Raw genomic sequence first — 123,315 nt, forward strand, 5'->3', positions numbered from 1 at the left:
ATTCTGTCTTAGTTTTGATTCCTACATGGGCATCAAGCCTTAGGGCCTAGCCAGGCCCTAAAAGGGACAGGGGAATCTTTTCTTTTTGTTATATATTTTTTTTAAGTAGGATCCACACTTGGTGTGAAATCTAACACAGGGCTTGAACTCACAACCCTGAGACCAAGACCTGAGTTGAGATCAAGAGTCAGATGCTTCATGGACTGAGCCACCCAGGCGACCCCCACAAGGAGTCTTTTAAACACTGCAGGGGTGCTTGCTTGGGTGGCTCAGTCAGTTAAGTGCCTGACTTCAGCTCAGATCATGATCTCATGGTTCATGGGTTCGAGCCCCATATCGGGCTCTGTGCTGACAGCTCGGAGCCTGGAGACCACTTCAGATTCTATTGTCTCCCTCTCTCTCTGCCCCTCCCCTTCTCGTGCTCTGTGTCTTTCTCAAAAATAAATAAGCATTAAAAAAAAAATTTAAATACATAAATAATGAACACTGCAGCAGAATCCTATGACCTGAGTCCTAAGGGATCTGTTCTCCACCTGTTAAAGGAAGTCAGAAAGGTGTCTTCCTTTGAAGACAAAACTTGGCTTCCAAGCTCATTGTCTTGCTGCTAAATTCTATGTTGAGTTTCATAAGCTCAATATTAACACTTGCTTTTCATTTCCACCTTGAACTTTAAGAATGCAAACGTCTCTGCTCCCAACGAAGTTGTAGGCCTTGGCTGACTGCAGAGAAAGCCACGAGCATGGAAATAAAAATGGAGAAGCTCATCACTATTTTTCAGTGGACCCTGCTACATGGGCATTCAATGTACCTCAGCCCATCTCTACCCTCGTCTCTCCTTGCGCTTCTCTGCACAGGAACGTTGCCAAACTAGACAACGTGGCACTTCTCAAACAGGTGTTGAGCAATCCTCCTTTGCTCGTGTTACTCATTCTGCCTGGGAAGCCCCTCCCTTCCAGTCGCCAGCCAAAAACAAAACAAAACAAAAGTAAACATCTATCCTTTTCCATCAATATCCATCCTTTCCCGGGTCTCTCACCCTATTTGCTCCATGCTACACTCACGCGTCCTTGGCCTCAGCCCTCCGCATTTTCCACATCCTCCTGCGTGTATCCAACTTCACCTTGTGCTGGCTGATTGTGCAAGTTCTTTCCATCATCCTGGCTGGTGGGCTCCTTGACAGTGGCGAGGAGGTCCTGTTTCCCTTTGTGTCTACTCTGTACTTATAGGCTCAAGTTTGAAATGATTAGGGCAGTAGTATCAGTTAGAAGTAGGTTTAGCTCTACTTAAAGAAAAATATTAGGGGCGCCTGGGTGGCTCAGTCAGCTAAGCCTCCGACTCTTGATTTCAGCTCAGATCATGATCTCATGGTTGGTGAGATGCAACCCTGCACCAGGCTCTGTGCTGACAGAGTGGAACCTGCTTGGGGTTCTCTCGCTCTCGCTCTCGCTCTCTCTGCCCTTCCTCCATTTACATCTCTCTCTCTCTCTCTCTCTCAAAATAATAAAATTTGAAAAAAAAAATACTAGGAGCTTAAATACATAGGGAGGATTCTCTCACAGCAGACGATCCAAGCATAGGGCTGTCTCAGGGTAGGCAGCCCAGGGCATGAAGTTACCAGGGACACAGGCTCCTCTTCATTTCCTGCCCTGCCATCCTCAGAATCTGACGTACATGCTCAAGGACGTGTCACACAGCTGTTCCAGTTGTCATATATGAATTATAGTCAGCCAGAAAGGGAGAATGGGAAAAAGAGCAAAAAATAGTACACTTATAGCTCCAAAAATAAAACCTCAAAAAATAGGGACAACAAGCTACACACACCCACACACACAATATACCTGACAGAGAAAGAAGTCACAATTCGTGCCCGTTGTTTCAGGGAGTGAAGGGATATGAGGGAGCCTGTCACAGGCAACCCGGAGAACAAAGGATTCAAATTACTGGCTTTGGTGCTTCCAAGTCCAGATATAAAGCACAAATATGGCTACTTGCAGGGACCATTTTCCACCCATGACGAGGGCTCTCTCAGCTGCACCAGCAGTCGGAAGGAACGCAAGAGTGCCAGAGACTAGCGAGTGGCCCTGAAAACTACCTCTGCCCTCTTCAGCTGAAAGGATCCACTGTTACATTTGGGGATGTGTGATCCTTCAAGAGCTGAACTTTGCTTCCTAATGAAATGCTAGAATTCATCCAGACTCTGCAGTGGTGGAGCAGACATGGCGACCAGGTAGAGGGAGCTAGAGACAGCCCCCGCTGAGTTCTCATGACCCAATGTGGCTTCAAAGAGCATCACAAGTCTCCTTGACCTGACCCTATGGAGGCTCCGTGCAGCAGAGAAAGCCCAAGAACCTAAAGAAGTCTTGAGGTCAGTCAGATTAAAGAAGCAGGGAATATCTTCTAGAACTTGCACTTGAAGCCATTTGAGAAAGCCAGTATTTCATGGATGCTAGCAATGATGGAAGCTGATGACTAAAACAGGCAGGAATAAGCCATTGTGACAGAGACAGACAGATGCCAGTATGGGCCAATGACCCAAGAATAAGGTGCCTCTTTCCCTCCCTACAAGAAGTAGGACGACTCAGAATTAACTAAATGGGGCTCAAGTTCAATGTTAAATTCCATTAAAAAAAAAAATAAAGCTAGAGGCACCTGGGTGGCTCAATCCATTGAGTAACCAACTCTTGATTTCTGCTCAGGTCATTATCTCACAGTTTGTGGGTCAGAGCCCCACATCGGGCTCCATGCTGACAGTGCAGAGCTTCCTTGGGATTCTCTCTCCCCCCTTCTCTCTGCCTCTCTCTCTCTCTCTCTCTCAAAATAAATAAATAAACTTAAAAAATAAAGTTATATGTTAGATATACAGTATCTTTAAAAACTACACCCAGGCCATCAGTGATGAAAGTAACTGCCTGATCTTTCTGAGGAAAGTCTTGAGGAGATGGTGGGGTAGCTGAGCTGAGAAGGCTTCACAAAGCAGTATCAGACCCAAGTATAAGGACCAACTAAAAACTTACCTTGCTGACAAGGTGGTCATAGGAAAATGTTCTTGGCAGAGGTTCCTTGTATATAGAAGTGGTGGCGTCTCCAAGATGAAGGGAAGAGCCCCTGTGGGAGACAGATCGTTCCCACCCTTCTCCTTCCATGGGTTTTGGCTATACACACTTTGGATCCGACTGTGTTGCATTATTCTTCTTCTTTTAAGTCAAAAGTACTTGATGGAATTAAAAATTTAGGGGCACATGGCTGGTTCAGTCAGTTGAGCATCCGACTTCAGATCAGGACATGATCTTATGGTTCTCAGGTTAGAGCCCTGCATCAGGTTCTGTGCTGTCAGCACAGAGCCCACTTTGGATCCCCTGTCCCCCTCTCTCTCGACCCCTCCTCTCCTCGTGTTCTCTCTCTCTCAAAAATAAATAAATATTTTTTAAAAATTTAAAGAGAGTGCCTTGGATACCAGCTAGAGAAAGTTAAGTATATCTGTTTATGGACTCCATTTGGATGTTCATCTCTTCCTAAACTGGGGGAAAGAAACATGATCAAATAGGATGCATTAGCCCCAACTACCCAATTCTTTTTTAATGCTTTATTTTGTTTCAAGAGACAGAGAGAGAGAGTGCGCAAGCAGGGGAGGGGCAGAAGGAGAGAGAATCCCAAGCAGGCTCCACCCTGCCAGTGCAGAGCCTGATGCAGGGCTCAAACCCACAAACCATGAGATCATGACCTGAGCCAAAGTCAGACACCCAACTGACTGAGCCACCCAGGTGCCCAAAGCTATCTTTACAATAATGCCAGAATATTATTTGCCTTTTTTTTTTTTACTCTCCTTAGTCAAGAGTGCAGTTTTCTAAAGAATATGTGCAGAGCAGAAATGAGAATCCAGCTGTCTTCTGTTTAAGCTGAGCACTTAAACAATTTGCAAAAATATAAAACAATGCTACTCTTCTCACTAAATTGTTTGCTTATTTTGGAAATTTTAGCTTTTTTTTATAAACATGTGTTTGTATTAAAATGCAATGTGTTTATTATAGTTATTTTTAATGAATTAATAACTACTTCTTAAATTTCTGTTGTAATTTCTAACATGGTAAATATCAATTGATATAACCAACACAAACAAATGCTCTTTGGAGGACTCCATAATGTTTAAGGTCATGTAGAGGGCTTTTGAAAGCAAAGAATTTGAGAGCCCCTGCTCTGGTGAATCAAACCTGAAAGAGTCTGAATGTAAGGACATCCTGAACAGTAGAAGACAAAAATAAGGCATGAAACAACTAGAGAAGTACTGAGTCTATGTACTGATCTATAGAGACTCTCTGCCCCTTCCCTCCATTCAGTGCCCAGACATCTAGGATTAAATCACCCCATTTCAGACAGGAGGTACAATTCTTTTCTGGGGAAACCAACCAAGTAAGGGGGAAAGTCTGACATTTGAGAGTCCCCTAATAAATAACTCTGTGCCCCCAGGATCATCCTACAGTGAAGCCACTAACAGACAGGCCCTGCCCGCACATAGAGCCTACACCAGCTTGTTAATGCCTCACATAAAGAAGAATGGACAATGTGTAGAAAGCTTCTAATGTGAGAGAAAATATCAAAACAGGCAAACAAGACAAGAGAAAGGCCATGGAGCAAAAGAAAAACTTGAAACACAAAATACTCATTGACATCCTAAGAGATGACTTCAAGAAACAAGGAAGGATTGCTTAAAAAAAAAAAATAACAGAGAACTTGGAAATTTAAAACAAAATTGTGGGGCACCTGGTTGAGTGGCTCAGTTGGTTGAGTGTCTGACTCTTGATTTCAGTTCAGGTCATGATCTCACAATTCGTGAGATCGAGCCCCAAGTCAGGCCTGGGGCTCTGCTCTGTCAGTACGGATCCTGCCTTGGGATTCTCTCTCTCCCCCTCCCCTGTTCACATGTGCTCTCTTTCTCTCTCTCTCTCAAAATAAATGAATGAACATTTAAAAAAATACAATTGTAAAAGATCAGTGAAGGGTTAGAAAATAAAGTTGAGAAAATGCCCTAGAAAATACAGCAAAAACATAAAAACGTGGGAACCAGGAGAGGAAAGGCAGTTGGAGGTTTAGAAGGTGCAATGTCTGACTTTAAAAAACAAAACAAAACAAAACAAAAGACATAAAATAAAAGAGAGGAAATTATTAAAGAAATAATTCAAAAAAATTTCCCAGAGCTAAATGACAGATAGAATGGGCTCACACAAATATAAGCCACCAAAGAGGAAAAATGTCAGAAACAAAGGATAAGAAATCAAGATGCCATCATCACTTCCCAGGATGACAAATGACTAATGCCTTCTAAATACTAAGGGGAACATTATTCAGCCATAAAACAAAGAAAATCCTGCCATTTTTGACAATATGGATGGATCTTAAGGGCATCATGCCATGTGAATTAAGTCAGACAGCAAAAGACAAATACTATATGAACTCACTTATTCTTGGAATCTGATAACAAAGCCAAAAAAAGCCAAATTTATGCCAGAAAAAAAAAAAAAAAACAGTTTCTGAATGCTAATTGATGAAGACCAACAAGACTAAAATACAGGTGTTCTATCTGTAAGAATAAATTACAGATTTATTCTGTAATAATAAATTTGTTCTGTAATAATAAATCCCTTTAGGGTCTAAACCCCCTAAAGGGGTCCCTGGAAGGCTCAGTCTGTTGATCATCCAACTCTCAATTTTGGCTCAGGTCATAATCCCAGGGTCGTGGGATCGATCCCCATGTCGGGCTCTGTGCTGAGTGTGGAGCCTGCTTAAGGTTCTCTCTCTCCCCTGCTCCTCTCCTGTTCACATGCACTCTCTCTCTAAAATAAAATTTTAAAAAATTACAATGAACCAGTACCCCTAATCATTAAAACTTAGCTTTGAGGCAGAATCAAACACGCAAGAACATCAGTACATATCTAGATATATGTACACTTTACACTGGCCTAAACCAATCAATTCTTGGTATCGTGCTGTCCATAGCCATGGGTTCAGCCAGTGGCCCTCTCACTGCAGTGAAGTGTCAGGAGACAGAGGCAATAAGGTTGTGAAGACAGAAGATCTGTAGCTGCCCCCAGGGGCAGAGCTTGTCTGAGAAGAGAGCCCAAGTGGAGGGGACAGAACTGCCAGAGGAAAAGAAATTCCACCCCACTTTCATTTTTCGATCGCCTAACGAAGACATTGTGCCTTCTACCAGGATCTTTCAGTCAAGCATCTATCCACCAGTTTTCGGGAGGTCAGACGGACTTTTTTTTTTTTTTTTTTTTTTTGTCACAACTGAAAAAGTCCTAAATGATACAAAAATAAAAGATATTTGAGGCAGAGGCTCTTTCACGTTGGCAATGGCCTGCCAGACTGTGACTCCAGCCCAGCCTCCCACAATAGAGACACTTGAACCTGAAAGCACAAAGCTGCCCTCTGGCTGTGATGCATTTATGGCAGGAAGCCTGCATTTATCAACCTTATCCCTCATTTTAACATGTGCTCTGCTGCTGTAGCAGCATTAGGTAATATATTAGTTTCCAAAGCTTCCATGACAAATCACCAAAAACTGGGTGGCTTCAAACAATGGAAATGTATTCTCTCATAGATCTGGAGGCCAGAAGTCTCCGAAATCAAGATGCTGGCAGGGCCACCTTCCCTCCAGAGCTCTAAGGAAGATTTTATTCCTTGCCTCTTCCAATTTCTGGTGAATATTGGCATTCCTGGATTTGTGGGTACAAGCCTCTGAGGTCAAGTGGCTTCACATAGTTTTTAAAGACTCCCCCAAGTCGTTCTGACATGCAACAAAATTTGGAAGCCACTAGCTTCCTTTTTATTGTTATTTATTATTTTATTTATTTATTTTGTATTTTTATATATATTTTTTAATATCTTTTTTTGAGAGAGAGAGAGACAGAGTGGATTGGGGAGGGTCAGAGAGAGAAGGAGACACAGAATCTGAAGCAGGCTCCAGGCTCTGAGGTGTCAGCACAGAACCCAACATGGGGATCAAACCCATGAACCATGAGATCATGGCCTGAGCCATGAGCAAACTGAGTCAGTTGCTTAACCAACTGAGCCACCCAGGCACCCCTATTGTTATTTTTTAAGTATGCCCCCATGCCCAGTGTGGAGTCCAAAGTGGTACTTTAACTCATGACCCTGAGATCAAGACCTGAGCTGAGACTGAGTCAGACCATGGGGTGCCTGGGTGGCTCAGTTGATTAAGCGTCTGACTCTTGATTTCACCTCAGGTCGTGATCTCATGACTTGTGGTTTCAAGCCCCACGTCGGGCTCTATGCTGACAGCTCAGAGACTGCTTGGGACTCTTTCTCTCCCTCTCTCTCTGCCCCTCTCTGCTTGTTTCCTCTCTCTTTCTCTCTCAAAAAAATAAACTGTAAAAATTTTATTAAAAACAAAACAAAGCAAAGCAAAACAAAACAAAACAAAAAAAGTTGGCTGTTTAACCATCTGAGCCACCCAGGTGCCCCAGGAGCCAAAACTCTCCTAACAGTTCTTTGTTTCTGTAGATTTTCACTAATCTTCAAGTTCAAAACTCTCCAGTCTACTTTTTCTGTTTGTTTATTAGAACTCTTAAATTTTCTCTTGTGATTTTTCATATTAAAATGAAGTCATTTAACAAAAGTAAAACAAAAGAATATCTTCTTGGCTATTTGGTTATGTTTTCCCTTGTGACTGTGTTTCTAGGAACCTAGAAACAGCTTTCACCCTAGAGACCCACAAATCTGCCAGTCTCTGCCTCAAGTAGGCACATCTCTGCCAAAGGCAAAGGCAAGTTGCTTTGGATTTAATTCCTTTGAGTAAAGCTTTGTACCCATTTGAATTACATATCATTTTCAAAGAATTGCTCTAAATTCTAAAAGGAATTTAAACATTTAAATTCCTAAAAGGAATGATTAAACATTTAGTCTATAAAATATTAAACCCAGAGAAGAAAAGCAAGGGATAGAATTTTGAATGCATCTTAATATGAGTGTGGAAAAGAGATACTCCTATTCCTTCTATTTCAAGAGAGATGGTTTGGAATGCTTTGGAATGAGGTCTCTGATCTTTGCATTGATTTACTTTTTTAATTTTTTTAATGTTTATTTCTCTGTGAGAGAGAGAGAGAGAGAGTGGGAGAGGGGCAGAGAGAGAGGGAGACACAGAATCTGAAGCAGGCTCCAGGCTCTGAGCTGTCAGCCCAGAGCCCGACACGGGGCTCAAACTCACGAACTATGAGATCATGACATGAGCTGAAGTTGGACGCTTAACCAACTGAGCCACCCAGGAGCCCCAAGGTCTCTGATTTTTTTTTTAATGTTTTTATTTATTTTTGAGACAGAGAGAGACAGAGCATGAGCAGGGAAGGGGCAGAGAGGGAGACACAGAATCTGAAGCAGTTTCCAGGCTCTGAGCTGTCAGCACAGAGCCCGACGCAGGGCACGAACTCAAGAACTATGAGATCATGACCTGAGCTGAAGTCGAACGCTTGACCGACTGAGCCACCCAGGAGCCCCAAGGTCTCTGGTCTTTGAGAGAATCTTAGGGCACAGCATTGGTCCTGAGACTGGGTGCATTCAGGAAGATACCTAGTCTCTTTTTACAGAAGAAGTTTACCTTCTGTACATGTTACATGTACCTTCTGTTACATGTGAGCCACACATGTAGTTAAACTAGCTCTTACATACTGAAACCATCACCTATCTTCCCATTCTCCTTATTAATTTTTTTTTTTTTTAGAGAGAGAGAGTGCATGAGCTGGGGAGAAAGGGAGGAGAAAAAGAGAGAGAGACAGAGACAGAGAGAATCTTACGCAGACTCCCTGCTCAGCACTGAGTCCAACAAGAGGCTCAATCCAATGACCCTGGGATCATGACCTGAACTGAAATCAAGAATCAGATGCTTAACCAACTGAGCCACGCAGGCGCACTCTTTATTAATTTTTGAATTAAATTTGCCATCATTCTAATCAAATATTTTAGGTAAAGTATTTCCCAGGGCACCTGGGTGGCTCAGTCGGTTAAGCACCTGACTCTTGACTTCAGCTCAGGTCATGATCTCATGGTTCGTTAAGTGGAGCCCAGCATCAGGCTCTGCCCTGACAGCACAGAGCCTGCTTGAGCTTCTCTCTCTCTCTCTATGCCCTTCCCCGACTCGCACTCTTTTTCTCTCTCAAAATAAATAAACTTTATATTTCTCTCCACTCACATTTTACTCCACTCTCCAGTTCATCTCCACTCACACTGAATCTTAAAGTTCTCAGCAAGGATATAACCAAAAGTTGTTGCATTATCCAAAATCCCAGAACAGAATGGATCACAGTTTATAGTTACCAAAAGAAGGATTTTAGCTTTTTTTTTTTTTTTTTTTTAGGCTGCATGGTTATCTGATATCCAGGAGGGGCCAACCTCCCTTTCTTTTTTTTTTTTAATTTTATTTTTTAAATTTACATCCAAATTAGTTAGCATATAGTGAAACAATGATTTCAGGAGTAGATTCCTTAGTGCTCCTTACTCATTTAGCCCATCCCCGCTCCCACAACCCCTCCAGTAACCCTGTTTGTTCTCCATATTTAAGAGTCTCTTATGCTTTGTCCTCCTCCCTGTTTTTATATTATTTTTGCTTCCCTTCCCTTATGTTCATCTGTTTTGTCTCTTAAAGTCCTCATATGACTGAAGTCATATGATATTTGTCTTTCTCTGACTGACTAATTTCACTTAGCATAATACACTCTAGTTCCATCCACGTAATTGCAAATGGCAAGATTTCATTCTTTTTGATTGCCGAATAATACTCCATTGGATATATATATCTATATCTATATCTATATCTATATCTATATCTATATCTATATATATAGATATATATATATAGATATATATCTATATATATATATATATATCTCACATCTTCTTTATCCATTCATCCATAAATGGACATTTGGGCTCTTCCATACTTTGGCTATTGTTGATAGTGCTGCTGTAAACATTGGGGTGCATGTGTCCCTTCAAAACAGCACACTTATATCCCTTGGATAAATACCTAGTAGTGCAATTGCTCAGTTGTAGGGTAGTTCTGTTTTTAGTTTTTTGAGGAACCTCCATACTGTTTTCCAGAGTGGCTGCACAAGTTTGCATTCCCACCAGCAATGCAAAAGAGATCCTCTTTCTCCGCATCCTCACCAACATCTGTTGTGGCCTGAATGGCTAATGTTAGCTATTCTGACAGGTGTGAGGTGGTATCTCATGGTGGTTTTGATTTGTATTTCCCTGATGATGAGTGACATGGAGGATTTTTTCATGTGTTGGTTTGCCATCTGGATGTCTTCTTTGGAGAAGTGTCTGTTCATGTCTTTTGCCCATTTCTTCACTGGATTATTTGTTTTGTGGGTGTTGGGTTTGATAAGTTCTTTATAGATTTTGGATACTAACCCTTTATCTGATATGTCATTTGCAAATATCATCTCCCATTCTGTCGGTTGCCTTTTCATTTTGCTGTTTCCTTCACTATACAGAAGCTTTTTATTTTGATGAGGTCCCAGTAGTTCATTTTTGCTTTGGTCTCCCTTGCCTTCAGAGACATGTTAAGTAAGAAGTTGTGCGGCCAAGATCAAAGAGGTTTTTGCCTGCTTTCTCCTCGAGGATGTTGATGGCTTCCTGTCTTACGTTGAGGTCTTTCATCCATTTTGAGTTTATTTTTGTGTATGGTGTAAGAAAGTGGTCCAGGTTCATTTTTCTGCATGTGGATGTCATTTTCCCAGCACCATTTGCTGAAGAGACCGTCTTTATTCCATTGAATATTCTTTCCTGCTTTGTCAAAGATTAGTTGGCCATACCTTTGTGGGTCCATTTCTGGGTTCTCTATTCTGTTCCATTGATCTGAGTGTCTGTTCTTGTGCCAGTGCCATACTGTCTTGCTGATTATAGCTTTGTAATATAGCTTGAAGTCTGGGATTGTGATGCCTCCTGCTTTGGTTTTCTTTTTCAAGATTGCTTTAGCTATTTGGGGTCTTTTCTGGTTCCATACAAATTTTAGGATTATTTGTTCTAGTTCTGTGAAGAATGCCGGTGTTATTTTATATCTATTTTATATTACTAAGTGATTTCCCCACACAAGAAGTTTGACACCAATAACAAGCTATTTCTCAACTGTTCATTTTAACACATATTTACTAGATTAATATCACTTTTACATCGTATTTTAATATATGCTGAAGACTTTAATAAATCCTTGGGGCACCTGGGGGGCTCAGTCAGTTAAGTGTCCGACTTCAGCTCAGGTCATGATGTCATAGTTCATGAGTTCAAGCCCTGCCTCAGGCTCTGTGCTGACAGGTCAGAGCCTGGAGACTGCTTCAGATTCTGCATCTCCCTCTCTCTCTGACCCTCCTCTTCACAAACTCCGTCTCTCTCTCTCTCTCTCAAAAATAAATAAACATAAAAAAAAAGACTTTAATAAATCCAAAATACTATATTCTCTGTCTTCCAAAGTCATATAGCCATAGGATACAAGGGAACTCAGATCAAAGTCATCAACAGCCGTAATTTATTGAGTGCCTGCTTTATTTATAAAATTTTTAAAATGTTGATTTACTTATTTTGAGAGAGAGAGAGAGAGCAGCAGAGGGGTAGAGAAAGAGAGGGAGAGAGAGAATCCCAAGCAGGCTCCGCACTTTCAGCACAGAGTCCAATTCAGGGCTCGATCTCACCATCCATAAGATCGTGACCTGAGCCAAAATTAAGAGTTGGACACTTAACCAACTAAGCCATCCAGATGCCCTTAAGTGCATTTTTCCATACAGTACATTTTTCCAGAAGTGAGATACCAAGAGGTCCAAAGGCACTCCTGAGTGAGAAAGATTTGCTTGGCTATGAGGGAAAACTAGCACTAGGATCAGAAGAGCCACTAAGCAAGAAAATCAGTAGGAGAGAAGGACCACAGACACAGAACTATACGTCTCAGGGGGCAGATGCTCAGGTCATTCTTTGTCTTTTATCCACTCCTTCCTTTTCAGGTAACTGCACTCAGCTTCCCTTGGAAGATCCACTCTCGTTGGCCACCATTACGGATCCTTGACCGAGTGACTGAGTGGGCAGTTAGACAAGAGCCAGAGGCAAAGACGGTGACAAATAGGTAACACATTAGAAGCCTGAGGGCACAACATCCTCACTTAGAGGATTTTAACATCCTGGCTTTACAGTTTCCAGCTCCCAGAGGCCACAGGTTCAGAACACAAGGTCTCCTCTTCAACCTCTGACCCAGGGTAACCTATAGCTTCCCTGGGATACATTTGCATTGTGGTTTCAACCCTCTCCTGGGGAAAGACGGCCATGACAGTTCTGGTAAGAATCTTGTGGGCTAAAAACTCCCCCTTCCAGCTTGTAGGAGGAGTCCTTCTGATGAAGCAACCTCAGTCACCACGACCCATAATCTATGCAAACATAAAAAGAAAAGGCACCCCTAACCCAGAGCAGTTGACACCTCTGTGCCTGTCCACTCTCCCTCCTTGAGAGCGTACTCTCCTTAATAAACTGCTTTGTGCTCGCTTCCTTCCTTCTGGCTAGCTTTATTTGAGTGCTAATCCTCACATAAATCCTTCATGGGGAATCGAAGAACCGAGATCACTATTCAACAATGCAGACTAAACCAGAGGATGCAAAACTCCCAGGTCAGAGTCAAAACACCTGGTCACTCACAGCAATGGCAGTTGCCAGAATATTTGCATTTTTTTGTGTCAATTCTCTGAGCCCCACTTCCCAAAGAGCAATGCAGAGAGATTTAGGGGACACCCACCTGCACACGGGGGAGTGTGTGAAAAATTGACATGACTGGAGCCATTTTAAAATGGAGCAGGTACTGCAGAGAAACTGCCTTCTCCACCTTTGGACTGGGCAACAGGGCCGTTGTTTCAAGCAATTACTGGGAAAGGCAGTGGAAGAAAGGAAATCCTGATCACAAGACTGATAGTAAGAGACTTTCTGAGGACAGACTCAGTAGTCAACGTATAACCCAGAGTAACCTAGCCATTATCACACACACCCCTAGAAAGTTTTTTTCTTTCTTTTCTTCACCTCAGGTAGCTCCCTACTTTTCCTCATAAAAACCTCTTGCATTCACCCTACAAGCGGGACACTATTTGGATTCCTACCTGAATCTGTACTCCCTGAACTGCAATTCTTTTAACCCAAATAAAAGCACATTTGCCTCTCATTGTGCCTCTTTACTTTCAGGTTAACAGGTGTGTTGCAGGAACCCAGCCTTTTACAAGGACAGTAAGCATGCCTGCGCTGTGTTCCAGAGGGAGACGTTGTCTCTGTCTTCCAACGCTGTTTGCTATACACTCATCATTGAAAAGATAGCCCAAAGCAAAGTCACTCAGTGCCTCTGTTCACAAGACAGGCAAAAACACAAGAGACACGGGAAGAATTGTCTCACAATATTGTTTGTGTTTTTCTTTTTCTTTCTTTCCTTCTTCCCAGGAAGTATGCTGAGTGTACAACCACTCAATTAAAATTGACTAGTCATCTAGAGCTTGTTTCCTTAATTCTCCAATGAGAAGTAAGGACCAGAATATCCATATTAGGTGCTGTGCTTAACCACACCTCAGAAAAGCAGAGAAGTCTTGCTGGGAAATTTTGTCCCCAACAACAATCCCCAAACTTTAGCTCTTGGGAGAGGGCTTTGGGTTTCACAGAGAGAGACAGCTTGCAGCCATTTTAAGAAATCATCTTGTTTTGGGGGGCACATGGATGGCTCAGTCGGTTAAATGTCTGACTCTTGATCTCCACTCAGGTCATGATCTCACAGTTCATGAATTCGAGCCCTGCATCAGGCTCTGTGCTGACAGTGTGGAGTGCTTGGGATTCTCTCTCTCTCTCTCTCTCTCTCTCTCTCTCTCTGCTCCTCCTCTGCTTTCACTCTCTTTCCCTCTCAGAATACATAAACTTAAAAAAAAAATCATCGGGGCACCTGGGTGACTCAGTCAGTTAAGCGTCTGACTTGGGCTCAGGTCATGATCTCACAGTTCATGAGTTTGAGCCCTGCATCAGGCTCTGCCCTGACAGCTCAGAACCTAGAGCCTGCTTCAGATTCTGTGTCTCCCCTCTCTCTCTTCCCCTCCCCCTCATGCTCTCTGTCTCTCAAAACTGAATAACGTTGTAAAAGCCAATCTAAATACTGCATTGATTTTTTGATGCAATAAACATGCATCAATAATTTTTAAAAAACTGAATAATGTTAAAGAAAAAAGATTTTTTTTAAATTTTTTTTAAACGTTTATTCATTTTTGAGACAGAGAGAGACAGAGCACGAACGGGGGAGGGGCAGAGAGAGAGGGAGACACAGAATCTGAAGCAGGCTCCAGGCTCTGAGCCATCAACCCAGAGCCCGATGCGGGGCTTGAACTCACGGACCGCGAGATCATGACCTGAGCTGAAGTCGGACGCTTAACCGACTGAGCCACCCAGGCGCCCCCCCCCAAAAAAAAAAGTTTTCTTTTAATCATCTTGGGTTTTTTTTCCTGGGGTAGAGAGAACAGTATCTTCTGTGCCTCTGTAAATAGTCGATTTCATTTGCCAGGTCACTTTCAAATGATCTCAATTTAAAGATGAATATGCATCATGGAAATAAAAATATGTTTTCCCTAATTTCTTTTGTCTGATAAAATAACAAAGAAAAATGCTTGTGCTTGGGAGAGGTGGTTTTATTACAAATAAGAGGACTTTTTCTTCTTAACAGAAAAACTGTGGGCAAAAACCGAGGGAGCCCATTACGTTGAAGAGATCATGCCAGTGTGCTCACTTCGGCAGCACATAATCTAAAATTGGAACGATGAAACACAGAAGATTAGCATAGCCTCTGTGCAAGGATAGTACATAAATTTATGAAGCATCCCACATTTTCATTGTACATCCCCGAAACTAAGATAACACAGTTAATTACAATGGAAAATAAATAAATAAATGATTTTTTTTTTAAAGAGGGATCATGTCAACAGATTTTTTTTTTTCAAAGATTCAGATAAATTCATGGATAAGAAAGGGAAAGCAACTTACAGGGAACACTTAGATATTGGAGGACATTATACCTAGCCGTGAGATGGTCTCTACTGTGACATTAAAAACATAGATACTAAACTAATCTGTAACTGTTTTATTATGTGTCATGATCTTATTCTGACCTCCAAAAGCTGCATTTAATATGATCAAACACAACGGGATTCTTGTTAATGCCTCATTGATATCGTTGTCTTTTTCTGCTCTTTCCTGACCAGATGAAACCGTGCTTCACCATCTACTGAACAATGCGCAGATTCAGAATGAAATACTGCCAAGTACCCAGACCCCCACAGGACACTCACCATGCACCCCTACACACACAAAGAAGCCCCTCCCTGGCAGTTCTCTCCAGTTTATGACCTCATACAAGGCAGTAGAAGGTTCACCTTTTTTAATGACAGTGAATATTTGTGAGCACTTACTAAACTGTTTGTACACCTTAAAACCATCCAAGGGAAGTGTTGGATCCTTCTGTCTTCAGGTGAAGATACTAAGGAGTCCGGCAATTCGCCCAAGCCCTCCAGTGCAGGGAATGGAGGTGGCATGCTCTCCCCTCTACCCCCACAGCCTTAGGAATAGTAGTTGTTATTCCCTACCTGGTAAGGTACCCGTCAGAGTCAACCCCCCTGCGTTTATACCATTTTCTCAACACATGTCTAGAATTTGAAATGTCACAAGGCGTCTCTTACCCTCAACGTTACGGCTATCATTTGGCACATTATGTGGTCTGGGTTTTTTAAGTGTGTTATTGATTTCTTGGAGCTGTAAATTTCTCACCCTTCACTCAGATGGGTGGAGAAAATGGACACTTTTTTTTTTTTTTTAATTTTTTTTTTTTCAACGTTTTTTATTTATTTTTGGGACAGAGAGAGACAGAGCATGAACGGGGGAGGGTCAGAGAGAGAGGGAGACACAGAATCAGAAGCAGGCTCCAGGCTCTGAGCCATCAGCCCAGAGCCCGACGCGGGGCTCGAACTCACGGACCGCGAGATCGCGACCTGGCTGAAGTCGGACGCTTAACCGACTGCGCCACCCAGGCGCCCCAGAAAATGGACACTTTTTTAAATCTTGCCTATCATTCTTCTTATTGTGCCCACAAGCACCCACCAGCCAGTAGTAGCAGAGGGAAAACATTTACGTTTTAGTGTAATCCAGCCATCTGTCTGTCTGCGATTTTGAGGTATCTTTTGAGGTAACATCTCTTTTCAGGACTGCAAGGCAGAGCCCGCAGCCAGGATCATTCAGGAGACACAGCTAGATTTCTGCTTGGGACTCCCAGGTTGGGATAATGCCAGGCTTTCAGAAATTCCCCCATCTTCCCACCTGCCTTCAGATGGGATACTCACTCACAGCAGTGGAGAAAGGGATCTATGGTCTAGGTGGTGTCCTTTTGCTTTTCTGATCTCTACATCAACCACCCTATTTGGACTGATCACTTCTCTCTATACTTACATTTATTTCTTCTAATGTTTTTTTGTTTTTGTTTTTGTTTTTTGTTTTTTTTTTAGAGAGAAAAGAGGGCAGAGAGAGAGAGAGAGAGAGAATCCCAGCCAGGCTCCACACTGTCAGTGCAGAGCCTGACATGGGGCTCAAACCCATGAACTGTGAGATCATGACCTGAGCCAAAACCAAGAGTCTGATGCTTAACCAACTGAGCCATCCAGGAGCCCCTATGCCTACATTTATAGCACAAATTTACATTTATAATTACGGTGCTTCATATAACTTGTGGTTTGGTCTCTTTGGCTTGCTCTGGGCCTAGCAGTGCTCACTGGTTAATTTGGTTCCTGGACGTGTTGTGTGTGTAGGGGCCAGGGGTAAGTCACCCCTAGATGCACCACTTTGGCATGCCAATTATTTAAAGCTAAAAGCCATCAAGGCCCAAAAGGCTCTGGAAGAAACTTTGACCTTCCTCTTAACCACCTAAAAGAATTTAGGGATAGAGGACCTGCTCCAGGAAGAGAGCTATTACCATAGATCACTACATTATATGAACTAAATGTGGTAGACAGGGAAGAACCTAGCAAGACTTGTTTGACCAAAGTCCTCTCTTGGTCCCATTGTTTCTGAGCAGCCCAACAAACACTGTCTACCAAACATTTACTCCTTTCATCTTCTTGTGAATTGCATTCCCTCCCCCTGAAGTCTCTTCTCCTTAGTTCAGGATGACACATATACCTCATTTTGTTTCCCTGTCCTTGGAATCTCAGGTTTATGTGCATTCCCCATAAACACAAAATTAAATTTGACTTTCTCCTGTTCATTTAATGTCAGTTTGATTCTTAGACAAGCCAGAAGAATTTGGAAGGGCAGGGGAAAATTTTCCCTCCCCAGCAAATGTCTCCTGTGTGATCCTGGCCCAGGGGCTCTGCCTCGCAGCCTTCAGCTACATGGTGACATCCACCGCCCTGGCCCCCCCAACCTCCACCCCAATCTAGAGCAACTTCCTCTTAGAGGAAGACTCTAAGCAAAATTAGAGTCTCAGCAAAATTTCATGTGTTTCCTAGAGATTTGGGAGCCTTCTAGATCTTCTCTAGACCCTCCACTAAACAAAGGTGAGTGGGAAAGCTATGCTTAGGTCCCTCTTTTATGCCTAACAACAGTGGGTCACTGAGTTTAATTGGATGTGGTTTCTGTCACAAATTAGGGGGGAAATTGCAAATAATCCCCAACCCTCAAGAACAAAATATCAATCAAGGATGCAGCTCCCTGCCCTTGGCATTCCCTTCATATTATTTAAATATTTTAGGCCAGAGAGGAGAGGTTGAGATGTCTCTCACTCCCTACATACCCTCCCTCTCTTGTCCTTCCTTATCCCATAATCCCTCAGGAAATAGGATTTCATTCCATCCTTAGGGCAGCAAGTCTCATGGATTCATAGGTAGATGGGGGTGTTTATTTACCTTTATGGAAGAAACTCTGAAACTCTGATCCAAGTTCTCTCTGTTTGGTTCTTGATATGCTTAAAATATGAGAAAACTGTCTCTTCCTCAACAAAGTCTGTTGTCGCAAAATTCCTGCAAATTTCTGTCTTCAACGGCAGAAATTGAATGTTAATTCTTTATGCTTTTTATACTCCTACTGTAACAACCCCTTATGAATACCTCACCTCAGCCATATGAATCCCTCAGGGTATAGAGGAAAAACACATGGAAAAAGATAATAAAGAAAAACACAAATATTTTTAAGAATACCACTCTAGTTACACTCATCTTTTCTTAACTTTTTTTCTAACTAAAAGAGTGGACAGTTTTATTTTCATATTTCACAATACAAATGAAAGTTGTTGTTTTTTTGTTTGTTTGTTTGTTTGGTTTTTTTTGGTCCCACTACTCCCCTGCCAAAACTATTCTCTCTTTGATCAGAAGGGGGAGTAAGTCTTCCTTGTCATATTGTTAGAAAACACGTAAGTCACAGCACTGGGATCTCCAGGTGAGGTAGGACACGTAATACAAAATGGAGATAAAGAGGTTCCCATCTCTCCTTATCTGTCTGGTCTAGTCATTCCTGAGCACCATCAGGGGACGGGTGGGAGGTCTCATCATGGGGGACCCAGGCATTAGAGGCACACAGCCTATAATAAGCAGCCTCATTCCAGAAGCCAGTCCCACTGGCATCTACCCAGGGGGAGGAGGGCCCATCGTTGGCATCGTGGAAGGGCCCTCCATATGGGGTATTGGCGTCATACCCAGATGAGGAGGACCCAGGAGACTTGGGGGGAGTCAGGATCATTGCCCCTGGAGGAGGGGGAGCAGGAGCAGAGAACAGAGTAGGAGGTATCTTTCCTTGTTGAAATGCTGAGGCTGTTTTGTTGATCAGATCGGGTTCTGACAGTAGGCTTTCACAGTCTCTTTGTGTTTCTTACCGCCTCAGTGTGTCTTTTTCACAGATGGAGAGTCATGGACGAGGTGTGTGTCACAGGAGTCACCATAAAACATAGGCCTGTTGCTCTGTAGGCATTGGCCACTCTGTCCTGAGCCGCCCGGAAATGACCCAACTACACTCATATTTAACGGCTATAAGTGTGTGCATATTTTCTATGACTCTTTTAGGGAAATACTGCTTCCCCTTTTTTTTTTCTTTAAAACGTTTCCCTATTCAACTTCAGAGCTGTTCTTTTATCCCTTATGCCACTTACGAGCTTTTCCGTTGACCTTTCTCTAGAGCAATAACAAGTACAGGTAAGTCTTTTACTCTTGATATAAAACTACTAGGAATAATTAAACTAAAGTCAGAAAGTGTTCCTCATCTTCTTATCATTTAGCAACACTTTGCTTGAGGTATCATTTCATTTCTGAGGCATGTTTACCCCCGTTTGTGTGATTCTGATGGTCTGACTTATCGCGCATTCAGTGGGTGTGGATTTTCATGGCTGAGAAACTTACCTCCACAGTTTCAGTATCAACAACAGTAGCAAGGCAGAAGCAAATGCCTAAGAGCTTCACTCTTCTGAAGGCAGCAAAATGAATACGGCGCACCAAAGAGAAGCAGCATGAGTTGCTCTAACGACATGTGGAAGATGCACAGAAATGATGGTGGCTACCGTGCATCCTGAAAACATCCTAGTTCTGAGGGAGGCCCAGCAAAGTGGGTGTGGTGGGGGGCGGGGGGGTAAAATACTTGGAGTTCTCACTTTCCCACACAGGCTGGGGGCAGACCCAAGCGGGGCACTCACACCCAGGCACAGAACCCTGAGCTGCCTCCTAAGACACTAAGACAAGGGAAGCTAAAGCCAAGAAGGTTGGTTAGGATTTGGAAACTCCAACCAACCAACACTCTCTAAAGCTGATCGGAAGCAGACTAATCTGAGAAAGACACTGTCATCAGAAAAAAATTTTTTCAACCGGCATTAATTTATAGGTTCTGTGTTTCAGACTGTGTCCAAGCCCGTGAGAAGATCCTCCTTGTTCTTAAGCTGGGAGACTCTTCAAGGATGAAACATTAACCCAAATAAGAATAATGCTCCATGGCACAAAAACAGACACATAGACCAATGGAATAGAATAGAAACCCCAGAACTAGACCCACAAGTGTATGGCCAACTCATCTTTGACAAAGCAGGAAAGAACATCCAATGGAAAAAAGACAGTCTCTTTAACAAATGGTGCTGGGAGAACTGGACAGCAACATGCAGAAGGTTGAAACTAGATCACTTTCTCACACCATTCACAAAAATAAACTCAAAATGGATAAAGGACCTGAATGTGAGACAGGAAACCATCAAAACCTTAGAGGAGAAAGCAGGAAAAGACCTCTCTGACCTCAGCCGTAGCAATCTCTTACTTGACACATCCCCAAAGGCAAGGGAATTAAAAGCAAAAGTGAATTACTGGGACCTTATGAAGATAAAAAGCTTCTGCACAGCAAAGGAAACAACCAACAAAACTAAAAGGCAACCAACGGAATGGGAAAAGATATTTGCAAATGACATATCGGACAAAGGGCTCGTATCCAAAATCTATAAAGAGCTCACCAAACTCCCACCCGAAAAACAAATAACCCAGTGAAGAAATGGGCAGAAAACATGAATAGACACTTCTCTAAAGAAGACATCCGGATGGCCAACAGGCACATGAAAAGATGTTCAACGTCGCTCCTTATCAGGGAAATACAAATCAAAACCACACTCAGATATCACCTCACGCCAGTCAGAATGGCCAAAATGAACAAATCAGGAGACTATAGATGCTGGAGAGGATGTGGAGAAACGGGAACCCTCTTGCACTGTTGGTGGGAATGCAAATTGGTGCAGCCGCTCTGGAAAGCAGTGTGGAGGTTCCTCAGAAAATTAAAAATAGACTTACCCTATGACCCAGCAATAGCACTGCTAGGAATTTACCCAAAGGATACTGGAGTACTGATGCATAGGGGCACTTGTACCCCAATGTTTATAGCAGCACTGTCAACAATAGCCAAATTATGGAAAGAGCCTAAATGTCCACCAACTGATGAATGGATAAAGAAATTGTGGTTTATATACACAATGGAATACTATGTGGCAATGAGAAAGAATGAAATATGGCCTTTTGTAGCAACGTGGATGGAACTGGAGAGTGTGATGCTAAGTGAAATAAGCCATACAGAGAAAGACAGATACCATATGGTTTCACTCTTATGTGGATCCTGAGAAACTTAACAGAAACCCATGGGGGAGGGGAAGGAAAAAAAAAAAAAAAAAAGAGGTTAGAGTGGAAGAGAGCCAAAGCATAAGAGACTGTTAAAAACTGAGAACAAACTGAGGGTTGATAGGGGGTAGGAGGGAGGGGAGGGTGGGTGATGGGTATTGAGGAGGGCACCTTTTGGGATGAGCACTGGGTGTTGTATGGAAACCAATTTGACAATAAATTTCATATAGTAAAAAAAAAAAAAAAGAATAATGCTCCAACGCCACCCAAACTGTAGATACCATGTAATTTTGCAATGTAAAATACACTAAGCTCCTGAGGCATCTGGCTGGCTTAGTCAGTAGAGCATGTGACTCTTGACCTCAGGATCCCAAGCTAAGGCCCCCACATTGGGCATAGAGCCTGCTTAATTTAAAAATAAAAAAAAATTTTCAGGGGCACCTGGGTGGCTCAGTCAGTTAGGCATACAACTTCAGCTCAGGTCATGATCTCACCGTTCATGGGTTTGAGCCCCACGTCAGGCTCTGTACTAACAGCTCAGAGCCTGGAGCCTGCTTTAGATTCTGTGTCTCCCTAGCTGTCTGCCCTTCCCCTGTTCATGCTCTGTCTCTCTGTCTCTCAAAAATAAATAAATGTTAATTTTTAATTAATTAAAAAATAAATTAATAATAATAAAAATTTTTAAAACTCTAAGCTCCTAAATGGATAGCTATTCACCCCTGTTCATGTAGCATTATTGACAACAGCCAAACAGTGGAAATAACCCAAATGTGTATCGACAGGTGGATGGATAAACAAAGTGGGCTATTCATACAATGGACTATTACTCAGCCTTGAAAAGGAAGGAAATCGTGACACAAGCTACAACATAAATGAAACTTGATGTCGTGGTAACTGACATAAACCAGTCACAAAGGGACAAATGTTAGATGGGGTACTCAAATATTCAAATTCACAGAGACAGAAAGAACTGAAGTTGCCAGAAGCTGGGGAGAGAGAAGAATAGGAAATTAGTGTTCTATGAGTTGAGTTTCCGTTTGGAAAGATGAAAAAGTTCTGGAGATGGACAGTGGTGATGGTTGCACAGGACTGTGAATGTGCTTACTGCCAATGAGCTGTGCACTTAAAAATTGTTCAGGGGCTGGGGCGCCTGGGTGGCTCAGTCAGTTAGTGTCCAACTTCAGCTCAGATCATGATCTCACAGTTCGTGTGTTCGAGCCCCACATCGGGCTCTGTGCTGACAGCTCAGAGCCTGGAGCCTACTTCGAGTTCTGTGTCTCCCTCTCTCTCTGCCCCTTGCCTGGTCACACTCTGTCTCTGTCTCAAAAATAAATAAACATTAAAAAAAATTTTTTGGGGGGGCGCCTGGGTGGCTCAGTCGGTTAAGCGTCCAACTTCAGCTCAGGTCATGATCTCGCGGTCCGTGAGTTCGAGCCCTGCGTCAGGCCCTGTGCTGACCGCTCGGAGCCTGTAGCCTGTTTCAGATTCTGTGTCTCCCTCTCTCTGCCCCTCCCCCGTTCATGCTCTGTCTCTCTCTGTCTCAAAAATCAATAAACGTTAAACAAAATTTAAAAAAAATGTTTTTTTAATTGTTCAGGGGCACCTGGGTGGCTCCATCGGTTGAGTGTCCAGCTCTTGGTTTCGGCTCAGATCATGATCTCACAGTTTGTGAGATCGAGCCCCACATCAGGCTCTGCGCTGGCAGTATGGAGCCTGCTTGGGATTCTCTCTCCCTCTCTCTCTGCTCCTCCCCCGCTTGCACTCTCTCCCTCTCTCTTTCTCTCTCAAAATACATAAATAAACTTTAAAAAATTGTTAAAAGGGAAATTTTACATTATATATATTTTACCACAACATAAACACACACACACACACACCCTCCCAGAACTGTGTCCTTGTTCTGAATATAAAATGTTCCTCAAATATGCTCTTGTACTTGCTTATGTACGATTGAGGATTTGATTTTCTTTTTAAGGTCCCAGTCCTGGAAAGCACACTTTCACCTGCTGTAAACCCACTTCCTCTGCCTCAGGGGCACCCTCCTCACATTGGATTAGAGGAGGCAGAGGAGGACCCCAGGACTTCTGTCTCTCAGGCTAAAGCATCTTGGTCCCATTCTGACACGTCCCTGCTTGCCCCAGGTGACAGCTACCACTCTTGGTGACAGCTGAACCCAAAGGGCTCTTTGCCTGCTCAGAAATCAGCCCGGCAATGACAGGTATCACTCTGAACATGCATTAAAGATTCAGAACAGTTTGAAACAGTGTGAGACAGGGAGGGAGGACAGCCAGGACCTCCAGGGCCTCACCCTAGCTCTTGACTGAGGAAGCGAAGTGAAGGGTCCTGATGGGGAAGTTAGAGAATACAGTAAAATCTTGGTTTGTGAGCATAATTCCTTCTGGAAACATGCCTGTAATCCAAAGCACTTGTATATAAATGCAAATTTCCCCGTAAGAAATAATGGAAACTCATGTGATTCATTCCACAACCCAAAAGTATTCACATAAAAATGATTACAGCACTGTAATATAATACAAAATAATAAAGAAAATACAAACTATAAAAAAATAAACTAATTAACCTGTACATACCTTTGCAAACCTTCGTGGCTGGTGTGAGGGAGGTTATTATGGAGGACGACTATCATGATCACTAACGGAATCACTGCTATCTTTTGGCTCAATGGAATCTTTTTCTTTTCATGCAACTGTAACAAGGGACGTATCCAATGACACTTGCTTTTGCCTCCTTTTAAAGATGTCAAGGAAATGTGACATTACACTGATAATCACCCACAATCCTACAGTGAGAGAGAAAAGAACCATTGGCTCAGTTGCGATCATGTGACATTCAGTGTCACGTACAACTCCTATTACAGGACATCGCTCGTTTATCAAGTTAAAATTTGTTAGAAATGTTTGCTCGTCTTGCGGAACACTCCCAGAACAAGGTACTTGCCATCCAAGGTTTTATTGTACTCTAGTTGCCCTTTCTTCTGACCTTGCACAAGACCACGTGAATGTCCGCCCCCCCCCCCCCCCGCCCCGCCGGTGTGGACCCTAACCTGCTTGGAAGTACCATATTACCTCTGAGTCCAAATGCCTTCAACACGAGTTGGAGTAAGGGTTACAAACTGAGGCAGTAAATCCATCTGTGGCCTTTAGAAAGTACCTTCTATCAGGAATTGGAATGTGACTAGAAACATGTTGAGGTCCTTTCATCCTGACAGCCTTATGTGCCTGGTCTTCATCCTGGCCCCTCTGTCAACCACTCATCTGTGTGGAGGACTCCAAGTTAAGCTTCAGGGATGCACTTCCCCACTTGTCATAAAATCTCATTGCAGGGGTTCCTGGGTGGCTTAGTCGGTTGTCTGACTTTGGCTCAGGTCATGATCTCACAGTTCATTAGTTCGAGCCCCGCATCAATCTCTGTGCTGACAGCTCAAAGCCTGGAGCCTGTTTCGGATTCTGTGTCTCCCTCCCTCTCTGCCCCTCCCCCACTCATGCTCTGTCTCTCTCTCTCTCTCTCTCTGTCAAAAATAAATAAACATTAAAAAAATTAAAAATCTCATTGCAGGCAGCCACACATCTGGTTCTTCTTTCTTGGGGGTTTTAAAAACAGGTTGGAAATCTCAAAAGAAGTTATTGGATAAAAACTTCTTAGCTGGATCAATGTAATAAATTGATTTTTTTTTTTTTTTAGTAAATAGACTTTTTGACAAGAATAGGTCAGTCCTGGTGTCCTTGCAGAATTTGTTCATTTCAAATCTGTCTGTGTGTTCCAGGGCTCACAGTGACAGAGTCTCAAACCTAAGACCTTTTGTGGGAGATTCAAGGAAAGAGGTGAAAACAATACCACATGAACAGGAAATAGGAGGGCACTTGGGATTGGCTCAGCTCAGGCTTGAATTAAACCATTCATTAAAGCTCTGAATTTTCTCTAAGCATTTGGCAGCAATTTCACCCACAAATGGCTTACAGTATCACTTAATTTCCCATTGGAGCTCTGGAGGAAATAATGATGCTAAGAATAAAATGAAATAATAGATGTGTAAGCACCTAGCTCAGTGTCTGGTACCATGTCAGCGCCTGGTTGAATTTGAAAAACAGTCTTTCATTCAACCAGTTCTAAAGCCATTTTTGTGTCGACACTTGATGGCGGTGTTGAATGGCAATGTTAAGTTGTCTGTTGGTTGCTTCGGTCTCCAATACATGTAACTCCTGGGTGTGGGAAGGAAGGCACGCAACAGGGCTCCTTCACCTACCACTTCACAGAAAGAAAAACCTAGAGGGTTCAGCTCAACTCTCTCTCCTAACCTCCAAAAATAGTTATGCTTCAGGAATGAGACAAGTCTAAGATAGAGCAACAGGACGAAAAAAATCACATGAATCCACTGTCCCCCCCCCGCCCCAGTCCTGTCCATAATAGGATTAAAAATGCTTAAAGGGTACAGTAGACCCCATGAAGACATGACTCACTTATCTTGTGGATTTAGGGAGACAGCTGCAGCCTCCTTGCACACCGTCTGCACTCTCAAGAGTGAAAGAAAATTGCCAGACCAAGACAACCGTATTGATACTGGCTTGTTTTTTCAAAGGATAAACCCTTACATGACAGAGCTTGGTTTTACGAGCCTAAATGGGAAAAGGTTCCTCAGTAGATATTGGAGTGCTCCTTATTTATAACTTGTTCAGCTAACGGCATGCTTCTTATGTCACCTGAACCACCTGAAAGTTTTGTTGTTGTTTTCACTGTTATTGTTTGAGAGAGAGAGAGAGAGAGGGCAAGTGCCAGCTGGGGAGGGGCAGAAGGAGACGGAGAGAGAGAATCCCAAGCAGGGCTTGAATCCACGACTGTGAGATCATGACCTGAGGCAAAACCAAGAGTTGGACACTCAACTGACTGAGCCACCCACATACCCCAAGAAAGATTTTATTTTTGATGTAGGCTTTTTGCTTGGAGCAGTAAGCCTAGGCTTCATTTCCTGTGTGCTTTCAGCATTATTTATTTTTCTTGATTTCTCTAAAACACTGTTGTCTTAGATTCTACTCCACCTCAGAGCCATTTTTATTCTTTAAAACCAGATAGGTGGTTTCTTTCCTTTGTTTGTTTTTGTTTCCTGACTTTTGTGTTTAGTGGGAATGAGCCTCATGCTAGGGTATTCCTTGTGAGATAGCCCGGTATCCTCTTATTATCTGCATTCTAATTTCAGAAGGCTCTAGAACCACCCTAGACAATGTGTAGGCAGAGAAGAGAAAAACTGCAATGAAACTACTACTTGAGCGGGATCTGTAGAGAAGACAGAAATGTCTAAATATGTTCATACCCTCTCTCTTGGTCACCAAAAGAACACTAATTTTCTTTTTTTTTTTAACATTCATTTTTGAGAGACAGAGACAGAGCATGAGTGGGGAGGGGCAGAGAGAGAGGGAGACACAGAATCCGAAGTAGGCTCCAGGCTCTGAGCTGTCAGCACAGAGCCCGATGCAGGGCTCGAGCTCGAACTCATGGACCACAAGATTATGACTTGAGCTGAAGTCAGACGCTTAACCGACTGAGCCACCCAGGCGCCCCAAGAACACTAATCTTCTAGGTGTAAGGCATCCTTCTTTAGCCCCCAACTGTGTCTCCCCCTCTCAGAACCATTTTACGAGGAGATTGAAAGCTTTGGTGAGAGACTCTGGGTTTGGGCTGGAGCACACGTTCAATGCTCAAAACATTACAATTCTGTCTTAGCCTTCACCTCCTGCTTGCCCAGGGCCTCAAGGTCAACCAGAGGTTGAGGCCTTCTCAGGTCTTTTCTGGGTATGCTCACAGCCTGGCAGATGGCTTTCTAGATTCCCCAGGAATAAGTCAAAGCTTTTCAAAGCCTGCTGTGTATATCTTCTTTCCCAAATTTTCCTTCTAAGTTTCGGCCAGGCTTGTTTGTCCCAGCTGGTATCACAGCTTAAAGCAGCCCAGAAGTCAAACAATTGCTGCTTATTGTTCTTGACAAACACCTTGGAGATAGAGCCTTTCCCATAGTTTGGAGTCAGGTCAGGTAACTACAAAACCATTCCTCTTACTAATTGCATTTTGTTTCAAAATATATAGTTCTTTTTCATTAAAAGTATGCTATTTGTGTTAAAATGTAATTAGTGCTTTTTCAATGAAGTAATATAATTCTTACTTTTCTCACTTTTAATATTGGCTACATTCAATACTGATAGATTGATAGATATAACCCATATAAATGACATGTCTTTTGGGTCCTCAATGATTTTTAAGAATGTTAAGGAGTTCCAATATCAAAATACTTTAAAACTACCAGCTTAGCTAAAAGTAAGAATCTAAAGTTAAAGGATTTTTCCTTTAACACTTTAAAACTACTTCTCCATTATGTTCTTGCATTCCATGTCATGGAAGAGAAGTAAGCATCAATTTTATTCTTGTTCCTTTATGAGTTATCTGTTCTTTCTTCCTGGAAGCTTTTAGAATTTTAACTGCTTTTTAGTTCTTAAATTTTATGGTAGCGTATGTAGGTGTAGGTTTCTTCTTACTTTTCCTATTCTGTACTCTATGAATTCTTTCTACTTTCGCTCATTCTGGAAAGTTCTCAGTCATTATTCCATAAAATATTTACTGCTCTGTTTATTTTTTTCTTCTCCTTTGAAGCTTTCTATTTTTATACAGACGCTAATATCTCTTTATTCACATCTCTTTACTTTTTGTTCCTTTTCTTAATCAGTGGCAGTTCCTCAAAGTAATTATATAGGGTTCTAATTAATGTTTTTATATTTTCTGAGTTCTCATTCTATTCTATTATCTTCATCTCTTTCATTGTGAAACATGAAAACAGAGGAAAATACATAAAACATAAATATACATAGTTTAACAAATTATTGCAGAGTGAATATTCATACAATCACCCCCAAGGCTGACTTCATGGGGGTGCAGTTACACAGGGACTCCCACTTAGAGGGGCTCCATGCTTGGTCTGATGACCTAGTGTCACTGTCTGCATATTTCTAATAATCTTAAAAACAAGGGACCCCACATTTCCATGTTGTATAGACTCCACAATTTATGTAGCTCCTCCTGATGACCATCCATGTCAAGAAATAAATAATTGCCTTATGTCCAAAGCCCCACCCTGTCCCTTCCCAGTTACAATCCCTTTTCTTCCCACGAAGATAAGATCTATCTTGACTTCTATGGCAACCACTTTATTGATTTTCTTAGAACTTTACTAGCTGTGTATGATCCTCAATACTATAGTTTAGTTTTCCCCGCCTTACTGAATATTTCATATTGCAGCACATCATCACGATTACAGATGCCACTAAAATACTATTTGTGAAAAATTATAGGGAATGGAAATCCTGACAAGATGGCTGATTATCATAGGCTCTTGCTTCCTCCTCCAAACCAACCCTGAAGATGTCACATAGAAAAGAGCCATGGGGCGCCTGGGTGGCTCTGTCGGTTAAACATCCAACTCTTGATTTCATCTCAGGTCATGATCTCACGGTCATGGGATCGAACCTCCAAGCTGGGTGTGGAGTCTGCTTGGGATTCTCTGTCCCTCTCCGTCTGTCCCTCCCCCACTCGCACACACTCATGTTCTGTCTCTCTCTCTCTCTCTCTTTTCTCTCTCTCAAAAAAGAAAAATAAAGAAAAGAGTCATGAATGGAGCTAAGGAATTAATGTAAAAAGAAAGCAGCATGTCACAATGATGACCTAATAAGGTACCTGCACAAACAATAATGAGCAAGCAATCCCACAATGAACATGTGTAATAAATGTCCAGGAGAAAAGTACCTGGTGCAATAAAAGCACATAATGGAGATCTGACCAAGCCTGAAGTGTCTGAGATCTTCCCAGGAGTAACTTTTGCTCTGAGGTCCAAAGGACTTAACTGAGATGAGATCTTAGCTTTTGGAAGGAGCACGACAGGGCTGAAGGATTCTAAGAAGACAGTATGTAGCAAGCAGACGAACCTGGAGAGAGAAGCAGGGTCCAGATCAGACAGGCTTTATCCCAAATGCAAAGATTTAAAATAGGTTAGTGACGTGATCCAGTTAGGTTTTAAATGGTTACCTGAGTTACAGAGAACGTACTGGCAGAGAAAAGTGGAAAGGAGAGACCCATTACATGGCCCCAAAGGCACTCCAGGTGAGATATGCTAATGGCTCATCTAGGGCAGTGGCAATGAAAGGGAAGAGACATAGATTGATCTGGAAGATATGAAGAAGTAAAATGGTCAGTTGTGGTTGGGGAGGTTGAAGCCAAAGGATGTATCCGGATTAAGAACAATGCCCAATTCCTGACATGCACATCTGGGGGAATTGTGGCAACTTTCGCTGAGTTAGGAAACCCAAAAAGGGGAACGTGATGGGGGGGGGGGTTTGCGGGGGGGGGGGGTGTCCCAAGAGTAAGCTTGGTAGAGTTTTAGACATGGTGGTTTAGCTTTCCTTGGAGACATCCTGTGGAAGTGTTGAGTGGACAGTGTGGACCTTAAAAGCCTTTCATGTGGCTTCAGGGGCTCCTGGGTGGCTCAGTCGGTTAAGCCTCTGACTTCACCTCAGGTCATGATCTCACAACTCATGGGTTCAAGCGCCCCCCCCCCCCCAACCCCTGCCTCCCATCAGGCTCTGTGCTGACAGCTCAGAGCCTGGAGCCTGCTTCAGATTCTGTTTCTCCCTCTCTCTCTGCCCCTCCCCTGCTCATGCTCTGTCTCTCTCCCTCTCTCAAAAATAAACAAACATTAAAAAAAAAAAAAAGCTTTCATGTGGCTTCAGATCACACACAGGAGTTTATCATTTAAGAAAGAAAAAAGAAACAGAAGGAAGGAAAGGAAGGAAGGAAGGAAGGAAGGAAAGAAGGAAGGAGGGAGGGAAAGAAAAGAAAAGGCACAAAAACAATAGTTACTTCGTGCATCTTTCTTATTCCTTTCTCCAGTTCCTGGAGAAGCTAATGAAGTCACAGGCACTATTCTTACTGGGACAGTCTCATTCCCAGGTCATGACTCTATCTGAAGAGCTCTATAACCTATAACCTCTGATATACAACTATTCCCAGTCCCTGGACATTAAATAATACTAATACCAATAATAAAAATAATAATACATTTAACTCAAAACAACTCGAGAGAGCTCCTTAAAGAGCACCGTATAGATTCTGAGCTCTTCTTTTTGGGTGCCTACAAACATATTGAACATAGGTGCTCATGGAGAATGATGATGAGACTGGACACAGAGCTCTTTCTCAGTAAAGGAGAGCAGTTAGGAAGAAGAATCTGACTTTCTGCATCAATAGTTTTTCAGACAGTATGTGCATCACTTTTCCTTAAAAGGCTGCAGATGTATTCCATATGAATGTAATACTTCAGCACTAATCATTAATAATTCAAGAGTTCCCACCATACCACTATTCCAACAAAGTCTGATGACTTCCATTGCATCAGTGATCAGTGTTTAAAAATGGACACTCATTTTACTCATCTCACAAGGGGGGGGGGGGGGATAAGTAATCTACCATGCTAGCATGTTAGCCAAGGTCAAGACACTCTTCAAGCTTTCCCTTTGTTCTAATAGCAATGTCCCATATAGAAACAGGCGTTTCTTACTTGCCATGTCTGCTTCTCCTTGCATGATAAATAAAATTCTCTTAGCACCAATTATTAATTTATTAATTATCGCCAAGTAAAAATCTGTTAAAAATACCCAGAGGATGGGTCCTGGAGGTTCACAGCTGCAGATCCAACAGAGTTTATGAATTTGTTGCCAATGAATTAGGAGGCTTCCATATGCTCAGAGGCCATTATCTGAACCAAAAATAAAATTTCTAATTATTTCCATCCATAAAATGTCCAGCAGAATGCTATGCTATGCTAATTTTAAGAATATAAAGTAATGTAACAGATGTCATGGGTGGGCCACTACCTAGGAGGGACAAAACCCTTCAGTGAAGGAAGTGGTTTTTTTGGCATTATCATATTTCATGAGTTATGAGCTCCTATTATTGAATAAGAAACAACAGTGCATTATTGGAATGTCCTCTCTCGCCCAGACTCTGAAACAGGTGTTTTCCATGGTATCTTGTTCAATCCCCACAATTTACAAGGTGCATATGACCTGTGTTTTACAAAGGCAAATCCTAAACACATTAAGAAACTTGCTCCCAAGTCAAGTGCATAAGTAGACAGCAGAGCCATCAATTAATGCTTCATCTCTGGACCACAGAAACTCTACAGGAAATAATGGTAAGGAACAACTGGCACCCTGCACATGTTAGAAATTCTAGAAGGAGAAAAAGAAATCCCCCAATGATGAAAATTTTCAATGTGCTTTTCACTTCAGGTCAATTCTTGGTCGCGTCAGGATACAGAGAGCAGAAAAGACCTAAGCCACGGAAATCTTGTGAAAAGCTCCAAATCTGCTTCACCAATTCCTTTTCTTGTTTGGTGTAAGAGGTTAAATTAGGTTGCCAAGAACTAATGCACAAAGATCTAGCATTAACTTGAGTTACAGGGGAACAATAGTCAAACAGAATTAGAGTCCACAGCACATGTGAGCAAATGACTTCAGAATTCTTCCAATCTCCCTCTTTCTCTACGTGCAAACCAGGAATTAGACATATCCTCAAGAGAGAAGAGCAATGACAGCTATCACATTTTCACAACAACTTTTTTGATCGTTTAACGTCAAAACCCCTTGCTTTAGAATCTCTCTGCCACAACCTTCATTTTCCCCTCTTAGTTTTTGGGTTTCTTAATTTTTTTTTCCTTTCCATAGAAACCTAGGCTTCATATAAAATATTTTCTTATGAAGCTGAGGGATCTGCTGTTATGGGAACACACTGGTTCTGTGAGGGTGCTCTCTTAGGATCCTGGCCACTTTGAAAGTCGTCTTATTCTGGGAGCAGGTCACCAATATTGGGTAGCCATATGATCCCTTTCAAGGTCATCTCCTTTGCCATCTTTTGGAATAGAAATGTGCCCAGCCAAGGTCTCCATATTTCTCCCTGATCCACCCATGAGATTAATCCATCAAGTTAAAGATTACTAGAATCCACTAAATTCCATTTTTGAGATCTGTCCCTTCCCAATATCCAAGGATACAGCAGTCAGCTAAGTATCCCTCTTCAATTTGGTTTAAATGATGTTGTATCTAGAAGATATTCTTTAACCTGTGACATGGCATTTAGCTGTTTCCTAGTTTCATTATAGATATTGCCCTCCTATATTTGATACATTGTATTCATTTCCATAGTTTTCAGGGACAGGAATAAGGTAAACTTGCTCTTATTTTATCATCTTTCCAGAAATTTCTCCAATATGAATATTTAAATACTGGATAAAATATTGAATATTCATCAAAGTTTGATTAAATATTGTATATTTAAATAGGCAGAGCCATAGAGTCTGGGTAGCTCAGTCAGTTGAGCATCCCACTCTTGATTTTGGCTCAGGTCATGATGTCACAATTCATGAGATCCAGCCACACGTCGGGCTCTATGCTGACAGCGTGAAACCTGCTTGGGATTTTCTCCCTCCCTCTCTCTCTGCCCATCCTCCGCTTGCTCACTCTCTCTCTCTCTCTCTCTCTCTCAAAATAAATATTTTTTAAAAATTTTTAATGTTCATTTTTGAGCGAGTGAGTGAGCGAGGGAGACAGAGCATGAGCAGGGGAGGGGCAGAGAGAGAGGGAGACACAGAATCCGAAGCGGGCTCCAGGCTCTGAGCTGTCAGCACCGAGCCCATTGTGGGATTCGAACCCATGAACCGAGAGATCACGACCTGAGCCAAAGTCAGACACTCAACCGACTGAGCCACCTAGGTGCCCCCCAAATAAATATTTTTTTTAATTTAAATAAATAGGCAGAGCTATACACTACTGAATATCAAGAAAAGATACCAAAAATGCAAACACCTAAAACCTCTTCTGATGGTCAGTGTTGAGAGTACTTACCTAAGCTTTGTTTGAGTGTGAACCTTTGACACAGGCTTGAGAAATCATGTCACCCACTCCCTTTTAAACACTGGCTTACCAGTACTGGTCTCCTGTGCAGCATGCTGGGACCCTATAGGAACACAGAGTTAGCAGGGAGGGTAACCATTCTACTAAGACATCCTATAGATAACCACCGACAACCTGGGTGGTTAAGCAGACAGATTTGCTTGCACCGTGAGCAGGAACCACAAATCGGTGCTTTGCATGCCATTTAGTAAGGAATTACTTGATGAGCAGTGGAAATATCTTCCTAGAGTATGAATTTCATAGTTACACACTGCATATCAACTGAACCTGAACCACAGTATGAAGCAGCCCCAAGACCACATGGCCTGGGTCACCAGACTACATCATAACCCTTGTCACAATGGGCTACTCACTTCTCTGCAGGTCCCACAAACATCCCTCTACCCGAACTTTTCCATTTCTGCTTGTCGATGTTACCCATCTTTCCAGATCCAACTCAAATGCTTTTCCCCCTCCGTGAAGCCTTTATCGTTGCTTTCTCTGATCAAGATTATCTTTTCCCTACTTTGCATCTCTATTTTACCATCTGTCCTATGTCTCCATTCAGTCAATCATTAGTATCCAGCCCTATTCTAAGGAGTATGGCCACAGTACCAAAAAAGGCACAGTTCTTGTTCTAGGAGCTCATAGTCAAGTGGATGATACAAAGTAACAATCAAAAATAATTTTATGTCAAGTGCAGTTTGATGCTGTGAAGAAAAATTAAGCTAGGTAAAGGGTAAGATGACTAGAACGAATGACCCTGGAAGGGGTCAGAGAAGACTTCTCTGAGTATGTGACATTTGAGCAGAGACCAAATGGAGTGAGGGTGTGATCATAGTAAGGTGGGTGGAGAGCCTCTGGAGTAAACAGAATAGTTGCAGAGGCCCCAAAGCAGGAATTAAATGCTCAACTTACTTAAGGAACAGTAAGGGGATGCCTGGGTGGCTCAGTTGGTTGAGCATCTGCCTCTTGATTTGGGCTCAGTTCATGATCTCATGATTTGTGGGATCGAGCCCCACATTTTGGGCTCGGTGCTGACAGCGTGGAATCTGCTTTGGATTCTCTCTCTCCCTATCTCTATCTCTGCCCCTCTCCTGTTCATGTGTATATACTCTCTCTCTCTCCCTCTCTCAAAATAAGTAAACATTTTCTTCAAAAAAGGGAACCATTAGAAGGCTAGTGTTGCCTTGGATGGTGGGGAAGACAGAATGGAAGGAGATAACGTTTAGGAAGGCTAAGTGGAGTAGAGTCTGGTAGGCCTTAATGACTTCAGGAACTGCTCTGGACACCTCAACATTCTTTTCTTGGGTGAACTCCCACCATCTCCCACGTGTCTCTATTGAATCTCCATCACAACACCCTGCTTGCTCCCCAGCTACAAAACACATTGCCCACGTCAGGTCTCCTCTCATCCAGTCCACAGTGAGGAGGTGATCATGTGACACAAGCAGGGTCAAAAGTTTCAACAACTGCATTGCCACCTTGTGCCAGAGGCTGTCTGCACCCCACTCACCACTGCCAATGGGAGTCCTCATTGTCAAACAATTCATGCATAATCCAGATCCAGAATCTTATCCCAGCATCTGCATTTTGAGGTCAGACTCTGAGGAGGAGAATGGTATCCAGGAGTGTTCTGATGATGGACGCCTGAAAGGGGGAAGCAAGGAAGCAGAGTTGGCCAGAGGAAGAAGAGCCTCAACGCAGTCCCACTGGCGGTCTCCATGCTTCCCATGGGAAGTCTTGATGCTGGGATGACCCTTCAGAGTTATCCTGAGTTGGGACAAGATGGCTGAGCCTTTGTGTCCTGGGTATTAATCAGCCACTGGAGATGGGCCACTCTGGGTAGGGGACATGACTTGGGCAAGGCAGTTCTGTTCAGCTGAGGCTGAAGACCTGTGAGGATCTGACACCTGAGGACTTCTGCCAGCAGCCCACCCAGTATGGGGGAACAAGTTCCTCCTTCCCAATGGTGTACAGAGTAGCTAATCATGGTGTTCATCAAAGAAACTATGACTAGCAGTAAATCATGGATTCTTATGAGGCTATTTTAAAGCAGACATACATACATAATAAAAATGTCAATGTTCTGGGGTGCCTGGGTGTCTCAGTCAGTTAAGCGTCCAACTCTTGATTTCGGCTCAGGTCATGATCTCACAGCTCATGAGTTCAAGCCCCACACTGGGGACCCGCGCTGACAGTGCAGAACCTGCTTGGGATTCTCTCTCTCTCGCTCTCCCTCTCTCCCTGTCCTGCTCATGCTCTCTCTCAAAAATAAATTTAAAAAAATTTTAAATGTCAATGTTCACCTATTAGGTAAATGCCTAAAGACTGTCAACTATAAAATGCTTAATTCAACTTAATGTTGTGATAGGATCAAATGGAATGAGAGACTGAAGTACCTCATGTCAAGCTTGGCACTCAGTATATGTTTTCAAACTAAGTATAATAAAATGTGACCATTAATGTTCCAGTTCAAAAATCTACACGTAACTCCAGCATCATAAACAGATGTTTGTGAGGAAACTCATACTATAGACATTCAGTGAAGCTTCTGGTTGAACAGGTCAGGGCTTGGACTGAAAAAAAGATGGAAAGAATAAAGAAATTTTAATGAAGAGTCTGTTTACAAAGGAGGAGGCAGAATTCGGGAAACATGAGGCAGAATGAGGCACCCCATGACTAGCAATAACAGAAAGATACTACCACCCTTAGGCTTGATGGAACAAGGGAAGGAACGAGAAGTTACTAGAAACAAGAAAGTCCTAACTGTGGCAGAGAGCTGCCTGACAGGAGCTATGGCTTTTAGCAGCAGATTGAGGACATGGCCAAGCTACCCAGTGACCCAGCGGACAGTAATGCAGGGAAAGAAGTTCTCCAGCTCTCTCTCTCACCTTCCCATCTCATGCTGGTACCTCCCATTGGCCAAACCCAACAAGAAGTCAGAGTAAAGGGGTGCCTGGGTGGCTCAGTTGGCTAAGCATCCGACTTCAGCTTCAGGTCACAATCTCATGGCTTTTGTGTTTGAGCCCCATGTTGGGCTCTGTGCTGACAGCTCAGAGCCTGGAGCCTGCTTCCGATTCTGTGTCTCCCTCTCTCTGCCCCCCACCCACTTCCTCAAAAAGTTGTCAGAGGACTTAAAGTCAGCATCCCAGGCACAGTTAGAAGCATAGGTCTGTAGAGACAAGTGGAGACCATTTCACCACAGCTTGCTGAAATTCAATACACGACATTGAGTTTTAGATATAGTCAGGTATGTGTATCAGTACATATGAAATTGTTGTTGTTTTTAAGGACACTTTGATTCATATTGTTAGCTTTGGTGGGAAGAGGTATGAATGGTGAACACTTGGGTTCTTCTCTTGGTGTGGCTGAGGAGATTGCCAAAGACAGAAAGGATCTAGAAACAAAGAGAACAGGGAAGTGGGGGAAAAAGAAAGAAAGAAAGAAAGAAAGAAAGAAAGAAGAAAGAAAGAAGAAAGGAAGGAAAAAAGAAAAAGAGAGAGAGAAGGAAAGAGAGAGAGAAAGAAAGAAAGGAAGGAAGGAAGAAAGAAAGGGAGAGAGAGAGAAAGAGAAAGAAAAAGAAAGAAAGGAAGGAAAGAAAAAAGAAAGAAAGGAAGGAAGGAAGGAAGGAAAAAAGAAAGAGAAAGACAGAAAGAAAGAAAGAAAGAAAGAAAGAAAGAAATGAAAGGGAGCAAGCAAGCACATCTTTTGAAGACTTAGGCGTGTCCAGACTCTTTTTGGGGAGAAACATAGAAGATTGTCCCCGAGATAGGTGGATCCAAAGCACATGCCGGGGCCACTCTTCGTGTCTTTGTTTAGTGATCTGTACACAAAGGATGCTACAGAGAATCTGTCCAGCCACTTTCCCCAGAGTGGTCTTCGCATTTGACTTGGGTTTTCTCTCTCTTCCGGTCTGAGGAATCCAAACATCAATATTTATAGCACTTCCCTTATGTGTCATCAATATTGCTTACACATATATTTATAGGGTTACCACTGGCTCTGGAAAGAACATAATGCACATAATTAAGATATGTCTAAAGCCAACTAGGGAAGGGGGTAGGAGAGGATTAGTCACAGGGAAGAATCTGCCCAAGGTCCCTCCTTAACTAAATAAAGCCCTCTTCAGCAACACCACCAGCTCCCAGGGGAAAAGGGCCAAATTTCATGCCATGACTGTAACTGAAATATACAAATGTCTCAGAACCAAAGAATCTAAAGTCTACAAACAGTACCATCCCCAATCCTATGGGAGCCAGGGGCACATCTTTCAAGTACACTTTGGTAGGAGGAGAGCCCCAATTCCAGGGCATCCTTTTGACTTTTTAAAAGGTCTGGTCCCGGTCAAAGCTCTCCCTTAAACTTTGGGCATCAGGTTGTCTATCTATGAAACAATAAGACTGAACTATGTGATTTCAAAAATTCCTCCCAACCTAAAATGAACTTGAGAACTTGCCATTAAACCACTGCGCTTTTTCCACTCAATAAATCAATGAACCTCGCTATTGGTGTTTGAAAATGCGTACAGCAGCACCATCTAGCGGACAAAAGGTAGTAATACTAGCGACGATTAAGACCAATGAAATGAAATTTCACAAGGATAAAGTAATTTTTGTGGGACATTCCAGGGAAGATCTCTTAACTTCTTTGTAGATTGTGGCCCTCTTGGAGAATCTAACAAAAGTTATGGACCCTCCTACCACCCAACAATGCAAAAGGCACACATACCAAAAATTCTGTGGGAATTTTGTGGGAATATGGGAACTTCCCCAGCTCTCCCCAATCATGCATGGGCCACAGTTTAAGAACCTCCTGTAGGGACACCTGGGTGGCTCAGCCAGTTAAGTGTCCCACTTCAACTCAGGTCATGATCTCACAGTTCATGAGTTCAAGCCGCACATCGGGCTCTGTGCTGACAGGTCAGAGCCCGGAGTCTGCTTCAGAATCTGTGTCTCCCTCTCTCTCTGTCCTTTCCTCTCTCTCTCTCTCTCTCTCTCTCTTTCAAAAATAAGTAAATATTAAAGAAAAAAAAGAACCTCCACTGTACACATTGAAAGTGAAAAATGATCCTATAATCATCAGGAATCAATAAATGTTGTAACAGAGTTACAATTTTTTTTAACTTAACCATAAACCAAACCTCCTTTTTTTTTTAAATTTTTTTTAAGTAGGCTCCACACCCAACATGGGACTTGAACTCATCATTCAGAGATCAAAAGTCACATGCTCTACTGGCTGAGCCAGCAAGGCACTCCAGATCCTTCTTTTTCCTACTGCGTAACAGAAAGAGTACCCACTTGCCCAGTCATTTGCTCCTACCACCTCTGATTCTTGACAGGGTGTGACAAAGATACAGGGGATGTTATGCCCAGAATTTGTGATCCTCAAAGACCACCAGGGAGCCCAGTCCGATGCAAAAGCAAAAGAGCCTTTATTCGAGCTAGCTCGAGCTCAATCCCCTACCTGCATCTACGATGCAGCGGTGAGACACCGGGGAGAGAGAGCGACTTTCAAAAGCACAAAGGTTTTATAGGGGTCTAGGGGCAGTTGGTGAGGTAATGGCTGTGGCCTCAGCTGAGTGGCTGGGGACGGGTCATGGCCTCAGCCGATTGGCTGGGGAATGGTCGGAGCCCTGTTATGCAGGTCGCCAGGCGTGTTTTGATCAGGAAGTTTGAATGGGTGAGCGGGACGTTACTCAAGGGGAGGAGGCGTGGTCTGAGGTGTCTGCGATTTTCCCAGAAAGGGGGCATGTCGGGGACATAGTCACTCAAGGTGGAGGACACAGAACAAGATGGACCGGCGTAGGTCCGCCCTTTCAGGGAGGCTGGAAAACTGTTGAAAAAGAAGTGAGAATCTAGCACTGGCAGTACCCAGTAGAAGCAGAGCCAGGGGTGTGGTCCTGATCCTACCTTTCCTGGGCTCTAAGTCCATCTACCCCTGCCTGTTTCCATACCTCATCCTTCAAATCCATCAATTCTGGAAGCTGTTTGACATCCTTCCAATAAAGCCCTTCACCACTTTGAGTCAGTATGTGTTACTTACAATTAAGTAACACCAAAGGTTGTGATTGATACATACACCAAATCCATAGGGGTGAACTGAAAAGGTAAACTCTTCCTCAGTGCAACATACTTCATCATGTACTTAATAGCACTTTAACTTAAAGCAAAAGACCAAAAACTAATCAAAATTTCCAGAAGCCACGTCTTCTCTAAGGATGATCAAAATATTGGCGGAACATTATAGGCGTCCTTCTCTCGCGGGATGATCCTGCATTATGCTGTTTATACAGTCCTCCAAGAAATCATTTCTTGTTTTGGTATTTTCCCCTACATTTCACACCAGAATTTGGTTTAATACAATCTCAAATCCTTTTTGGAACAAGACAGAGTCTTTTACATATTTATATACTCACATAAGGGTTTCTGATGTTTAGCCAAGATAAATTAAGGGTGGATGAAACATGTTCTTAGGAAAAAAAAAAAAAAACTCATAACTATAGAATTGTTATATAATTCTATATATAAAAAATTATGGCCAGGGGCACCTGGGTGACTCAGTCAGTTAAGCATCTGATTCTTGATTTCAGCTCAGGTCATAATCTCACAGTTCATGAGTTCAAGCCCCACGTTGGGGTCCATGCTGATTGTGCACAGCCTGCTTGACATTTCTCTCTCTCCCTCTCTCTCTCTCTCTCTCTCTCTCAAAAATAAATATTTAAAAAAAAATTATGCCACATGGAAAAGAAAGACCCACCAACAGTAAAAATAGGTGTTTGGTTTTTAAACCCAAAGACAATAGGCCCAATATTTTTTAAAGATGATTTTCTTGATTTAAAAATCCTTTTGAAAAAATTTATCCAGGTATAGCTAAGACCATTTCCATACCCAAATCATTCTGTTTAAGGAACCATATGCTCCACTGCTAGCTAAGTATACTTTAAAATAATGTAATATAATTGTTCATAACCTTTCATCTAGTAATACCACTGCTGGGTATATGTCCTAATGGAATTATTTAAAATAAGAAAATGTTTGCATTAATACTAGGAAAAAAAGACAAAATTAGGGATTTTATTATAATGAATGAAATTTATTAAATATCACATAGCCATTACTATGAATGAAGTAGAAGTCTGAAATAGCATGGGAGAAACATTGTCATATAACTTTAGATGAAAATAAATAGAATAAAATATTGCTCCATACTAAAAAGAGACTAGGTAAAATTCATATTGAATGATGAATTTTTCTCATCGTTATTTTCTTTACTGCTCTTAGTAACTTTTTAACGTTTATTTATTTAATTTGAGAGTGACAGAGACAGAGCGAGTGGGGGAGGGGCAGAAAGAGAAGGAGAGAGAATCCCAAGCAGGATCCACACTGCCAGCACAGAGCCCAGTGCAGTGCTTGAACTTAGGAACTGTGAGATCATAACCTGAGCCGAAGTCAGAGGCTTAACCAACTGAGCCACCCAGGTGCTCCTGCTGTTAGTAATTTCTTAAACATTTATTAAAAACCTGATAGGCATTGTGCAAGAAACTCAGTATATAAAATGGAAAGGTTCTCCACCTCCAGGGAGTGTATGGTCTGTGGAGCAGAAGAAGGCAGCACATGAAAACAAGGAATACAATTACTCTGATGAAAATATGCAAATTAGGAAAAAACTAGACCAGTACCTAGGAGTGGAATGCTTTTAATGCTTTTATGTGTATGTTTTTATGTGTATGTTTTACTTCTTCAGAAAATGCCCAACTGTTTTCTAAAGTGGTTCTATCATTTTACATTCCCACCATCAGGGAATGTAAACATCCTTGCCAACACACTAGTTGCTCTAACAGATATGTAATGGTATCTTATCGTGGGTTTTAGTTTGCATTTTCCTAATGCCTAATAGTGTTGAGCATAATCTCATGTATTTATTTGTCTTCTGTATGTCTTTTTGGGCGAAATATCTTTTCAACATGGCCCAGCTTTTTAATTGGGTTGTTTTCTTATTGCGGTTTTAAGAATTTTTTTTAGGTATTCTGGATACAAGTCCGTTATTAGATATATGTCTTCCAAATATTCTCCTGCAGTCTACTGCTTGTAACAGTGTCTTCTGAAGAACAGAAGTTTTGGGGTGCTGGGTGGCGTTCAACTTTGGCTCAGGTCATGATCTCATGGTTCGTTGGTTTGAGCCCCACATCAGGCTCTGTACTGACAGCTCAGAGACTGGAGCCTTGCTTCAGATTCTGTGTGTCCGTCTCTCTCTGCCCTTCCCCTACTTGTCCTCTCTCTCTCTCTCTCTCTCTCTCTCTCTCTCTCTCTCTCTCAAAAATAAAGAGTGAAGAACAGAACTTTCAAATTTTGATGAAGCCAAATTTATCCTTTTGTTCTCCCAGAGACAGTGGATGTAAGAAATCTTTTCTCCTGTTTTCGCCTAGCAGTTCCACAGTTGTGGCTCTTACATTTAAGGCAATGATCTATTAGGAGTTGATTTTTTTATATTCTGTGAGATAGGGATCTAAGTTCATTATTTTGCGTATAGATAGCCAATTTTTCCCTCACCATTTGTTGGAAGGGCTATAACCGCCTCCATCACATTGCCTTTATGCGCTTGTTTAAAAAAAAAAAAAAAAAAAAAAACAATTGTCCACAGATGTTGGGGTTACTTCTAGACTCTCCATTATGTTCCATTGATCTATTTGTCTATATTTATGCTAGTATCAAGCTGTTTTGTGTACTATAGCTTTGTAAGTCTTGAAATCAGGTAGTGTGAACCCTCCAAAGTCGAGTTGTTTTGGTTATACTTGATCCTTTGCATTTCCATATGAATTTTGGAATCAGTTTGCTGGGGTCTACAAAAGGAAAAAAAAAAAAAAGGCTGCTGGGGTTTTGATTGGGATTGTGTTAACTCTATAGATTTTGGAGAGCATTAACTCTATAGATTTTGGAGAGCATTTACATCTTAACAATACTGAGTCTTCAACCCACAAACATGGTATTTTCTTAGGTCTTCTTTAATTTCTCTCAGCAATATTTTGTAGTTTTCAGCCTATAAGTCTTTCACATCTTTTGTCAGATTATTCTTCCTAGGTATTTGATATCTTTGATGTTATGATCAATGGTATTATTTTCATTTCCAATTGTTTGTTGCTATTATATAGAGATTTTAAAATATTTTGGAGGTATATTGACCTTGTATACTGCAACCTTGTTAAACTCACTAACTAGTTCTAGAAAGTTTCTTAGAGGGAAACTTCTAGTTTTGGTATTGCATAGCTAATAATTTTGCCTGCCCCAGAATTTTCATTCTGGGAATATTACTTTGATAATCCTTTAGAGAACCATTTCTCTCCTATCTTTCGTCCATGTGTTTGAGGTGAGCATTTACTATACATTTGGTCAATTACCACAGTGATAATAGACTAGTGTGGAGATAAGCACATGACCAACTGATCCAGGAAGAGTCAATCGTGGAACTTACAGGAAAACATTGCATTTTTCTAGCTAGTTCAAAGTCGGACATTACTCATTTCCAACTCAAGACCACTGTGGTCAGAGAACACATTTTGTGGCACGTGAATACTTTCAAATTCATTGAGATTTTAAAACAAAACTACCAGGGGCACCTGGGTAGCTCAGTTAGTTGAGCGTATGACTTGATCTCAGGGTCCTGAGTTCAAGCCCCACATTGGGCTCTGTGCTGGGCATGAAGCCTACTTTAAAAAAAAATTTTTTTTTTTAAATAAATAGGGATGGCTGGGTGGCTCAGTCGGTTAAGCATCCAACTTTAGCTCAGGTCATGACCTCACGGTTCATGGATTCAAGTCCCACATCAGGTTGCAAGCTGACAATGCAAAACCTGCTTGGGATTCTTTCTCTCTCTCTCTCAAAATAAACTAAAAACAAACAAACAAACAAAAAACACCTTTAAATACATACATACATACATACAAAATCACCATATTGACTCAGCAATCCTACTTCTGGGTATATATCCAAAAAATTGAAATCAGGATCTCAGAAGGATACATGCTTTCCATGTCCAGTGCAGCATTATTCAAAATAGCAAAGACATGGAAACAATGTAAATGCCTATCAAGAAACGAATGATTGAGAAAATGTAGCACATACATACGATGGAATGTTATACAGCCTTAAAAAAGAAAGAAACCCTGTCACACACACAACAGTATGAATGAAGCTGGAGAACATTATGTCAAGTGAAATAAGCCAGTCACAGGAGGACAAAGAGTGGGTCATGCCATGTACATGAATAAAATCTAAACAGTCAAAAATTGTAGAAACAGAATAGCAGTTGCCAGGGACTAGGGAGAGAGGGAGATGAAGGGTTGCTGTTCAAAGGGTAGAAAGTTTCAGTTATACGACATGAGTACATTCTAGAGGTCTGCTGTACTTACGGGCCTCTAGATCTGCAGATCTAGAGATCTGCACGTTAACATTATTGTGCACTTAAAAATTTGGTAAGAGGGTAAATCTTCTATTAAGTGCTCTTGCCACAATAAAATATAAATGTTTTGAAATTTGTTTTACGGCCCACGAAATGGTCTATCATGATACATGTTCTGTGTGCACTTAAATAAGGTGTATTCTGTTGCTGTTGGGTTGATCAGATCAAGTTGGTTGATAGTGTTCTTCAAGCCCACTGTATCTTTTCTGATTTACTGCCTACTTTTTCTATCAATTATTGAAAAGGGGGTATTGAAATGTCTGACAATAATTGTGAATTTGTCTGTTTTTCCTTTCAGTTCTATCAATTTTTACTTAAGTATTTTGAAGCTCTTTTATTGATGCCTAAGTGTTTAAGATTATTACGTCCACTGACCCTTTCAATCATGACTAAATTACTGTCTTTATCCCAGATTATATTCTTTGCTCTGAATTTTCCTTTGCCTGATATTAATATAGATATACTAGTGTGGTTTTTTTCTTTTTCATTAATGGTAGCAGGGGATAACTTCTTCCATTTTTTTTTTAACTTTTACCTTATTTGTGTCTTTATACTTGAAGTACATTACTTATAGGTATCCTATAGTTGAGTGTTGAATTTTTTATATCCAATCTAACAAGCTCTCTGTTTTATTTATTTTTTTATGTTTATTTATTTTTGAGAGAGAGAGTGTGAGCAGAGGAGGGGGAGAGAGAGAGAGGGAGACCCGAAATCCAAAGCAGGCTCCAGGCTCTAAGCTGTCAGCACACAGCCCGACACAGGGATCGAACCCACGAACCGCAAGATCATGACCCGAGCCAAAGTTGGGACAACCCAACTGACTGAGCCACCCAGGCACCCCACAAGCTCTCCCTTTTAAATGGGATTTTTAAATTCTTTTTAATTAATAATCCCTCCACCCAACGTGGGGCTTGAACTCACAGCCCCAAGATCAAGAGAGTCACTTGCTCTTCCAAATGAGCCAGCCAGGCATCCCTTAGGTGGGACTTTTAGACATTTAATATGGTTATTGATTCTGTTAGGTGTGCATCTACCATCTTGCTACTTGTTTTATTTTTGTTCATTATTTTTGTTTCTATTTACTTCCATTTGTTGTTTCTTTGTTCCTCTTTTCTGTCTTCTTTTGGATTTTTACAAGTCTGGCTGATGGGAGCAGGCACTATTCCCTTTAATCCTTTCAAATGTTTTTTTCCCCCTACCCTTTCTGCCCATGCATGCATTCCAGGGGGACCATCTACACATCTCTAGGCTTCTCTCTGTAAGCAGTTCTCCCTCTGGTATTCTGTTCTATGAACTTGAGCTGTTGGGTTTCCCCACTTTCAACTCTGTCTCCTCAACTCAGGAGTCTTGTCATATATATGTCATATATATATGAAAAAATATATATACATATATATGTTGTTTTGAGGAAGAAAGTAAATCTGGTCTATGTTACTCCATTTCAGTTAAAAGTGCAAGTCCTTGGGGCACCTGGCTGGCTCAGTTGGTGGAGTGTGAGACTCTTGATCTCCAGGTCATGAATTCGAGCCCCACACTGGGTGTAGAGATTATTTAAATTTATTAATTAATTTTAAATAGTTTAAATTTATTAATTTAGTTTAAAAAACAAGTGCAAGTCCTCACTACCCCACTTTTAAAAATTGCTGTAGGGGCGCCTGGGTGGCTCAGTCGGTTGAGCATCTGACTTCTGATCTCACAGTTCCTGAGTTCCAGCCCCACATCAGGCTCTGTGCTGACAGCTCAGAGCCTGGAGCCTGCTTCGGATTCTGTGTCTTCCTCTCTCTCTGCCCCTCCCCTGCTCCCGCTCTTTCTCTCTCCCAAAAATAAATAAAGCATTAAAAAAAAATTTTAAGATGTAAAAGTATCTCAATAAAGAGCAGTCTTCTCCACAGTGGTGTTGGACCCACTGGATAACCACATGCGTAAAAAGGACTCTCAACCTAAATATCACAGCTTGTATAAAAATTAACTCTAAGTGGATCATGAATCTGAATATAAAATATAAAATTACATAACTGTTAGGAAGAAACATAGAGGAAAACCTTCAGGGGTGCCTGGGTGGCTCAGTTGGTTAAGCATCCAACTCTTGATTTTGGCTCAGGTCATGGAATCATGGTTTGCGAGTTCAAGCCCCACATTGGCCTCTGTGCTAACAGCACAGAGCCTGCTTGGGATTCTCTCTCTCTCTCAAAATAAATAGATAAGCGTTAAAAAAAGAAGAGGAAAACCTTTAGTGACTGGTGATAAGGTTCTTAGACATGACATCAAAGTCACGATCCTTAAAAGAAAAAAAAATTGCTAAGTTGTAGTTCATCAAAACTTAAAACTACAAAAATATTGTGAATCTACAAAAAACTACAAAAACTACTATGAAGACAATGACAAGCAACAGGCAGAGAAAAAATACTTGCAAATCACATACTGGACGAAGAGCTCATACTCCAAATGCAGCAGCCCTCCCTTTCTACGGTTTCCGTTACGGACAGTCAGTCTCAATCCACAGGCAGACGATTCTCCTTCTCTGGCACCATCAGGTAGGTCGCAGCCTAACGCCATGTCACAGCACCTACGTCATTCCCCTCACCTCATCCCATCATGCGGGCATCTTATCATCTCACAGCATCATAAGAAGGGTGAGTACAGGACACTAAGATAGCTTGAGACCACATTCACATAACTTTTATTACAGTAGATGGTTATAATCGTATTTTATTTGTTGTTAATCCCTAACTGGGCCTAATTTAGAAACTAAGCTTTATCATAGGTGTGTACATACAGGAAAAAAACGCAGTATATAGGGTTCGGTACAGTCTATGGTTTCAGGCATCCAGTGGGGGAGCCTTGTACATAAAGGGGAGTACAGGCTATAAGGAACTCTCAAAACTCAACAGTAAGAAAATAACTGACTTAACTTCTAAAATGGTCAAAATTTGGGGTGCCTGGGTGGCTCAGTCGGTTGAGCATCCAACCTCGGCTCGGGTCATGATCTCAGAGCTTGTGGACTGACAGGACTGAGTGACATAACAAGCATAATAAGCATATGAAAGATGTTCAACATAAGTAGCCATTAAAGAGCTACAACCGAAAACCATGATCAGATACTGATGCACATGTAAAAGAATGATAAAAACAGAAGATGCTGACAATAGAATGGCTAAAATAAAAAAACCAAGAGGGGCGCCTGGGTGGCTCAGTCGGTCAAGCGTCTGACTCTTGATTTCAGCTCAGATCATGATCTCACAGTTCATGGGTTCAAGCCCTGTGTCGGGCTCTGCACTGACAGAGCAGAGCCTGCTTGCAATTCTCTCTCCCTCCCTATCTCTCTCTACCCCTGCTCTGCTCTCTCAGAATATTAAAAAAAAAAAACAAAAACAAAAACAAGTGTTGGCAAGGATGTGGTGAAAAAGTAAAGCTCTTGCACCATTGGTGGTAATGCAAATTGGTGCAGCCACTCTGGAAAACAGTAGGGAGGTTCCTCAAAAAATTAATAGATTACCATATGATCCAGTAATTGCACTACTGGGTATTTACCCAAAAAATACAAAAACACTAAAATGCACCCCTATGTTTATTGCAGCATTATTTACAATAGCCAAGATTTGGAAGCAGCCCAAGTGTCCATCAACTGATGAATGGACAAAGAAGTGGTGTATAATACACAATGGAAGGTTATTCAGCCATAAAAAAGAATGAAATCTTTCCATTTGCAACAACATAGATAGTGCTAGAGTTTAACGCTAAATGAAATAAGCCAGGGAAAGACAAATACCATATGATCTCACAGATATGTGGAATTTAAGAAATAAAACAACCAAAGGGAAAAAAAAGAGTGAGCAAGAGAGAGAGAAACCGGGGCGCCTGGGTGGCTCAGTCGGTAAAGCGTCCGACTTCGGCTCAGGTCATGATCTCACAGTCCGTGAGTTCGAGCCCCGCATTGGGCTCTGTGCTGACAGCTCAGAGCCTGGAGCCTGCTTCAGATTCTGTGTCTCCCTCTCTCTTTGACCCTCCCCCGTTCATGCTCTGTCTCTCTCTGTCTCAAAAATAAACAAACATTAAAAAAAAAAAAGTTAAAAAAAAAAAAGAGAGAGAGAAACCAAGAAACAGACTCTTAACTACAGAGAACAAACTGATGGTCACCACCAGCGAGGTGGGTGGGGGAGGATGGGTGAAAATAGGTGGTAGGGATTCAAGAGTACACTTACCATGATGGAAGAAACAAATAAAATAAAAAGAGATGAAGAGAGGTTGTGAACATATCCCTCTTAGATATATTGGATTGCCTCTGGCGGGTGTCTTGGTGTAAATTGAATTAATTACAGTATACTAGTATTTATGAAGTTATTGCACCAAATAGGAAAACCTAACATGCAGAATAGGCACCTTGTAATAATAAATAGTTCCTTACACTGTTCTTCAATGGAACATAGCAACAATTTAATAAAATTGATGTGTATTTTCAACTTAAAGAAAAAAAAAAATATCCTGACAACTGTTAAGTGCTGTCAAGCATGTGGAGCAACCGGAACTCTAAAATATCGCTAGTAGGGATGCAAAACAGAAAAGCCACTCTGGGAAATAGTTCGGCAGTTTCTTATAAAACATACTTACCGTATGATCCTGCGATTACAGTCCTAGGTATTTACTCAACAAATGGCAACTTATTTTCACACAAAAAGGTGTGCACAAAATAGCTGTTCTATGTATAATCACGTGTGTGTATCCTAGGTCAATGACTAAAAAAATGGCATGTTCTATACAATGGGATACTACCCAGCAATAACAGGAAATGAACTTTGATATACACAACTGGGATCAGTTTCAAAGGCCTTATGCTGAGTGAAAGAAGCCAGTCACTGTGTGATTCTATTTATGTAATATCCTCAAAAGAAGAACACTAGAATGACAGAGAACAGACCTAAGGCTGGCTGGCATTATGGGTGAGAGGAGGCTGTAAGTACAAAGAAATGGCATGAGGGAGTTTCAGGGGTGATGGAACTATATCCTCATCAAGGGCAAAGTTCTACAAGTCTGTGTGTCAAAATTCAGAGTTGCACATCTAGGAAACATTGATTTTACTGTATGTTAATTATAAAAGTTAAATGAGCTCTCGGGGCACGTGGGTGACTCAGTCAGTTAAGGGTCTCTTGATTCCAGCTCAGGTCATGATCTCACGGTTCGTGACTTGGAGCCTCACATCAGGCTCTGTGCTGACAGCTCGGAGCCTGGAGCCTGCTTTGGATTCTGTGTCTCCCTCTCTCTCTGCCCCTCCCCAGCTTGTGCTCTGTCTCTTTCTCCCTCTCTTTCTCAAAAATAAATAAAAACATTAAAAAAAATTTTTAATAAATAAAATGAAATAAAAGTTAAATAAGCTTCACAGAAAACTTTCCAGTAAACCTAACACTACATGGTGATGACCAGTTGGCCAGAGGTTCTAGGAAGAGCATTCCAGGCAGAATTAAGAGCTCACACTCGTCTCTGGGCTAGAACACACCTATATTCAAGAAACAGTCAGGAGGTCAGTATGGCTGAAGTGGAGTAAGTATAGGAGTTGAGGAGAGACCGCCTGAGACACAAGACAGGACCAGATCATGTAGGTATCTGTGCCATGGGAAGGACTTTGGCTTTTGAGAGAAACGGGGAGCCACTACAGGGCTTTGAGCAGCCAAGTGACACAAACTGAATGTTCTTAAAAGGATCACTGGTTTCTGTGTGGAAAACAGACTGGTGGCAGCGGGGAGAGGTCAAAGAGGGAAGACAAATTTCAAGAAGCAATTTCAATAACCCAAGCAACAAGGACCGTGGCTCAGTCCAGAGTGGGTGTGACCGACGCGGGGAGAAACAGTCCGAGTTTAGATCTACTTTGAAGGTAGACCCGAGACAATTTTCTGATGGATGAGACCGAGAGAAAGAAATGCATCAAGGATGACTGTACATTTTCTGGTCTGAGCAACCTTAAGGCTGGAACCGGCATCAGCTGAAGAGAGAACAGCTTTCAGTGGAACAGGCTGTAGGAAGGAACACTAGTTCCATTTTGAAAATGCAGAGTTTGTGGTTTTAGGAGACAGTCAAGCGAAAATTTCACCCTTGGCTGGAAAGACCAAAGCACACCTGGTGGCCCTGGGCACGCTGAGTGCACTGTGTGGTCCAGTGTGTGGGGAGGAGCTGTGGAGAGTGCTGGAGCACAGCAAGCACCTGTGCCACAGGAAGCTCACATAGACTGGCAGGTGTTGTCACTTGTCGGTTACATGTGTGGTCCGAGGGATCCAGGGGTGAAGCTCATCTGACTTAGTCCTCAAGACTTTCCCTGCTGCAGGAAGTAAGATTTTATATGGTGAAAAATGAGTCTCTGAGGACAAATTCTTAAATTCTCAAATTCGGTCTTTTCTTGAAGTACACATTTGAGATTATGCCCCCCACCCCGCCAATCTCTGCTGTAATTGGTAGAGTGAGGCTGGGGTGTTCAGTGGATATAGTGGCACATCACCAAAATGCAGTGTCCTGACTGAGAATGCAAGGTGAATGGCTGCGTGGTTTATCATATTCAAAAGATTTTATGTTGAACACATCTTGAGCCTTTTTTTCCATCCCCTTGTGGTAATGAGGCAAATTTTTTCACGAAAGAGATAATGATGTGAAATCATCACCTTCTATATATCAATTTAGTATTCTTCAAGGTGTTTGAAACTCATTAATAATATCTCAAGGGATATTATTGATAAGCCCTATTATAGAGCATCAGAAATAACAAGACCTAAATAATTTAACAGAATTTCATTTAATAAGTATATTTAAAGTTCATCTCTTCCAAAAACAGCATTTTAATTACATTCAAATTGTGTTCATTTTAAATATCAACAAACTCATCATTTACATACAGGGCTAGATATTAGAAAACAGAAGGACATTAAAACAAGTTTTATTTTTTAAAAGTTCTCACTTCCAAATTTAGAATACCATAAACTGTTAAATATATACCCAAACAAAATGTATATACAGTATCAGGAGAAAAAAAACACAAGTTGCTCTAATAGGAAAAAAAAACCTGTAATACACATACAGCAGAACATAATTCACATAGGCTCAATTTACAAGTGTATCTCAAAGTATAAAACAAACCAACAAAAAGCCAGTAACGACAAACACAGGCAAAAATCACAGCTGCCATTCTAAACTACTGCACCAACACACAATACTTTCCAAGAGAAAGACGGGTTCCCAAGATCTTATGTTGACCCAGGACTTTTCACTTCTTTGTTTTCAAATGCAGAAGCAAAAAAGCCTTAAGAGTTTTCTTCTTGCCTTTAAATTAGATTCATGTTGGTTTTTCTTCAATAACCCAAATATATCATGAGAAGTGCTATCGAAGCTGTTCTATTTAGAGCTCAATAACCAAGACATTTCTTTCATTTTGTATTTCCCTGTACCTCTATTTTCCTTCAAAAAGCCACTGGGGAAACTTTACAGAGTGGTGGTAAAGAGATCAAATAATCCTGAGAAGACAAGGAAACAGGAGAGCTGGCACTATCACTGGTTTACCAAAAATTACACACACACACACACACACACACACACACACACACCCGTTTATTAAACCATAAATGCAAAACAGTAAGAAATCTAAAAACGCAAGGAGCCTGAAAAGTACTGGAAAGCAAGCAGGAGGCATGCTGAATTGTGGTGTGGCTTTCGTTTGAAAGACATACACCAACCAGGCTCCTGCTAACTGCTGGGCACTTTTTGTAACATGCACCATTTGTTTACATTTTTAACTTGTCCAAGCTGAGTTTCTCTAGCCAAAGCAGAGAGGTCGTAATTACCGTGCTCAGGTAAGAAAGGTGTGAAGGTTGTAAGATGAGAGGAGGGGGTAAGATGCAGGACCAGGAATAAAACTAAGCACTAAATCTGATCCAGTCAAAGACAGGAAAGAACCCTGATTTTCTTCAGATTTTACTGCACTTTATAATCAAAGAAAAAAGAACATCTCTCCTTTTTTTCGTAATGTAGCTCAGGTTTAAAATGGCAGAATGAATAGTCCTTAATCAGCACACACTATTTTTAAAAGGGACATTTTTAGAACTGGATTGTTTTTAATGACAAACCTTAAGAGTTATTTAGCTCTTCTAAAATGGTGCTCAGAGGTACTGATACAGGCCCTTCTTAAAAGGAAACAACTTACTTTGCATTAAAAAAATCATCAATAAGAGTTATGAGTCAGTGTTTTCAACAAACGAAATGTTTAACTTCAAATTAAGTATGTTTTTCAAGTAACTGCTGTTGTGCCAAATAGTGTTACCTGCTACTATTTTATTCAAGTATAAACATATAATTAACAAACATTACATAATCATTCTTTATGATCACTATAAAAATTTAAATTACCCTTTTCTCTTTTATATGAAGATGGTGGTTCTAAAGTAACATTAAGCCAGAAAAGCCCATTCATTCATCACACACATCTATCTCCACCTCAGTTTTTAGAAGTCAGTGCATTCAGTGGTTATAAGTAGGTGCAATGTTCTTCTGTAGTTAAGAGATCTGAAAGAGTTAAAAAAAAAAGGGGGGGTAAGTAATTTGAAAGATATCCTTAACAGTCATAAATACTGCCAGTACTCAAAGTCAAGTATAGTGTAACCTGAGTTCAGGTCAATCAGTCGTGGTTTTTTCTCCCGACGGAAGGCGTTCCCATAACTGGAGCAACTGTTCACCAACCTGAGGCTCGAGCTCCTGGATAAATCACAAGTCACACAACAAACACCAAGGGAAATGGATTGAATTTTTTTTAATCACCAAAACCTATGTTGATAGAAATATAAGAGAAGTACTTTGAATTTCATTTTTCTACCAGAACATGATAAAATCATGCAACCTATGTTCAGGTTTGTGAAGTTCACTTCCAGACTTCAAGATTGTAGTTAACCCTCAAATACAGCAACTATTTGTGACAAAACGGTAAAGAGATTTCCATGGAGTTCTTCTGGAGTTTTTACTATGTGGAAATCATGATTTTTTTTTTAAATGGAGATTTACCAAAACCACTCCACTTCAACTTTCAAAGGTTTACTGTGAAACCTAGCGTATTCGATGTTTGGGGGGGTTGTTAAGAAATTATGATGAGTATATAATATTCTTATCTTAGGAATTAGGCTTATTTCAAAATCCTTAGTATAGAATAAAAATTAAAATATTCTGATACAACTGAAAAGAATGTCATTTATAGTCCTCTTGTGATACGATGTGCATTTAAAAAGAACCCAAACACTTTTCATATGGCGATTTAAAGCGAGCCACACTGGTTTAAATAGATTACTAGCCGTGTGACCTTAGAATAATTTCTCCTATTTCTCCTACCTAAAATTGAGCTAATAAAGCAATATGCATTAAATTAAATGACTTCATGGAAAGCAGCTAGCACAGCAGTCCATATATATGTTAATTCCCATCCCCTTAACCAGCTTAAAATACATGTCAGCAGCAATGATGAAGGCAAAGCAAACATAACAGAAACAAAACAAGTCACAAAAATATCAAAAGGCTGTTTTTATATTGCATCATTAGTTAAAGGCACAAAGATGTCAGATGCTGTTGTTACCCTCAGTGAGATTACTTCAGAATTATACTCCGTTTTGATCAGAGCTTCAGTTACTAAGACAACAGGAGCCTCCATGAAGTAACTTATGAGGGACTTTGTCCGTAATGATGGAGAGAAGCCAAATTTACCAAATGTTAAAAAAGCAATGAGCTCTGTCAAACACCAGTACGAGCAGGTTTTTATACTAACTCTTTTACAAACCTAAGCCACCGTCTCCCGTGTACACACAGAATATACAATTTGTACTCCTACGTCTCCCTCTCAAACGGACCACTGCGTAGCAGCAAAACAAAACCAAGAGACCGGAGGAAGGCAAATATGAAAGGTCACCGTATACCTGCCCGTCTCTGCTGATCTGGACCTTCTTGTTGTCGTTCCAGGGGTTAAGTAGATGGTGTGCAAACTGGAAGGGAAGACTCTCCTTCCGGACCCACTCCACCTTAAACACTCCTCCCAGTCCAGCGGAGCCCCAGTCCTGGCTCTTCTCCCTTCCTATCTCCGAAGACATCCTAGAAAATCCCTGTGGGTCAAATGAGGGCAAGAGGAAAGGTAAGGAGGATATTAAATGTCTGAATAAAATTTACCAGAGAAAGCTCTCCATTTTTTTTTCTTTAATTTTAAGGTAAAGTGTAATATAAAAACAATAGATATCTAACAAAAACAAAAAGAAGTTGTTGTTTTTTATAAAAAAGATGTATTAGCACATTTCTAGCCTTCTAACATAATTTTAGTATGAACAGATATTTTCTAAATAATGTATTAACAGCCCTAAACCCACATTTATTCCATGATAAATGGCTATACTCTAACCTATAAGTTTTACTTCCAAATATTATACATCAAGTCAAGATGAGTTAAGAAACATACTCAAGTTTCTGGATTGTCAATTCTAACTTGCTTGCCTATTTAAATAAACATTTTACCAAAAAAGTCAAGCTTCTCATTACTCTTAATCCACCTGAAAAACAATAAATCTAAAGTTACCTTCACAAGGAGAAATGGTTTATCTAAAGAGATTCTGGTAAGACAAGGAAAACAAAGGGATCCCTATTATCATTCCCCTGAAGAGGTACAATACATTCCTCATTTTGTCAAGCAAAATGCATTCTTGCATTCTGATGCAATAAAAAGCCAGGGTGTTTTTGGTTTTTGTTTTAATCTCTGTGGTCTAACCTGCAGCCAGAACAACCCCATTTTACTGGTTCAGGATGGCTCACCTGGAAATGTCCAGATCCTTGAACAGAAAATACCAAGTAAACCATGCTGCTTTCCCAAAAGGCTCGATTTAGCTTCCGCTCATTACTAGGGGTTGTAGACCAGATACCCTTCTGCTGAGAAATTTCAAGGTTTCTCAAATTGCTACTCTTCATTATGAAGTATCGAATAGGCATGTTTGGTCTTGGTGAAGGAGATTTTGAGCCCTATAAAAGAATGCATAAGTTCTTGAAAGGTAATTTGACCTTTCAAAATCAATAGGCTCCATTAAATAACATCTTCATAAACATATAAACCAAAGTATTTTACCAAATATCCAACAAGTGCAAATAGCTCCATTGTGCCTGAAGAGCTACACAAGGCTCCCTCAGAATGAGGTTACAGAGCCAAAACCAAGCACTCATTTTCAGAGCATTCAAAATCTCTTATCAAGAAGGATTTGGGATTACAAACTTTGATTTATATTCCAAATGTATTTTCAGAAACTATTTTAATACACTTTCAAAGGCTGAAAACAAAGCAAAAATTTGCTCCAGCTTCCCGCCTGGATACAGCTTCCAGGCAACAGTGCAGGGAAGGGAAACAGAATCCAGCAGTCTCAGTGAACTGCAGAGAGAGAGCCTGGAATTGAGAGGCCAGGGTTAGAATTTGCACAGCAGTGTGCTGGATATAAGAGATTTGCACAGAAGGAGAGTTCCCAAGGAACTGAAGAAGGGTACCCACAAGTTTCTGACAAGTACTGACCTGCACGTGAGTGAGAAAACATGATTTAACGCCAGGGAAAGATCCAGACAAAAGCAGTAAACTAAGTAATTCCTGGAGCTCACACGGGGATCGGAGTATTTGATGTTCTCCCCAGCCAGAATTGAAACAACTGTTAATACATAGGGCATCAGCCCACAGAAGGCTCATGCCTTAGTACTGAAACTAAATTAGTACCAGAATAAAATCTGCTCGGAACCTGCTATAACACTTAAAAGAAAAATCTTAAAAACATTTAACTGATTGCCACTTACTTAGTGGTATACCAGAGAGATGTCTGACACTACTTAAAGGAATACAACAAAAATCTAGCAGCCAAATGAAATTATAAGGAATGCAAAGAAACGGAGGAGAACAGATCCATAACCAGGGAAAAAATGAACCAACAGGAAAAGATTCACATCTGACAGATGATGGAATTAGGAGACAAAAAAATGTCAGAGCAGCTATTATAAATATATTCACTGTGTTCAAGAAGGTAAAGTAAACATGCATGTGCCTTAAAGGAGAAATGGAAAGTGTTTTTTAAAGGCCCAAAGGGCATTCTAGAGATGGAGATATAATATTTAAAGTGAAAAATACATTAGAAAGAATGCACAGCAGATGAGACACTACAAATAAAAACATCAGTGAACTTGAAAACATAGCCAGAGAAACCGTCTCAAATGAAACAAAGAAACCAAAAAAGAATTGAAAAAAATGAAGACAGCCTCAGTGACCTATGGTATAGTATCAAGTGGTCTTGCACTTATATATCCCTAGTCCCAGAAAGGAGGGGGAAGCGATGAGACATAAAAAATACGTGAAGAAATAATTATCTTAATTTTTCCAAATTTGATGGAAACTATGAATACGAACTACAACTATGGAAACTATGAATAAGAACTACAAACGGGCGGGGGGAGTGGGGTGGCGCCTGGGTGCTTCAGCCAGTTAAGCTTCCGACTCCTGGTTTCAGCTCAGGTCATGATATTGCAGTTTGTGACTTCAAGTCCCATGTCAGGCTCTGTGCTGACAGTGCACAGCCTGCTTGGGATTCTCTCTCTCACTCTCCACTCTCTCTCTGCCTCTCCCCTTCTCTCTCTCTCTCTCTCTCTCTCAAAGTAAGTAAATAAACTTAAAAAAATTAAAATTAAAAAAAGTTCTCATCATAAGAAAAAACATTTAAAAAAACTACAAATAGAAACATATCAAAATCAAATTGCTGAAAACCAGTGATAAAGAGAAAATCTTAAAAGCAGGTAGAGGAAAAAGATACATTACATACAGAGAAACATTATATACAGAGAAACAAAAATGATAGTAAACCTCCCTCAGAAACTATGTAAACGAGAAGATAATGGAGTGACTTCTTTGCAGTAACAAAAGAAAACCACTGTCAACCTAGAATTATATACACAGTAAAAACAGCTTTTGGGGTGCCTGGGTGACTCAGTCGGCTAAGCTTTCAACTCTGGCTCAGGTCATGATCTCATAGTTCGTGAGCTCAAGCCCCAAGTCAGGCTCTGTGCTGACAGCTCAGAGCCTGGAACCTGCTTCGGATTCTGTGTCTCCCTCGCTCCCTGCCCCTCCCCCACTCACAGTCTATCTCTCTCTCTCAAAAAATGAATAAACATTACAAAAAATTTTTAAATAGCTTCCAAAAATAACAGTGAAAAATGGTTTTTCAGACAAAAGCTTAAAGAATTCATTTCCAGAATATCTGTACCAGAGAAAATGTTCAAAGAAGGTTTCCAGACAGAAGCGTATGATCCAAGATAGAAATCCTCATCAACACAAAAGAATAAAGAACACAAGAACTGGTAAATATTTAGTAAACATAAAACACATTTTTCTGACTTTTGGTACAAGATAATTTACTATGAAGTAAAAAAAAACCAATACACTGCAGCAAGTATAACAAATATACAAATAAAATGTATGAGACAAGTAACACAAAGAACTAAAGGGTAAAATAAAAATACACTGTTGCAAGGTTCTCAAACTATACCTGAGGTGGCATAAAACTAATTCAAGATATACTAGGGAAAGTTAAAAAATGGCTACAGTAGTGAATTCTACCAAACATTTAAGGAAAAAATCATATCAATCCCATGCATCTCTTGCAAAAATGAAGTAGAAATAAGACTTCCCAAATAATCTTATGAGGCCAGCATTACCCTGATACCAAAACAATACAAAAATAACACAAGAGAACTATAGAATATCCCTCATGAACAAAGATCCCAAATTTAACAGAAGTTCTGATTAAGCAAAATCAAATCCATTAATATTTAACACCATAATATGTCATGATCCTGCAAGGTATAAACATTAGAAAAGCAGTCAACAAAACCCAATTTATTAATAGAAGAAAAAAAATTGTGTTATCATTTCAACAGATGTAAAGACAAAAAAAGCACTGAACATAATTCAACATTTATTCCTAATAAACCCTCTCAGCAAACTAAATCCAAAAAGAAACATCCCACAGTTACATTATGATAAGTGGTGACAGATTTAATGAGGGATGGGGGTTGGGAGGGGGGGTTGTTTTCCCTCAAAGGTCTGTTCTCAACACTGTTATTAAACATTTTACTGGAGGTTCTAGCCAGAGAGAACAGGCAAGAAAAAAAATAAACAGAATCAATACTGGAAAGGAAAAAAGTGAAACTACCTTTATTAATAGATGAAATGGTTATCCATGTAGAAAGTCCTGAGAAATCTCATATAAAGCGAACAATTAATAAATGAAGTAAGATCACGTCATACTGGGTAAATATACAAAGGTCAAATGTATTTCTAAATCATAGCAATGAATAACTGGAAATTAAAAATTTTACAAACAGCATCAAAGATATAAAATATTTAGTGATCAACTTAACAAAAAATGTATAATACCTGAACTCTGAAATTTACAAAACACTTGTGAAAAATTAAAGAATATCAAAAGAAATGCATATATATACCACACTTAATAGATTATGAAACTAAAAACTGTTATCAATTTTCTTCAAACTGATCTACAAATTCAATGCAATTCCACTCAATACCAAAATATGTTTCTGTAGAAATTAACAAGCATTTTCTAAAGCTTATATGAAAGACCATTAGAACACCCTGAATACCAAAACAATTTTTTTTATTATTTTTTGAATGTTTCTGTATTTTTGAAAGAGATGGAGACCAAGCAGAAGAGGGGCAGAGAGAGAGGGGAGGACAGAGGATCCGAAGCAGGCTCTGTGCTGACAGCAGAGAGCCTCATGTGGGGCTCAAATTCACAAACCATGAGATCATGATCTGAACCAAAGTCGGACACTTAACCCACTCAGCCACCCAGGCCCCCCAAAACAATTTTTAAAAAGAACAAAAGAGTTGGAGAAAAAAATTAACTGGTTTCAACTTAGTATAAAGCTACTATAATCAAACTACCGTAGCAAAGGCAAAAACAGAGTAGTATACAGATCAATGAAACAGGATACAGTCCAATAAATTGACCACATATTTAGAGTCAATTGATTTTTGACAAAGATGCCAAGATAATTTCAATGGGAAAGGGAGAATCTTTCCAACAAATGGTGCTAGAACAATTGTATAGGCAAATGACAAATTATGATCCTTGATCCACCCATACTATAAACAAAACTTAACTCAAAACAGATCATATGCCTAAATATAAGAGCTCTCACTGTCACACTTCTAGGAGAAATACTTTGTAATCCTGAGTTAAACAAAGACGTCTTAGAACACAAAAAAATATGAACCATAATAGAAAAATAGATGACACCAAAATAGAAAAAAATAAATATGGTAGACTTTATCAACATTAAACACTTGCTCTTCAAAAGACACTGTTAAGAAAATGAATATGCAGGCACAACCTATTAGAAAAAGTTGCAAAACATATATAATTAAGACTTGTATCTAGAAATATATTTTTAAATCTTACTACTAAATTAAAAAGACAACCCATAAACAACCAAAAAGTTGAACAATTTGAACAGCTACTCCACACCAAAGAAAATTCAAGAATGGTAAATAAGCACATAAAAAGATGCTCACCATCATTAGTCATCAGGGAAGTACAAATTAAAAACAAAATGGGAGATCACTATATACCCACTAGAATGGCCAATAGTAAAGAGATCACTATTGTCAAGAATATGGAGTAAATGGGACTCTCAATAGATGATGGAAGGCAATAAAAAAAGTACAGCCATTTTGGAAAATGGTGGGGATAGCTTCTTGTAAAGGTAAACGTACACTTAACCATACAACCCAACAATCCTATTCCTGGGTATTTACCCAAGAATAGAAACCATACGTACACACAACGACTTGTCCTCAAATATTATAGCAGCTTTATTCACAACAGCCCAAAAGTGGAAACAATCCAAATGTCCATCAACGGGTGAATGGATAAACATTCTATGAGTATGAGCCAAAGAGTGGAATACGATTCAGCAATAAGAAGTAATAAACTAATAATACACTGAATAATTTGGATGAATTTCAAAAGTGAAATAAGCCAGTCACAAAAAATTACATGCATAGGATTCCATTTACAGCAAATTCCAGAAAAAGCAAAACTCTAGGGACAGAGAGCAGTTCAGTTCAGTGGTTGTCATGATCCAAGGGTGATGGGAATGTTCTGTACCTGGCTGTGATACAGTTACATAATTATATACATTTGTCAAAATTCACTGAATTGTACAGTTTAAAGTGGTGAATTTTACTGTGCGTATCTAAATAAAGGTATTTTAAAATAAAAACCTCAAAACCTAAGAATGCAAATCCACAAAAAAACATTTTATTTTCCTCTTATTTAACAAGAGTGTTTCAGCAGATATTTTCCTCACCAGAACACAACATATAGCTAAATAACCCTAATGAAATACTTACTCAGTACCAACAACAGGAGAAATAAAAGTAACATATTCTAAACATTTGAAATCATTTGTATTACAAATTTTTTAAAAGATACATAGTTCTCAATTCCCTACCAACATCTATCTTCCTAACCCCACCCTGTCTTGTATTTTTTTAATATAACCACTGAATTGGAAAAATCAATAAATAACTGAAAAAAAAAAAAACTAATTTGAGACCATCTTTTTAACAAAAGGGTTCTAATGATACAGAAAGGAAATAACAGATGGCTGAGTTATGGCATATAACTCGGTAAATGATCAGTTAGTTTTAAAACATCCCAAGATGGTAACAACGAGAAATGTTTGGCAAGCAAGGAAGACTAAAAAATTTACTCAAGTGTTTCAAGTTTACCAGATTCAATTTATATCAAGAACAAAGACCATGATGAGTAACTGAAAAGTAGAACTGTTCTATAATTTTGCTTAAATCTGCAACATTAGATGTGCTAGGGATCAACTTGTGGATACCCTACCTTTCCTGAGGGTGGAGGAGAAGGGCTGGCACAAGGACTCGGGTAACTACTGCTGTCTGTAGATTTCACAGAAGATTGATCTGATCGGTCATCAGTGCTTCGTTTAGGATGTAAAATTCCTCTATCTTTGTACTTCTGAGGTGGGTGTAGTGCTGGAGATGGAGATTTCATCAATACTCTTGAGTGAGAAGGAGGAAGCAAAGATCAGTTACATACAAGCTCGTGATTGAAAGCAGATGCCATTTCAAACCAAAGTTTCAGGGGCGTTATGATTTACGGAGTAGTATTTAAAAAGGGAATTTCATTCTTCTCTTACATTTTTTTTTAATTTTTATTTTTGAGAGACAGAAAGACAGCACAAGTGGGGTAGGGGCAGAGAGAGACACACACACAGAATCCAAAGCAGGTTCCAGGCTCAGAGCTGTCAGTACAGAGCCTGACACGGGGCACGAACTCGCAAACCATAAGATCATGACCTGAGCCGAAGTCAGACACTTAACTGATTGAGCCACCCAGGTGCCCCCTCATACATTTAGAAGTTTAATACCATCAGGGACATTAAGGGACACTTACAAAAAGAGGTAAAAATATATTTATTAGCGATCTACAAAAGTCCTTAACTTAATGTTAACAAATACTCAAAGTAGGATTTCCCTTACAAAATTCCTAGCCTCTTGTATGATGGTTTAGGAAAAGAGGTCTTTAACATTCCTGGCAGTCAGGAATTTTATAATTTTTCTAAAAGTATATGTCTTTGTGGAATAACCAGACATAAAAAAGAAAAGATATTATTGAGTATGTCCTAAAGTCATTCACTAGTAAAGTTCACAGCACCACCTATAAATTATACTTGTCAAAATACTGGATTTAATCAAGCCGTGAGAGCTAACTGCCAGTTTACACAAAATATATATGGTATGGCAACAAATAATGCCAAGAAGAAACAGACAAATCCAGAATGTGGTACACCTCACAGTATCACCACCCCACTTTCTTCAAAAGAGTCAAGAGGACCTGCTCTGGATCACGAGAGACTCAAGACACATGACGCCCTGAGAAATGCATGAGCCATTTTACTGGGACTGATCATTGGAATTCGATTATGTAGGAAAAATTCCTCTATTTTTAAGAGATGCATATTTAAATATGGAAGGGTAAGATGACATGATATGTGGGATTTATTTTAAAATATCTAAACCAGAAGCATTTGGGTGGCTCAGTCAGTGACTTTGGCTCAGGTCATGATCTCACAGCTCGTGAGTTCGAGCCCCACCTTGGGCTCTGTGCTGACAGCTCAGAGCCTGGAGCCTACTTCGGATTCTGTGTCTCCGTCTCTCTCTGCCCCTCCCCTGCTCCTGCTCTGGCTCTCTCTCTCAAAATAAAAATTAAAAAATTTACAAAACTTTTTTAAAAAAATAAATAAAATATATAAACAAACAAAGCAGGAGAGAACAAAGAAAATTTGGTTAGATACGGATATGGAGTTCATTACGGTATATCATTTAGTTTGCTGTGTTAAATAATATTTATAATAAGCGTTTAAAACAAAAAACTATGTGTTCAATAATTCGTAAGCTTCCAGAGAGTCTTGTAATTAATAATTACTCTTCCTTCAAGACAAGTTAAAATAGCTTATCCCCACAATTCGCCCCTGCTTCAATCAGTATCTTTAATCCAGGATTATTTCTTTCACAAATGAAATAAAATAGCTAAAGCCTAAAGGTATTAACAAAAGAATATATAAGGAATGCACATCTGAATCATCAACAACTTAAGCATAAAAAACAACCTTTCAGGGGTTTTTTCCTTCATGAATTGATGTCCAATGCATTATCTAAATTCAACCCCTAAAATCCCATCGTTCCTACCCTAGAACCTCAGAGACCTGAAAATTAGGCAAAAGAACTTAATGACGGTAAAACCGGGACTCAAACTCACAAACCATTAAGATCATGACCTGAGCCGGAACTGAGTTGGATGCTTAACCAAATGAGCAACTGAGGCACCCTAAAATGTTTTTATTTGAAGAAATTATGAGGGCGCCTGGGAGGCTCAGTTGGTTGAGCGTCCGATTCTTGGTTTTGGCTCAGGTCATGATCTCACAGTTTGTGGGTTCAAGCCCCACATCGGGCTCACGCTGTCAGAAAGAAGCCTGCTTGGGATTCTTTCTCCCTCTCTTTCTCCCCCTCCCCTACTCGTGCTCTCTCTTTCTCAAAACAAATAAACTTAAAAAAAGTTTTTAATTAAAAAAAAATTATGTGGGGCACCTGGGTGGCTCAGTCGGTTAAGCAGCCGACTTCGGCTCAGGTCATGATCTCGCGGACCGTGAGTTCGAGCCCCACGTCGGGCTCTGTGCTGACAGCTCAGAGTCTGGAGCCTGTTTCAGATTCTGTGTCTCCCTCTCTCTGACCCTCCCCCGTTCATGCTTTGTCTCTCTCTGTCTCAAAAATAAATAAACATTAAAAAAAAAAATTTTTTTTTAATTATGTACCATATATCTTGCCAATGTACAGTGAAAACATGAACTACAGATACTTTTTCTCTAAGAAGTAATCTCACAGACTGTAATTTCTCCTTTCAAGTATAAATTTTCCTAAGAGTCCTCATTCTTTTCCCCACCAAATATATCAACTTCAAGGCATTATCTATCAATAACACCAAAAACCTGAAAGTAGATGAAGTTCTGTATCTCCCTGTTCAACAGGTAAGAATGAAGAGTGCCAAACTACAACTTGTAAGGAAATGAAAATGGTATCACAGGTGAAAAACTGAATTTATAAGACAAACAATATCTGAATTGTAACTAATATTACACTTTATAATTTTAATTGTATTAAATTTCTTTTACTAAATAAGCATGTATTACTTTTATTGAGAAACAAGTAGCCTTTCTCCTAAAAATGTGTGTGCATGTGTGTATGTATGAATATATAGGCACACACGTATATACATCTGTATGTATACACACAGACCCATACATACACAACACACAGAGTCTCTACGAACCTAACATATTTTTATAGATGGGCCTAGGAATAACACTACCACCTAGCAATGTCTATGGAAATCTATTCCCATATTCTAAACCATTTTTCGAGTAAGCTTTTAGATCGGTATTTCCAAAAAGTGGGCAGTGTCTAAGAAGAAAATGTGCTTTTCACTCTTCTATCGCTCAGGAGGGCCTACATCAGAGAGAAACATTCAGGAACGCACATGATGAAAAGGTTTTCTTGGCAAACGACTGAATTATTCCTCAAATGCAGTATGTGAAGAACTTGGGAACCAGTACGAATTTCTTCTCTGTAATTCAAGTCTGACCTAATGAAGCCTTATGCTTCATTCAAATGTGCAAATCTGACCAAAAGAAAGTACTAACAGCCCCATTCGATCCTTACAAAACAGTAAACATCATGTATCTTTTATGTTTCCACTGTTCTATTTTTCTTTTTAACAATGAAATATTCTTACTACACAGACTTTCTACCAGTACTGCCGAAATTAGCATCACAGGCAAGAATGTCGTGTTCATTATCAATTCTAACAGGGTAAAAAAAACTTTAAACTGATATAAAGAAATTCTGATTCTTATAAAATATAAATTTGATTCTAACAAATGGGTTTTTTTTTACACAACAAATATTTCTGAATCATGGCCAATGATTCATTATTACCACTATTATATCATCATAATACGTTTTTTGATAAATAATTCAATATAAGAACTCTCTTATTAATAATAATCATATAGTAAATAAAAATACCATGTATAATTGCTAAATGTTAGAAAGAAAAGAAGAACCTGGCTAAACTGTAATAGATTTTGCCACTAGAGTAAATTTGTTTACTTCTGTATCATATGTCTCTGCTGGATAAAATAAAAACTCTTTGAAGGAAGAGCTCTTGTCTGTTTGGTACACTGCTATCTCTCTTACACCAAGAACAACACACATTCAATGTGTCACTGAGAAAGTGAATGAATAATTGATCTTCTGTAGGAATACTAGTCAGCACTACTGATACCCAGGTAAGACTTGTGAAGAGACTGTTCTTTTAAATGGCCATAACCCATACTTCTTGCTATAAGACATATGCGAAAGATGTTGCTTGCCATGTATCAACTAAAATACAGAATTTTAATATACTGCTATCTTTTTAACAGACCCTAAATCTGTGAAGTCTTGAAATTAAACATTTTTAGTCTTTCCCAATAAAAAATTTCCTTATTAAATGACTCACAGATACCAGTAGCTTAAAATCCCTCATATTATCTTACTACTTACAAGAACTATGTTTTAAAAGTAAAACACTCTTCGCATTTTATTGTAACCTTTTACGTACACTCTAAGCAATTTTTAAATATTATTAAAACATCTGATTCTATGAGAAATAACTCATTTTCCTGGAGAAAATGTCCCCGTTTTGATAAAATGTTATAAATGTACCTTTCTGCAGTAGCAGACTCATCAGAAAATTCAGTATCTGCGGAAGTTTTCCTGCTATTATTGGACCTCCAAGATGATGCCAAAGGAAGTTCTTCTGAAGACATAGGCCTTGGCCTCTGGCCTATCCCAGACGGCTGCTGTAAACCTGCACACTGTTCCTCAGTGCTTAAAACAGCTATAATTGCTCTTATGGTAGCTTCATCAACTTGAGACCAAGGTTTGGATGGAGCTCTCATTCGGCGTAAAAATAAGCTGTGCCACTTCTGTCTGAGCTGCAGCAATAAACTGGCTGCCTGTAATGAAAGTTCAAACAGGTACAAGCAAAATGTATACCCTACTTGCGAGACACCCATTTACTAGTTAAAGTCTGCAACTGTTTCCAAAGAACACTCTGCAACTTGTAAGGAGTTAATGTATTCTAAGGTATTACATTTTATGTAATTTACTATTAATTTCATTCTTTCTGTTGCCCAAATGAGATAAAAATTCTTATTTACCATATTGGAGGCACTAGAGACACAAAATCAAATGAAACAGTCCGATGGAAGAGACAATAAACAATGTGTGGCAGAGTGTGATTAAAACTGGAAATGGTAACAGCATAGTAAATGAAGAAAAATACATTTAGTTCCATTCGTGCTTTAGTGCCTACAGAACATCCAAATGATGATGCCCAGAAGGCAGCTAGATTCACAGAAAGGTTCACAGAAAGGCCTAAGCTAAAAATATAGACAGACTTGGGAGTCATCAGTGCTTAAGTGGTTACTGAATCTACACAGAGAGGTAAGGTCCCTGGAGATTGCACAGAGACATGAAAAGAGCAGAGAAAGGCCCGGAGTAGTGGAGAACATCTAACATTTAAGGCACAGACACATAGAGAAGAGTCAGTGAAAGAACCTAAGAAGGAATGACCTTTGAAGAAAGAAGAAGAATCAGGAAAGATTCATGTCACGGTTAACTTGTGGCAAAGAAGTTGGGACAGGGGTGAGGAGGAAAAATGGGGAAGGGCAGAATTATGAAAGGAAGGGTATGGACAATAAATAGTGCCCAACAGGAGAGAAAGAATGAATTCAAGGACGGCAGGCTGGCTTGGACAATGTGGGGCACATGCTGACCTTGGCAAGTACAGTTTCAGTGAAGGGAATGGCTGGTGAAAAGGGAAGTGAGACAACTGTCGGCTGAAGTGATGAATGAACAGACAGTAAAAAAGTTAAACCTAGCCAGCTGTCAATTACTGACAGCTCAGCCGACCACATCCCCCCAAAAAAGGATATAGAATGATCTTTTAATACTAACAGTTGACAATTAGAAGTGGTTCAATGATGTAACAATCACACTGCTTCAACTTTTTCTTTGTTGTAGTTTTCAAATTGTCAATTTTTAGCTATTTAACAGATTTTAAAAGCAAAATAATCATGCTGTATCTAGTCTCAGAGTTCAAGTCTAAATGTTTATGTGAAAAATTATTGCAACAAACTTTCAACATGGCAAAGCAACTTTAAACTCTAATTTAGCCAAATGAAATATAATCTGAAATTATATTACAACATTTCCCTTGTCTTTAAACTGTTTGGTGTAACAGAATATTGATTTAGTGGATTTCACCACTTAATGCACATTCTCCTCCTTTTCTTCCCCCAGTAATATTATTGACCAAAAATGTGCATTTCTGGGGCACCTGGGTGGCTCAGTTGGTTAAGCATCGGACTTCAGCTCAGGTCATGATCTCACAGTTTGTGAGTTTGAGCCCCGTGTCGGGCTCTGTGCTGACAGCTCAGAGCCTGGAGCCTGCTTCAGATTCTGCCACACCAAGGCTTTTCAAATCCTCTATTAAAATAAACCCCATGGGGTATGTCAGAGAATGCATGAGGGCCCTGTGAAAACTGAAAAACAAACTATATTCTCAAGTACTAAGGGCTCAATAGCAAAGATATAATTTTCATCATGTTGTATGTCAGTTCGTACTACCAGAATGAAAGAAACTTACCACACTACTGAAAAGCAACTTACCTCAGGCTCTAGTTTGAAATTGAGCCACTCATCAAGTTTCAAAGCTGCCAAATTAGCAGTGGTTCTGTCCTCCATTTCACTATCACTACTGTCATTAGGAACACCATCCGCTGTTCAAACACATATTGAAAGGCAAAAATTTCACTCTTACCACCATATAGCAAAAGAAGTAAGTAAACACAGATAATGTGTATTTACACAAATGCTCCATACTAAGAGTTTGGGTGTGGAGCTCTTCAAAGCCAGCAGTTCACAAATTAAGTCTCAATACTTACAAAGCGGGGGGGGGGGGGGGGGGGGGGGGAAGCAAGACATAATCTCTATAATCTCTAATCAAAATGCAACAAAATAAAAAAGACTGTAACTTAAAACTCAAAACAAAGAGCACCTGGGTGGCTCAGTCTGTTAAGCATCCAACTCGTGATTTCAGCTCAGGTCATGATTTCATGGTTCATGAGTTCGAGTTCTGCACTGACAGTGCAGAGCCTGTTTAGGATTCTCTCTCTAACTCTACCTCTCTCTCACTCTCTCTCTCTCTCTCTCTCTCTCTCTCTCTCCCCCTCCCTCCCTCCTTCTCAAAATAAATAAATAAACTTTAAAAAAAATCAAAACAAAATCTTTAAATAATAACTGAATAAAGATGAAAACTAAGAATATAATTTAAAAAGGGAAGAAAACAAGAAATGCTCATGTAAATTCATAGGTTTCAATTTAAAAGAAGAAAAGGAGAAACCACACCCATAAATACATCTTAGAAAAACAGTATAAACCCCAAAGGAAAAAAAAATGAAGAAAACAGTGAGGGAAAAAAACTGATATATTAGATAAAACAAAATGGCAGTAGTCAAGACTATAATCCAGTTCCTTGAAAAGATGAGGCACCCCTCTGGTAAGTTTAATAAAGGGAGAAGGAAGCTCAAATCCATATACAAAATCAGAGCTGAGAATAAGATTATAAAAATTAATACAAACTGTTTTAATCTAAGAAGATCCAGTATCCATAAAAAATAATAAATTTGAAACATTCAAAGAAATCTATTCTTTTGTACGAAACAAACTGAAAACAAAAAGAAATTACCAAAACAAAGAACAAGAGGTAGGAAAGCCCAGACTATTTCAGGAAGAAACCAAAGGTGTCCTGAAAGAACACCAAACACAGAAATCCAGTTCATCAAGTCTCTCAAACTTTGAAGAAAACAAACAATGGCCAATTCCTTGCATGAGACAAGTCTGAACTAATCCTAAAACCTGATATAAATAAATAAACAAACAAACATTTCTGAATATTCCCAACACACATACCTCACTAATGAGCAATTTTAAATAAAACGCTAGCAAAATATGAGCAATGCAGTAAGTCCTCCTTAGTCCAAGGAAGGTTTATTCTTATGATAAATATGATAGTCCCATAAGAAAATATATACAGTACAACAGCAGGCTAAATAAATTTTGATATGAACAAATGCCCACAAGCTATTTAATAAATTTCAAAATGTGTTTTAAAACTTCAAAAAAAGAGGGGTGCCTGGGTGGCTCAGTTGGCTAAGCGTCCGACTTCAGCTCAGGTCACAATCTCGCGGTCCGTGAGTTTGAGCCCCGCGTCGGGCTCTGTGCTGACCGCTCAGAGCCTGGAGCCTGTTTCGGATTCTGTGTCTCCCTCTTTCTCTGACCCTCCCCTGCTCATGCTCTGTCTCTCTCTGTCTCAAAAATAAATAAACGTTAAAAAAAATTTTTTTTTTAAATAAAAAAAATTTAAAAAAATAAAACTGCAAAAAAAGAACAATTCTGGAGCAACTGGATGGCTCAGTCAGTGAAGCATCCGACTCTTGATTTTGGCTCAGGTCATCACCTCTCAGTTCATGAGATCAACCCCGTGTCAGGCTCTGCACTGAGAGGACAGAGCCTGCTTGGGATTCTCTCTCCCTATCCTTTCCCTCTCTCTCCCCTCCCCTACTCACACGCGCTCCCTCTCAAAATACGTAAGTATTTTTAAAAATTTAAATTTCAAAAGAATTCTTTTTTATTTATTTATTTTTATTTGAGAGAGAGAGAAAGAGAGAGAGGGAGAGCATGCGCAAGTTGGGGAGAGGGTCAGAGGAAGAGAGAGAGAATCTTAAGCAGACTCCATGCTCAACACAGAGCCTGACATGGGGCTCGATCCCATAACCCTGAGATCCTGACCTGAGCCGAAACCAAGAGTCAGACACTCAACCAACTGAGCCACCCAGGTGCCCTTTCTACCTTATTTTAATACAAGTACTTTCATTAAAACAAAAATTACTGTCATCATCAATATCACTTTAGAATTTAAACCTTTAAAATGCAACAAGAAAAAGCAGGCCATTAACATGGTTTTCCCAAGTCATGAAAAAGAAATAAAAGGAATAAATTTTTATAACAAATTAAAAATTACCACTTAAAGGTACTCTAAGTTAATAGAAAGTCAAAAGGATTAGTAAGAGCTTAGTAAAGCAAGAGCAAATACAATATACTCTCCTGGGGGCACCTGTGTGACTCAGTCAGTTAAGTGTCCAACTTCGGCTCAGGTCATGATCTCACAGTTCAAGCCCCATGTTGGGGCTCTGCACTGACAGCCCAGAGCCTGAAGCCTGCTTCAAATTCTGTGTCTCCCTCTCTCTGCCCCTCCCCCTCTCTCACTCTGTCTCTCAAAAATAAATAAACATTAAAAAATAAATTTTAAATATACTCCCCTGTTACATAGTATTCCTTACTAGAAGATCAGCAGGAAAATGACACAAAGAGTAACTCAAGAACAACAAAATCTTAAGAATCATCATAAGAATATATCCAACCTTTGTAAAACTTACCAAAGAAAAGATATTGCTAAATTTAATAAAAGGTGAATAGAAGAATATACTATATTCCTAGAAGTAAACTCTTAATTAAAATCACAAAAGAACTATTGGTTACAGAAAAGATTACAAGAAGATGACTACTGAATATTCATTATTAAAAATAGGAAACATTATAAAAAATAGCTTATAACAGAAAGGCAGAGTTACAGGGAGATCCTTTGCTACCAGACATAAGAACTTACTGAAAAACAAAATTACTAAACAAGATGGCACAACATAAAGGCAAAAATTTAAAGGAACAAAATATATAGAAAGTTTAAAAATGCCAATGTAAGATGTAATAATGACAAAGATGCCAGGGGCACTTGGCTGTCTCACTTAAAAGATAGGTAACTCTTGGTCTCAGGGTTATGAGTTCAAGCCCCACACTGGATGTAGTGATTACTTAAATAAATATTTAAAAAAAAATAAAGATGGCAAATGTAATATACAACAATATGCAAGCTTTCAAAAAGAAGATAAAGATTATTTAATAAATGGTACATATGAAGGGAAAGCTGAAAAATATAATAACTGAAATGAAAAATAAATTAAAGGGAATCAACATCAAGTTAGATGATGCAGAACGGATCAGCGATCTGGAAGGCAGGGTAGTAGAAATCACCCAAGCTGAACAGCAAAAACTGAAAAGAATTTCTAAAAATTAGGATAGATTAAAGGGACCTCAAGGAGAGTGTCAAGCATACTAACATTTGCATTATATGAGTCTCAGAAAAGACAGCGGGGAAGTGCAGAAACTTTATTTGAAGAAACAACAGATGAAAACTTCCCTAAACTGGAGAAGGAAACAACATTCAGGTCCAGGAAGCACAAAGAGTTCCAAACAAGATAAACCCAAAGAGGTCCACCAAACATATAATTAAAAGCCCAAAAAGTACAGATAAAGAGAAAAGAATACCTTAAAGGCAGCAAGAGAAAAAAAAAAAAAAAAAATGAGTTACACACAATGGAAACTCCATAAGGTTATCCAGCTGATTTTTCAGCAGAAACTTTGGAGACCAGAGGAATGGGCACGATATAGACAAAGTACTGAAAAGAAGAAACTTACAACCAAGAATACTCTACCCAGCAAAATTATCTTTCAGAACTGAAAGAAAGACAAAGTTGCCCAGACAAACAAAAGCTTAAGGAGTTAATGACCACTAAACTGGCCTTACAAGAAATGTTATAGGGATTTATTTAAGCAGAAAAGGAAAGGCTGTGATTAAAAGTAAAAGAATTATGAAAGAAAACAATCTCACTGCTGAAAGCAAAAATACAGTAAAGGTAGTAGGTCAACAACTTATAAAGCTAGTATGAAGGTTAAAGAGAAGAACAGTAAAACCTACCTACCCTAATTACTTAGAAGATGTACAAAATAAAAAGATATAAAATACAGTGTCAAAAAATAAAATGTAAGGTGAGGAAATAAAAATATATTGCTTTTAGAGTGTGTTCAAACTTAACCACCAATTTAAAATGCACTGCTGTATACACAGGTTGTTACAGATGAACCTCATGGTAGCCACAACAAAAAACCTATAATAGATACATAAAAAATAAACAGAACGGAATCCAAATATAACACTAAAGAAAGTCATCAAATCACAAGGGAAGGGAATAAAAGATGAAAGGAACAGAGAAGAACTACAAAAACAACCAGAAAATGATTAACAACTAACATATCTATCGATAATTACTTTAAATGTAAAAGGACTAAATGCTCCAAAGACAGAGCGTGGCCGAATGGATAAAAAACAAGATCCATCAAATATGCTGCCTGTAAGTGACTCACTTCAGACCTAAAGAAAGAGAAGGCCTCAAAATGAAGGGATGGAAAAAGATATTCCATGCAAATAGAAACTGAAAAGAAAGCTAAAATACCAATAATCGTATCAGGCAAAACAGACTTCAAGACAAAGATTTGAAGAAGAGACAAAGAAGAGCCTTATAAAGGGGTTAATCAAGTAAGAGAATATAACAATTGTAAATATCTAAGCAACCAACACAAAAGCATCGAAACACAGAAAGCAAGTATTACAAGATGTAAAAGGAGAAATTAACAGTCACACACGATAATGGTAGCGGAACACAGCATCCACTTCCAGCAATAGCAAATCATCCAGGCAGAAAACCAATAAGGAAACACTGGTCTCAACACATTAGACTAGGTGGACTTAACAGATATATTCAGAATATTCCATCCAAACACAGCAGAACACACATTCTTTTCAAGTGTACATGAAACATTTTCCAGGATAGGTAGCATGTTAGGCCACAAACCAAGTTTCAATATTTTTAGGAAGACTTATATCATATCAAACATCCTTTCTGACCACAATGGTACAAAACTAGAAATCAATTACAAGAATAAACTGGAAAAAACACAAACACGTAAAGCCTAAGCAAAAGGCTACCAAACAAACAATGGGCCAATGAAGAAATCAAAAAAGAAAGGAAAAAAAATACCTGAAGACAAATGAAAACAGAAACACAATGCTCTAAAATCTACAGGATGCAGCAAAAGCAGTTCGAAGAGGCAAGTTTACGGAAATATAGGCGCCTAAGTCAAGAAGCAGCAAACATCTCAATCTAACCTTGTACCTAAAGGAACTAGAAAAAGAACGAAGCCCAAAGTTAGTGGAAGGAAAGAAATGATGCAGATCAGAGCAAAAATAAATGAAATAAGAGACTAAAACACAATAGAAAAGATCACTGAAACTAAGAGCTAGTTCTTTCATGAATTGTTTTTAATGTTTTTTTTTTAATGTTTATTTTTGAGAGAGAGAGACAGAGACAGTGTGAGTAGGGTAGGGGCAGAGAGAGAGGGAGACGCAGAATCTGAAGCAGTCTCCAGGCTCTGAGCTGTCAGCACAGAGCCTGATGCAGGGTTCAAACTCACGGACCGCAAGACGTCAGCTGAAGTCGTATGCTTAACCACCTGCGCCATCCAGGCGCCCCTATGTTTATTTATTTTTGAGAGAGAGAGAGTGAGAGAGCGCAAGTAGGGGAAGGGCAGAGAGAGGAGGACAGAAGATCTGAAGGGGGCTCTGCACTGACAGGCTGAGAGCAGCGAGCCTGATGTGGGGCTCGAACTCACAAATCACGAGATCATGACCTGAGCCAAAGTAAGATGCTTAACCAACTGAGCCACCCAGAGGCCCCCTGCTCCCGCCAGAACATTTTAAACGCATTACACCACTTTTAAGTGATAGTATATTTTGCAGCCATTAATATAAAAGATTTTTTAAAACTTATATTCTGCATAATGAAAATAACAATGTAAAATAGCTGAAGAAATATGTAAAAATATTAAACATAATTTTAAAATAATATTCAAAAGTGTTTGCATAAGGGAAATGAGATCATGGGTCACTATTAATATTATTTCCTTAAACAATTACCTTTATTTATGTTAAACTGTTATTTAACTTCAAGTGGGAGAGAAAAGTAAACCTATCAAGATTAATCAAAAATGCACAAATCAATACCAAGTTACCTTTAGAAAAATCAATTTTAAGAACTGAGGTATACTTCAGTAGTTTCTAATTAGTCTTACCATATCAAAAGGGAGCTACTACTACATAAATTTTGGTAATTTCAAAATTTATTTGGTCCAGTGAAAAAAATTTCATTGCAGATAGATTTTCATTTCCTTCATAATCCATTTACCTCGAAATGATGAAGGTTCTTGAAGAGCGTTACTTGCCAATCTAGCTGGTCCACAGAATACCAATATAGTGACGGGTGTCACTGCTGAACAACATCGAATATTAGCTATTCTATGGGCCCTGGTCATTTCATCATAAATAAGCCAATCTGTAGGTAGTGCTTGAATCGCTGCAGCCTGACCATTGGCTGGAGGAATCTATTAGAAAAATGGATTGAAGAATTGTTAACTGTATGTCACCTAGTTTACCGGCAATACTTTTAAAATGTAAAAAGTCCCTCAATGAAACAGATGAGGTGTATTAATACTCAAGCAAAAACGAAAGCACGTCCTTGTTCATACAGCTAGTAGTCCTCATTAGCTAACACACTACCTCTTCCAACTCTAAGATTCCATCAAAAATTTGTTCCAATGTTGAATTAGACATAGGTAACTAATTTCTTAAAGCAGGCTGGTATTTGGAGCATTTCTGGTTGATCTTCAACTATGTAAATTAGATCAGTTTGACTTCAAGGCCTAAGACAGCATTAAAAATGTTTTACCTTTTTATACTGAGGCTGACTGAGAACTGAAGTGGGATGAAACCGAACTTTTTTCTCCTTTGGCCCTGTCAGTACTACATTCTCTCTGTCCACATGGACTACATTAGGATACATGCCTGCCACCAATGCAGCTTTAACGACAGCCCAGTTCTCGGAATTTGTGTTAACATCTCGAATGTCACCACCGCCTCGTGCTCTAACAAAACCTAGAAGGAGGAAAAAACCACACCAACTTTTTCTATTGTGCAAAATATACTTTTAAACGTATGCATTTTTTACAAAAATTGTATAGCCCATGTAAGTTTAAGGATATTCAAATTCCACAGCAATTAATAAAATCTCCTCTGGTAAGTTTAAGATACAGATTCAGTGTTCTAATAAAGTTTAGGTTTGTTCACTGGGGATGTGGGACTCTTAAAAAAAATACACACTCTTGCTATAAAGTTCTTCATAAGCTGCGATCAGAAATGTACTAAAATTTAAAAAAAGAAATGCACTAAAGTCACAGCTGAAAATTTAAAAAAATACACACTCTTGCTTTTTATAAAGTTCTTCTTAAGTTGCTGTGAGAAATGTACTAAAATTTAAAAAAAGAAATGTACTAAAGTCACAGCTGAAAATTTTTAAAAAAATACACACTCTTGCTACAAAGTTCTTCATAAGCTTCTATGAGAAATGTACTAAAATTTAAAAAAAGAAATGTACTAAAGTCACAGCTGAAAATCTAAACCACTCTTCTAACTGGTATTAATAACACTGTGGTTATGACAGACAAATTCTGGAGTGAAGTAAATATATTCTTGCTTGAATTTCCAAAGCCCTTCACATTTCCCGATATTTACAACAACTCGAAATCCTTTGGCTTGCTCCTTATATTATTTTACACTTTAGCTAATCTATGAATCCAGGCTCTGGTAGTCTTTGGCTATTTTTTCAATGTACCATGCTACTCAAAAGGAAATTTAAAGATACAATTCTAAATTGACATAGCAATACTGGCATTCTCTTTAAAAAAAAAAAAAATTAAGTACCTTCAAGTGATTACTAGTTGTTTTATGTTCCACAAACACGAAGACCAGCATTCAGATCAACCTACTTACATTTTTTAACTTCTATTTCACAGAGCTAAATAATCATTTATTAATAGTGATAAAACAGAGCTACATTATCTACAATGATCTTTGCCAACAAATAGACTACAAATTGCTCACTGCCTACAGTATCAAAAGGTGTTCATAGATTTCTCAGCTACAGGCCTCCACAATATCATTTTTAAATCAACAAACTCTGAGATCACATAGGAGTCTACAACACAGTTCATAAATACAAGATCTACAACAATGTGAAAACATCATAAAAATAATGTAAAATGGCATCAGTTAACACTACAAATACTACAAGGTATAGGTAGGGTACTCTCAGTGGTCTAAATAGGTTCTCTGGGGAAAACATTACCTGATGCTCTAAGCTGACCAAGCAACTGAGTTCTCATACCAATGATTATTTCCATGGTAGCTTGCGAAAGAAAATTCTTTTCGCAAAAGGCTCGCTCCCACCCATCACTTCGTGCTTTCTGCCATGCCTACAAAAACATAATTATAGAACAAGACACATTTACCAAACTCCTTAGTTAGGCAGCAAAGTAACTGAAAACCACTACCTTAACCACTCAAGGTCAATTCTCCTTCTAATTATTTGATAAAATCTAAGACTTCATTAAAAAAAACAAAACTCAGGGCACCTGGGTGACTCAGGTCAGTTATGCGTCCATCTTCAGTTCAGGTTGTGATTTCACAGTTCGTGGGTTCAAGCTCCACATCAGGCTCTGTGCTGATAGCTTGGAGCCTGAAGCCTGCTTCAGATTCTGTGTCTCCCTCTCTCTCTGCCTCTCCCTGCCTTGTGCTCTCTCTCTCTCTCTCTCAAAATTAAATAAACATTTATAAATAAACAAACAAAGCTCAAAGATACAGAGAACAGATTGGTAGTTGCCAGAGGTAAGGGAGGAGAGGAAGTGAAATGGATGAAAGGAGTCAAAAGATACAAACTTCCAGTTACAAAATAAATTAAGTCCTGGGAAGGTAACTGTAGTAAAGCATGGTAACTATAGTTAATAACACTGTATTGTATATCTGAAAGTTGATAAGAGAGATTTTTTTTTTGTCCACTTTTTTTTACTGAGGTATCACTGACATTTAACATTATACTCATTTCAGGTATACAAAATAGTGATCCAATATCCATATATTAATGTGAAATTATCACCACACCACAATAAATCTAGTTAACATACCAGAGAGTATATCTTAAAAGTTATCATCACAAACAGAAAAAAATTTGTAACTATATGCAATGATAGATGTTAACTAGACTTACTGTGGAGATCATTTTGCAATGCATACAATTACAGTATCAATGTGTTTTACACCTAAAACTAATATGTCAATGACGTCTCAATTTTTTTTATTAAAATTTTAAAATTAGGGGGCGCCTGGGTGGCTCAGTCAGTTGAGCGACCGACTTCAGCTCAGGTCATCATCTCGCAGTTTGTGAGTTCGAGCCCCACATCGGGCTCTGTGCTGACAGCTCAGAGCCTGGAGCCTGCCTCAGATTCTATGTCTCCCCCTCTCCCTACCCCTCCCCTGCTCATGCTCTATGTCTCTCAGTCTCTCAATAATAAATAGACATTAAAAAATTAAAAAATAAAATTTTAAAATTAAATATAAAAAAATAAAATCTAAGACTTTATGATCAAATGAAATTTATCATTAATTTATACTCAAATGCTACAAAAGTCACTAAGTTTATAAAATCCCAATGAGAATTACGTATCCCTTAACTTAAATGACCAGCTGTGTAAACATGTTTAACTTTTCATATGTGTTTGCTAATTTTCTTCCACTGAAGTGTGGGAGGTTTTTAACTAAGCCATTATAAACACCACTTATATTTAAGGATTCTGCCACTCCAGTCCTCCAAAAATAAGCTCTATATCAACCTCTTAATCTATCTTTAAATGGGAAGTGGGATTTCTAGAAACCATCTATATGCAGTATAGGAAAACTTCTCTTTGAAAATGACTTTTCTTGCTTTAGAATACAACTGAAAGACCAAAGCAGTAATTTATCCTTTCTGCTCTTGAAGGAGCTGGGGGAAAAGCAAAGAATACATAGGAATTCTACTCCAAATCTGCCTCTAATTATTATCTACTCAACTAATCTACTGTAAGACGTGGTATCTAATAGACTCAATAGCATTGCATTATCCATTGTTCAATAATGCTCACAAAATAGCTTGCCAGTGTTTTCTTTAAACCGTATATAGTGAAAAAATCGTCTATGCCTGGAAAAGAGTCACTTCTGCATAAACAAAATGAAATTTTTTTTAATGTTTATTTTATTTTTGACAGAGAGAGAGAGACAGGGCACAGGCAGGGGAGGGGCAGACAGATAGGGAGACACAGGATCTGAAGCAGTCTCCAGGCTTTGAGCTGTCAGCACAGAGCCCGATGCAGGGCTCAAATTCACGAACAGTGAGATCAACCCTGAGCCGAAGTTGGCACTTAACCAAATGAGCCACCCAGGCGTCCCAACAAAATGAAATTTTTAAAAAATGTATAGTCATAGCCCACATTCAAGAGAATTTAAGGACGCCTTTTCAAGAAATAACATATTCTTCTCCACATATCTGAAATTCTAAATTACATATCATTTCCTTTCCTCAGAATCCTATTTTCCTTATCTTTTCTTTCTTATTTATCATGTTCATCAATTTCTCACTACTGTTATCTTAAAAAGTTTTAAATGATATTTAGATTTTATTTTATAAAATTAAGTTCTTAGCATCGTGTCTTGAGAACACAAGAAAAAGACATACTCTAAAAAAAAAAAATCAACACAGAGATACTAAATTCAAGATAAGTTTCTTCCTCGGTTTGTTCTACATACTTTGAATAATATACATTATCTCTTTTTTTTTTTAAGTTTACTTATTTATTGTGAGAGAGGGGGAGAGGCAGAGAGAGAATCCCAAGCAGGCTCCACACAGTGTGGAGCCCAACGTAGGCTCAAACGCACGAATCATGAGATCATGACCTGAGCCAAAATCAAGAGTCAGACACTCAATCGACTAAGTCAACCAGGCACCCCATAATATACATTGCTTCTCAACTAAAATTTGAGAGCATTCCCTGTCCAAGATATGATTAAAAGGAACTTGGATATTTAAAAATACATATAAGTAAATAAATATATACATACACATATTCCTACAGGGAGAAAACTGAGAAAATAAAAGAAAAAAAGGTAGAGAAAAACAGTGATAATTTTAAACACAAGGACAGCAGGAATGTATGTTTCTGAGCTATTTATAAAATGTGACTTTATAAGGAAACCAAATTAATGGAGTCCTAGCTCTTTTTTAATTTGTTACACTTGCCCCAGAAGTGTGTTCAACCAGCAACGTGTTCAGAAATGGAATGACAACAACGACCAGTACCTGGAATGCTCTGAGAAGTGCCATGTGGTCACTGAAAGTTCCTGCAGTGAAGCGTTTCCTACAGAGCATAGCTGCGCGCTTTTGAGAGGCCTGGGTTGGCAGTACAAAAGGGTCTCGATAGGCCAGGGTGCAGGCAATTGTAAGGATGGGGTCCAGACACTTTAACACGACAGCACACAGGACCATTTTTCCAAGATGCGGTTCTACGGGCAGGTCAGCCAAATGATACCCAAGCTCAGTGAGATCTTCCCACGCGTCCATTGCATCTATTGTCTAAATAAAAGCACACAAAACAGAATCTGGCAGGACCAAAATGTTTCATGATGTTTAATCAAACCACATACTTATAAAGAAATAAAAATGTAAATTTTCTTTTGCCACATCTTATAGGAAACATCGTTTGCTTCAAATATTTTATATAAAAAAAGATCTACATCAACTGTTTTACTGTAATTACCATGAGAGTATTATTCAAAGTACATGCTTCTTTCAGATAATCTTTTTAAGTACAAAAATCAGACAAGATATATTCCCACTTTAAATTTCAAGGAAAATCAGTAAAGTGAAAACTATGAAGACACGAACCTTAAGCATGTGTACAGCATTTCTTACAATTAAAGCAGGTGGAGGTTCAGGAGCTTTCATTAGGAAATCGGCAATAGGACAATTAACTGGGGCTAATAGCTTAGTATGTAAACAAAGTTCCTGCAAATAAGAACAGCAAATAATGTTGAAATGCTGAAATTTATGGTGATTTTGTTTTTTAAAGAAATCATGGGAAACACAGTCCCCAAACCGACTAGTAGAGCCTCTGCTTAAAATGAACAGTAGAGGGAACCATGTCTTTCTATGAAAGACAGGCTCTAACCTTGCCCTAGGTGCTAGAACTTTAATATAATAAACACCCTCCATTACCTCCTATCAAGATTACCACTGCCCACACTGGCGATGTCTCCTCACACAGTTCTTCTACATAACAGTAAGAGTTATTGTCCAAAAGTCTCTTTTTTTCCTTTACATTACATTCTAGAATCTTTTATCCGTTCAACAAAGTGTTTGCCAGGTGCTAGGGACTATGCAGCAAGTTGGGAGAAAAAGAAGATAGACAAGTGTCTGCCCTGGTGGATTTTTCATTGTGGGAAAAACAGAATAATGACACAATTAGCTACTTAGTTACAACTTTTATAAATGCTGTGAAGGATACAGAGAACTAAAGAGGTAAAGGAAACTATTTAATCAAGTTCAGGAAAGGGCAGGAGGAGGCCATGGGAAGTCAAAGACAACATCTCTGGGGAACCAGCACTCAAACTTGGATGTAACGACTGAGTAGGAGGTAATTATCAAAGAAACAAGAGGGAGGATTCTAGGGAGAGGGGAGCACACAGAGGAAGCCCCTAATACAGAAACAAGGTGTGCTTGAGAAATTCGAACTACTGGTATGAGCAGAGAGAGAAGGAAAGACAAGATGTCAAAATTAAAACTAGAGACACAGGAAGGGCAGATAATTTAGGCTCCTGTTAAGAGTTTTGTATTTTATCCTAAGACCATAAGGCATGGAAAAGTGGGAAGTCATCCAGGTACATGAATACCAAAAACATGATCCAGTATCTCTGGAAATGTTTAGAAACCAACATCCATCTCAGCACACCAGATAATCAAATTAATGTGCTTCCGGTAGTTTTCCCTAGAAACTACAATGTCTGGCTGTTCTGTGAAGTGAGAAGACCTAAAGCAAAACAATAAAGGCCAGGAAATCTCAGCACACTCCCTTCTAAACTACCATCATAATCTCAGCATCTTATACTGAGATTGTGGCATTATCTTTTGGACCTTAAATAATTTGTTTTCTAATCCTCAGTGAGAATGTGAAAGGTGAACACAATGTGGTCGTTAGACTTCTAAAATGTCGCATATAAAAAAAAGCATATTTATAAACTGTACCATAATTTAAATGCATTCAAGTAACTCTTTAAAATTTTAGAGGTTTATGGATTTTCTAGTAAAGGAAAAAAATGTTAGGTACATAACCACCCTACATAATATACATTTTATAAGTTTGTTTTATGAGTTGATTATTTAAAAGTCCAACTAGTATAAGTTAAAATGGTCCTTTCTCCTCTGTCACCCACAAAAATAGCCTCTAATTTAGAGTTTCGTAAATTCCTACCTGTAATGGCATTCTCAAAAGTTCTGGAGTCTGAAATTCCAACATATTCTGGAATCGGAGTCTGCTGAACAGCCGGAAACAAATTCCAGGTCTACATCTCCCTGCCCTTAAAAGTGAAAAAAAAAATTGAGATTCAAACAAGAAATGAAGACTATATCAAGGAAACTATACAAGCAGTGTGCTAAGGAGACAGAGCAATGGACCAGGGTCAGGACATCTGAGTGCAAATCCCTACTGTGATACTCCTCCCCTCTGAATCTTTCCAGAAGGCACTTTACCCATCTGGGATTCATTTATAAAAATTCATGAATGACACCTACCTGATAAGCCTTCTAAGGAAATGATTAAAAAAATTTTTTTAGGTAAGATACATATGAGACTAAAAATAAAGAAAAAATACATGGTAATTTAAATTTCACCAGCTTTGTATATGTAAATGATGAATCACTGAATCCTACTGCTGAAACCAATATTGCACTGTATGTTAACTAACTAGAATTTAAATAAAAATTTGAAAAGAAAATAAATTTCATCAGCTTTACTGAACTGACACAAGCACTGTGCTCAGAGCTCAGTGCATATGCCGCTGTTTAGAATTGCACAAAGCAGGCATTAAACAGCTCCCAGGGAGCGGCATCCCCACCACCCTCCCCGTCACCATAGACTTGAATCATTTTCTGGGAAGCAGCAGAAAAATATCTCAAAGAAAAGCAGTCTCTTTTCATTTCACCCACGGTCATCATGTCCGCTAATGGCAAGGCTGAGTATGCTAAATGAGAGAGATACAGAAATATCCCTACCTTGGCAAAGCTCACAATCCAGACCCCCAAACATAAGTAACACACTGTTGTAGTTACAAAGTTACAAAAAATTAGACTCTGGACCACTGCTTCCTTCATCAGTACTTTCCTCGCTATCAACCCATCTGCTTTCCCTCCTCTCCTGCCTCTTCTGAGATACCTCTGTCTTTTGCCAGTCCTTAAATGTTGATGTTCCTGTGAGGCTGGACCTCAGCCCTCTGCTCTCCTGCTCTACCCTCTCTCCCAAGGGGATCGTAATTATCCTCCTGACTTCAATTTCCATCCACTGAGATCTCTTCATCCTAACCCTACATTTACCCTTATGAAATCTTTTAGCCCCACTTAGGTTTTCCAGTCAAACTCAACACAACCAAAAGTTCACTCTTCTCCCCAACAGAACCACTATTCCCACTTTCCATGACGACAGCACCACCATCCACAAAATTTCTAAGACAGACACCTGTATGACATCCTTGACTCCACAGTATTCCTTACCCCTTAGTATCTCCTGAATGAATTATCTACTTTATTTCTCCACTATCACAATCCACACTACTGTCATATCTACCTTATTTTAAATGCAAATATTAATGAAAGAGCCTCCTACTGGGTCCTCCTACCATCAGTTTTGTCTGTACCAACTCATTCTTCAAAGAGCTAAAAGAATATGATCATTGAACCATCCTCTGGTTTATTAAGAAGAAAGAGAGAAAACACAAAAGGGTCCTTCAGGACCTGTCCGCAACTTACCTCTTTCTGCTCTTTTCACCATTCTCCTCTAAACTAAACTCCACCCAAACAACTTTCTTGCTCACGCTTTTCTTTAGGCCTTTGCATAAGCCTTGCCTCTGCTAGAAAAGCCTTCCCACAACATCTTTTTTTTTTTAACATTTATTTTTGAGAGACAGAGAGCCACAACACCTCTTTATTCATATTTATCTCAGATTCTACCTTAACTCCTCTAGAAGCATAATCCAGGTGTAGAACAAATCACATAGTATTATCATTGCTTACTTTACTGGATTCCAAGAAGAACTACACCATTCCCCCCACCTCAAATTCTACTCATCAGACTCTAGTTTATTGATCATTGTATCCCTAACACTTGCACAGTGAAGGCTGTAAAAAAAAAAAAAAATACCTGTTGAAAGAGATGACAAGAAAAATTTTTACAATTTCTGATTTTCATCCCTAATAATATACTATTAACAGCCTATAAACCTAGCTCAGTATATCAAGCCACACCTTGTCATAAGAAAACAAGTGATACAGTAATAGCAACAAGCCCTCAAGAACATCCTATGAAAGTATAAAGCACAGAAATAATGCATCCACCATCTTCAGCATATGAGGTACATCTTTTTTTTTTTTTAACATTTATTTATTTTTGAGACACAGAGAGACAGAGCATGAACAGGGGAGGGTCAGAGAGATGGAGACACAGAATCTGAAACAGGCTCCAGGCTCCGAGCTGTCGGCACAGAGCCCGAAGCGGGGCTTGAACTCACAGCCCTCACGGACTGCGAGATCATGACCTGAGCTGAAGTCGGCGGCTTAACCGACTGAGCCACCCAGGCGCCCCTGAGGTACATCTTTAAAGTCAGTATCTGATGTTGTTCTATCAGTTAAAATGAAAGAAAAAAATCAGTCAAATGATTATCGAAAAATACAATACTTTTTTAATCTTTTTTTAAAAAGAAAAAGTAACGCAAGCATAAGTAACCAAACTACAAAGCAATAAAATGAAAATTAAATCTCCTTCAAGAGCCCCACAAACCCACCTTCTCAGATCAACAATTGTTTTTTTAATGTTTCTCTCATACTTGACAATGCATTTGTGCCTAAATATATACTGGGGCGCCTGGGTTGCTCAGTCAGTTGAGCATCAGACTTCGGCTCAGATCATGATCTCACGGTTTGTGGGTTCGAGCCCCGTGTCAGGCTTTGTGCTGACAGCTCAGAGCCTGGAGCCTGCTTCGGATTCTGTGTCTCCCTTTCTCTTTGCTCCTCCCCCGCTCACACTCCATATCTCTCACAAAAATAAACATTAAACTATATATACACATACATATATATATATATACACACATATACATATTTAGCACAAGCAAATACTATTGGATGCACGTTCTACACCTTACTTTTTTCAATTAATAATATATTCTGAAAATCCATTCCACTATAAAAATACATACATCTACATCTTTCCTTTTAACACTTACCTAGTATACCATTGTGTGACTACAGCATACTTTATCTAACTACAATACCTCACTACTAATGGACACTACAATGTTCTCAGGTTTTTTCACTATTACAAACAATGCTGCAGAAAACATTCTTAAACACATCTCTGCACACAGTGCACAAGTATACTCAGGACAAATTATGAGAAGGTGAATACAGTGGCAAAGGGCAGATTTGGATCAACAGTTTCAAACTGTCCTCTGAAGAAGTCACACCAATTTACACTCCCATCAGCAAACCATGAAAGCTTACTGGCCTATACTTTTGCCAACTCTGTTGTATGTACTGTTAAACATTTTCATCAATGTCAATCCGGTGATAAGCAAAAAATATTACCTCATTAATTTACATTTCTTTTGGCATATATGAGGTGATATATGTGAGGTTCATGTATTGGTCTTCGTGAATTGATTTGGAAGGGGTTTTTTTGCAAAATACAGAAATTAGTCCTCTGTCCTATGTAGCAAATATTGAAGAGATTTTCCATTTAATTTTGTCTATGTTTCTTACATCTTCTGAGTATAGATTATACTAGGCAAAAAAATTTAAAATAAGCTGAAATCAACCTTTGAAAAAAAGTATATTTTAAAATGGATTGCTTTACAAAAATATAAAAATGAAGATTAACATGAAAATCTTAACATTTTATAGAAAGAATATATATTAAATATGTAATACATACCAAAATGTTTCCATTTTACAGGCAATTGAGTGAATGAATGTACATTACCTGCCTTTTCGTTGTATGGCACTAGCTTTGGAAATCCACACCATTTTTAACATTGTAACAAAATTCAGTGCATCGAAGGATTTCTGTAATTAAGTTTTCTTCATGTTAAAACTTTTATAAAAGGTGTTTAAGAAGAAACAGCAAGAAACATTATGAATATATTTTAACATGCCAAGTTTAATTTAAAGCCTCTTCGCCTGGGTGGCTCAGTCAGTTAAGCATCCAACTTTAGCTCAGGTCATGATCTCGCAGTCTGTGAGTTCGAGCCCCGCCTCGGGGTCTGTGGCTGGCAGCTCAAAGCCTGGACCCTGCTTCAGATTCTGTGTCTCCCTCTCTCTTTCTGCCCCTCCCCTGCTGAGCGCATGCTCGCTCTCCGTGTCTCTCGCTCTCAGAAATAAATAGGGGTGCCTGGGTGGCTCAGTCAGTTAAGCGACCCGACTTTGACTCAGGTCATGATCTCACAGTTCATGGGTTCCAGCCCCGTGTCAGGCTCTGTGCTGACAGCTCAGAGCCTGGAGCCTATTTTGGATTCTGTGTCTCCCTCTCTCCCTGCCCCTTCCCTGCTTGTGCTCTGTCTCTCAAAAATAAACACTAAGGGGCGCCTGGGTGGCGCAGTCGGTTAAGCCTCCGACTTCAGCCAGGTCACAATCTCGCGGTCCGTGAGTTCGAGCCCCGCGTCAGGCTCTGGGCCGATGGCTCGGAGCCTGGAGCCTGTTTCCGATTCTGTGTCTCCCTCTCTCTCTGCCCCTCCCCCGCTCATGCTCTGTCTCTCTCTGTCCCAAAAATAAATAAAAAACGTTGAAAAAAAAAAAAAATAAAATAAACACTAAAAAACAAACAAACACAAAAAAGAATTTTAAAAAGAACCATTATTCCCTCCATACATCCTCAATGATTCTAACGTAAAAATTCACTATAGAGAAATACTTTAAAAGAGTGGATTCCTAACTAGAATATATACTTAATCATTCAGTGACTTACACTTTCGCTTTCATAGGATAACTATACAGAGCAATTACAAATGCATTCTCATAATAGTTTAATTATAGGATCTTTAGAAAAAATAGTACCAATAGTTTTTAATAAAATGTCACATTTTGTATGTAAACTAACTTCTGACACTATCATCATATTCTTAACTATGGTTTACTTGATAAATGATACCTATAGGAATTAATTTCTAAATTATTCGAAATTCACTTGTTCAGCTTTAGCTAATTTCAGGGCAATAAAATCTGAATTTTTATGGACTCACCATTCAGACTTTTAAAGATAATATTCATCATTATCCTCTTATAAAAAAACAAAATGTATTATCCCTTCTTTATAGTATCCAACTATAATGAAATGTCCAAATTTTATAATAAAATCTTGTGTTCTATAAGATATTCCTTAAAATTACTTTGAAAACATTATAAAGCAATTAATAAATTTTTTTCACATTAAAACATGATCATTTATATCCACTAGAACAGAGATCATTTGCTTTCCCCAACATAGATAGTATCTTTCCTTGAAAATCAACCACCTCTCACTTTCAACTCTTTCAGTAAAAGGACCTACCAAAGTTAAGGGCATTGAGAACTGCTGAGTATTCTAATGCTAAAGAAAATAAATGCTGTCTTTTATTTCCACTGGGTTGGCAGTAAATATTTTAGCCTTTGTAGAGAGTCTCTGTTGCAACTAATTCAAATCTGCCATCTGCAGTGTGAAAGCAGCCATAGTCAATAGGCAGAAGAGTGAACATGGCAGTGTTCCGATGGAATTTATTTTTATAAAAGCAGGTAATGGACCCATGTGTCCGCTATCATTTGCTGAACTTTAGTTTTGTCTGCTTCCTCTGAGTATGGTTCTCTCAAACTAAATATCTTTTGAGTATCTGCTACATGTGGAGCACCGGAGATTAAACATTGAACAGGAGGGACATGGTCCATGCCCACATGTAGAAGGAAAGCATACAAAATATGTAATCAAATTCCCACACTGTGACAAAATTTTCAGTGTAGCTAGCCAGCCCTTTACTTTCTTCCTAGTATTTAATCAGCAGAAGCTCATTTTTTTAATATAATTTGTTACGCTAACTGGATCTTATATTCTGAACTGTTTAAAGTAAAATATTCACTTCAGAGAAATCAACGACTACTATGGTAAATTCAGGCAGAACCAGAGATTTTCCCACTAAAGTGAATTCTGCTTATAAAAGCATTTATTGGAATGTAACTTAATCTTCTTCATTTAAATAAAATACAATTCCTCCAACCTACCTCTTTCACCTTACCAGAATCAATAACAAAGACAACATCATTGACTGTGATGCTGGTTTCAGCAATATTGGTGGAAAGGATCTGCAAAATGGAATGTTATGTTACAGTTAATACGAAAACAGGACCAATAACTAATAAAATGGAGAAAAGAAGATTTTATAAAGCTTACAATTTTTCGAACACCAGCAGGCGGGTTTTTCAATACCTTCTTTTGATCAGATGTTTGCATATTTGAATGAAGCATAAAGACTTGATATCTGTTGACAATGAAAGGGAAAATACACTATGGTACCTATCTGTTACTTAAAGCAGCAAATATAAAGCCTTAGCTTTTACCTGTGTGTGTTATCAGCAAACCGCTTGTCATCAAACAGGATGCGATCCCGCAGTCCAACAATTTCATCATATCCAGGCAGGAAAATTAATATTGCTCCTTGGAGAAGAATAACGTTTTTAACAGTAAACCTCTGGTTTTAAAAACCAGAACCAATCAACAGAACCATCTATAATGAACTCTATCACGTGTTTTTATGTACTAATAAACTGTGATACTTATGTTTAAGAGATTATTTATGCAATACTGCCAATGGAATTACACAAAAATCTGTACACACAACATATTAATTTTGAAATCGAAGTATACACTGTTGTTCCAGTTATTTTGGACAGTAGTTATTTACCAGCATCGCAACCATGGCAGATATTGTATAGAAGGTGCATGATCAAATCCAAGTCTACTTTTTCATCATCAAAACTGTGATGATAAGCTTTCAGGAGCTCTCTGTCTTCTGCACTGAGGTCACTCCCATTTGTGTGTACCAGAGAACTTTCATCTAGATTTCCAAATTCCAGTGAAGCACTAGGAAAAAAAAGACAAAAACAACAACAACAACAAAAAAAAACCACAAACTCAATTTTCATCAAAAATAGTAATCCTTTAAGGCCAACAATTCCCATGATATCCTTCTTCAAATTTTAAATACACCCTAAAGAGGGTAAGAGATACTTAATGTCCCAGCTACAATTCATGTTTTGGTTTACAGTACATTATCCAAAGTAAAATTTGTCAGTAAGTGATTTTTGAAAACACAATCTGAAGGGGCGCCTGGGTGGCGCAGTCGGTTAAGCGTCCGACTTCAGCCAGGTTACGATCTCGCGGTCCGTGAGTTCGAGCCCCGCGTCAGGCTCTGGGCTGATGGCTCGGAGCCTGGAGCCTGTTTCCGATTCTGTGTCTCCCTCTCTCTCTGCCCCTCCCCCGTTCATGCTCTGTCTCTCTCTGTCCCAAAAATAAATAAATAAATAAATAAATAAATAAATAAATAAATAAATAAAAAAAACGTTGAAAACACAATCTGAAGACATTTCTCCAAAGACAATATACAAATGGCCAATAAACACACTGAAAAGATGTTCAACATCATTAGTCATCAGAGAAATGAAAATCAAAACCACAATGAATACCACTTCACACTCACTAGGAGGACTACAATAAAAAAAAGACAAGAAAGTAAGTGTGGAGAGAGGGTGTGGAGAAACTGTAACCATCATACATTGCTGGTGAGAGCATAAAATGGTGAAGCCACTGTGAAAAAGAATATGGAGGTTCCTCAAAATGTTAAACACAGTGTGACCACACATCCCAGCAATTCCACTTCCACTGCTAGGTATATAAACAAGGGAAATGAAAATACATGTCCATATAAATATGTGTACACAAATGTTCATACCAGAATTATTGGTAAGAGTCAAAAAGTGGAAACCCAAATGTTCATCAATTGATGAATGGTTAAACAAATCGTGATGTATCCACAGAGTAAGTTATTAGTCAGAAAAAGAACACCTGCTACAACATGGATGAACCTTGGAACACATTATGCTAATGAAAGAAGCCAATCACAAAAAGACCAAGTATGATACCATTCCACTTAGATTAAGTGTACAGAATAGACAAGCCTACAGAAACAGAAAGTACACTAGGTGTCGAGAGCTGGAAGAGTTGCGTTTTTTGGGGGTAGACGGGTAATGAAAACGTTCTCAAAATTGATTGTGGTAATGACTGTGTAACATGGGTGAACTAACTCATGTGGTATGTAAACTTTACCATAATAAAACTTAAAAGACACAAATTTTCAATCATCATTTATATTTCAACAGGTTGTTCACTCTTATAAACAATACTCTGAAGAAAAGTCTACGTTAAAAAAACAAACCAACCACAATTCTACAGGTACCAGCTTAACATGACTGCTAACTTGGTAATTCTATTCTAAAAGCAGATTGATTTCGCTACTTTCCAAAAGCCCAGAATCAGCATAAATTAAATAATTGCTTGCTTCTTCATCCTCTATATAAAAATATAAACTATTGCCATCACTAATAACTATCAATAAGATTTCTAGGAAGTTCAGTTCAGCCCATTTCTCTTAAAGAGCTTAGCAGAAAATGAAGCCTGATCTCAATAGGGAAAATATTAAACTTAAAATTGTAGTATTTTAAATTTAAGATCCTTTTTCAAATACTCCAAGTTTTTTGGTTTTTTACTTCTTAACAGGTAAATGAGGAGAGGAGTATGTTCTTTGTTTAAAGCTCTAACTTCAAGGGAGCCTGGTTGGCTCAGTCAGTTGAACACCCAACTCTTGATTTCAGTTCGGGTCATGATGTCATGGTCGTGGGATGGAGCCCCATGTCGGGCTACATACTGGGTGTGGAACCTGCTTGAGATGCTCTCTCTCTTTCCCTTTGCCCCTCTCCACTAGCACTCTCAAAAAAAACCCACTAACTTTACATATCAATTATCAATAATCCAACACACATTTTATTAATGAATTGCATTTTAAATGTTTAAAATTGGTGATTGATAATGTCATGATCTGTGGACTAAAAAGAAAGCCCAGGTAGCCAGGATAATTAGAATATTATCCAGATAACTCCTGTACTTGGTAATGTATAGTGTCTACTGAGATACTTCCTAGCACCCTAAGAAGCATTCAAAGTGGAGCATTCAAAGTATTAGCACTAAAAGGACTGCAAGTTCTGGGTGCTATTAACTGAAATGACAACAAATCCTACCATTGCTAAGAACTTTGTCACTCTAAACATCATTAGCATTTAATTGAAATTAAAAAGACTAATTTCATACTTCAAACATACTTCATCTAATACCTGAGACTATATCTATAGAATTAAATACAAAAACCCAACTCATATAAAACATTTATATGTTCTTCAATAAAAGATATTGTGATATATTTTAACTTCAAATTCCATTTTTTTCACTTTTGATTCTTATAGGTTGAAGACCGATAGATGCTATCCACGTATTACTAAACATGTTTTCTTCAGGTACCTTTTCCTTTAATAAAACATCTTTCTCTTTTCTTAAGATATCTAATCTAAAATCTACACAATCTGGGGGCGCCTGGGTGGCTCAGTTGGTTAAGTGTCCGACTTCGGCTCAGGTTGTGATCTCGCAGTCCGTGAGTTTGAGCCCCGCGTCAGGCTCTGTGCTGACAGCTCAGAGCCTGGAGCCTGTTTCAGATTCTGTGTCTCCCTCTCTCTTTGACCCTCCCCAGTTCATGCGCTGTCTCAGTCTCTGTCTCAAAAATAAATAAACATTAAAATCTACACAATCTGACCTAAATTTACCTAAAACCTTTAATTACCAAAATGAAGGCTTTCTTTCATAGGATTGTGAAAAGTATTGTCTGATTCTTCTTTTTTAAATCAAAGTAGAATCAGTTAAGGAGGATCAGTAGCACAGGAGGTAGACTGCAGTAATAGGATTAATTAGGGTAGCTCCCATGAAGGTAAGATTTAAACAAAGATATGTGTTCTGTTCCTGTTTTATAACACATTGTTTCTCTTTCATGAATATTTTCTATTAGTTTTTGAAGTCTTCTTCTGGTCACTAACGCTTAGTCCCATCCAAGTTCCGGGTTTTTTGGTTGCTATTGTTGTCTGTTGGATTGTGGGTGCTTTTTCCCCTCAAAGATTCCCAGTGATCAATCCCCAACATTTTGTTCATCTTTAAAGACAATGAAAAAAAAAAAAAACTCCATCTGCACAGGTGACAATTGCTGAGCGATGGTCATTTCACTGAAGGAATACCCAACCTTCTATAATTCTAATTCTTTTCCCTCAGCTTCGTCTGTTTTCCCAGGAAAGAATTCTCAAGTTTTCTGCTAAAGAACATAAGCTTCAAACAGGAAAAGGCAACAGGACAGCAGTGGAAGGGAGTGGATGGTACCTCAACTTTCAGTCTTTAGACTTTTCTGTTTGATGCCTCACTCCTCCTCTCCCAATGTGCCTGGTACCTCCAAGTCCAACATGTCCGTGGCTTTATTTTTTAATATACTTCCCACTTCCTGCAAAGGTGGGGAAGTGGTATCACCTGGTGGGCGGGAGAAGGGAATCTGGAATTCTAAATGTTCCTCATAGAGAATTTCAATCAATTCTGGGATTTTGGGGGGTTTTTTGTTGTTGTGTTTTTTGTTTTTGTTTTGTTTTTGGCCTTTTCTTTCACTGTTATTCAGAAGTAGTTAAGTGAGGGGCGCCTGGGTGGCTCAGTCGGTTGAGTGTCCGACTTCAGCTCAGGTCATGATCTCACGGTTGACGAGTTTGAGTTCCGCGTCGACCTCTGTGCTAACAGCTCAGAGCCTGGAGCCTGCTTCAGATCTGTGTCTCCCTCTCTCTCTGCCCCTCCCTACTCACGCTCTGTCTCTCTCTCAAAAATAAACATTAAAAAAAAAAAAAAAATTCATTTAAAAAAAAAAAGAATTAGTTAAGTGAGCCTCTAAGAAGCTAAAATGAATCTGTTTCTCACTGGCACTTCCCTCTGTGGGCACTCAGGTTTCAGTTTTCTCAGCTCTGCCACGTCAACCAGCACCGATCCACTAGCCTTCTAGTACCCAAAAATTTACTAATTTCTTCGATCAGTTGCTATGACCTCTTCCAATCTCTTTCACTTTATTAGCTTGAACTTTCCTTCTGTACCATTTCAACGAGGTTTTGTGAAAATGCAGATAAATTACGTGTGTTCTAGCTACCATGTTTAACTGGAAATCCTTCTGTTTTTCAAAATAAAATAAATTATTACAGCACAGTGGGTCTTACCAGCACCCTACAAAAAAATTTTTTTTCCTTAGAATTCCTTAGAATTCAAAAACCAACAGCAAAAAAAAAAAAAAAAAAACACAAAAGAAAATCTCTGAATTAGAGACTATAGCCTACAGCATCATACTGATTTTCACAGCTAAGCTTTTAAAAAAGAAGTTAGGGGACACCTGGGTGGCTCAGTCAGTTGAGCATCCAACTTCAGCTCAGGTCCTGGTCTTGCGGTTTGTGAGTTCAAGTCCCACATCAGGCTCTGTGCTAACAAACAGCTCAGAGCCTGGAGCCTGCTTCGGATTCTGTATCTCTCTCTCTCCCCCTCCCCTGCTCATGCTCTGCCTCTCTCTGTCTCTCAAAATGAATAAATGTTAAAAAAAATTTTTTTTTTAAATAAAAAAGAAGTTAGGGTTAATTAAGCACAGAATAAAGTTTTACCTGTAAGATTCCAGAAGATCCACAATTTCAGTCTGTCCAAAGTGTTTAGCCCAATCTAAAGCCATCCTGCCAAAATTCAAAGATATCGAACTATTAGAAAAATGATGTTTTCAAAATTATAAAACTAGTCACATTATTCATTCACCCATTAGAGATGTTCCAGCAATTGTTATAGAACAGCTTTTAACATAAAGACAAACGTAAGAAATCAAAGACAGTATGTGTAGCTGGACCAAGACACACAAAGAACGGATGCAGTTTACAATTACCAGCCATTTGATGCTTTACTGTGCACGTTGGCTCCCATGCTAATTAACTGCTCTACTTGACTTGAAAAACCTCGTCCAGCAGCAACCATCAGAGCTGTTGCACTGGTTTCGCTATGCCTATAATCAACTAAAAACAGGAAAAGATAAATATAGGTTATATTTCCAAATTTTTTAAATCATTTTAATTTTTTTTAAGTTAAATGAAAGAAATAAATGACTGTCAGAAGAATTCACTTGGGACTTTGCACCTTAACCCCCTACATGGTAACAGTAATACATAACCTTAACTCAGATCATCCAAGGAGATGTCATTCATATGCTTTTAATATAAACACGATGGAGGAGGGGGGCCTGGGTGGCTCAGTCAGTTGAGCATCCAACTTTTGACTTCAGCTCAGGTCATGATCCCAGGGTCACAGGATTGAGCCCCATGTCAGGCTCCATGCTGAGTGCAGAGCCTGCTTGGGATTCTCTCTCCCTCGCCCTCTGTCCCTCTCCCCCACTCACACTCTCTCTAAAAAAATAATAAATAAATAAATAAACAAACAAACAAATAAATAAATAAAAATAAATGATGGAATAGGGACAATCATTTGGAAGGCAAGAGAAGGAAAGATAGTTGTTAAGCTGTCTTAAGCTCACCATGATAATTAAAACAGAAGAGGAAAACTAGTAACTTGCAGAACCCTTAAATAATTTTCCTAAGCCTGGATATGTCTTAATCATCAGATGACAAAATACAAAGAATTAAAAAGTTAATGTTCATCAGCAACTGGTAATGAATGCTTAAAAGTGCAAATGCAAAGTTCAAGACCATTTTTTGTTGTTCTTTCGTTTTGTTTTCATTCCACCATTCCAGGCTGTTACTTACTGAGATGTTTAATGGAAATAAAGCATTGGCAGAAAGTTTACAAACCATAAAATCCCTCCATGAGAAAAACAAAGTTCTATTGAGTTTAAGTTCTTTCCTAGAATATATGTCTCAAGGAATGCAATATATTAAAATTGCTTAGCACCAGTTTGCTTAAATTATAAAACTGGTAATTTCAAAAATAAAGAACCACTGGGGGGGGGGGGAGCCTCTGCAGTAAAATTTAAGATAATTACAAATGGAAAACTTTAGATACCCACTTATTCTCATTGTTTAATAATACTCTACAACATGGTAACCATTATTAATACAAATCAATGGTTCTTAAGATGGGGAGGAGGACTCAGAAGAGAATTACCTCAAGCTTCTTATTTCTAAAAGCACAGATAGCCATGATTTACTCTAGATTCAGAGTTGGTAAGTCTGGGATGGCCAGGCACACGCATTTTTAAAAAGGTCTGAAAAGATTATGACCTATATTCACTGTAAGAGAATTACAGCTTCAACTGAATAGTCATTTGATAGCCCTGGAGAACAGAACCAAAATGTGTATATTTTTGAGCAGCAGGCACGAATAAGTATGTATTTTCAGCAGCAGGGTATTAATAAGTATCCAACAATTCCTTAGTACTCCTCTCTTCAAGAGGCAGAGCCTAATTCCATTCTCCTAGAGTAAGAGCGAGACTACGTAACTCACTCTAAAAGGTACCTACAGCTTCCTGCTTGCTTTTTCTCCTTCTCTTTTGATCACTCACTCTGAAAGAAGCCTAGGAAGAATAAGACAGCCAGCCCTATGAAGAGGTCCACATGGCAACGAACTGAAGCCTTATGCCAAAAGCAGAGATGACTGGAGGCCTCTTGCCAAGAGCCACCTCAGCGAGCCTCCTCGGAACGAGATGCTCCAGTTCCAGTGAAACCTTCAGATGACCAAACCCCTAACAGCTTCACTACTGTTCTATGAGTCACTAGGAGCCAGAACCACTCAGTTTTGCCACTCTCAGATTCTTGATTCTCAGAAGCAGTGTGAGATAATAAATGTTTCAGGTTGCTAAGTTTAGGAATGATTTGTTATGCAACAATAGGTAACTAGGACAATAAGCATGACAAAGAATGCCTGCATCTTACTAATTACCAACTGCTTCCACAGGATCACATGGAGAAACTGACAACATTAAAAACAAACCTATGAAGCCCAGGGTCTCCTGGATTACATGAAGTATTTTCAACTCTGGTGCCAATTAAGGATTGAGATTTTAGAAGAAAAATAAAAAGACAGGAAGTCAATAACTGTTCAAAGAATTACTACAACATTTTAGTTTGCTTCACAAAGCTTAAAATACTAGCATAGCGCACTCTAGAAAATGTCCAGTGACACTTTTATAAAGATGCAGGACCTGGATGCATAGGATGATGACATCCAAGTAATAGTATACACTAAAGAAATATCTAGGATGAAGGTCAAGAATAATACATTAATGTTTCATAAATATTTTAAGGCAACTTGCCTCAGAGTTCAAATTTTCCTAACTTTCAGGTAAGATGGCAAGGCATTTCTCTTTTGGAGAAAAAAAGATTGCCAGAAAACTGGAGATGAACAAATGTTCACATTTCCAAATACAAAAAGTTACTTTTCAAAATACAGACAATTTATTTTTTTAATGACTGATAAACTGGAAAAAAAAAAAAGTAGATCAAACTAAATTTACAAAGATCTTCATTTCCTTCTTAAGAGGTCTGTTAGATTAGTACATTATGGAATTATAACCATTTGAACAACTACACCTAAATATTGACGTAAAGCCTCTTCTAGCATACATAGCACATGGTCATTGACCCAGGCCTTCTGAGCTAATAAACTGAGAAGGTTTATTAATACACTAGGTAACAATTAGAACTGGGTGGCAGGGGCGGGGGGGAGGGGGGTTGTTAACCAAAACCAATGGGCCAAATCTAATTATGAGATTTAAAAACTCAAAAAAAAAAATAAATAAAAAAAATCAGAACAACATGTAAATGATAGGGGGCATTCATTTAACAAAATCCCATGTTAAAAAAAAAAAGAGAAGAACTAGAAGTTTTAAAGGTGATATGAATCACTAAGACAATGTGGTTGGCAACGAGCTATACTAACCATAGGCTGAATTGATGTAAGTAAAGAGTAAAGATTTTTAGGCTGATTGACCTACTGTACCTGAAGCTACTCACTAAGAGACAATAAGTATTTAAAGCTATGACTAGATGAGAACCACATAAGGAGTCCGTGTAAATTGAAGCAAGGCCTAAGGACTGAGGCCTGGGCCATTGCATATTTAGAGGTCAGGAAAAGGGAAGATTCTGCGAAGGAAACCAAGAAGTTCCAGCTGGAATAGGATAGGCTGATTGAAGGAAATGTTTCAAGAAAGGAGTGATCAATAATAATAATAATAACACTGAGAAGTTTAGTTGAGGGGATAAACCACTTGACATCTAAATCATTTCCAGTACTGACTCTCTGGCCTTTCATTCTGTCTTTTGCCTAGAAGGCTTGAGAGTTCTGAAACTCACCTCCGGTTACCAATAGTCACTAGAATCAACTAACAAAATCAGACTAGGTCATTATGAAAACGTATCACATGACATAAAGCATGTGCATATGAATGAGTACTTGAGCTTATATAACTAACGGTATGTTAAAATTCTCCACTTACTAAATACAAAATCTAGAGCAAAGTTATCAATCTTTTTTTTCCTTCCTTTTTTGAAATCACAAATTTCAAAAAATCAAAGATATTCCCTTGGGAGGGAAGGAACATGTATTTATGGGTACAATATATATACAGAAATATGGGTACAATATATATACAGAAAAATACCTCTGCACTTAACTGCACATATATTCACAGACCCCCACATAGCTATTCTGAAGACAACTAGATTAAGAATCCCTGATTTAGGGGCACTTGGGTGGCTCAGTCGGTTAAGCGTCCAACTTCACCTCAGGTCATGATCTCACAGTTCATGAGTTCGAGTACCATGTCGGGCCCTACCCTGACAGCTCAGAGCCTGGAGCTTGCTTCAGATTCAGTGTCTCCCTCTCTCTCTGCCACTCCCACTCCCCCGCCCCACTCATGCTCTGTCTCTCTCTCTCTCAAAAATTAACATTAAAAAAAGAAAAAAAGAATCCCTGATTTAACACAATATTTATTCTACTATGCTAATAAGATCTTGATTTGTCCATCTGAAATAAGTACTCCAAAAGAACAAATTATTGGTTGTGAACAACAAATGTAGTACATACATTCTGAATTAAACTACATTTCCACCATAAATAACTGTAAGAGTAAAAAAAAAATTTTTTAAGAAGTTATACATACCGCTAACATTTTCAGTTAAAATAAGGTGAAAGACCTGAGCGAAGGCATCGACATCTTTATGTAGCCATATGTCAGAAAGACAAGCATCCATTTCCTTTATTAACCATGGTTCAAGGCAATTCACATCTTTTTCTGTCTTTAAAAAACAAAACAAAAGCAGAGGTTATAAATTACCTGACAGCTTAACCTTTGCTTGCAAAGAATATGAGATGACACAATGGCCACAAGAACTACTAACCACATATAATAGCACAGGCTTTGACATAAAAGTTTCTCATCTGAACACACACACTCCACTTACAATATCGTATCTTGTTCTTACATTTATCTTTCATCTGAGAATGAGTTTGTAACCAAAGGAGCATGATTCAGTCAAAATATTACCTAAGTGTGTTTCTAGCAAAATGTTGCTAAATATACTTGTACACCAGTGGTTCTCTCTCCCAGCTGCACATCAGAGGGGCCAACACTGGTGTATTTCAACACTGATGCCAAGTTCATGAGAACCTCTGCTGGTGGAGGCAAGATTCCATAAGGGCTTTAAAATAAGTTCCTGAGGTGATGCTCATGTGCAACCAGTCTTAAGAAACACTGATTTAGGGGCGCCTGGGTGGCTCAGTCGGTTAAGCGGCCGACTTCGGCTCAGGTCGTGATCTCGCGGTCTGTGAGCTTGAGCCCCGCGTCGGGCTCTGTGCTGACAGCACAGAGCCTGGAGCCTGTTTTGGATTCTGTGTCTCCCTCTCTCTCTGACCTTCCCCTGTTCATGCTCTGTCTCTCTCTGTCTCAAAAATAAATAAACGTTAAAAAAAAATTTAAAAAAAAAAAGAAACACTGATTTAATGGTCAAAAGGCTATTCACTGAACCAAATGCACCTGCATATGTACCTTCTCATGCTCAAAACAGTTAAATTCTTTTTCCAAAAAGTGCATAGGCCCAGCAATATTTTGCATCACACTAATCACCAGTGCCTTTTAAAGAATTCTAAACCAGAATTAAAGACCAGAAGGGACCTAGGAAATCAGCTAGTTCCAGTTTTCAACCTGGATTCAAACAGTTTCAATGGAACCCAAGGTAGCAGAAGCCCCATGTAGGGATGGGAGTGGACAGTAAAGACGAGCAGGCAGGGCTTCTACAAAATATTTCATTTGTAAAACATTCTGTGGCAAAATAGAAAAAAGAAAAGCAGAAGAAAAGAATAAACTGAGGGCTACAGCAGGTAACTGATTTTATAAAGTCACATAGCTGGTTGGTTGTAGAAACAACACCAGTATTGACTATGGGCTCTAATATCAAAAGTTTTTTCTCAATTTTCTCTTAACTGAACTTATCTTACATTGTTCTAATATCAAAAGTTTTTTCTCAATTTTCTCTTAACTGAATTTATCTTACATTGTTCAGCTCACAGGTTCTTAAACTTTTGAGATGATAGGGGCACCTGGGTAGCTCAGTGGGTTAAGCATCCAACTTTGCCTCAGGTCATGATCTTGCGGTTCATGGGTTCGAGCCCTGCACTGGGTTCTGTGCTGACAGCTCAGAGCTTGGAGCCTACTCTGGATTCTGTGTCTCCCTCTCTGTTTCTCCCCCACTCATGTTCTGCCTCTTTCAAAATTAATAAACATAAAAAAAATTTTAATAAAAAAAACTTTTGAGATGATAAAATATCAGGCAATGATAACATATATCCATAATATCTTTATTGTCTTCAAAAAAATCAGAGAAAATATTGAAATAATTTAAATTCATATAAAACAATAAAAAATGTTGCATTATTTGCCAAAAAAAGTGTGTTAGAAAGTTTTTCTGAAAAATGTGTTGTAGCCTAAGATAAACTAAGAGAATTACACTGTAATAATTCAGTAACATAATCTCATAAGATGTTCTTTAAACTACACAATTTCCACTCAAAATATCAGTGTGAAATCAACAAGGTCTTACCAACTGGCTGAAGACAGCATCACCACCATCATCCAACAAATCATACTCTTCAGTCACATTCGGAACAGTTCTCTGCCTCTGAGATTCAGGCTTGAATGTATTCTCTTGAGCCGAATACCATTCTGTAAGAGTAGTTTGTTGCTTCTCTTCTAAATTAGTAACAACAACAACAAAAAAAAAGTACACAAATGCTTCACGTTGGGGAATATATTGTGCTTTTAAAAATTAAGTGAATCTGAAAATACTTCAAAGTTGGCTTTATTTTTTCAAAATACATTAATGAGAAACATCCAGTAATGTTTATGCTTAAATACATCATCTATTCCACGTTATTGGTGAGAAGTTTACTTCTAAGTCAGTCCAAATTTCAAGAAAACTATTTGAGCCATACTATAAATATTGCTTAAAACAATGACTAATATTCATACAGCACTTTGTAGAAAAACCATTCATTGAACTTCTATCACCATGCCAGTTGTTTGAGGTACAAGTGATCTACAATTTTTACCTTCAAAAGCTTAGAGATCTACTAGTTTTATGATCTACATATGAAATAGGAATTGCTAATTCCCACTGCTTTTATTCAAGTGGAGAATCCAAAGAACTTAAGATACTTGTCCAAGGTCACACAGACTAAACAAAGGAAGCAAAGCTTGAAGCCAAATCTCATATCGCGAATAATGAAGTTAAAAGTAAGCAAGAAGAAGGGCGCCTGGGTGGCTCAGTAGGTTAAGTGTCCGACTTCGGCTCAGGTCATGATCTCAGTGAGTTCAAGCCCCACGTCAGGCTCTGTGCTGACAGAGTGGAGCCTGGAGCCCGCTTCAGATTCTGTGTCTCCCTCTCTCTCTCTGCCCCTCCCCTGCTCATGCTCTCTCTCTCTCAAAAATAAACATTTAAAAAAATCGGAAAAAAAAAGCAACCAAGAAGAACCTCACCCTAACTCCAAAGCTGAGATATACTGTAAGTCGTGATTAAGAGATATATTAATGGGCAAATAACGCTAAGTTGTAAGCACAGACGCAATTCATAACGAAATCAAGATTTGAAAACTTGGCATTTGTATCACAGATGAACCTGTTACTACTCACATGCCACTCCCTTCAATGCCTCCTGCCTACTCCCCATCCGGGTCCTGTGCAATGTGCTGTGGCGGGTCGCATTCTTACCGTATGCGGCATGTCAAACACTCGGCAGCACATAGTCTTCGGCCTCCTTAAAACAGTGGCTGCATCTCTGGATACAGACACACTCACCCTCCTCCACCCCCAGCATCCACTTTCAATTCCTCTCTATAGATGATAATTTATGGACATAAACCACCACGTAGCAGGTACACTTGGGACCAAACTCTAATATGATTTTATACAATTACGTGCAAGGGAAAAATACTTTCAAGTGTCCTTGTACCTCCACAAGATAAGACCAAAAAGTTAGTACTAGTAGTACTTTTGTTTTAAATTTGTTTGATAAAAAGCTTACCTCGTTGTTTTTCCTTTTTGTATTTTAACATTTCTTTGTTTGTGTATCCAGTAGTTCTTAAGATGTCTTCCAGAAACATTTCTTTTACTTCAAAAGGTCTTCCCTGTACTAAATAATAGGTATACTTTAAAGACTCAGTTTGCATCACAGAGACGATGCACATAAAAACATGAGAATCCTGAGTTAATGAACTGGAGTATAAAAATCCAAAAGCAATTCCAAAGGTCAAGTGATCCCCATGATATTGTCATGTCATTATATTTAAATATAATTCGGATTTTCATTTTACAGAACTGCTCATTTGCTTGTCTTTTCTAGGGTTTACTATCTACTTATCCTGTGTCTGTCATCATGGCAGACCCCAGGAATACAAATCATAAGCAGAAACACAGCTGCCTCCTACTCTCTTGAAGCTTACACGCTAGAAAGGGAGACAGACATTAATCCAATAATCCAGAATATAAATGTGAAAACAGAGTTGTAATAAATCCTCTCAGAGAAAAGCACAGGATACCATCACATAATAGGGGATTTGAATGAGTCAAGAAAATCATCCTCTCAGAGAAGATGAGGACAAAGAGAAGGGGTAAATGAAATACTAACTTGTATGCAGAAGAAATATACAATGAAGAAAACAAAAGCACATGCAAAGATCCTATGATGGGAAAGAGTATGATGTCTTCAAGAAACTAATTGGCGAAGCTAACTGGAACATGGCGGGAGATGGGGAGTAAAGAGGGGTTGTAGTTTGAGATGAGGCAGGAGAAACAGGTGAGCCTTATTAAGGATTTAGGTCTTCATCCTGAGGTAATGGTTATCCAAAGTTTAAGCTCAGCAGAGTGCTCAACATCCTCAGAATTCCAGGTCAGAAAAGACCACTCTGGCTGCAGTAGACAACACGGATTTAGAAGAGAGCAGAGGAGAAGCACCTGGATGGCTCAGTTGGTTAAGCATCGGACTTTGGCTCAGGTCATGATCTCATGGTTCGTGGGTTCAAGCCCCACATCAGGCTCTGTGCTGGCAGCTCAGAGCCCGGAGCCTGCTTTGGATTCTGTGTCTTCCTCTCTCTCTGCCCCTCCCCTGCTTATGTTCTCTCTCTCTGTCTCTATCTCTCTCTCTCTCTCTCTCTCTCTCTCAAAAATAAACAAATATTAAGGGGCACCTGGGTGGCTCAGTCAGTTGAGCGTCTGACTTTGGCTCAGGTCATGATCTCACAGCTCATGAATTCGAGCCCCACGTCAGGCTCTGACAGCTCGGAGCCTGGAGCCTGCTTCAGATTCTGTGTCTCCCTCTCTCTCTGCCCCTAACCCACTCACATTCTGTCTCTGTCCCTCTCAAAAATAAATAAACATTAAAAATTTTTTTAAATAAAATAAATAAAAGAGAGCAGAGGAATGGGGGTGCCTGGTTGGCTCAGTTGGTTAGGCATCCAACTCTTGATTTTGGCTCAGGTCAATTATGACATCAAGCCCCGCATCTACGCTGACAGCATGGAGTGTGCTTGGTATTCTCTCTCTCTCTCTCTGCCTTTCTCCCACTCTTTCTTGTGTGCATGCGTGCACTCTCTAGATAGATAGATAGATAGATAAGAGAGCAGAGGGGATGGAAGAGACCAGGTTATCATCTGATAATTCAAGTAAAAGAGAACAATATTTGAATAAAACTGGTGATGATAAAAATGGACAAGAGACAGACTCCAGAGATAGGAAGCAAAATACACAAAACTCAGCATTAAATTGGATATGAAGGAATGATATGAAGGGTCAACCATGTTTCTTAGATGTCTGGCGCACAAAACCAGATAGATGATGAGGTCAATCTCAAAGGTAACAAGCAAAGCTAAAAGCAACAGACTGGCTGGTGGGAGCTGGGGTTTGGTTTTAGACATGTCAAATGTGAGGTGACAAAACGAGCTTTCAACTAGCAGATGTATAAGTTTTGTAAGAAAGACTGGTTTGTGATGTAGGTGATTAGCTTGATGGTATGATTAACTAAAACGGACAACACAGATTTTTTTTTTAATTTTTTTTTTAACATTTATTTATTTTTGAGACAGGGAGAGACAGCATGAACGGTGGAGGGTCAGAGAGAGAGGGAGACACAGAATCTGAAACAGGCTCCAGGCTCTGAGCTGTCAGCACAGAGCCTGACGCGGGGCTCGAACTCACGGACCGCGAGATCATGACCTGAGCCGAAGTCGGATGCTTAACCAACTGAGCCACCCAAGCGCTCCAACACAGATTTTTGTAGAAGAGATTAAATATTTAGGTTGGGACATATTAGAAATGAGCTGCTTATAAGACATCAAAGCCCAAAGCTCTGGAGAACAGTTTGAATTAGAAACAAAGATTCAGGGAGCCCCCGGCTGGCTCAGTTGGTACAGCATGGGACTCTTGATCTCAGGGGGTCATGAGTTCAAGCCCCACTCTGGGCATAAAGCTTACTTAAAGAAAATGTTCAAAATAAACAAAAAATAAACAGAAACAAAGATTCAGGGTCCATGAGTATAAAAAGAAAGTAGAAGCCACAGGCATGAATGAGAGCTTCCAGGGAAACTACCTGCGCATCTCTAGTACCTAGTAGAGTACAGCACAGACCAGGAAAGAAGAGGAAAACAAAGGAAGGAAGAAGGAAGGGAAGATGAATGAGAAAGAAGGAAAAAAAAAAAAAAAGGATCAAGGGAATAATCCCAAAGAATACCAATATATAAGCACCATGCAAAAGAGAAGCCCACCAAGGAGACCATGAGGGTACAAGTGCTAATGCAGAATTAGGAGACAGTGTTGTCAAATAAATTCTGGGATGTGAGCATTTCACACACAAAAAAGAGGGGCCAACCATGAGAAATATGGAAAGTTTAAGTAAGATTTTTGTGTAAAATTTAAATAGTAGGCTTGGCAATTATATCAGTATCAAAACAATACTGGTAACAATACATGAGTGAACAGCCCCATACACTACAGAAATATAAATCATTTCAGCTCTTTGAAAAAGTAAAATGGCAAAAGCTGTCAAAATTAAAAACAGATACACTCAAAAAAAAAAAAAAAAAAAAAACCAGATACACTCTTTTACTCAACAATTGTACTTTCAGGAATCTATCCCTAGAAATAAGAGCACCAGTATATAAGGATATACATACAGGATGTTTATTATAACACTGTTTATGGAGGGGGGATGAGCAGAGTCTAGAACCAATCTGAGTGTTCAAAAATAAATGGTTAAATAAATCATGATACATTCATATTATGAAATATTAAAATAGCTGCTTAGGGGCTCCTGGGTGGTTCAGTCGGTTAAGCGTCTGACTCTTGGTTTCAGCTCAAGTCATGACCTCACGGTTTGTAAGTTCGAGCCCTGCATCATGCTCTGTGCTGACAGCATGGAGCCTGCTGGGGATCCTCTGTCTCCCTCAACCCCTACACCTCCCCTGCTCACTCGCTCTCTCAAAATAAATAAACGTTTTTTTTAAATAAAAAAATCATATTAAAAAAAAAGTACACAGGAAGTAAACACAGGAGTGTAGACTGCTCTTTTCAAGGAGTCTAGCAATAAAGGGGAAGCTGTAGGACAGAATTTAAGGAGGATACAGGACCACAATAAAGCACATTTCCTTTTAAGAATGAAAAACTGTCTCACAACACAATATCAACGAGTATAGGTGGAAAAGGAGAGGATGGAAATATATACAGATGAATGATTAGGAGGCAGGTCTCAGAGAAAACAGAAATGGATGCACTCTACTTCAGAACATTCCCCAATTCCTATTACAATAAATATAATCATGCCAAAAGTATACTTTCATTAAAATCCTAGAAGAAATCTGACAATTTAACTTACTATAGATCACTGGACAACTTCCAAAATATCTTATAAAAAGATTTACATCCAAGGCGGCACTAGAAAGAATAAGTTTCAAAGTTGGGTGCTTTTGCAACAGATCTCTTAACTTTGTAAGTAAAAAATCACTAAATCGATCCCTTTCATGTACTTCGTCCTGCAGTAAACAAAAAATAAAACCATGGAATAGTTAAAACATTATGGATGACTAAGCCTTTAAAATTATGGGGCTGCTGGGTTTTATAGTAATTCAAATTAAATGTGAACAAGGCCAATTGGTACTCGTGAAAGTGTTGTATTATGGACAATTCAGAAATAATCAGACATTAACAACCAACTGAAACAAAGCACTGCCTCTTAACATAATATAAAAGACATACAAACTACAACAAATTCAGAATTAGTGGAGTCTAATTTAACATACTTTTGATAAATATACAATCTATTTAAACATGCTTCAATTAGCATCAGGGTACAGGTGCGCCCTTTGGTTTGAATGAACAAAACTAATAAGTTTTCTAAAGCTGCTTATTGCAAGCTTCTAAAACTTAATCTAATTGTTTTCTGACACAAACTGGATAAAAGCTTACAACTTTTTAATAAGGTGGTAATTCATCTACTTCATCAACGGCTACTTAATTTAGCAGCTTAACTATGAAGTTAAAGGACTATAAAGCAAGGACTGGGAAATACATATTAGCCAAAGGTGGAATCAGATGACTAAGCAGAGAGAGAAAAAAAAGAAAATTTTCACCCCATTCTGAGGAACGCTAAGTAGTTGTATCATTTTCACATATAAAAAGCACTTTTTGAAAATCTACCTATACATTTAATTTGCCCTCATAAAACCTAATGGTAAGAATTCTTTACTTAATACAAGTAAAATTTATTTCTAATAATTACAGGCAATAAAAAGTAACTTCATTATAATACCTGTTCAAAAAAAAACTGGCTTTCACCCCTATTCTATTCTAAAAATATAATTAATTACATATTCAAATTCTTAAGCAATCTGAGCTGTATACGGCAAAACTCAGCAATATTCTTACCACAATAACATGTGTCACAGTCGACAATGTACTATCTCCCGCCATCAATGTACGAAGCAATACCCCATTAGTGCAAAATGTCAGAAGTGTCTTTGGAGAAACCCTTTTTAAAAAAAAAAACAAAAATAAAGCACACAATTACAACTCATAAATGTAATTAAAACATGGTTACATTAAATGCTAATCTCATATGTAAGTTTTATAAATGTTAAAGTTACTAATATAGCATAGCAGTTTGTATGCTTTATTAGCCAAGTTATTGAAATATGTATTTTATACCTGACGAACTCACAAAATTTTTATTACTAACAGCCTTTTATTAATTATTTTAAGAAACCATTAAATAGATTTTTTTTTTAAAAAAACCTTAAGGAGGCAAAATAACTTGTATTCGATCATAAATCCCCCTATGAAATGGGATTTTTATCCATGGCCCAAACTCTTTCTTCAACTATGTATTCAAAACCTTATGAAGTTCAGACATGACCTCAACATCCTATCAAAGACTTACTTGGAGCAAAATGATCATCTAACTTTTCGACTAACATAGTCCCTATTTAATGACATATAAACATTAATCTTTTCTAAGAATGCTAGGCTACAGGAGAACCATGGTTACCTGCTTTCTAATCGGATCTGATATCCAATCGTTTGACCAATCCTTTCTCTTCTCTCTGCAGCAACTCTTTCAGCCACAGCAATAGCTGCTAACCTTCTTGGCTGGGTACAAAATATACGGCAGGGGATACCATTTTTAAAGCAATCATCTAAAAGGAACTGAGGAATCTGAAATGAAAGTTTTAAAGTACTATAAAATGACATGACTATATACCCAGAAAGTCCAAGTCAATCACAACTGAAAAACTACTAGAATTAGAAAAGTTTGGTAACGTGTCCAAATAATCATAAAATCAACAACTTTTATGTAACTCTTAACAATCAGCTAGAAAATGTAATTTTCAAAGATCTGATTCACAAGAGAAACTAAAATGAAAATACTAAAAACAAATTCATACAAGGGCACTCAGTTGGTTAAGCATCTGACTCTTGGTTTCAGTTCAGGTCATGATCTCACAGTACCTGGGATCGAGCCCCACCTCAGGCTCTTGTGCTGACAGCAAGGCGCCTGCTTGGGATTCTATCTCTATCTCTGCCTCTCCCCTGCTCACTCTCTCAAATAAATAAATAAACTTTAAAAAAAATTTTGTAAAAAAACCAAATTCACAGAGAAATAAGGCTTGCACAAAAACAAATTCCACAAATATAAAATACAACTAAAAAACACTAACTGAATAAATAGGACACAATCTTGAATAGAAATAATCAATACTTCAAAAATGTCAATTCTATCCAAATTATTCTATAAAGTCAATGAAACAACAATCAAAATTCCACTGGAATTTTTTTAAATAGTGAAAAGCATAAAGAAAACAAAAATAGCCTAATACTGGGATGTACATGTCAGAAGGACTTAAAAAGTAAGTCTTTCTTACCGTACCACTACCAGTATTCTCCAAAAAAGTAACTACTATTGGGGCGCCTGGGTGGTTCAGTCAGTTAAGCATCTGACTTTGGCTCCGGTCATGATCTCACATTTCGTAAGTTCAAGTCCCGCATCAGGCTCTGTACTGACAACTCAGAGCCTGAAGCCTACTTCAGATTCTGTGTCTCCCTCTCTCTCTGCCCCTTCCCCACTCACGTTCTCTCTCTCCCTCCCTCTCTCTCTTTCAAAAATAACTATTTTTAAAAAATAACTACTACTTCTTATGAACTGTTTCAGGGAAAAAGTGTTTACACAATTTAGAATATTTGTGTATATTAACAGGCTTTTATTCACACAAAGCGATTACCGTACTTAATGTTTATAAAATTTGCAGATTTCACTTAATACTCAGATCTACCTAATCCATTCTAATAGCTGAATATTCCATCCTAGGGATGTGCTATAATTTAACAAATATCATGTTAAATAATTTCTAGTTTTTTTAAGTTACTGATATTACTGCTTGCTATTATAAAAACTGCTGCAGTGAATATCTATCTTCACAAACTTTTATAAAGATATATATGCAGGGGCACCTAGATGGCTCAGTCGGTTAAGCGTCCAACTTTGGCTAAGGTCATGATCTCATGATTTGTGGCTCAAGCTCCACACTGGGCTCTGTGCTGACAGTTCAGAGCCTGGAGCCTGCTTTGGATTCTGTGTCTGTCTGTCTGTCTCTCTCTCTCTATCTCTCTGCCCCTCCCCTGCTCGTGATCTCTCTCTCTCTCAAAAATGAATATTAAAAAAAAAAGGTGTGTGTGTGTGTGTGTGTGTGTGTGTGTGCGCGCGCGCGCACACACACACACACACACACACAGGTCAGATGAAAGAGCATGTAAATGTTTTAAGGTGGGTTTTGTTTGTTTGTTTGTTTGTTTTAGAGAGAGCAGGGGAGAGGGGCAGAGGGAGAGAGAGAGAGAGAGACCCAAGCTGACTCCATGCTCAGCACAGAGCCCAACACAGGGCTAGATCCCATGACCCCAGGATTATTACCTGAGCTGAAATCAAGAGTCAGATACTAAACCAACTGAGCCACCCAGCCACCCCAAGAGTATGTAAATTTAAATTGGAGAGAAGTATTATCAAATCGCCTCCAAAACAATTTATACCCTGCCCATAAAGCAGAAGATGCTGCTTTCCCAACACCTATGCAAATATGTATTGTTAATGTTTTAGTTTCTGCCCCTCTGATAGTTGAAAAATATAATCATTGTTTTGATTTCATTTAACTGTAAGTGAGAGAGAGAGCATCATTTCATGCATGTTTCAGCCTCTAGGATTTTTTTAAACTTGACTAGTTTATACAGAAGCATAAATGAACACAAATAGGAAATATTTAAGGAAATAATTTTCTCTTAGGAAATATTTAAGAAGAGAAGATAATAAACTGGAATATTATGCTACATACTGTAAAACGACAAAAAGCAAAAAAGAGGGATCCTGGTGCAAAAATAATTAAAGACAGATAACAAAAATTCCAGAAATAGACCCAAGTACTATAGAAACTTCGTTTGATCAAAAGTGCTACCTTAAGTGAGGGGGGAAAAGATAATTAAATAAAAATTATATCGGAACAACTAGATATTAACATGAACAAAACAGTAAGATGGATTCCTACCTGACATGATATTATAAATTCCAGATGGATTTTTAAAACTATAAATACAAAAATACTAGAATAAAGTATTTATAGGAAAATGTTTTTTAATCTTGGGATAGGAAATGCCTTTCTCAGCATGGCTCAAAGCCCTAAAAAAAAGATTGACAGATGTGACTAAATAAATAATTAGTAAAGCTAATACACAAGATACCATAAAGTAAAGCTACAGAGCAAACAAAAAACTGAGAGAAATCATTTTTAGGATATCTAACAGATAACAGGCATGTAGGCATAATATTTAAAACACCACTAAATACTTTTCTGGTTATAAACACGGTCTTCTCTACCTCAGCTGAAAACCCAGACTCAGGAGGCCTCAATCCCTGCCTCCCTATTCCCAGAAAAGCCAAAGCTAACTATGTAGGAGGCTTTTTCAGAGGAGAAGACGACTTTGTCTTCCCAGAAGATAAACCCTCTACTTTCCTTTATGAGGCAGATAGCAACCCCAAACCACAGACAGGTTGGGACCTGCGCAGGCCTCAATGTCTACAGTCAACTTTATATTAACGTTTGGTATTATTAATATTGCTTTTAGTTTAACTCCTATGCACAAAACACTGACAGGCACTTTATAGACCTCTCTAAAAGTCATGGTGAATGGGAGCAAGTATTAGCTCCATTTTACAAATGAGGGCTCCCGCTCACAGAGGTTAACAAGACTAGCCCAGTCCATATTCCTTTCATGAGGCCAAACCACATCCCCGCTTCTATTTAAATGGAGGCCCAAGGTGCTAGTTTAAAAATATTTTAAAACATTTCCTTTCTACCAATTCTCAAAACACACTCCCAGTAACAATTTATTTTTGAAATAAACATTAAAGTACCCAAAAGGGGTTGTTTTTGTTAAAATACATGTAGTATAAATTTGTTATAAAACTGCCATGTGGAAAAAAATATTTTTTCTTCCATAAACAACAAAGAAGAAACCAACCTGTGTAGTCTTTCCAGACCCAGTTTCTCCTACGATCAAAACTACTTTATTTTCTTTAATTATTTTAACAATTTCTTCTTGTTTCTCAAACACTGGCAGAGACTGCCTGAAAGAATCAAATTCAGATTCTTCTCTTTTCACTGGAATCTGAGGTATGCCATTGTTGAGTCGCCCACTCGTTTTGCTCATTTCCCGGTTTTCTTTGAAAATGAACAAAAAACAAAAACATTTATGATCAACATTTTTTAAAAAACATTACACACAAAGATAAGTAATTTCTCTCTTCAGTCTGTATAAAGTTAGCAAGCAATAGCTTAGTGTTGTACTCTATGCTTAATATTCTTTAAAAAATAAGTTATAAATTTCAGTAGTAATTAGAAAGCAAATTTCTAAAAGTATTTCTCATGCATAACATTTACAAACAAAAATCAATCACTCCATACCCATTAAAAATAAAACGTGATTCTGATATCCTAAAACAGTTTTCAGGCTTGCTTCTATCAATAATTACACACAAAAAATTAAAATTTTGTAAGTAGGTAACAATGTGCATTATTTATAAAGTCTGTTATGTACAATATGAAAACACGTTATGAAAAGAAAAATATTCTCTGTGTTTAAAGCTAACTATGTAAGATTTATGTGAACAGATAGAATGATATGTGTAAACATAAAGTCCTAATGCTTAACAAATTTCCTAATTGAGAATTTTTGCCAACAGCTACATTTAATTAATAAGACAAGAATAAAAAAGCATAATGTTTTATATTCTTCACATAATTCAAAACATTTTTGTGTGCATGTATTTAAAACTTAATTCCCTCGCTATCTAAGACCATGTGTTTGCTACACTCTGCAAACCTACTCCAACAGACGATGGAAATTATGAAATCTGTTGCTTTAGGTTATTAATGGTTTTCTCACTAGGAAGTTATTTTTCCAAATAATAAAATTACAGCTTCATTCTATAACCTAAATGTATCATTTATCTAGCTTTCAGCAAGTTAGTGTAATGAAGACTCTGTCCTCTTACCAGAAGCTAAAGCCCCAGTTCAAAATCGCACTCATTAGCATGCCTCGGCAACGTTAATACAGCAAAGTCCAGACCTTGGAGCCAAATCCCAGCTCTGCAGTTTATGGGCTGGTTGAGTAGCCTTGAACAAATTATTTTACTGCTCTGCACCCCAGTCTACTCACCCTTGAAATAGAGGAAATTCTTACCTTGGGAGGGTTGCTATGAGGCCCTCTATAAAGAGTTTAGTATCCTGCCTAGCACACAATAAGTGCTCCAAAAATGATAGCTATTACTGTGACACTTAAAGATTTGTCTAACTTCATGACATGCCTTAACACTGCATTTCATTCCCAAATTTTCACAGTTCTTCATCATTTCTAACAGACTATTCAAACTGAGAAATCTTACTGCATCTTAGTGTTTTTTTTAATTAATTTAAAATGGAAAAAGAACAGTCATCAATTAATAGGATAAACAAGGAAGCTCCCCCAGAAAATACATACCAGCTTCAACTGCAAACACATTTCCTCTTTCTGTTTTAGGCAGAAGTTCAGTACGCTCTTTATTGGTGACAGGAAATCTTTGAATTAGGCTCCTAACAGCATGTTTTGTATTATGAGTCAAATTACAGGTCATCATTGCATGAGCTGTTTCTGATCCATCTTTCTTCTTCACAGTTAGGTATCTATTTGCTCCCTTTCTGAATATTAATAAAAATCATTTATTTACTATATATAGTCAATTGGTTCACATATGATGTATGCCTACTTAGGCAACACGTCTTAAGCAAAACATTGGAAAAAATCAAAATGCTTTGTGAGAAGATGCTGAAAATCCCCAAAAATTCAATAAGGAGGGGTTTGGTGCTGAAGTGGCCAAAAGACCATTTTCAATTAAAGTTTCAAAATGCTACCAATCCAGTTTTTAAACTGCAAAAATGGCTTACTTACCCACAAATGTTAAAGTCTAGTCTTAGCAGACTTCATGGTGGATGAAACATCACCAGTTAATATATGCTGGAAGCATACAGAGGGAGAAAACCAATCTGTTGAACAACAGAATCTAAAAATGATCATTAAAAAGTTATGGTTCACTGTCCAGACTAATATATCCCACTGAACGTTTCCATAGTATGCTGGTAATGTCACATCCCATGAAAACCTGTTAAAAGAACCAAGCTTAGTGGTTGGACCAAAAAAGCATAAATCAACATTACTGATAAGTATTTTTATATGCATATGGGGAGAAAAAAACAAATTTTTCAAAGCTTCTGGCTCTAGCCTTCAGTTATAAGGTAATGGTGATTTATAACAGTTCTCAAATGATTTGATGTAGGTATATTTATTTCTTCAACTGATCCAGACTGACAATGTCTTTTTTGACTTTTGTAGCTTCTAGAGTACTAGGTATAATGTTAGACACACAGGAAGTCCTCAAACGTGTTTTGAATGGTTTAATAATGCATGTCTATAATCCAGTACGATATAGTACTAGAAAAGAGCGCAAGCTCTAAAAGCATACCAACCTGGGTTTGAATCCTAGCTCTACCACTTAGTAGTTGTTGGGACCATAAGCAAATTATTTAACAGCTCTGAGCCTACGATAATAATAATACCTGCCTCAAATGATTATTCATATGATTAAATAAGATAATGCATGTTAAGGGAAAACATCTGTTAATGTTTGAGTAAGTTGAGCAGAATAAGCATTAAATGAATTAAAGCTGTTATTATAGTTTTAGTCTGGGAAAAAAAAATCACTTATTTTTAAAAAGTTACCCAAAATACTTCATAAAAGGTTCTATCATTTGTTAATGTCACTATTATATTACAGAAATGAGCAACAAAGCCACAAATACAATGGTAAGTATATGTACAGTTTTTCTAATTTTCATTAGATTTAAAATTTTCAACAAAATCTTCACCGTAAAAATAACATAAAACTGGAGATTAACCTATACAGTTTTAGCTCTCTAAGACTTCTTAAGTAAGGCTTTTGATTTACCAAGGTTTTTAATTTCTGGAAATGTTTTATGGAATGCTTTAATGGATTATAAGCTTTCGGTGCTGTCATCTGCTTTTTAAAAAGTGTTTAGTCATCTTGAAATTATGGGATAAAAATGAAGTAACTAAATTTAACCTGATCTAGGAATTCCAGTTATTTCCATGGTAAATGACAATTGCTGGATTCTAAAAGATGATCTCTGTAGTAGGTTCTTTTCTATGGACCTTTCTGAAAATTCAGCACAGTCGTTATAGACTTAATCATCCATTCCCCATTTACTTCATAAAAATTTTAACTACAGAGGGCTGGAAGTGTGCTGGAATGATCACTAGAGCAAGATTCGGAAGGCTTGTGTTCACCTAGTAAAAAATCTTTCAACTAACTAGCTGTGTGATCAAAAACCATTTTATCTCTCTGACACTGTATACAACTTAATTCAAAAATCTCTACTATTTCTGTCAGTTCCAAGATGCTTTAATTTTCTTGGAAGTTGTCTTGGGAAAGCTATGCTATATTTCACCTGTAACTAATTTTATTCCATTCATTCAATCAATCATTAATCATATATTAAGCCCCTATTCTATGCCAGGTGCTATGCTAGAAGCCGGGATTACAGTTAAGTAAAACATACTCTCCTCAATAAGCTCACAACTAAAATCAGTCAGATTCAAACTTTCCTAACAGAGGCTGCCTACTAAGAATACATCATTTATGTACAAAAAGAACCCAAACTAAGCATGTGTGAGTACTCAACCATTACCATTCAAAATGTACTGAATTCACTTTGAACATAGGTGAGGGGGCAGAAAGGTATTATCAACTTGGTAGTTTTCATGTTTTAGTAAAAGATTCTACTTGTAGCTCTCAGTGCTCATTCCTACCATATTTAGCTCCACGGTGACACTGATAAATGATAAAAAGATGAGTGAAATGTTTGGTAAAATATTTGCATCGTTGTTTTGAGGATGAAAACATTCAATCTAGCAGAGATTTGTCCTACTATGTAAACACGCTGAGGTCTCATTTTGCTTTCATCCCAAATTGGCACTACTCTTTGAACAAAACCATTAAGGGACTCCTTTTCAGGGGCACCTGGGTGGTTCAGTCGGTTGAGCGTCCGACTTCGGCTCAGGTCATGATCTCACCACTTGTAAGTTCAAGCCCCGCATCCGGCTCTGTGCTGACAGCTCAGAGTCTGGAGCCTCTTTAGATTCTGTGTTTTACTCTTTGCCCCTCCCCTGCTCATACTCTGTCTCTCAAGAAAATAAATAAACATTAAAAAAAATAATAAAAAAAAAAAGAGAGACTCCTTTTCAAAGCAAAGTTAACTAGAAACTAGCCGCATAATGTGGAAGAGATGCTAAATACATTAATGCCACAATAATTTTTTCAAATAATGAAATGTAAGCTCCATATGCAATTTTTAATATAAAAGTAAATGTGCTAAAATTATAGGCATGAACATCATAGTATCTAACTTTCAAAGTGTGAAAGTAATCAATACATGCTATAATTAAGTTTTGGCTTCCTTTTAAGGAAAAATAACTCATCAAATTTGATGCAATTTTAATATTAATCAATTTATCAATTTACACAGTATGTTACTCAACACTTAACTCAAATACCACCCTATGCCTTATTATTCTCCACTCTCCAAATCCATAGACACTTTAAAAAATCAGCTAAGGAGCCAAAATCTGAAATGACTTAAAAAGTTCACAACCACCAAGGACCTAATCTCTCAAAAAATAATACATATTTGTATGATGCTTTGCAAATGTGTAATTTCCTATTTCCTTAGTTTATACTTCCATTATGCAGAAAGATGCAAAGACCTAACTCCAAACCATTTTCTTCCTCATACTGTAATACAGAATTGCAGATTTATTAAAGTCTATTATCATCCTAATTTGTACTTTATTTTATGACTATGTGGAAATTAATAAACCAACCAGTTAGTTTTGTCCCTAAACAAAGCTGTCTCATATCATGGACACTATAATTGTGGTACATTTGTTCATTCTGTGACTTTGGACTATAAGCAACTTAAAGATGAGACCTATCTAATAATTCGATTTTAACTGCTCACTGCTCCTAGGACATCACCATGAACTCACTGTAAACATCAAAAACTAAACATTAACTATATTCAAATCCTGGCTCTGCCACTCACTAGCCATGTGACCTTGGGGAAAATCACTTAACCTCTCCAACGCTGAACTGTCCCATCTGTTATATAGGTACCAGACATTATTAATAGAATCTACTGGTTAAGACTATTGTGAGGATTAAATAACCTACTTAGGGGCGCCTGAGTGGCTCAGTTGGTTAAGCGTCCAACATCGGCTCAGGTCATGATCTCAGTTTGGGAGTTTGAGCCCGTGTAGGGCTCTATGCTAATAGCTCAGAGCCTGGAGCCTGCTTCGGATTCTGTGTCTCCTTCTCTCTCTGACCCTCCCCAGCATACACTCTGTGTCTCTTTCCCTCTCTCAAAAGTAAATAAACATTAAAAAAAAAAAAATTTTTTTTTAAGTTAAGGGCCATGACCAAAGCTAGAGAACCAGGTAGTAAGAGACTAGGAGTCAAATCCAGGCTTCCTGCCTTTTCCTCCACAGGCTCTCTCTCAAATACATATTAAGGAACCATGATGCCAGGTACAAAAGAAAAAAAAAAAAAAAAGGCAGAAAAACTACCTTATTAAGTTAATGAAGTTATGCTAGGCACTGGGGGAAGAAAGAAAAAAAAAAAAAACGTTTACTCAAAAGTGAACAGAAAAACCCATGAAAATATAAGTCACGTACACATTCTCATGCAAATAAAAAGAAAGAACGTGTAAGAAGTTCTTCATACATATGAAAACAAGTAAAGGCATTTGAAAATCACAAGGAACACTAGATAAACACTATACTACCTTTAATCAATGATAAATTGGGGAGGGAAAGCACTAAGAAATATCCTAAGAGGGCTTGCAGAGCACTAGGAATAGGAACTATGGACTAGATAAGAAGGCAGGGTTGCCTTGTTTCCCTTAGCATCTTTTTTCCTCTCTCTGTCTCTTCAGTGTTTTCTCACCCACCTTTTCTTGTCCTGATAGCTTCTATCTTGCTCTCTACCTTTCCCCAGGTTTCTCCATTCTGGATCATCCCTTAAACAGTTATGCTACTGAACAAAAACAGAGGTAGACTATTCCAATGGACTTCTTTACTAAGAGTAATTTCTTTTTCTTTTCTTTTTTTTAAGTAGGCTCCATACCCAGCACAGAGTCCCACACAGGGCTTGAACTCACGACCCTGAGATCAAGACCTGAGCTGAGATCAAGAGTCAGACACTTAACCGACTGAGTCACCCAAGCACCCCTCTAAGAGTAATTTCTAATGGTCATTTCGAAGTTAACTATTTATAATTCAAAACCAGTTTAGGGGCACCTGGGTGGCTCAGTCAGTTAAATGGCCGACTTCGGCTCAGGTCATGATCTTGCGGTCCGTGAGTTCGAGCCCCGCGTCGGGCTCTGTGCTGACAGCTCGGAGCCTGGAGCCTGTTTCAGATTCTGTGTCTCCCTCTCTCTGACCCTCCCCCGTTCATGCTCTGTCTCTCTCTGTCTCAAAAATAAATAAACGTTAAAAAAAAAATTTTTAAAAAAAGTTTAACCATAGAAATGATATAGCTGCTTTACAACAGACATTTGTTAAGACAGACCTGAAACCTCTAAAAGCAACTTTTTTTTAATATTTTTTTTAATGTTTGTATATTTTGAGAGAGAGAGACAGAGAATAAGCAGGGGAGGGACAGAGAGAGCAGGAGATACAGAATTCCAAGCAGGCTCCAGGCTCTGAGCTGTCAGCACAGAGCCCAATGCGGGGCCGAACCCCCAAACTGTGAGATCATGACCTGAGTGGAAGTCGGATGTTCAGCCAACTGACTGAGCCACCCAGGCACCCCTCGTATCTGCAACTCTTCAACCCAAACAACAATGAAAACTGGAAGATCCTTCTAAGTTTGCAATGTGAAAATTAATAAAAGGAAACCTCATTAAAGTGGACTGGGGATGCTAGAAGAGGAAGCTGGTAGGGAAAGCCAAACCACTCATGTCAATTACAGGAAAAATTGTCAATTACAGACCCAACAGAAGACTCCTCCAGAGGAAAGTAGATTCAATTACAAGCCCCAACAGGAAAAGATGTACACTGCATCTTCTACAAGAAATCAACCACCCCAGCAACCCAGCCAATTGAGAAACCAACATCACCCTGAATTTCTTGCTTCTCTCCAATGGAATTTGTTCAAAACAACCCCTCCCAACTTCCTCCTTCTTCTCCATAAAATAATGTTCCTCTCTTCTGTTTGTTGGACTTTCGGATGGTTTTGTACACTAGCCTGCTTGTCCCACATGGCAACTCTCTACTTCCAAAGAAACCCATCTTCTGCTGGTAAAATAACTGCCGGTTTTAAAGTTGACAGCAACAACTTCAGTTGGTATCAAAACCTGATTACATTGACAGGCTGTTTCCAGTATTTATCTTACTGTGAACAGCCTATATTTTTCGGCAGAAATATTGTGATTAAAGGTGATGCCTGCACCTTACGAGGAGTTATTACATAACATACTGCAAAAAAATCCTAAAATGTTCCTAAAATCTGAATCTCAAAATCTACTTAGTCCAGGTATTCTTGGATAAAGGATTATGGCCCTGTACTCTTTTCATTTTCAAGTGCTGTATTTAACCTACACAGAGGACTATGCTATGGGCATGATTGAAACCTAACCATTGCTTTGCACACTGGCCTTAGTAATGTTCAAAAGGCACATCCACCCCATTTGCAACTATGTGGATGGTACTAGAGGGTATTATGCTAAGCGAAATTAGCCAGTCAGAGAAAGACAAATACCATATGACTTCACTCCTATGAGGCCTTTAAGATAGAAAACAGATGAACAGAAGGGAAGGGAAGGAAAAATATAAACACAGGGAGGGGGACAAAACATAAGAGACTCTTAAATACAGAGAACAAACAGGGTTACTAGGGAGGTTGTGGGAGGGGGGATGGGCTAAATGGGTAAGGGGCATTAAGGAATCTACTCCTGAAATGACTGCTGCACTACATGCTAACTAACTTGGATGTAAATTAAAAAAATAAATTAAATTAAAAATAAATAAATAAAAGCTGAAACACAGAAACAAAAAACAAACAAACAAAAGGCACATTCACCTAAGCTAAATCCCGTGTCACTCAGTAATGTATCACTGTGGGCATTCAAATACCAGACATTCCTACACCAAATACTTTCATCTTAAGACATTCCTGTTGTTTATTAATATATTAACCTAACAGTCATTTTTTTTCTCTCTTCTTAACCTAAACCCTGGTAAGCTGAAATTTGATCTTCCTCTCCCCCTCTCGGTGGCTCTTAACCAGACACAATTTTGCTCCCCAGAACATTCTGGCAATGTCTAGAGGCATTTCTGGTTGTTAAAACTGTGGGTGGAGGTGTTCCTGGCACATATCAATATGGTTAGATATACTTCTAAATATCCTACGATACACAAGACAGCCTTCCACAATAAAGAATTATCCAGTCTAAAATGTTCATAGTGACAATACCAAGAAACTCTGCTATATATCAACCCCACCATCCTTATTCCCAAAATGAAATCATTCCACATAATTTTAGAGTTCTTCAATTTGGATGGTTCAAGTGACTTTTTCCCCCCTACAGATGAGGGACTCTGAAAAAAATATACTGTTTCTTCCTGGTCCATTCTATTTAATCATTTCTAATCATAAGATTCTTAAGTTGGTAGGAAAGAAAACGATTATGTATTCTAAAGTTACCACTACAGTATGGTAACCTTAAAAGAAATAGTTCTGTAAATAATTGTACTTACTATCTTTAGTCCATCCACTCTTTTTAAAAAATGAGACTTAGTTTCTATGAAAAAAGAAAACATCCTCCTCAAGCAAGCAACTTCATCTTTTAAGCTATTTTTCTTACATCTTAAATTTTATTTATTTATTTATCTATTTATTTAATCTCTAAGGGAAAACAAAAGAGGGAAGGATAAGAGGAAAAGGAAAAAGCTGAGTTTGGTACAGACATGAATCAGTTTATCTACATACAGTATAATTAAGAATGTGAATCTAAAACAGTAATAACTACTTCAAGAGAAACACTTCTCTTTTTTTGGCAAATAATTCTTTTTAAATAAGAAAAACTATCAGCTTACCCTTTACTTTTAGAAACCAAACCAAGAGACTGACTCAATCGATGAATAAAGGCTCTTTCAGTACTGGTCAAAGAGGAAGGAAATTCCATTTCTACATGAAAAAAAAGAAAAAAAAAAAACACAAAGTACCATTTGGGAATATACAATTTTCTTTCAAGGTACTTCAATATAGACACATAAATGTAAAATATGAAAAAAATCATACAAATAATCAAATTTATAGGTTACGTGAAAAGTAGATATTAATTCAAGAACTACTAAATGTCTGCCAGAATTGTGATATTAGTAAAAATTACAGAAACATATGATAGAAGGCTCTAATGTTCACCAAAGATTACTCTTATTTGGGCTGGAATCTTCAATTGGTACGATGACTGATGAACATATTTTACTCTTTTAACTTAAGTCCTTACTGGCTTCATTAACAAAAGGCTCACTTCCTTCCATGATGAAGTATGCTCAAGCATTATGAATGCTCAACGTCAAACTCCACATGGTCTTGCTTTCAAAACGGTACAGACTTATCTCAGACTGGATTTGTTGTTAAACACTATTGCTGAGGCTCTGTGTAATGTAAGTTCACTCTGTCCAGGTCATTGCCTGTTCAGGACCGTAAACTCCGGGTTAACGAACGGGTACCCTATTTAGGCCAGCAAACCGGACTGGGCACTCAATATGCTGTACTGATGACCGCGGGTCGGCTGCCCGTTCTGCACTGCGTGACCCAGGACGAGCAGCCTTCTAACCCTAAGAGGCGTGAGAAACGTTTCATCTACCAAAGTCTGATTGTTTTTAAGTGTTTAAGGGTGATGCTATCGGGATGTAAACAATGCACTACGTGTTCCCAATGCATTTATTTGCCTGATTTCCTTCTCTTCTACTTCTGTAGCTTAAACATGCCTCCGCTAAGGCTGCCACAATTTCCTTTAAAAAAAAAAAAAAAAAAAAGTAGGGGCTCACCAATACCTAAAAGCTGTGGCTAAGCCGCCCCAGGCTGCCTACAGGCCTCTCTCTGGGGAAAGAAACGCCCCCTGTAAAGGAGCAACCCGACTCTTTTCACCTGATTAATGCCGGGCAAGTGCCTTCACCCTGCAGACGCGCAGGACGCCGCGCATCCCACAGAGGGCCACCAAGCGTGGCCCCCGGCCGCCGTGGGGGCCGGAACGGGGGACGGCCCGGGTCTGCCCTCCCACCTCTGAGGCAGCCCCTTCACTCGGTGGGCCCGGGCTTGGGGGAGGCGGGGCAGCCGGCGGGGTCCCTGTCAGGAACCTCACCTCTCTGGTCCCCGTAGCGGAAGCGCTCCAGAGCGATATTGACTGCGATCTTCACCTCCTCGTCTATACGAATGTCCTTCAGCCCCTTTGCCCGGCCTCCGCCCCCAGGACCGCACGGAGCGGGGCCGCCCCCGCCGCCAGGCGCGGGCGGCCGCGGGGAGACGCTGCTCGGCCTGGACATGGCCCTGAAAAGTTCTCCCCTCGGGGGAGCGGCCAGGCCTGCCGGCTGACGGTCAATGACAGGCGCAGAAGGCCACCGCCGGGACTGGACCGCTCCGCAGACTGTCTGCGCTGGGCCGGGGTCACCAGAGACCCCACCCCTACCCCCTACCCCGTCACCACAACAGCAGAGGACGAGCCGGCGCCGCTGAAGCCCAGGCGAGGCCGGCAGCGCGGGCGTGATGACGTCACCGGGGCCGCAGGCGCCGGTGACCTCAGCGCGTCCGCTTCCCCGCTGCACCAGGCCAATCTCGGTTTTCTCTGTCTTCCCGCGTGCCCACCCACAGGTCCCCCGCACCAAGGGGCTCTCGTGCAGCCTTTTATTCACTGACTCATTCTTTCCTTAAATCCTTTTTTAATTCATTCCGTGAGCAGGTGTGCGCTCCCACCGTGTTCCGACAGGCACTACGCTAAGCCCAAGGCGTACGTTGGGGCCCGGACAGACGTGGTTCCTGCCCGTATGGAACTCACATTCTAGTGGGGGTCACGTTGCCAGATTTAGCTCATAAAAATGCAGGCTGCCCAGTCTGTTAGCATTTCAGGTGGCGAATAGTTTTTTTAGTATTCGAATTTCCCATGCAATATTTGGGAACACCTATAGTAAAAATAAGTTATTCTACCTGAAATGCAGTTTTAACAGAAGGCTCGTATTTTATGTGACCATCCTAAATGAGAATGACAGACAATAAACAAGTACATGGTTAGATGATAGTTATAAGTGTTAGTTGAGATGATGGAATAGGAAGGTGGAACCCTTTATTTTGGAAGGTCAAAGATTGTGAGAGTTTGGACTTGCTTGTATACAACTCCATTAACATAAACCTAGTCACAGCCACCCTAACTGCTTCCACTCGGGCCTTCCCATGATCCATTCTGCAGAGAGCAACCAGAGTGATCTTTTTAAAAATATAAGCCAGGTAGGATAACTCTCCTACATAAAGCACTCCAGTAGTGCTCCATTGCAACTACTAAAAACCCTCAATTTTTTACCATGACCGTCTCAGGACCCTGCCTGAACTGGCCTCTGCCCTACCTCCAAGGAATCTCATCTCCACCACTCTCATGTTCACTTAACAGTGCTCAAATGCACTACTTTCTTTCTTTCCCTTGTACACACCAAGTTCATTACCGTCAGGGGAACTCTCCACTTTGAATAGTTTCCTCCTGCTTAGGACAATCTTCCTCCCAGTACCCCATGTGGATGCCTCTTTCTTGTCATTTAAGGCAGGACTCAGTTACCTAGACAGGCTCTCTCACATCAATCTGTTATCACTCTCACCACTGTTTGAAATTATTTTATTTATTTATAATTTGCTCTTTTCATTAGAATATAGGCTCAAGCGCAGGAACCTTGGTTATCTTGTTTGTTGGTTTCATCAGCAACTAAAAACTGCAGAGAAATATTCATTGGTTAGCCATATTTTAGAATCTGGAATTGGGATTGTTCATCTCTACCCTCTGAAAACTTTCTTCATAATCCTTGAACTCCTAATCTCTTTGGTTGGTTGGCAACTAGAATGAGTTCTGAATAAGCAGAAAATGAAGGCCAGATTCATTCCAAGACAAAACTCAGATGGTAGATAATATCTGGATGCACCAGATATGCTGTGATAAAACATTTTTACTTATTTTTTTAAATTCCTTTTATATTATTTTATTTTTAAATAATCTCTACACCCAATGTGGGGCTCAAACTCTCAACCGGGAGATCAGGAGTCACATACTCCATCGACTGAGCCAGCCAGGCGCCCCTGTGACAAAACATTTTATATGGGGCCAGACACATATTGTTTTCAATCTCACTCCAAAACTTCTTAGTTCCATCATTTATTGGCTCCATCATTCATTAGTTTTGTGGCTTGACTACTTATGCTGAAGTTCAGGTTTCCCATCTTATTGAATACTCATTTTATAGGATTGTTGTGAATATGGTATAATATGTAAGTATCAAGCATTGATTTAATGTTGTGTTCATTCTTTCATTCTTTCCTTTCTTTTTAAACAAATGCCAAAAATCTTCAGACTCCATGCTGACAGCGCAGAGCCTGCTTGGGATTTTCTCTCTCCCTCTCTTTCTCTCTTCCCCTACCCTGCAAGCCTGGTACACATGCTCTCTCTCTCTCTCTTTCTCAAAATAAAAAAAATTAAAGCCTTTTTTAAATGCCTAAATACTTATATTCCTGGTGCCTATGAAGAATAGGGAATATGTTCATTCAAATAAAAAATACTTGCCCAAAGGTAGGTAGCAATAAATTATAAGGTTAACCAGCTCCTACATTCTCTGGTATTTTTCCTTACCCCTGGAAATATCTGGGTGCTGAAGGTAAAACACCACAATTCTTTTTACATGTGCTTCAGAGAAAAAATTAAAGTAGGGAATGTATAGGATATTTACAAATGATTTCAAGTTATCCTTGGCATAGAATAGACCTAAAGGTTTCATCCTTGTTTTTACCACTTAGAATTGTGTAGCCTCATGTAATTATTTAACCTCCTTGTGCTTTAATTTCCCCATCCATAAAATGGATCTGATAACACCCATGTCACAGTGTTATTACCGGGATGAAATCAGATTATATTACCTTTATGCAGATGAAGTGCTTACCGTAATTCCTGGCTCCTGGCTCAGCCTTAGCATTCTGTTATAGTTCAATGCTTTTTACTTCAATAGACAGAAAACCCAAGCAAAAAAGACCCCAAGTGGAGCGCCTGAGTGGCTCAGTCAGTTAAGTGTCTGCCTTCCCCTCGGGTCATGATCTCACAGTTTGTGAGTTCGAGTCCCACATCAGGCTGTCTGCTGTCAGCACATAGCCTGCTTCAGATCTTCTATTCCCCTGTCTCTCTGCCCCTGCCCCATTTACTCTCTCCCTCTCTCTCTTAAAAAAAAAAAAAAAAAAAGACCCAAGTAAGGACATTTCTTACCTTATATAACAAGAAGTCTAAGGGTAGGGTGGTTCCAGGGTTGATTATTTCAACATGGCACATGATGCCCTCAGTCACCTAGCAACTGTCCACCTTACCCCTCTGCCATCCTGAGAGTGTTTGCCACTCCTCTCTTGGTTGCACATCTAGGTAATCACATCATAACACCACCAAATAAAGGGCAAGAACAGTAACTGCCCACTGCCTGATGTCCTTTTTTTTTTTTTTTTAATGTTTATTTATTTATTTATTTTGAAAGGGAGAGAGAGAATGAGTACAGGAGTGGCAGGGAGAGAGAGAATCCCAAGCAGGCTCTGTGCTGACAGCGCAGAGCCCAACATAGGGCTCAATCTGATGAATCATGACCTAGGCTGAAATC

The 123,315-nt window shown here is 39.0% G+C and overlaps 1 protein-coding gene, 1 non-coding gene and 1 pseudogene across 7 annotated transcripts; 1 reads left to right on the forward strand and 2 right to left on the reverse strand.

The window, feature by feature from the left end:
• Positions 1-14,786: 14,786 nt before the first annotated feature.
• LOC132682534 (U6 spliceosomal RNA) lies at positions 14,787-14,896 on the forward strand. The gene has a single exon (XR_009611720.1). It is a non-coding gene; the product is annotated as a U6 spliceosomal RNA (small nuclear RNA).
• A 3,639-nt stretch (positions 14,897-18,535) lies between these two features.
• LOC145715517 (U1 small nuclear ribonucleoprotein C-like) lies at positions 18,536-19,108 on the reverse strand (annotated as a pseudogene).
• Positions 19,109-23,773: 4,665 nt separating this feature from the next.
• Positions 23,774-120,182, reverse strand: YTHDC2 (YTH N6-methyladenosine RNA binding protein C2). Of its 6 annotated transcripts, XR_013557543.2 has the most exons (35): positions 119,796-120,180; positions 118,522-118,612; positions 110,797-110,993; positions 109,279-109,478; positions 105,764-105,930; positions 105,145-105,247; positions 104,096-104,252; positions 100,256-100,363; positions 98,777-98,925; positions 96,841-96,976; positions 92,617-92,743; positions 92,348-92,413; positions 87,484-87,662; positions 87,140-87,236; positions 86,973-87,060; positions 86,804-86,884; positions 84,540-84,622; positions 80,763-80,868; positions 79,181-79,300; positions 78,596-78,868; positions 75,557-75,683; positions 74,102-74,307; positions 73,562-73,757; positions 67,035-67,144; positions 65,025-65,317; positions 60,583-60,760; positions 54,440-54,643; positions 53,560-53,742; positions 52,266-52,357; positions 52,013-52,168; positions 34,692-34,825; positions 33,128-33,239; positions 30,881-30,981; positions 28,977-29,155; positions 23,774-23,976 (listed from the first exon to the last, which is right to left on the reverse strand). XR_013557543.2 is itself a non-coding variant. In XM_060636350.3 (30 exons), the coding sequence occupies exons 1-29, from the start codon at positions 119,974-119,976 to the stop codon at positions 52,277-52,279; spliced, it is 4,287 nt and encodes a 1,428-aa protein (XP_060492333.1). In that variant the 5' UTR covers positions 119,977-120,180; the 3' UTR covers positions 50,390-52,168; positions 52,266-52,276. The 6 variants fall into 6 exon arrangements, 4 of the variants coding, with proteins under 4 accessions (XP_060492333.1, XP_078307913.1, XP_060492334.1 ...); XR_009611193.3 differs by lacking the exons at positions 23,774-23,976; positions 28,977-29,155; positions 30,881-30,981; positions 33,128-33,239; positions 34,692-34,825 and adding an exon at positions 36,865-37,091; XM_060636350.3 differs by lacking the exons at positions 23,774-23,976; positions 28,977-29,155; positions 30,881-30,981; positions 33,128-33,239; positions 34,692-34,825 and having other exon boundaries at positions 50,390-52,168.
• Between the last annotated feature and the right edge of the window lie 3,133 nt (positions 120,183-123,315).

The sequence above is a fragment of the Panthera onca genome, chromosome A1 (assembly GCF_046562875.1).
Source record: "Panthera onca isolate mPanOnc1 chromosome A1, mPanOnc1 haplotype 2, whole genome shotgun sequence".
Classification (NCBI taxonomy): domain Eukaryota; kingdom Metazoa; phylum Chordata; class Mammalia; order Carnivora; family Felidae; genus Panthera; species Panthera onca.

What these genes read in the sequence shown, in the direction of transcription:
- YTHDC2 (XM_060636350.3), bottom strand. Translation starts at nt 119,976, where the DNA reads ATGTCCAGGCCGAGCAGCGTCTCCCCGCGGCCGCCCGCGCCTGGCGGC. An exon ending in TGTGTTTGCAGTTGAAGCTG is followed by an intron (nt 109,479 to 110,796) that starts GTATGTATTTTC and finishes TCATTTTCAAAG; the next exon opens with AAAACCGGGAAATGAGCAAA. An exon ending in AAGGATCTGGACATTTCCAG is followed by an intron (nt 53,743 to 54,439) that starts GTGAGCCATCCT and finishes TTTGACCCACAG; the next exon opens with GGATTTTCTAGGATGTCTTC.